Source organism: Tripterygium wilfordii, chromosome 23 (genome assembly GCF_013401445.1).
Source record: "Tripterygium wilfordii isolate XIE 37 chromosome 23, ASM1340144v1, whole genome shotgun sequence".
NCBI classification, from domain to species: Eukaryota; Viridiplantae; Streptophyta; class Magnoliopsida; order Celastrales; family Celastraceae; genus Tripterygium; species Tripterygium wilfordii.
Genome location: NC_052254.1, coordinates 9,199,217 through 9,343,395, shown reverse-complemented (window position 1 = coordinate 9,343,395; position 144,179 = coordinate 9,199,217). Strand labels below are relative to the sequence as shown.

The window sequence follows — 144,179 nt, the reverse complement described above, 5'->3', positions numbered from 1 at the left end:
CGAAATAAAGTTTCATTCTATCAAATCTGGTCAACATACTTTCCTCATAGAATTTCCAACCATGAACGAAACTCTTACCAATTCAGATTTAAATCAAAATAAAGGTGAAATTCACAACTCAATACAAATTCCAGCAAAGAAGAAAGGATTGAATGGTGAGTGTTACCTTCTTAGAAACAGAAATAGAGAGATAACAAGGTAGAATGACTTTCTCTTCCTTCTTCTCCTCTGGTTCCACTCTCCTTTCCTTCTCCCGATTCTGTTTTCTTTCAGCCCTTTTTCTCCTGGTTTTTGTGTTTGTGCAGCCCCCAATCTCCTCCAAGAACACTTCCCTTTTGTCCCTCTCTCCTCCCCTGATCCTCCTCTAAAACCAACGCCCCTCTCCCTTATGTAGCACATTTTTTCTCTTTTTCTTTCCCATTTTCAAAGCCTCTTTTTTTCTTTTCTTTTCCCACTCTCCTCCTCTTTCCCCCCTTCTCTGGACTTTTCTCTTTGTTTTTTCTTCTTTTCTTTTTGCCATCACCGAAAGAAGGAAATTGTTATGATTGAGTCTTAATAAAAATACACTACCACCTCACAATGTTGGCCACTCTTTTTCACTTTTTCTTCACTATTGTCAACCACTCTCTTTGTTTTTTCTTTCTTTTCTTTTTGCCACCACCGAAAGAAGGAAATTGTTATGATTGAGTCTTAATAAAAATACACTACCACCTCACTATTGTCAACCACTCTTCTTCTAAAAAAAAAAAATTTTTTTTTAAAGAAAAAAAAATGACCCGGACAAAATCCAAGTATTACAGCTGCCCCCCTTTGTTTGTCTTTTACGTAGTAAATGACAGACAAAGGTGTAATAAACTGATTTTGTCCGATGAACATGTATGTGTTTGGATGCAAATGCAGTGCGAATGTGTTATGCTTAAATAAAGGTTCGTCTCCTCGACATGGCACAAAAAAAAGAAGTTTGTCCTCTCGACGTGGAACAGGAAAAATAAAGGGCATGGGATCACGAGGCCATTCCCGGCTTGGCCAAATGTTTGTGCAGGAAAATAAAAAGGGCACGAGATCACGAGGCCATTCCCGGCTTGGCCAAATGTTTGTGATTTTTGAATGATTCTTTTTTCTATGAAAAAGGTGCTCGGGATCATTTGAAGCCATTCCCGACTTGGCTAAAACGATGATTGTTTTGAGAAAAATGCTCGAGATCATTTGAAGCCATTCCCGGCTTGGCTAAAACGATGATTGTTTTGAGAAAAATGCTCGGGATCATTTGAAGCCATTCCCGGCTTGGCTAAAACGATGATTGTTTTGAAAAAAAAAAAATGCTCGGGATCATTTGAAGCCATTCCCGGCTTGGCTAGAACGATGATTGTTTTGAGAAAAATGCTCGGGATCATTTGAAGCCATTCCCGGCTTGGCTAAAATGATGATTGTTTTGAAAAAAAATGCTCGGGATCATTTGAAGCCATTCCCGGCTTGGCTAAAACGATGATTTTTGATTTTTTTGATTTGATTTGATTTTTATTTTTTTTAGGAGTTTTGTAATCTCACCTTAACAAGAAGATGTTTCGAGCAAGTGATATGCTTTGATTTGAGGAGAATGACTATGTCCAAGCTGTATTTTCTGCATAAACCTGCCATAATACAAAAAGGGACAAACCATATGCCACAATGATGCATGTAATGAATGCATGTTCTCTCAAGGCCTTGCCATCCATGAGTGTTTGATTAGTGATATTGCCAGAGAACTAAGAGTCATGGATCTTTGTAAATGATAACTCACTGAATTTCTGAATCTTCTCATCTTGTTTCATTTCAGCTCTTTTCCTTGCTTTCATTTCCTATTTGTCCATTGTAAGATTATGTCTGTGTGCCTTTCTGATCATCTTCCTATGTCTTGCTTGCTGTTCTGCATCTTCATGCCAGTCATTGGTAAAACATGTCTCTTGGTAGCTAAAGTTAGGATTGCTTTATCGTGATTGTTGCTTTCAAGTCAAGACTTTCAAACTTTGCGGAGACTGTCTGCTACTAGCCACACCTTAACAAGAAGATGTTTCGAGCAAGTGATATGCTTTGATTTGAGGAGAATGACTATGTCCAAGCTGTATTTTCTGCATAAACCTGCCATAATACAAAAAGGGACAAACCATATGCCACAATGATGCATGTAATGAATGCATGTTCTCTCAAGGCCTTGCCATCCATGAGTGTTTGATTAGTGATATTGCCAGAGAACTAAGAGTCATGGATCTTTGTAAATGATAACTCACTGAATTTCTGAATCTTCTCATCTTGTTTCATTTCAGCTCTTTTCCTTGCTTTCATTTCCTATTTGTCCATTGTAAGATTATGTCTGTGTGCCTTTCTGATCATCTTCCTATGTCTTGCTTGCTGTTCTGCATCTTCATGCCAGTCATTGGTAAAACATGTCTCTTGGTAGCTAAAGTTAGGATTGCTTTATCGTGATTGTTGCTTTCAAGTCAAGACTTTCAAACTTTGCGGAGACTGTCTGCTACTAGCCACACCTTAACAAGAAGATGTTTCGAGCAAGTGATATGCTTTGATTTGAGGAGAATGACTATGTCCAAGCTGTATTTTCTGCATAAACCTGCCATAATACAAAAAGGGACAAACCATATGCCACAATGATGCATGTAATGAATGCATGTTCTCTCAAGGCCTTGCCATCCATGAGTGTTTGATTAGTGATATTGCCAGAGAACTAAGAGTCATGGATCTTTGTAAATGATAACTCACTGAATTTCTGAATCTTCTCATCTTGTTTCATTTCAGCTCTTTTCCTTGCTTTCATTTCCTATTTGTCCATTGTAAGATTATGTCTGTGTGCCTTTCTGATCATCTTCCTATGTCTTGCTTGCTGTTCTGCTCTTCATGCCAGTCATTGGTAACACATGTCTCTTGGTAGCTAAAGCTAGGATTGCTTTATCGTGATTGTTGCTTTCAAGTCAAGACTTTCAAACTTTGCGGAGACTGTCTGCTACTAGCCACACCTACATAAATTGTCAGAACAAGCATCACATCCACACCCAGCTTTTCCTAATACCCGTTTTCTACGAAAATCACATGTGTATGGCAGGAAAACAAATATTTTTATGTTTATGAAAGGAATAAAAGGTGATAAATGTCATGAATCCTGATTTTATTTGGATAAAAAGAAAAAAATATACAAGTGGATGGAGTTTTGGTTGCCCAATTTAACGAGTGTAATGAAAATGAAAAGCAAATTAGCAGGATGTCAAAGACTCATGAAAAATGATGTAGGAAATATGGAGAACAAATTGTCAAGATATCGAAGATCTCCAGACAGCTGAAAAATGAAAACGCAAGAGAGATACCACACTGCCCCAGTCTTGTAAACACCCATTGACACGTGTTGAGCTTAGTATGACCATGACGAAGAATCTGATCTGACCAACTGCCTGAATTCTCCTCTAATGATTCCTCAATAACCCATCGTTGTAGATTCTTACTATAGTACTGCTGCCTCAGTAGAGGGCATTTTCCATCCTTATTGATGCACTTAGTTTTTCCCTAATTTTTGCCAGTAGCGCCCTTTCGGGTTTTCACCACCGCGGGTTTTTTTTTTTTTTTAATTTTTTTAATTTTTTTTAAGCATAATACATTTTCACCGCAACTGCATTCACAGGATGAGACAAGTCTTCTCCATCCATTTTGGTGAGAATCAAGGAACCACCCGAAAAAGCTTTTTTCACCACATAAGGTCCTTCATAGTTAGGAGTCCATTTGCCCCGATGATCTTTGTGAGGGGGAAGAATCCTTTTCAAGACTAAATCGCCCTCCTCAAAACTTCGAGGGCGAACCTTCTTATCATGTGCTCTCATCATGCGTCTTTGGTATAGCTGACCTCTACAAAGCGCTTCCATCCTTCGCTCTTCAATCAGATTCAACTGCTCATATCTTGCATTGATCCACTCCGTTTCTTCCAGATCTGCTTCAATGGCCACGCGAAGAGATGGAATTTCGACTTCCACTGGTAATACTACTTCAGTCCCATAAACTAAGGAGAATGGAGTTTCACCTGTGGAAGTCCGCACTGACGTTCGGTAGCCGTATAATGCATAAGGAAGTTTTTCAGACCAGTCCTTGTAAGTTACTGTCATTTTCTCTATAATCTTCTTGATGTTCTTATTAGCTGCCTCGACTGCTCCATTCATCTTCGGCCTATAAGACGTTGAATTGTGGTGCTTAATGGAGAACTGCTCACATAACTCTTTCATCATCTTACTATTGAAATTGGTGCCATTATCTGTGATGATTCTCTCAGGGACTCCATATCGACATATGATATCTTTTTTCATGAATCGTACCACTACTACGCTGGTTACTGAGGCAAAAGAAACCGCTTCCACCCACTTGGTAAAATAATCGATGGCTACTAATATGAATCGATGACCATTAGAAGCTTTTGGTTCAATCGGCCCAATGACATCTAAGCCCCACATTGAGAATGGCCAAGGAGCAGTCAATACATGCAAGGGATTCGCCGGAAGATTAAACTTGTCCGCGTAAATTTGACATTGGTGACATTTGAGGGCATATCTAATACAATCTTTCTCCATGGTTAACCAATAATACCCTGCTCTCATTATCTTCCTTGTCATGGAATGACCACTAGAATGAGTTCCGCACAATCCATCATGCACTTCTTTCATTATCTGACTCGCCTCACCTTCATCCACACATCTCAATAAAATCATCCCCGAGCTCCGTTTATATAGAACATTGCCATTCACCATAAAGGACGCGGACAACCTCCTAAGCACTCGCTTGTCATTTTCCAAAACTCCATCAGGATACTCCTTCTCTTCTAAATACCGTTTGATATCATGAAACCATGGCTTCCCATCTGATTCTCCTTCTTTGTTTGAACAATAAGCATGTGCCTCTCTTTTCTCAATTTTGATGACTTGAACCTCTCCTTTAGGATCTAAATCAAACATCGAGGCTAGTGTGGCCAATGCGTCCGCTATCTGATTCTCCTCTCTAGGGATATGATTGAACTTGACGTTGTCAAAGAATTTGATTCTCTCTTTAATGAATCTGTGATATGATATTAGCTTTTCATCTTTAGTTTCCCATTCATCGTTCAACTGGCGAATTACTAACTGAGAGTCACCATATACCTGCAGCTTCTTGATCCCATTGTCTATGGCTGCTTGAATACCCATGGTGCAAGCTTCATACTCAGCAATATTATTAGTACACTCAAAGTACAACTTCGCAGTAAACGGTATGATCTTTCCTTCTGGAGAGATAAGGGCAGCGCCAACTCCTGATCCCACCATATTAGAAGATCCATCGAACAATAAAGTCCATCCATCTTTCAATTCCCTCTCTTTATCAATTACTGACAAAAGCATCACGTCACCGTCTGGAAAGCAGACATTCATTGGTTGATAATCATGGATTGCTCGATCAGCTAAATACTCTGCGATCGCACTGCCTTTCACCGATTTCTGCGTAACATACACAATGTCATATTCTGATAGCAGCATCTGCCACTTTGCTATTCTTCCTGAAAGAGATGGTTTTTCAAACAAATACTTCATCGGATCCATCTTAGAGATAAGCCAGGTTGTATGATAGAGCATGTACTGCCGCAGTCTATGCGCCGCCCAAGCTAAAGAACAACAAGTTTTTTCCAACATAGAATATCGGGTCTCACAATCTGCAAACTTTTTACTTAGATAATAAATGGCATATTCTTTTCGTCCGGATAAATCATGTTGCCCCAGTACACATCCTATTGAAGTTTCAGACACCGTTAGATAAAGGATGAGCGACCTTCCGGGCACAGGTGGTATCAACACAGGGGGATCTTTCAAATACTGCTTGATTTTCTCGAAGGCTATCTGACAATTCTCATCCCATTCCCGAGGGCTATTCTTGCGTAACAATTTGAAGATTGGCTCACAGGTGGCGGTTAACTGTGAAATGAACCGAGCAATATAATTTAGTCGCCCTAAGAAACCTCTGACTTCTTTCTCCGTTTTAGGAGGTGGCATTTCCAAGATAGCCCGAACTTTCTCTGGATCCACCTCAATTCCTCTACTACTAACCATAAAGCCCAACAATTTTCCGGACGTGGCTCCGAATGTGCATTTAGCTGGATTTAACTTCAACTGATGTTGTCGAAGCCTTTGGAACAATTTCTCAAGATTCTGGAGGTGATCTTCATCTTCCTTGGATTTCACAATCATATCATCTACATATATCTCAACTTCTTTGTGCATCATATCGTGAAACAGAGTTACCATAGCCCGTTGATAAGTGGCACCCGCATTTTTCAAACCAAACGGCATGACTTTATAGCAGAAAGTTCCCCACATGGTGATGAAAGTTGTCTTCTCTTGATCTTCTGACGCCAACTTTATTTGATTATACCCTGAAAACCCATCCATGAAGGAGAAAACTGAATGTTTAGCTGTGTTATCCACCAGCATATCAATATGAGGCAGCGGAAAATCATCTTTTGGGCTTGCCCTGCTAAGATCACGGTAGTCGACACATACTCTGATTTTTTCATCTTTTTTGGGGACAGGTACAACATTTGCTATCCATTCAGGGTATCGTGCCACTGCCAGAAATCCAGCATCAAATTGTTTCTTAATATCATCTCGCACTTTTAATAACAACTCTGGTTTCATTCTTCTCAACTTTTGTTTTACTGGAATACATTCTGGTCTTAGCGGCAAATGATGAACCACTACATCTGTGTCAAGACCTGGCATATCTTGGTAGGACCACGCGAACACATCCTTGTACTTTCTCAACACTTCAACCAATTTTCCTCGTTCATTTCCCTCAAAAGCAGCCCCTATTTTAACTTCTTTCACATCAGTTTCAGTCCCCAAATTAATAGACTCTACGGCTTCTATTGGTTGAATTATTCTCCCCTCCTGATTGATTTGCCTTAGTAATTCTGGTGAGATGTCATTTCCTACATCAACGTCATGGTCAAGCTCAACATGGCTAATTGGTGTCTCAAAATCTGGTTTGCTTGGTTCATCACTTTTGCTATCATCGATTTGGGTCCTGGAAAAAAAAGTGGTGCAATTATTTTGAGGAAAGAAAGTAAAAATAGATAAATGATGCGAGGAGTAGAATGAAAATTGAATAAATTTTCATTTCATGCTAAGATGCATTTTTGGAACATAAAACATACGTATCCCGCCATACAAATTGGATTTAAAGCATAAAACGAAGTATTGCCCATTACAAAAGTCCAACCGGGAGCCTCGAGCAAGACCCATGGTGGTGTGCAGTTGTAATGATTACTCTGACAATTTGTTGACCGGTGTCGCCAGCTCCTGCACCATCCAGTTGGTCAATTTGAATCCTGGCGGGCGCGACACCACAAAAGAGGGTTTGCCAAGCGAACTCTCCCCTTCAAGCATAGCTATCTGAAGATCACTGAACTGCTCATCTATATCTTCAAAAAATGCCCCGATTGAGTCTACATCTTCTGGGTCAAGCATTCCACCAAATACGAAGGTGTCATACAACCAAGGAAACACCATCATACCACGACTGAACTTTTCTCTTACTCCCATATTTAACCTGTAACCTAGGCCTCTCCTTTCTTTGTGTAACATTGGTTCAATTGGATTTCTGATTCCTTGTAAATTCTTTCCCAAACCACTCCCTGGGCAAAATCCCATCCTCAGCATCGCTCTTCCAGCTGCCCTTACTTCCCTAGAAACTCGAGGTATCTGGAGGGGAGTTCCTTCAGGTATACATATGGCATTAGCAATCTCGAAGGACTGGAATGGGCTTTCAAATCCTTCCTCTGGGGCATCGATATGAGAGTTATTTGTTAGACTGGCTACCATCCACTCGGATTGACCATTAATGGTATAAACCCTTTCTTTATGCACAAACTTGAGCTTCTGATACAGCGATGAAGGGACTGCGCCTGCCGCATGAATCCAAGGCCTTCCTAGCAAGCAACTGTACGATGGTACAATATCCATAACGATGAACAGAATCCTGAAAACCACATCTCTGATCATTACTGGAATCTCAATCTCTCCCTCAACCGCCCTGCGGGTCCCATCAAAAGCTCTAACTGATATCGAGCTGGCCTTTATGTTTGAAAAATCTACTGAAAGCTTTATCAAAGTTTCTTTCGGCATTACATTCAAAGCAGATCCATCATCAATCAAGATACTAGTTAACTCCTTTTCCATGCACAGAGCTGTGATATAAAGGGCTTTATTGTGATCCCTTCCCTCCATGGGTAGTTCTTCATCAGTGAATGAGAGAAGATGAGTTACCAAGATATTACCTACCAGTCCCTCAAATGAATCAGTTGGAATTTTCTCTGGTACATAGGCTTGGTTCAAAATCTTCATCAAAGCCTTTCGATGGGGTTCGGAACTCATCATCAATTCAAAGATAGAAATTTTTGCTGGCATTTTCTTCAACTGTTCCACCACCATATACTCACTCTGCTTAATAATCTTTAAGAATTCTTGTACTTCTTCCTCCGTTACTGGCCTCTTGATCTCTTTTTCTGGCATTCTAGCCTTTGGATCATCTATCATTGGTTGCTTTCCTTTTCTTATTTTTTCTGCGTCCAAATCTCTTGAAAGATCTGGGGTGTAACACCGTCCAGAGAGTGTCATTCCCCCTACCCCTGAAATGTTGCCAACCTCTTCCCTTCCTTTGTCACTATAATTCCAAGGGACAACCCCACTATAGTACGGAGTCGGCTGTGTCACTCTATCATCTTCAATGTAGTATCGTAGTGTAATAGGCTCTAGCTGCCCTCCAAACATAGGCCTGGGCAACCCTTCTTCTATGACATTAACCTCATCCATTTTCCCACTCCTTACTTCGAAGATTATTTTCTTTTCATTCATCAACTGTTGCACTCTCTCTTTGAACAACATACAGTCTTCGATAGAATGCCCTGACCTTCCACCATGATATTGACAACTTCCAACTTCTCCACAATTTTCATTATTCCCTTCTTCCGATTCGACCAATCCTGCCTGCCTCAAATACCCAAACAAAACTCCCAACCTCATAGTTACTTCATCAACATTCCTCTTAACATTATCCACTTCTTCAACCATGTTGGCATCTGCCTCTCTGTGATCAGGTAAAGGATTTTCATTTACATTGGGCCTTCTCACCCCTTCAAAATTCAGCCATCCCGCATTCTTCATAGTCTGTACAGCCCTTTTAAAAATCCTACAATCATTGATCGAATGTCCAGGTGTATTTTCGTGATATTCACAAGTTTGGTTAGGATTATACCATGGAGGGTAAGGCGGGTTAAAAAGCTGTCCGGGGATAGGGCAGACCCGACCCTGATCCCTTAGCAAAGAAAAACATTCAGCATAGGACATCGAAATTGGGTCGAACTGTTCAAATGGTCTTACCGGTCTTAAATTCGGGTTTGGAAAATTATTGCGGGGATTTTGGTAGTTGGGATTAGGTGGCTTTTGTGGGTGCATGGGACGATATGGGGGACGGTATGGGGTTTGAAATGATTGTGGGAATTGTTGAGGAGGTGTATATGAAGTTGGAGACGGTGTGTAAGTAGGAGGTGGGTAAGTAGGATAAATAGGTTGAGGGTTTTGGTAAGAGACAGCGTGTACTTCAGCCTTCTTCGCTTTGAGCCCTTTTGCTGATTGCGATTCTTGATAGTTCACAATTTTACTGCCTTTCTTTAAACTTCTCTCCAAGTCAACCCCAGCTTGTATTAGTTCTGTCAAATCATATTGTCCCGCACTGGCTAGAAAAAGAGGATAAGGATCTGGGAGCGTGTCTCGGAATAATCTGATAAGTTCCTTTTCCAGGATTGGGGGAACTACTTGAGCCGCCAATTCCCTCCATCTTAGAGCGTATTCTCTGAATCCTTCTCCTTCTTTCAAAAGGGTGTTCTGCAAATCAAACCTAGTGGGTGCCATGTCCTGGTTATGTTTATATTTAGCCATGAAAGATTCTGCAAGATCCTTCCACGTACTGACCTTCGCAGGATCCAAACTATTAAACCATTTCCTAGTTGTGTGGTCAAGGCTATCTTGGAAACAGTGAATAAGCAGCTTCTCATTATGGAGATAAGGATGCATGCGGTGGCAATACATAGTGAGATGATCCAATGGCATTCCCTTCCCATCGAATATATGGAAATCCGGTTGTTTGAACTTCGCAGGCATCTCCAAGTCTTTCACCAGGCTCAAACTCTGAGGGTCAAGTACTTTGGATACTTCAAATCCCTGAACAAAACGCAATTTGCCCTCTAGTTTTTTGACTGCCTCCAATGGATCTTCTAGCACTGATGGTGGTGTCTTTTTCTCCTCGACCTCTTTGGTTCCAAGGGCCATCCCTGAACTTGGAAGAAGTTGCTCGGAGTGGTACGCCTCATCATAAGGGAATGATTGACCAGGCATAATGCTAATAGGGTTAGCAGAAGAGGTTGGCATGGAGTTTTGTTGAGCCCATGGATATGGGGGTACTATACTGGCTGGCTGTCGGAATTGTTCTGTGGTATCTCCAGGCAGACCCAAGGGTATTCCCTGAGTCGTTGGTTTCTTCAAAGAACTAGGTTCTTCCATTGGTTCTTTCCCTTTTACAGCTAACTGTTTCATCAAAGCTTCTATCTGACTCTGCATTTCTGCCGCCCTCTGTTGGTAGGCCAAGTCTTTCTGCTCCATCTGTTCTTTCATCTGCATCATTTTTTGATTTATTTCCTCCATGACTCTAGTTCTCAAGCGGGTATGGTGCGGGTGATGTGGGTTGTGATGCTCAATGATGTATGAACCTCCTCAGAAACAGAAATAGAGAGATACCACATTAGTTGGTTATTCATTGTTCCGCTTTCTACTTTTATTATATGTATGCATGTATGTATGTGCATATGATACAAATTTTCCTATTTATGACTTCGTGGTTTGGAAACAGTATTATAACAGAACATCTTTCCATTTAACATCATCGTTTGAGTACAATCATCTTTTTTTCTTGGCAAAATCAAAGAGCTTCTTTCAGCGTTGTTTCGTAACTTCTGCATGAGTTCTCCTTCTTACTGCACTGATCTTCTTGGCAGTCCCTTTGAACACCCGCTTCTTCAGTTTGTTTGACTTCTCTGGATGATGCTGGACCTTCTAGTTGTTGATTGGTGGTGAAGCGTTGGGTTAAAGCACCTTCACAATTTTCCCATGTGTCCAACGAATCATTCACATCATTTTTGTCAAAGAATTTCTCCATCATTTGATACTCCAGGCCTATCCCCACGTCTTCGACTGTATTTACATACTCTCTGAAGTCCTCTCCTTCGTATTTGTCAAAATAGTATTGATCCGGGATTTGAAACAAATAGTTGAAACTGGTGTTCTCTATCTCTTGTTCTGGCAATTTCCTTTTCTTTGTTCCATCGTCAATGGTGGACATAGTCTCCACATAAGTATTGATCACTTCCGGAAATGTTACCTTGTTCAAAGTCTGATTTTCTCCACATTTTTGGCCATCCACATTTGCCAATTTTTCAGTGGTAATCGAAGCCTCTACATTAATTTTGGTTGTTTTTGCGGCAGCCTCTGTGCTTTGACTCCTACGTTGCTCTTCCTCCACCGTGCCCACTTGCTTTTCACCATCCCCTTTGTATTCAGATATGCTTTTTCCTCTATTTTGGTGCCATTTTAAATATTCTGAGTCTGGCCTGAAACATCCTCCACGATATACCCTCCTAACGTCTCCCCAAGCCCTTTGTGCTTCTTTCACCTTCTTCACGACTGCTTGCGAATCACGTTGTTCATCATAGGGAAACTCCATTGTAGGCAAGTCATGAGTTATGGGTATGCACTGAGTTCCTCCCACTTGTAGAAAGAACATAGCAGGTGCATGACTGATAGCTCCCCACGGTCCCAGTAGAGGTACCCAATTGTATGTCCCGCATTTGTACATCAAGGTTTCTGGTTTAAACCAAGGAGCTCTCCAGATGATTTCATCAGTGTCAATTGATTCAAAGAAACCGTTCCATGTTTGTAAAGACGGGAACCCTGGAACCCAACCTGCCGACTTGAAGTCATCAATAGGCATTCTTCTTGAATCTGTATGTGGGGTAAAATCTATCGCCGGAATTCCTATTTTAGGATAGTATTGTAAGTGACTTGCTAGCCAAATTCCCAATAGTTCAGAACAACCGAAGAATCTTCCTTTTCCTTTCTTCCGACAGTCATTCAAAGATCGAATGGTTTCGCAAAGGATTGGCGGGATTGGATTCACCCCGTTATCAACTTTATTGAAAAGTTTTACTACCCTCGCCTCCACATAACCTTGTACGCTTGGGAACAAAATGGTCCCATAAATGGCTAAAGCAAAAGTTGTTTGCCCTGATGTCTCTCTTGGCTTGGCTTCCACATGTTTTATTAACAGTTCGATAGGAAAACACCACAACTTCCCCTTCATCTTGCTCATTTTTTTAATTTCGGCAACGTCCATCTCTAACAATCTAGAAAGTATCCTTTCGGTTGACGGTGCTTCATTGAAGTGATAGACCTTTAGGTTGGAAGCTGGTAGACCTAACATCTGGGCGTATTCTTCAGTGATGGGGCATAGATCTATTGTTCAAAAAGTGTAGCAACGGTAAGGCGGATCCCAGTATTCTAATGCAGCACGTAGCAAAGTGATTGGCACAGTCACTGTGATCAAATCTCCAATCCTTCCATACTTCTGGCGAAAAGCTTCTTTCACTGATCTTGCCAACCGTTCCCATATGTCTTGCAGTCTGGGCAATGCACCGCTCCTGAATACTACTTTCCCTACCCTGGGTAGTAATTGGTCTTCCTTCAAAGAGTTTCCCCATGCCTTTTGAATTATTCTCATCTGGTTCTCCACATCATATGCTTTATCTACCTTGGATGTCATATGGATGCTTGGTAGACGACACTGATAATACTGATTCCAAACCACAAGTTGTGCCTATATGTTTGAATGATAAAAATGGAAAAGAGAAAAGAAAAATGAAGGAAAAGATCAATAGAAAGAAATATCAGCAAAATAACACGGGTACAATTACAATCAGATATAATATAAAAGAAAATGCAAATTCCGACAACATGATAATAAAGACAGAAAGGCATGGACAAAACAGTAAATTTGGCAACATAACAACAAGAATATATAGCAGTAATTTGAACAGAGTAAAAGTTGGGGTAAGAGATATCCTCTCAGTGTCCTATCTCTAAATTGTTTGGTCAAGGTTTTATCTATTACGCGAGGTCTCGGACAAGGTGCCCCCGTAGTCCCATAAGGTAACGGGGTTCCTCACTCAACTTCATGAGGAGTTTAGTCCGATGAGAATGTACCTACCACCTGCACGGGGACAGAATCCCTCGAAAGTGATAGTCCATCCTCCCCTATCCAACGTGAAGCCTGGGTAGTGGGCTATGTGTGTGTAAGTGAGGTAAAAATAAGGTGCACAGTGTGTGCGAGAGGCCCTACCAACCAAACCCCAAATTGTACTCTTGCCCAAATCCTGCAAAAATGTCAATGAGGTGCTGCAAAACAAACAAACCATTAAAGCCCATAAAAATAGAAAATACGAATGAGACTAAAACATATATACATGCATAAAATAAAAACATATATACAAATAAAAGGAACACTTATATACAAAGAACAAAAAGGAGATGTATGAAAAAATGAAAATGAAAAGAAAAAGAAAATAAATTAGCCCTTATTCAAGTAAAACCTGGCTTGACCCTAGAAAAATGTCCCCAGTGAAGTCGCCAATTGTCGCAACCGGAATCGCAACGCGGGCGGACTTACAAAAACAATGAAGTCGCCACCAATTGTTTTGGAGGTGCAATTGGTCACCAATTAAATTACTGATCTGCCATTTTGAGAATTGGGTCCGGGAGTCGATTGAGCGTAGGGAAGGTGTTAGCACCCTACAACACCCGCTGGCGTGGTTACCAATACTTGAACAAGGGCTAATTAAAATGAAAGAAACTCCTGTCTACACGGGGACAGAATCCCTCGAAGAAGGAGTAAACAAGCACACAACAATATATTTTGAAAATGAGCAATGTTTAGAAAACAACTCCTTTTACACGGGGACAGAATCCCTCGAAAAAGGAGTTCATAAGCACACAACAATATATTTTGAAAATGAGCAATGTTTATAAAATAACTCCTTTTACACGGGGACAGAATCCCTCGAAAAAGGAGTATACAAACGCAACCACATATTTTGATTTATTTTGAAGGTGAGCAATTTTTAGAAAGTAACTCCTTTTACACGGGGACAAAATCCCTCGAAAAAGGAGTACACAATTAAAAATAACATCTATATGCTTCTAGCACCCTACAATATTTATGTATGCATTTTTATTATTTTTGCTATACTATTACAAAGTTTATATTTTACAATTATACAAAATAAAATTAAAATTAAAATAAATAAATAAGAAATACAAATATTATACAACAATAAAAATATCGCTCACAGGGCCATCCATTGCTTAAATCGGATCAAGTCTTCCAAATATGTCCTCCGGTTCAAGTGAGGTCAAGCCCGATCCACGTCCAAAATCAAATAAGAGAACGGGGCCAGATAGACGCTCGAATGTAATAGGAATCCAAAATAAAGTCAAATCTTCAGTAGGAAATTCACACATAAAAAAAATAAAATAAATAAATAAAAAAAAATCATCATTTCATTTCATTTCACATGACATCCGCCATCTTCCACTTAACTACATGCAAACTTAACACACCATATCACATGATATTGCAAGCATATGCCATATGAACACATGGAACTCAATACGAATTTCAGCATAAAAAAACCAAATCAAACAAGAGTAAACTAACAAGCAAACAACAAATAACCCATGGAATCTTAATACCAATTGCAACCTAAAACCCATTCAAACGCCAGCAATAATCAACACCAACGACCAACAAGCAAACAGGATTAGAACACCAGCAGAAATTTGCATCCTACTCCCCTCAGACTACACATAATCCACTAAGTTATCACAGTCCTTTCACTTCCTTGACATCACATCTTGTTTAAGCACTAAGTTATCACAGCTGAATCTTGTACATTACTAAGCAAATCAAGAAGAAAAAAAACAAACTTGAAACTCGAAATAAAGTTTCATTCTATCAAATCTGGTCAACATACTTTCCTCATAGAATTTCCAACCATGAACGAAACTCTTACCAATTCAGATTTAAATCAAAATAAAGGTGAAATTCACAACTCAATACAAATTCCAGCAAAGAAGAAAGGATTGAATGGTGAGTGTTACCTTCTTAGAAACAGAAATAGAGAGATAACAAGGTAGAATGACTTTCTCTTCCTTCTTCTCCTCTGGTTCCACTCTCCTTTCCTTCTCCCGATTCTGTTTTCTTTCAGCCTTTTTTCTCCTGGTTTTTGTGTTTGTGCAGCCCCCAATCTCCTCCAAGAACACTTCCCTTTTGTCCCTCTCTCCTCCCCTGATCCTCCTCTAAAACCAACGCCCCCCTCCCTTAAGTAGCACATTTTTTCTCTTTTTCTTTCCCTTTTTCAAAGCCTCTTTTTTTCTTTTCTTTTCCCACTCTCCTCCTCTTTCCCCCCTTCTCTGGACTTTTCTCTTTGTTTTTTCTTCTTTTCTTTTTGCCATCACCGAAAGAAGGAAATTGTTATGATTGAGTCTTAATAAAAATACACTACCACCTCACAATGTTGGCCACTCTTTTTCACTTTTTCTTCACTATTGTCAACCACTCTCTTTGTTTTTTCTTTCTTTTCTTTTTGCCACCACCGAAAGAAGGAAATTGTTATGATTGAGTCTTAATAAAAATACACTACCACCTCACTATTGTCAACCACTCTTCTTCTAAAAAAAAAAATTTTTTTTTTTTTTTAAAAAATGACCCGACAAAATCCAAGTATTACAACCTGTGAAAAATGTTATTAGGAAAGGATGACTTCTGATGTTCATTATCATGGACGGCACAATAACCAAGGCAGAGAAACAAATGAATGTAAACTCCATGATAACCTTAACAAGCAAAGCCATCCATCAAGAATTGTCAAAGGGAGAGGACCTATTAGTGACAACAATGCAAATCTACATAAAGGTGAGATATCAGATTAACCATGAAAAACCTGAAAGGAACAAATGATGGATTTGTATTACTTAGCATGTACATGACATTAAGCATTTTTCAATTAATATTTTCCTTCTTCATTAGAATGGTGATACAGTGCAATTCAGCATTACGTATAGAGTTACCAAAGCATAAGTATTGGAAATGTTCAAGTGTAAATTTTTAATATACTGATACTGCTTTTGTCATTGCTCAAACCCAAGTTGGTCTCGAGAAGTTTGAGATGGCATGGTACGTTCTCTACTATTTGATGAGTTTCTTTTTTCTCTTAAGATGCAAAGGGGATCTAAATGTAACTCGTGGTCAGTCAGGAGGACCACTGAACAAATAGTTGCTAGATCTTTAATTTCGGTGCCTAGGCAACACTTGTGAAATCTATATTCCTATAGCTAACATTAGTATAAATGATACCTGTTTTAGTGTCGCTCGCGTTGCTGTGTCAGTGAATGAAGCTCTTCATGGTTATTAAATGTGGGTAGCCACAACTTCCTTGAAGGTGTTAATTTGATATCCGAAAGAAAGTTTTACACCCTATAACCCTAAACTTAAGAATATACACTCACTCTTAGATGGTGGTGTTTCTTTACTCTGTCTTTAGAACTATTTATTTTGTTTGCACTGAAATTTTTATTTGCATTACGACCTGCTAAGAAATTGCAATCAACAGTCTCATTGGGTTAAGCAATTATTATTTAGTGTCCTTAAGCAAACATTTCTTCCAATTGTTTCTCTTGAGTTGATTGGCAGTTGACACTACAATCCGCTTTCCCCCATGTGGTTTTAACCTTGTTTACTCTCCATTGGATTTCGTTTTAAAAAAACAGCAACTCTGGTAACAGATGGAAGCATCCAGAAAGAAATGGTTAGTCGCGTGGTTGTCCTTTCGAGAACAAAAAAGTACCTCAGAATTGCTTCATTAGGTGTTTTCCTGCTACTGGTTATTCGAGACTTATTAACTGCAGATGAATGTCTACATCTAGACTCACTGTACTCTTTTCTCATTCTTTCTGCCCCTCAATTTGCAGATACTCACAGATGAATTTTAGCAAGCAAACTGGATAGATTGGATATTTGTATAAGCAGGTTGGTAGTCTGATGGTTCTCAGAACTTTATTTACATTGCTTCTAGCGGAGGTATGTTTCAACTCCACTTGCTGAGGATCTCAACTTCATAAACTTTCTTACACTACCTTTACTTGTTGGAATATATTGCCCCCGAGATCCTATCCCTAAAGGCTAATGGTTACAATACAAACTATACTGTACTATTTAAGTGAGTGAGTTATTTCGAAGGGAGGCTACCCTGAAAATTTTATGGGTTAGTGATTACTTCTCTGGATCAAGTGGTTTCGTTTTATGTGCTTTATGGCTATTTTATATTCTTCAGCAGGTGCTACTTATTGATGCAGTCTTTGTCGTATAGGCGTTCAGAATACTCGAGGAAGAAAGAAAAAAGGATGGGAGAAAATGGAGCTCATTTTTGTCAAGCTTTGGGCTCTGACTTGTGCGAAATATCTAAGTTGAGCTGGTACTCATCATTTTTTGCTATACCTATTTTGGTGATTTTCTTATGTGAAGTAGGGAATTTTATAGGAACTACATAATATTTTGACAAGAAGAGGAATAAAAAAAGGAACGGTATATTATGATGTTTGGTAATTGAATAAGCCAAATCAGTTCTATTCTATTCAAGTTTTATCGCTAGCTATCATAAGTCTGTTGCATCTGCATTTGTCGTTGGGAGTGGCTTACAAGTTAGGGAAGTGCTAAAGATACTCAACTTTATTTGGTGCTTGACAAAAATTATTAATCACCACTTATTTTTTCTACCACTCATGTCATTTAAAACTCATTTTAATTATCATTCAAACATTATCAGTCAACATCATTTTATCTACCACTCAAATATTAACAACCACCACTCGTTTCAGGCTTTCAGGTACCACCCAAACATTATCAATCGTCACTTATTTTATCTACCACTTATGTCAACTACTATCCATTTCAACTATCACTTAAACATTATCAGTAAACGCTTATTTCAACTACCACTTAAACATTATCAACCACTACTTATTTTATCTATCACTCATGTCAGCTATCACCCATTTCAACTATCACTCAAACACTATCAGTCAACACTCGTTCCAGCTACCACACAAACATTATCAACCACCACTTATTTTATCTACCACTCATGTTAGCTACCACGCACCCATTTCAACTACCACTCAAACATTATCAGTCAACACTCTTTTTATCTACCACTCATTTAAGCTACCACTCATTTCATCTATCTATAAATAAGCTCATTTGTCATATCTCTTCCACTCATTTTCAATCTCTTTTTTCAACGTCACTCATTTCCATTTTATTTTTCTTGCAAACTTTAACATTCTATATGGCTTGTCATAATCATTTGGTTAATATGTTACTCGAGGAGGAGAATGACATCAGTCAAGATTTTTCTTTGCTCGCAACAATGATCATGGAGGAGGAAGAAGAGCTTCTATTGCAACGCCTAGAGCGTCCAGTACCAATTCAAGCATGTGTATACCAAGAAATTGAACCCATCGAGGTGCAAATAAAATCCAGAAGCAAATCGCAAAGACGAAGAAGATGTCTGATGAAAAGGAAGAGAGATAATTGTAAAGTGAAGCCCTCGTGCATAGATCTACTTATAGCTTGCTACAATGGAGAGGAGAAGCAGGAGGGAGAAGTAAATAAAAAAATCATTTTTAGATTTTGTGGACACAAGAATGTAGGGGCAAATTGCTACAATCGTTGAAAGGTCAACTTTTATCTCTGTGGGGTCCATTTGCAACCTTAAATCCTACAAATGTCACGACAAAAACAACTGTAAAAGCTCCTTAACCGGTTTGGGTGGTGCCGGTCGTGAAGGCTCTGACGATCAAGTCTGTATTTATCGGAGATGGAAGACCGGCTATGGTTTTAGTGTTTAGTCTGAGTATATTTTGTGAAAGGTTGGTAAATACTGTTTTTTGTACTCTCTGGGTTGGAAATTGCTTGATCCCCCGCGTATGGATGGAGGGGGTTACTTATAGAAGAATGAAGATCAACCTCGGGAATTGTGTGTTTATTTCACTTGTCTCATTGGACCAACTTGTATAAAGGACGTACACATAAAGTCTATTATTTCGGTTGTGTCAGGGTTGATAGATAGATAAAATGATAAAGTAACAATATGAAATGAACAAGACAAGTGTCGATGAGGGTATGGGTTGAATTGTAGGCGGTAATTAATGAATAGATACGTATATGAAAGAAAGTCATACCTAGGGATATGAGCCTGTCACATCCATAAATGTCGGCCGTAAACTGGATTGACAGAAACTGCTTTACGGGAAAAGTAGTTCATGAAGTGGCGCTCCTACGTGCCAGCGCCCTTACTATATTGGCGCCTCTATACGGCCGCCAATACAGTAAAGATGTCCTGAAACCTAGTTCCTGTTTGTTAAGGAAAGGTTACCATAAACAGAGTAAAGTAAATATACCATAAGACACATGCAACAAGTGTCAGACGATATGTCGCATATGGTGTCAGATGACTGCTACATTACTTAGCAGTGATCTAAAGATTATACTTGGGCCTCATGGTGGGCTTTTAAGTCGGGCCTAACTGTAATGGTTAGGTTTGTGATCCCGGATAGTCCAACTAGATTTGTTGTTATATGACTATGTGGGGCCATATCATTTTTGGCACCTACAATTGTCCCCCACTCTCTAAGCATGAAAACAAATTCATCTTGGAGAGTAGTACACGATGTATCCCTACAATGAACAAGAAATGATTGAGTAAGCATAACATGAAATGGAATGTGTAACACAGATAATCTGAGATATCGTGTATATGAAACGTATCCTGATGAAGCGTATTCTGGAGAGGCGTGTACAGCCTAGTACAACTATGTCCGTTTGATGTTGATGAGGTACAACTTATTTTGTTTGAAGCTGTATGGTAAACAACCTCGTTTGTTTGAGGTTGACGAAGTATACAACCTCGTTTGTTTGAGGTTGTACATAGCCAGCATGGGCGTTAGCGTAAAAGCTAGAGCTAGATTGGAGTCATAGTTGTGGCCTGAATTGGCGCTAGCATGATGACTATAGAGAAACTATTGCTATTGCCTGAATTGGCGCTAGCATGTTAGCTTTCCGATGAAATCGAATTGTGTTTGATATCGACCACCGTACGTAACCTTGTATGTACTATTGAATATAGGTAATCGTAATGTTCAGTACCTGCAGAAAGAATACTCAATGGCCACTGCATGAGTAACAGCATAATCAATGAGATGAGAATGTTATGAAAACACAGATGATTCAACAATTGTCTTTACCTAAAACCAACTCCATTGGTCATGTAAAGGTGTGCATACCAATTGATGAGTAGTAGTTTTTGTAAACTACCTCAAAGGAATAACTAATTGTATCAAAAAATAACATCATATGGACGCCATCATACTGAAGTTAACATTAAATTTTAATAGAAATATTAGCGGTAATACTTCGTAACACGTGTCAATATGAAATGACAGGTATTTAATGCACCTGACGTGCACAGTAAAAATTTGAATTGTTACGACCAACGTTTCTTGGGGAGCACGTTTCAGAAACCGTGCGTCATGATGAATGTAAGGGTATTTTGGTAAACGTGTAACTCTGAAACTCAAAAATTGTACTTATATTACTTGGATGAAAAGCTCTCAATCAGAATTCACTGAAATTGTTCTGGATCCTACGAAGACACAAAGAGAGGAAATCAACCACCACACATACCGTATTAATCGAAGGTAACTCTCATCTCCTTTTGCCTTAAGTTTACATTGGGTAGAATGGCTCGACCTGGTAATCAAGAATCAGAAAACGAAGAAGTATCTAGAAGCGGTAGGGCTTTCGCTGGCCAAACCAGAGATGAAAAAGAAACCAGTGTTAACTATTCATGGACTGGGTCGGGAAGTCAGGAATCAGGTGATGAAAAAACCGAATCCAGTAGTGTTCATGATAAAGATAAAGACTCAAATAGAAACGGCCATATTGAAGGACCTCTGATACCGAAGAGTTTAAACCCTAAGTCGGTCTTAGCAGCGAGTGATATGGAGTTTTATCGAAGGGAGTACAGGATTCATCCATCAATCGAGATCAGACCCGGTGCTGATACAGAAGGAGTTGATCATCAAGTTCTTGGATGGTCTCCATTTTATATACGGTCATTCGTCATAGGGTTGAGATTCCCCATTCCAAATTTGCTTGCGAAGGCCTGTAGAGTATGGAAAATATGTCCAAGCCAATGGATGCCCAACAGCCTCAGGATATTGTTGAGTACAGAATGTTTGGCTGAAAAGGAAAACCTGGAATTTGGGATTAATGAATTGATGGTAGTATATTATGCTAAAGGAAGCGGGCCTGGAAGGTACTCCTTAGTACGACGAAGGAACAGAAAACACCTAATTCTTAACACTGTATCTAACGACTATAGTGGCGGTTGGAAAGACAAATATATCTTTGCTAGGGGCGCCCTGGTATATGGGCTTCATGGAGACATAAATTTGAATTGGTCTGAGGCTGACAGTAAGTTTCTTTTCTCTTGAACCTGTGAGTAACTACTACTAAATCTTATACGTTGTTTCTTTGCAGTGTCACGGAATTTCCTAAGCAAATGGAAACCCACTTCAGAGGTGCTTAAACGAGTGAATGCATTCTACAGCTTAGGAGAACACAAAAGATCTCGCAAAAATATTTTGACACCTCATAATTTGAAGAGATCAGTGCTTTGGAGATATATCAGTAAGCGTTTATAAATGCATGAAGGAATATTTCATTTTTTACAGTCAATGTACTTTATGGAATTATTATCTTGTTTCCCTTATGTACAGGTGTTAAGATGTTTGAAAAGGTTTTTACTGATATAACTGATGCTGATGACCTGTATGAGGCTCTAATGCAAGATGCCGAACAAACTCAGAAAAATCAGGAAACCTCAGATGGAGGTTTTGATGTAGCTAAACGTGTTGCGGAGGCATCTAAGGCTAAGAAAGTTGGAGAGAAAAGAAAAACAAATGAAGAGCATTCCGAGAGGAGATTGAAGAAAAAAGAAGAACCTATTGGCAAGGGAAAAGGAAAAATCACAGAAGTCAGTAGGAAATCAGTAACTGTAGTGGCAGCTCCACATGTCGACGATGGAATAGAAGTCTGTAGAAAACTTATTCACGACGCTATAGCGTCAGGACCTAGAGGTCGGGGTGGCGCTCCCATTATGACTGCCATGTCTACATCTACTGCCATCGTTCTGGATGACGAAACAGATGAGGATGAAGGTGAAGGAGACATAATTCCTTCAATTAGACGGCTGCCCAGGATCAGAACTGCACGAGTAGATTCTACTGAGCCAGTGGAAACACTCGAGACAGAATACCGTGGGGATTTCAATCCAATAACTATTGATTATGTTGACATAATTTTGGAACCGAGGTTTCTAGAGGTGGAACTGTGGCAAGTGGATCAAGGACTGAGCTACCGTCAATGGGTAATCGAGAAGAAGAGGACACTGCCCAGAGAAAATAGGATATACAACCTAGGCTTAGGTTGGATGTCACAGGGAGTGAAATGGAAGAAATATCTATATGAATTCCAAAATCGTTGACTGTTTCCTCTGCTCCTGTTCTTCCGCCCATAGGTATCAGGAAATTTATCTTCCCTGAAGATGCTAGGAAATTGGTTGTTGTGCCCTTACCTAGCCAATTCAACTACTCAGTAGCTCATTGTTTCACTGTAAGTTTCCAGATATATCCAATGTAATAATCATTTTAATCGTATATGTCTGATTTTACATCCTTTGCACCTCTTACAGGCTCTGCAGGGAGTATTGAGATCTGGAGAGAATGTTATTGACACATTGGCTAAAGAAAGAACTGAAAAGGAAAGGCTAGAAGGCATAGTGAAATTGTTGGAAGACAAATTATCCAGTACCACCACCTCACAGGAAGAACTAAGGCTTTAGCTGGCCGGAGAGAAAAATAAAACTCTGAAATGTCTGCTCAAATCACAAGGTTGGAAGAAAAACTGAAAGAAGCAGATGAGCAGCTGTTGCACTCAGCCGAATCATTGAGTACATTGGAGAAGAAAATAAACGATGATGCGTACAAGGCCAACCAGTTTGAGTCAAGAATTACTCAAGCAACCAGGGATGCTCAATACTTCAAAGACTGCTGGGAAGGAGTTACCAAGCAACTGGAGAGTGCTGAAGGCAAAGTAAAGCTAATTGAATCTCAGCTGCACAACCAGTCCAACAAGCTTGGTGAGATCTCCAAAGAAAGAGACCTGCTAAAAGATTCATTGACAATGCAGACTTTAAAGACTGCAAAAAAGGTTGAAATGACCAGAAAAATGAAAGAAAACTACATCATCAAAATTGGAGTCATGGGAGGCGTTGGACAAGCCATGGAAAGGTTCAGATTGCTAACCCAATACTAGAACAATGAACATCATAAATGGGATGTAGATTTGATGCTCAAGAAGGCTGTAATAGTGCTTGAAAACTATCAACCTAACCAAAGATGGGTTGTTGATGAAGAAGAACCTGAAGACACTGGCACAGGAAAAGAATTAACGCCTCCAAAAAGCAATATTCCTTCTGCAGAGCAACTGCCCGTAGAGGCAGTCGAGTCACCAGCACACAATAGTACTGATACTCTTTCTACCTCTGGTACCGCCAGAGAAGAACCTCCAACTGGACCTTTAATCCTTGGGATTGAAGCTTCAGCTCCTCAGTCAGAAAATGTGGATCAAGATACCTCACGTGCGGAACCTCCCGTTACTACAGAAGCTATAGGAACAGATACTATGGAAGAAAATATTTAAACTTTTGATTTAATTCCCAGTTATTTGAAGCAGCTGTCTGACATTTCGCGCTTTAACTTTCTTTCAATTTTCCATAACAAACAATTACAAGTACTTAACATTTCTGTTTATAGCTTTTCATTCTTATTATCTATAACTGCTTCTATTAGATGCTTACACATATTTGTTTTGACCACCCTACTCTGTCCCCCAGTTTTAGTTGGACTTTTGGGACATAACTAGGAAAGTTCAATTGAAACTGGAGCACTTGATTTTGAGGGAGACTGGTTAAGTTTATAAGGGACGTTTACTGCCCATTATATCCAATTTAATGCATACGATAGGGTATATCTTGGAATACATTAACAAATCTTGACTAAGTACACCCTAAGAGTTGAATAACTATGCCAAGTGGCACTGGAAAACTCGGTAAGGATTCCAAGTGTCACCAAACACTAGTGATGGACTCAGAAGGAAGATAAATCCGCGAGCCTGTTACGCTCTATATAAGAGACGTAGAACAAGCTGAATCACAAGGGTTTAAAGAGAATCTGAGAATAAAATTCAGTGATATTGGTACTGATGATTAGGCTACACTGTCAGTTCTGGCAAAGCCCATATGAGTTGCCTGCCACTGACAGTGGGTTTGATCATCAGTGCCCTCTATCACGGTGTAGCAGAAATCTGTGTTTATGGTCAAGGTCTATGAAAGGTTTATTGTATTAGCAACATTGGCCTGGCTTCATTGCCAGTCCTGGCATACCCCACGGTGGTAGCCTAATACTGGGAATGAGTCAGTCCAACTGGGCTTCTCTGAAATCCAACTATGGTCAATCGTTTTGGCGATGCCATGTTTTGGCGACGGTACACTGTAATACTTTTTACATATCTTAGAGATTTATTAATCTTTATTAAATGTTTCCAAGTCTTTAATACTGGATGAACCTTTGTCCCCCAGTGATAAATACATTAATGGCATACGCCGATTGGGATAATCTGAACTTTCATTTATTATTGTTTTAATTATTTAACGATAGTTTCAAAAGCCTTTTACAATTCTCTATATTAATTGAATTTAGAGATTTAGAGTCTTTAATATGTTAGACTTCTTTGTCTACATTAAATGTTTATGTAGAGATCTTATCGGTTGTAAAGTTAATCATGATTCTTTGATTATCGCAAAGAATTAATTGCATATTTAATTTTGGGTATTTACGAGAAGATTAAAAGCTGAAATTTCTCCCTATATAAAGACTAACATGTACTGACAAAGGAATCAATCCTTCTGAAAATATACTGCGATAGAAAATATACTTCTACTATCGCAGAATGGCTGCCTCGCAAAGCTCTGTCAACTCTCCCTCAGACTTGGATGATTTTAAAGACGTGAGTTCGTTCCTTCCCCCGGACTACCGCAATCCTACGGAGTACATCACTGACCTGAAGAGAGAAATAAAGGAGATGGACAAGGATATCGGAGATCAGGAAGACAAGATTGCAGAACTTACCAAGGCTCTACAAACTGCGGGGAGTACCCTGTCACAACTACAAGGACTCGCAGAAACACGAGCTATGGAGCAGGACACACCCAGACTTCAAGACTCTCTCCTTAATCTCTCTGTTTTGATTAAGGAGACCGTAGAAAAAATAAACGAAAGTTTAAATCTATGGTCTTGAAAGTTTCATGTAACAAAACTTGAATTTTCAATAAAATTATAACGTTCTGTTAATACTGTTTATTATAATTATTTGTATTTATACCGCAAATAGTATAAATTGCAAATGTTAATTAAGAAAGCTTATCTGTAATGATGGCGCCTCTATACTTTGGCGCCTGAACACCTTGTTGAATTGCAGGACTTCACAGTACTCAGTTCCTGCACTCAAAGGAACAGTCAAAGGTCGATGGGACTCCCATCGACACTTCGATGCTTAAATTAGTTCATATATTATTAACATACAGATTACTATGGACTATACAAGTTAAATATTAAAGACATTTAAAGAAACTTATACAAAAAATGATAACAGCATAAAGACGGAAAATTCAGAGTTTTTAGGAATGGTACAACTTTAGATGAATGGCGTTCCAAGGATGTAAGATGGCTTCACCGCTCTCTTTGCATAGTTTATAGGCGCCATTCCCTAATACTCTATCAATCGAATATGGACCTTCCCAATTCGGACCCAACTTCCCAGCGTTCTGCTCTCTGGTATTCTCAAAGACTTTTCGAGGCATCCTATCTCCTTCCTCGAATGCTCTAGTTCAGACATTCTTGTTAAAGTACCTCGACATTTTGTCATGATAAGCTGTTGTTCGTGTGAGCGCTCGGTCCCTGAGTTCATCAATTGTATCCAACTGATCATTTAGGTCCTGCCAATTCCGCTGTTCATTTGTCCACTGGAATATGGCAGATGGAAGCCCAGTTTCAGCTAGTATAACGGCCTCAGATCCAAAAGCAAGAGAAAAAAGAGTTTCCCCTGTAGGCGTCCGTGAAGTTGTTCTGTAAGACCACAACACTCCAGGTAATTCATTAGCTCAAGCTCCCTTGGCCTTTTCCAAACGCTTCTCCAGGATTTTGATAAAGGTTTTGTTGGATGTTTTCGCTTGACCGTTGCACTGTGGATGCTTGGCGTTGTGAAATCCATCCTTATTCCCCAATTTACGCAAAACTCCTGAAATTTGTGACTAGCAAACTGTGGGCCGTTATCTGTTACAATCTCCTTGAGCACTCCGAATCTGCAAATAATGTTCTTCCAAACAAATTTCTTCACATCAAGATCTTTAATCAATGAAAAAGACTCAGCCTCTATCCATTTGGTGAAGTAATCTGTCATTGCCAGAAAATACTGTCGCTGACCTGATGCCTTAGGCAAGGGCCCAACTATATCCATTCCCCATTTCATGAGGGGCCAAGACGCCACAATAGGAATGAGTCTCTCTGGAGGCATGTGAGAAATCTAAGCAAATTTTTGGCATTTGTCACATCTCCTTACATAATCAATCGCGTCTAATCTCATCGTTGGCCAATAGTACCCGGTTGTCAACGCATGATGAGTCAAACTTCTTCCTCCAGAATGGTTATCGCATTCCCTTCATGCAATTTTGCAAGTACATACTGGGCTTGCACTGAATCTACACACCGTAGTAAAGGACCTGAATAAGACCTTTTGTATAACTGCCCATCATGTACTGTGTATTGTGCAGCTTTGGCGACCATGCGTCTTGACTCGTTCTTTTCTGCCGGTAAAACACCATCAACCAAGTATTGGATAAATGGAGTCATCCATGTCTGATCCATACTAACTGGGAAGACTTCATTGTTATCCTGATCTTCTGAACCCTTCTAGCTTTTGATCGATGGCCACTTCAAATGTACCAGAGGAATCGTCTGTCCTTGGGTTGTTTGGATTGATGACCCAAGGTTGGCTAGTACGTCTGCAATTCCTTCACTAACTCCAAATAGCAAGTCATCGTGGGATCTTTGGCCTGGTAAGAACCAAGAAACTGATTCACTATTAGCTACGAATATGAGTGAACCTTCAAACTTGTTACTCCAAGTTCCTTAGCCAACATCAGACCAATGATCAGAGCTTCATACTCCGCTTCATTATTGGTTGCATGGAAATCACACTCCCTTCTGGAGAAATCAGCACAATTCCCATACCACTGCCTCTGACATTACTAGAGCCATCTACATATAGGGTCCACACCTTTGGTGCTTGATCTATCATGTAGTTCTTTGTCTGCCTCTGGCTGTATCGATGGAGCAAAGTCAGCTACAAAATCTGCCAAGACTTACCACTTCATCGCTGTTCTGGGTTGATATGTGATGTCATACTCACTAAGCTTGACCGCCCACTTGATTATTCTTCCAGAAAGCTCAGGTCTATGTAGAATACTTCTTAGGGGAAAGTTGGCCACTATCGCAATCGAATGACACTGAAAATATGGCCTCAACTTCCTGACTGCAACCACCAAAGCTAAAGCCAACTTCTCCAGCAAACTATATCTGGTCTCTGAATCCAATAAACTCTTACTCACATAGTACACCGGCAACTGCTTCTTATCTTCTTCCCTGATTAAAACTGCACTTACTACTACCCCAGAGACAGCCAAGTACATGTACAGTTGCTCCCCGATTTTAGGTTTAGACAATAACGGAGGGGAAGTGAGATAGGCTTTCAACTGGTTCAAAGCATCCTCGCACTCAGGCATCCATTTATAGTTAATAGATTTCCTCAAAGTAGAGAAAAAATTACAGCATTTATCGGACGATTTGGAGATAAAACGACTGAGCGTCGCTACTCTCCCATTAAGTCTCTGAATGTCTTTGACACAAGTCGGAGAAGGGATGTTCAAAATGGACCGAATCTGATCTGGCTTGGCCTCAATTCCTTGCTTCGTGACCATGTACCCTAGAAACTTTCCAGATGCCACCCCAAAGGAACACTTGGTGGGATTCAACTTCATGTTATACTTGATCAGCAAATCAAATGCTTGTTGGAGATGTTCGAGGTGTTGGCCAGCAACCAATGATTTTACCAACATATCATCAATGTACACCTCCATTGTGTCCCCCAGATATTTCGAGAACATTTTGTTCACCAGTCGCTGGTATGTGGCTCCAACATTCTTCAATCCGAAGGGCACCACCTTATAGCAATAAATTCCCCTTTTAGTTATGAAGGTCATCTTCTCCTGATCCTCCGGATGCATCAAAATCTGATTATATCCAGAAAAAACATCCATGAAACTCAGCAACTCGTGACTAGCTATCGCATCGACCATCATGTCAATATGTGGCAGCGAGAATGGATCTTTCGGGCAAGCTTTGTTCAAATCTGTGAAGTCAATACAGACTCTCCATTTGCCATTCTTTTTCTTCACAACGACAACGTTAGCTAGCCAGTCAGGGTACTGTACCTCCACTACAGACCCGTTGTCTAACAACTTCTGGACTTTTTCATTAATCACTAGGTTTCGTTCAGGAGCAAATTTCCTTCTCTTCTGCTTAATAGGAGGATATTCAGGATTGACTTTGAGCTGATGCATTACAACCTCAGGGTCTATCCCAGTCATATCTACGTGGTTCCATGCGAAACAATCGTGATGTGTGCTGCGACAAGAATTGGATCAACCTTTCCCGTAGATGAACTGGCAGCTGCGCTCCAATCAGGGCTCTATGATCTGGAAAGTCAAGATGGATCTGTACCTCATCAAGCTTCTCCATTCCTGGCTCATCTGACTCCAGACCGGGTGCCTGGTTCTGTAGTTGCTATGAGGACTCATGGTGGTTTTGTAGCAACTCCTAGAAGAGTGCTGATCACCCAAGATTTCCCTAACACCACCTTTGGTAGGGTAGTGTAGGACTTGGTGATAAATTGGGGGTACGGCCCTTAGGGCATGCAACCAAGGGCATCCCAGAATGGCATTATAGGCAGAAGGTGAATCCACAATGGAGAACCTGGTCAGCTTGTTCAATCCTGGGGCATAAATGGGCAACACAACTTCACCCAATGAATGGCTCACCTCGCCATTGAACCCAATAAGTGCTGTCGACTTCCGTAATATCAAGGTCTCATCCAGACCCATCCCTTTATACGCAGCCAAAAACAATACATTGGCTGAACTTCCGTTATCAATCAAGATTCACTTCAGATTAATGTTTGTAACCTGAAGCGTAAGCACCAAAGCATCATGGTGTGGATGTAAAAGTTGGGTGGCCTCGTCATCAGCAAAGACCATCACTTGGTTAGTGAAAGTCCCTACAGACCGTGCCATTTTAGCAGCTGGGTTCGCCGCTTCTTTCTCATGCTTCTTAGCAGAGGTATGAGACAGTCCACTAATCTCTGGTCCTCCAGAGATTACACAATAAATTTGAGTAACTGGTGGTGGCGGTGGTAATGCCTCTGGGTCATCGACTTTCCTCTTCTCCCAAATGGCCCTACCTCATTCAGATAACAACTCTCTGAGATGACCTTTCTTCAGCAAGTAATCCACCTCATACCTGAGGCCTCGGCAGTCAGGAGTGGTGTGCCCAATATCTTGATGAAAATCACACCATTTTTTAGGGTCTTTCCACCCTTCAGTTTCTTTCTTGGGTGGCCACTTCACCTCATTGCCCATCTTCTTCAAAACTTGCACAGCCTTGACTTGATGTATCCGGAGGGGATACTCCGGACAATTTTTTGCTTAATCGGATGCTCCAGACTTGCGGGAGCGCCAATTATTGCTAGGCTCACCAATGGTGGATTGCTCATTCTTAGGACGTTTATCATCGCGTTTCTCTTCTCTAGGGGGATAGGATGGTTTTCTCCTTGCATCCTCTTCCCATCGAACAAACACACTGGCTCTAACAAGAGCTTCTTCGTAGCTCCTTATGTCACACTTTGTGAGTTCTTCATAAAACTCCCCATCTGGGAGAAGACAACTCCGGAGTGCTAGTATAGCAGTTCCCGGATCGCAATAGGGTATAGATACCTTCTCCGTATTAAACCTAGCCAAGAAATCATGGAGGGATTCTCCCACTCGCTGTGGCAGTCGATATAAGTCATCAGAACATTTATGGATCTTGCGACTGCTCGAGAACTGTATCATAAACTTCTCGATTAGCTTCTCAAAAGAAGCGATACTGTCGTTGGGTAAGTTAATGTACCAATGCAGAGCAGGACCAGTAAGAGTTTATCCGAATCATTTGCACATACACGTCTCATGCATCCCATACGGTATGGCGATCGCACCCATCTTCAATTTGTAATGGGCCACGTGATCCTCAGGGTCATCAGTCCCATTGTACAATATTATACTCGGCACATTGAACCTGTGCGGCAAATCCGTTTGGTATATACTATCGACAAATGGTGACCCCATATAGCAATTAGCATTGATTTTGGCCAAGGCGGGAGGTGTTTTGGTTAACTTATCTATATCTCCCCTCAACTCGATAATCTGCTTGGCCATAACTGCCTGAGCAACAGAAGCTATAGTAGGCCCTGTGAAAGGTGCAACGGGAAAATATGGTGGCTATAGAGGCCTACTTCTCAGGGAATTTGTCAAATCTACAGGAGCATCCCTATTGACATTCTGTTGGATTTCTTCTGTCACGGGATCCTTACCTCGTGAGGTAGAAGATCATATCCTCCGGGGATGGTACCAGGAACGAATTGGGTATTTAGAGGGTAAGGCAAAGGGTCTCTAGGTGGTGTTTGTTCTAGGTGGGGGAAAGGTGGAATTTGGACTGAAACAAGATCATGACCTTGGGGAGTGTTTTGACTTCTGAGTTGTAACATCTCTTCGCGGAGCGCTGCATTATCACTAGCCATTGACTCTAATCTCGCATTCATTTGCTCTTTATTCTTAGAGTGTCTTCTCTCATAGCTTACATGAATTCCATCAATTGCTTGTTAGTGGCTTCGTTGGTATCAGCCATAATTGGAGCTTGTCGTGAAATCTTCTTGATTAAATGCTTGCAAAAGTCCCCCTATCTGGCGCACCAAATTGTAGGGGCAAATTGCTACAATCGTTGAAAGGTCAATTTCTATCTCTGTGGGGTCCGTCTGCAACCTTAAATCCTACAAATGTCACGACAAAAACAACCGTAAAAACTCCTTAACCGGTTTTGGTGGTGCCGGTTGTGGAGGCTCCGATGATTAAGTCAGTATTTATCGGAGATGGAATACCGGCTATGGTTTTAGTGTTTAGTCTGAGTATATTTTGTGAAAGGTTGGTAAATACTGTTTTTTGTACTCTCTGGGTTGGAAATTGCTCGATCCCCCGCATATGGATGGAGGGGGGTACTTATAGAAGAATGAAGATCAACCTCGGGAATTGTGTGTTTATTTCACTTTTCTCATTGGACCAACTTGTATAAAGGAAGTACACATAAAGTCTATTATTTCGGTTGTGTCAGGGTTGATAGATAGATAAAATAATAAAGTAATAATATGAAATGAACAAGACAAGTGTAGATGAGGGTATGGGTTGAATTGTAGGCGGTAATTAATGAATAGATACATATATGAAAGAAAGTCATACCTAGGGATATGAGCCTGTCACATCCATAAATGTCGGCCATAAACTGGATTGACAGAAACTGCTTTATGGGAAAAGTAGTTCATGAAGTGGCGCTCCTACGTGCCAGCGCCCTTATTATATTGGCGCCTCTATACGGCCGCCAATACAGTAAAGATGTCCTAAAACCTAGTTCCTACTTGTTAAGGAAAGGTTACCATAAACATAGTAAAGTAAATAGACCATAAGACACCTACAACAAGTGTCGGACGATATGTCACATATGGTGTCAGATGACTGCCACATTACTTAGCAGTGACGTAAAGATTATACTTGGGCCTCAAGGTGGGCTTTTAAGTCGGGCCTAACTATAGTGGTTAGGTTTGTGATCCCGGATAGTCCAACTAGATTTGTCGTTATATGACCATATGGAGTCATACCATTTTTGGCACCTACAAAGAAGCCTCTCCAAGTTTGGGATACCCAGCGACCTCAACTCTATTTTGGGTTGTAATTGGGTACCGGTTGCAAAGAATATAAAAAATAGTACCCTGAACTAAATTTTCCTCTATTTTGTAAGTACGCGTTAGAATTGCTCTTAGCCACCTTAACAGCCCCTTTAGTTATTAACTTATTATATATATAAAGAAGAAGAAGAAGATGGTTTCTTTTACTAATTTTTTTGGCTGCCATTTCTATGAATTATCTGTTAATTATGAAGGCGAAATAAGAACATCTGTATAGATCGAATTGTCAACGGAAAAAGATTGGCTGGAATTATTCCACCAATTCCACCAAATTTACACCATTGAATGGTGAGATATTGTGTTGTCAAACCCAATGCATTCATGCATTGAATGGTGGTGATTTGGTGGAATTAGCTGGACTAATTCCAGCCCCCCCTATCCCATTGTCAACAGCTTGTCAATGACCCGATACTGATGAATTTAATTTAATGTACGTGAAGTATCCACAGCTGGCTCTAACTAATACAGTTGGCAATGCATATATAACAAAAGTTTTTTGTTTCTGTGATTATCAATTTTTGTTCATTTATGTCAATGTTGTTGGTGTGAATCAAAATATGCATTAGTCACTCCATTAGCAATGGAGTGAGATCAATGTAAATTCGATCACGCCATTCTTGATGGCGTGATTGTTTAGAACTTATAAAGAACACATCCCTAACAATGACGTGTAATGTTATTTTAGAAAAAAAATTATTCGAGTATTATATTGGGACGTATTATGAGAGACAGTGTTATATTGGCAAAAAAACTCAATAAGAACATTTGTATAGATCGAATTGTCAACAGCTTGTCAATATGACCCGAAACTGATGAATTTAATGTAGGTGAAGTATCCACAGCTGGCTCTAACTAATACGGTTGGTGCAGCAGACGTTGATGTCCATGAGAATGCGCGTGTGATGGCAATGGGATACGAGTACGACACAGTCGATGGCTCCTTTTACCATAAATTGAATTGATAGTCCAATCCACCAATCAATGATGGTTTGAATCTTCGCAAAAGATTCACATGATTCTTTCTTGGGTTGCCGTCCAACATTAGGCTACTTTTCAACCAAATCATCAACGTGGGCCTATTAAAATTTAAAACACTCACATTATTATTAAATCGGCCAATTAGTTAAATTTATTTTTCTTTTTTATAAAAAAATTTATAGTAGTGAGAAGATGGAAAAATAATAAGAACATATGCACACACTATTTGTGTGGGAATGTGGTCAACAAACATGATCCTCGACCGCCCTCTAAATAGTGTGTATGGATTGGATCTCAAATTTTTTTTACAGCAAACTCTGTTGTAAGTCATTCAGGGTACACTACAATTTATTATTATTTTTTAAAAAATTATCATTGTGTTTTGATTGAGATTACAAGTCCAATAGTATATTTTTTGACCCAAACAAAAATTAAATTGAATATGAAAATGACATGAAATTTATGGATCGTTGAATATAAACTCAAAATATTCAATGTCTTTTTTGATATGAATTTGATTTTCGTTGGAGATAAAAAAATATATATATAATTGGATTCGTAACTTTGATCAAAACATGATCATAAATTTTTTTAAAAGAATAAAGAATTGTAGGATGCAATAAATGAATCACAATAGACCCCCGATTTCCCTATTAATTTCGTTATTCCACCAACATGTGTCCAATTATTGTGCATTTTTCTACCCTAATCTTCACTTTAACTCCTATTAATAACTACTCAATGGACTTTTATTTATACACACACATATATATATATATATATAATTCTCCCATAGAACACAAAATAAGGTTATAAAATAAGGATAACTTTTTGATCATTGATTTAAGTGAAATGATAAGTGGAACCCAATTATATAAAACAAAAGTATGAGATTTTACTCCAATTATTCTCTTGAATATTTCTACTTCTCTAAGGTGTTCCATTTGCATATTGCTCCTCTAATTTTGTTAACGTCCTCACAATTTTAAATTTCCCAAACGTGCAACAAATCACAAAATCAATCAAATGACATTATATCCTATCCCATATCTTATTAATTAACAAATAATATGCAATGCAGCCATAATCCTTCGGATGTGCATTTAATAAATCCATGAACTTGTATAATAAGAATAAGAAAAATTTTATTTGCATACCATCAAACTATTAAGTTTACACCATTTTTATTTTTTTTTATTTTACATATATGTCCCTTGATAGAAGTGATAAACGAATATCTTGTTATATGCAAAAGTGTATACAAGAGTATATATATACAAAGGTAAAAGAGAGCAAAAGACTATACTACCCTATAGTCTAAAATATAGAAAAATATCTCTAACACCCCCCCTCAAACTCAAGGTGGATCAAACACCGAGAGTTTGCCAATGAGAAGCTGATGACGAGAAACAGTGTGAGACTTTGTGAAAAAATCTGCAAGTTGTGCAGCAGAATAAGTGAAAGGGAGGGATAAAACATCTAATAGAAACTGCTCGCGAACAAAGTGACAATCAATCTCAATGTGTTTTGTCCTCTCGTGAAAAACAGGATTGCTGGCAATATGAATAGCACTCCTGTTGTCACAATATATCGGTGTCGGTCCAGAGATATGAACACCCAAGTGACCAAGGAGACGTCGAAGATGAATAATCTCCTTAGCGGTAGTAGCCATAGCACGATACTCCGCCTCAGTGCTCGAAAGAGAGACCACATTCTGTTTCTTGCTGCGCCAAGAGATGAGAGAAGTACCAAGAAACACACAGTAGCCTGTAATGGAGCGGCGAGAAGTCGGATCACCTGCCCAATCAGCATTTGAGTAAGCCTGAAGAGTGAGATGTGAAGATGAGGATAAGAACAGAGATCGAGTCATAGTCCCACTGAGATACCGGAGAATCCGGAGGAGAGCACCATAGTGAACTGAGCTGGGAGTAGACATAAACTGACTCACAATACTCACAGCATGAGCAATATCCGGACGAGTGATGCAGAGGTACACAAGCTGACCAACAATCTGCCTGTAGCGAGTCGGATCAGGAAGAGGCTGACCATCAGTCGGACGGAGCTTAACATTAAGCTCAAGAGGAGTGTCAACACTGTGAATATCTGAGAGAGCTGCCCGACTGAGGATATCGGAGAGATACTTCTGTTGAGACAACAGAATGCCATGATCAGAGCGAGTAATCTCAATACCAAGAAAGTACCTGAGAGATCCAAGATCTTTCATCCGAAACTGAGACTGAAGGTGTCGCTGAAGATACCGAATGGCTGCGGTATCATCACCTGTAATGATCATATCATCTACATACAATAGCAGAATCGCCCGCCCCTGAGGGGATGACCGAACAAACAGAGAGTGGTCCTGAGAACTCTCAACAAAACCAGCCTGAGTCACCACCTGACGAAAACGCTCAAACCAAGCCCGAGGGGCTTGTTTGAGACCATATATAGCCCGGCGAAGGCGACAAACATGCTGAGGTGGAGTATGAAGGCCGGGAGGGGGCTGCATGTAGACAATCTCGGAAAGAGCACCATTAAGAAAGGCATTCTTCACATCCATCTGAAGAAGAGACCACTGTCGAATTGCAGCAACTGCCAATAAAGTGCGAACTGTAGTCATCTGAGCTACTGGTGCAAAGGTCTCATCATAATCAATACCATGCACCTGAGAAAAACCCCTAGCAACGAGGCGAGCCTTATATCGCTCAATGGACCCATCAGGGCGACGTTTGACCCGATAAATCCATTTGCAACCGATAGGCCTAACACCTGCAGGAAGAGGAACCACATCCCAAGTCCGAGTCTCCCTGAAAGCCTCAAACTCCTCTATCATAGCCTGCTGCCACTGAACTGACTGGGATGCCTCACTGAAGGAACAAGGCTCAGACTCGGAATGAATAGCAGTGAGAAAAGCAGTAAATTGTGGAGCATAAGTGGAAACAGAACTATAACCATACCTCTCTACCGGTCGTCGCTCGCGTTGTGGATAGCGAGGTGTAGGAGGATCCGCACTGGCAGGGGATGTGCAGGTGGTCGAGGAGGAGGAGATATCGGGAGTAGCGGAAGGGACATAGTCAAGGTCACGGGTATAGTGAAGAGGAGAGGGAGTAAGACCATATGGAGGAGAAGGATGAACAATGTCAGTAGAGGAGGATGAAGGAGACGGAGGATCAGGTGCAGTAGAGGACAAGGGAGAAGGAGGATCAGGCTCATGAGAAGCAGAATCCAATGGAGATGAAGGAATGGGCTCATCGAGGATGGAGGTAGAAGAAACAAGAGGAGAGGGAGTAGAAATGGCTGGAGTGGATGAGGGCGGAAGCGAAAGGAATGTAAGATCCTGAGATGTCGAGGAGAAATAAGGAACATCCTCAAGAAAGGAGACATGACGAGAGATACGGACGCGTCGAGTCAAGGGATCGTAGCAACGATAACCCTTGTGTTCGGTACTGAAACCAAGGAGAACACATTTAGCAGAAACAGGTGATAATTTGGAACGCTCAGGAGGAGAGAGAAGGACAAAACAAGTGCAGCCAAATGTGCGAAGACGAGAATAGTCGGGCAAAGAGCTGAATAGCCGCTCATGAGGAGAGATGCGATCAGGGAGAACAGAAGAGGGAGTGATGTTGATGAGATTTACGGAGGTAAGAACAGCCTCAGCCCAATAAGAACGAGGTACAAAAGCAGAAAGGAGAAGCGCCCGAGTGGTCTCAAGAATGTGTCGATGCTTCCTTTCAGCAACACCATTCTGCTCATGTGTGTGAGGACATGAGTGCTGAAAAATGGTGCCATGAGAGGAGAGCAACGCGCGCATACTAGAAGACAAGTACTCGAGAGCACAATCAGAACGGAGAGTCTTGATGCGACGACCGAACTGAGTGAAAATCATAGTGGTAAAGCGTTCATACACAGAGAGAATCTCAGAGCGATGCTGTAGGAGATAGACCCAAGTATAGCGAGTAAAGTCATCAATAAAAGAAACATAATAACGATAACCACAAATAGAAGGAAGAGGTGCAGGACCCCAAATATCAGAATGTAATAGATCAAAAACACTAGAAGTTTGGGATATACTGGGGGAAAAGGGAAGTGCCGTAGCTTTAGCAAGCTTACAGCCAATACAAGGACTCAAAGTAGAAAAAGAAGTACGACCGAGAGCTCCAGACTGAGAGAGACTCTTCAATCGCGACTCAGAAATATGACCTAGTCGTCTATGCCAGATATCAGGAGTTAGAGAGGCAAGACCGCAAAAACTGGGAAGTGAGGAAGGAGGAAGGTGGAGTGACTGGAGATGATAGAGGCCACCTACTCTACGACCACTGCCAATCACCCGGCTGGTAGACGGATCCTGCACACGACAAAATGATGGTGTAAATAAAACATCATAGCCAAAATCACATATACCACCAACTGAAATAAGGTTCATGCTCAATTGAGGAGCATGAAGAACAGAGGGTAGAGAGAGATGGCCTGAGGGCTCGGAGGTAGTAGTAATGGAGCCAGCCTGAGAGACTCTCAAAGGAGAACCATCAGCAGTGTAAATAGAGGGAATAGGAGGTGCTGGACTACAATCAGTCAACAGTGAGGCATCGGAGGTCATATGATGAGAGGCTCCAGAGTCAAAAATCCAAGTACGAGACATACCAGTGGCTGAGAAAGCAGAGGGTGCAGAAGTGCTACCAATGCTGGGGGGAGCAGACATTTGCTCAAGACGCTGCTGGTACTGCTGAAACTGCTGGAACTGCTGGAATTGCTGAAGATCAATATGAGGCATAACAGGAGCAGGAGAAGGAAGCACAGGAGTAGTAGCTGCAACTGCAGCAGTGGCAGTGGAAGTGGAGGCACGACGGCCGCGACCACGGGGTCCAACACGACGCTCGGGGTGGAGCTTCCAACAATCATCCACAGTATGGCCTGGTCGCATGCAATGAGTGCATGTAGGACGACCAGATGTAGGTGGAGGAGCTGTGGAAATACCAAATGGTGCTGCAGCAAGAACACCAGAGAAACTGGAGGGTGCCGGAGGGGGCCTAACGCCACCTAATAGGCGAAGACGAGTCTCCTCAGCAACTAACTCAGCAACTGCAGTCTCAAGGCTAGGAGAGGGGTCGCGATGTATAAGTTGACCAACCAGAGGACCAAACTCGGGGCGGAGAGCCATCATAAACTCATACATATGACGCATATCCCAAAAAGCCACATCAAGAGCAATTTGACTGCCAATAGGGAGAAAGGCCTCCAACTCACGCCAAAAACCACGCATGTGCTGATAGAACTGCTGGATGGACCGATCATCCTGACGAGCAGCAGCAGCCTGAGTGAGAAGTGAATATTGACGAGCCCCACTGCGCTCAACAAAACGAGTGGTAAGAGACCTCCAAACAATATGGGCAGAGCGAGTAACTAGATCAGGGCGAAGAGCTGGGTCGAGAGACTCAATCAGATAACTGGAGACCCGGTTAGTGCGAAGAGTCCAAGCAGCTAAAACAACAGCAGAACCATCAATAGGTGGACCATCCGTGAGATAAGATAAGAGCCCGCGGCCAAACAAGGCATTACGGACTGTGGCACTCCAAGTAGGCCAATCACTGGCTGAGGTGAGCCGAAAATCTGTCGAAGTAGGGAGAAAGTCGCGCGGAAGCTCAGTGGAGGACAAACTAACAGCTGTCGATGACGAAGAAAGTGCTGTAGTAACCGCCGAAGTCAACACGGATGGAGTGGAGGAAGAACCGGTCCCCGACAAAGGGGGGAAATCAGCACCAAGAGTAGTCATAATCCCAAATAGCAGAGTGTGAACACAAACAGATGAAGCAACAATATGGTGCGCAAGTCAACCCAATAAAGCGAAAGAAGAAAAAAAAAATAATTAAAAAATTCAGATCTTGGTTTGAGGTGCACACGTGCTACACACTGGTGGATGCAAGAGACAACTTGATTCTTCAAATCGTCCAGATGCACCTCCAAGAGAAGTCGACAAATCTCCTGGTTCTACTAGGCAGATGTGGTGCTGGGTAGAGGCTGGCAGAGAGAAACGCACGCAACCAGAGGTGGTGCTGGACAACAGAGGTCAAGGCTAGAGGTGGTGCTGGACAGCAGAGGTCAAGGCTGGAGGCGCGCGGCTGCCTGCTGGAAGCACGCGAAGGTAGCCAAGAAAGAAAGCAACGCAACTGCACGAAATCACAGAGAAGAACAGCTACAGCGGCAATGGTGGCGGCGACGGCGCAAGAGAGAGACCGCTGGAGGTGGAGGGCGCCGGAGGTAAAAAAAATAAATTTAACCTAGCTGCGCGATACCATGATAGAAGTGATAAACGAATATCTTGTTATATGCAAAAGTGTATACAAGAGTATATATATACAAAGGTAAAAGAGAGCAAAAACTATACTACCCTATAGTCTAAAATATAGAAAAATATCTCTAACATCCCTGTTAGAATAACATATAAACTCTTTTTAATAAAAACAAAAAATTAATATATATTTACATATTGAATTAAAAAATATTAAATCTACACAACTTGAAAATGATATCACAACTAACGTACAAAGCACCGTGAGATTATGAGAAGGTCAAACTCAATAAAATATATCAACTGGGTCCTCTGGAGACGAGGTTTTTCATCCTAAATCCTCCCAAAAAGTGAAAATAAGCTAACAAAATAAAAGGTTGAAACATAGATACGATAGAACAAAGACATCAGTCTTCGATCCTCAAAATATATCTGTTAAAGACCAACTCAAAGACATGAACTCCGAACCACCCAAACTAAAAGAGAAGAAACATAACCAGGTCTCAAACAAAACCCAATGTGGGGGATTTTTTCTGCCCCTATGGGGTTCTACACCACACCTAATGAATTGTCCACCCCAACTACTTGTGCACCAGCTAGTCCAATCCCTTATGGGGTAGATCAGTAAGGAAGCACATCAACCTCACGGATTTATTTCAGGATATCCCGCCTCACTCACTACTAGAATCCATGACCTCTTGGTGATGAGAGAGTGAGTACCCAAGTTATCAACTAGACTAGTTTTACTTTACTATTACCATTGGTCAACTGACGGTCAAAAGAAGGAGGCACTTGCGATGACACGAAAACCAGTGTTGTGAGAATTGGATTGACCAGGCCGGTTGGATTGAAAAATCAGTGACCCGACCATCAAGTTGCATGGTTCTGTCAATATTATCGTTTGAACATGTGACCCGGTGAAAACCAATAAAACCGAACGGTCGGACAAAAAACCAAGTGACCCGGGCGGTTTTACATGAATCGGAGAGCTTATTTTTTAGAGTTAAATAAGTTAGAAAACATTGAATTTCATTTTTGTGATTTCATTATATGTATTTCATTTTTTACATATAATATGATAATATCAATATATGTATATTAATTATCACTTATCAAAATATATCAATATGTCAATATAATATATTATTATTACATTGTTAAATGTCAATATTACATATATATTTTTTTGGATGATCATATTTCATTATTTTGGTATTTATTTTTATTTTTTAGGCATTAATTTTAATTATAATATAATTTTAATTTATTAATTGAATCTACGGTTAAACTCTTAATCCACTGGTTGAATCAGTAAACCGGTGACACTGGTCAACTTCGGGTAAGTGTTAATAACATAGACGAAAACAAAGCTGAATTATTACAAATTCAAAAGGAATGGTTGAAGTAAAAAAGACATCTATTACAAGGATGTCTGACATTTGTGCCAAACAAAATAACCGTACAAATTTATAAATAAATAATTATCCGTGTTTAAACAGAAAAAATATTGTCACGCGCCTTTTCATGTTGAGAGAAGCACACGCCCCAATTGCAGGTATGAGACAGTGCCTTTTGTGTACTTTTCTTTCCGCTCCAGAAGAGCCACCACCAACTAACATTGTAGACGCGCTGAAGTAGCGCGTGATACTTCTACTCGTTCTATTATCTCTAAACCGTGAACAAACTCGTACAAAGCCTCGTCTAAACAACCAACTAACAACGACGACGAAGTTTCTCTCCTCTCTTTCTTTGGATTCGCGGCGTCTCTGTCTCTCTCTGTCTAACGAAATTCGTCGAGTTCGGCCCAATTAAAACCCTAGATTCTCCTCCCCGGTACAGGTACTTAGATTCGTTTGTGTTGCAGAAATTCTTGTTTTGAATTTTGGACTATTGTGTGCTTCAGATCCGCTCTTGTTACCGTTTTAATAGTTTTTCTATTTAAGTTTGCTTTTGTTTAAGAGAATTCGTACCCCTTCTGGTCGTGAATTCGCATGATTATTTGTACATTTGAGTTTCTATGAATAAATTATTTTGGTTTTCATACCCAGTTTTGTATATGAATTTTCACCAGTAAATACACAATACACAATGAAGAGGTTGTACGCATCTCTACTATGTTGTTTTGCTTAATTGCTTTAGTTTCCAAAAAATTTAGCGTGCGTCCTTCTATAAATATTTATTAATTTTGGCATTTTGTTTAGCTAGCCTGTAAGCCGTTAAAGTGTAGATCTTTCACAACTTAAATTGAGTCCAAATATTTTTGTGTAAAAAAAAATTGTTCTCCTGTTGTTCACTTGTTTAAGTTCATTTTTCCTCTTTTTTTTTTTTTTTTTTTGTTCATGAATGTTGTGGCATCTTATTGCGCCAATTTGTTAGCACCAGTGCAATAATGGAATAAATAGGGGAAGAAAAGTAAGGAAAGCAGAAAGCCAGAAACTAATCCTATAATGGAAAACCTTCTGCATTCACACATATTTTAGTCTCGTGTATTCTTTTTGGGAAAGATATCTCTGTTTGTGATTGCCCTGAGTTCCCGAAGGCTTCTTTATTTTTATTTTCCTTAATATTATTATTAATGTGAAAGGATTTGCATACAGTTTTGCTATTTCCTGATTCAAAATGTTTAAAAAATGAATTAATAGTGTAAATAGATTTATTAAACAGTATTTTGTTGGCCATTGGTTTGATGCTGAATAAAATTTGAATTTTTTTTGAAACCATTCTTGTCTTCTTCTTCTTTTTTTAATTACGAGGAGGGGCTGGAGTGCTGGACTCTGTAGGGCTGTTAAGATTGTGATACTTATAAATGGATATAGATGATAAAATGCATGTCAAAGGTACAGTCTTCTAACTTCGTCGTTCCCACTTGCCTTCTCCCTATCTATCTTTTTGTCTGATGGAATATGTTTAGCATTACCACTTCCTTAATAATAAAAAAATCTGAAGGGAATTTTTTGTTAGCATTTGGAACATTGGCAATGGTTTCATATGAAATGTTAGGTAGATATAATCGGGTGTCGTTGTTAGGGTACTTTATATTTATATTTTTTTCCTGGTTATGACATAGTTCTTTTGTTTCTCTGCTTGTTATATGCCTACATCCTTGTGATCCAATTGCATTTTATAACTGTGAAAAATTCGCTCTTTTCAGCTAAGGGTAATGGAAACATTATTTTAGTAGTCTCACATTGTAGTCTCACATTGTAGTCTTGTAGATGTCTTGATGAAAGTACAATTTGTTGTCAAGTCTTAATATTTCTGGTAATTATACGGAATGCTGATTTGGTGAACAATTGTTATTCTAATTGCATTACGGCTGATATGGTCTTACATACATTAATTGATTAAAAATTTTCCCTGGTGGGGATACTAGTACTTGAACTAGTGGTGATCTCCTCGTTGAAATGATGATTTATCTTATTGAAATTTCATTCGTATGTGCAACTTATATATGGAACATTACAAGCGAAGAATATTTAGAATCTAGAAATGATATATACATCAGATTTACTTCATTATTTTGATCAGGAACTGTTTCGTATATCTGGGTAAATTTTTTTCGCTGATTTATATTTGTGTATTCATTATTTCAATTCCTGGAAACAGGTTGTCCACATATTATGTGGGGGTAAGGTCTGCGTACATTTTGTCGGTTTCCGATCTAGCCCACTGTGGGACTGATGTGCACGAGAGTTGTTTACCTTTTACCAATGTTTTTGCTACTTTAATCTCACTGAATGATATTGAAGTAACTTTTTGTAGAACCTTTGAGAAATGATAATAAGTTATAAGTCATATAGAACTATAGCAGTCAGTTGCAGATCATCTTGAACAACCTGTGACATATTTCATGAAAACTATCTCATGGACACCATCTTTTTTCGAGCTACAAAGAATGGCTCAGCCATGAGTAGCAGTTAAACCCCAAACCATATTTGGCAATGTAAAGTGTCTTTTCTTTGCTAGTCTCTTGCCTATTTCTCAAACATGGCAACAGTAATAGCTGTTGAGCTTCATCAGTGTTTGCTAACTTGGCCACCAGAAAAAATGTTTTGTGGAATGTTGTGTATTCCGTTATGTGTCATTGCATCCAACATTTATTAATTTTTCTATTTAATTTCTGGACTTGTTTACTATTTTTTCGTAGTGTGTGTTTTCCTTTTTTACTACCATTTGACATAATGTGTTTATGGGATTTTCATAATTACATTCATTCACTTTCATAGCTAACCACACGAGGGGGGGGGGGTGAGCTTTTAGGTGTCTCTCTATTTAGCTGTAACTAAAATGTGTAAATCCATATAAAAAAAGAACTAAAATGTGTTAATAAATGCTATGCACCGAAAGTTTTTATGTGAAAAATGCAGATCTGACATCCTAAAAGACGACAAGAACCCTCCTCCTTGCTCTCTATTTTTAATCCCGCAAACTTTCTTTCTAATGAAGTTTGCAATCTTGTTGCATTGATTACGAGGTGTGTTATCATATATGAGCTGGGTTAATTGCAACATTTGTTAGGTGGTAGGCCTATCAAGTTTGGAAAGAATGGTCTGGTGTGAATTTCTTGTAAGTTGCCAAATATATTGGCTTGGTCACAGGTTCGAGTTTCCAATTGCACGAGGTGTAATCCTTTTTTATTATATCCATTAATGTTCGAATGCACATGATTCACATGGATTGACCCTACCCAATGGTCCCAATCCAAGTAAAATTTTCCCACTAGGGTAGCATATATATAAAAAGTTTTTGCCAAAGGGAAAGGAAAACCTAGCTGCCTCATACACCTCGACATTGGTGGGTCATGTAAGGAGAGGCCTTACCTCACTTTACTGATGTTCCTGTGCATTAAAAATTTATTTTTCTTCGTCTTAGATCTCTTGTTGTATTAGGCAGTCATTTATTGACTTGAGTATGTCTTATCTGATAATTTTAAGTGTTACTTATGCATCCTTTTCATTTTCTTTTTCATCTTATGGTATGGTTTGTGACAGGCAATCTCCAGGTAGTATTGCTTCATCAAATGTTATTTTTGAAAGGATATGACGTTTTATGTAGATCCGTGTATGACAAATTCTTACAAAAATCAAATGTGATCTGAACAGACTGTCCTCAGATGTCAATTGGTCATTTTCAGATCTGATGTGATTTTATTTTGGTCTTTCTTTGGATAGGCTCATCTCATGTTCTCTTTCAAGTGTCATGACTACTAGATCTTTTATATTAACTTGAAATTTTGAATCCAATTTGTTCACCTGAAGTTTGTTGGTTAATTGGGATGAATATTTGCTATTTGTTTAATCTTTCTGTGGATAGGAGGTTATATTGGTCACCTTAGCAATCTCTGTGATAAAGGGTTTTAAGGGGTTTTCATTTTATCCTTGCTTTTGTATTTTGAGAAAGAATGACCCATTTTCATTATATTCATTTTTTATTTCTCATAGATGGCATCAAATTAAACCAATTTTCCTTTGTTCTCGAGAAGAGGTCAATTTTCTTTCTCATTTTGTGAAAAATTTTCTTCAAATTCAACCAAACACAAACACAGTTCTTGATAGAATTAGAATTGTTCTTACTAAACAACGGTGACGTTACTTGGCATTACGCTTTTGATTCTCTTTGCGCTAAGTAATACTATCTTATGCATCCAATTTTATTTTAATAATGCAGAGGCCAATTGTAGGCGAATATGTGTTCCGGTGGTAGAGTTGCAGCGATGCAACCTAAATGTCACAAGTTCAATTCCTGGAAACACTTCTCCACATATTATGTGGGGGTAAGGTTTGCGTACATATTGCATGTTCCCGACCCTACCCATTGCGGTAGCCTTGCGCAAGGTGTTGTTTACCAATGCAGAGGCCGATTGATACATATCTTAAACCCAATTTTCATTTTTTCTTCTCAGCCAAATTTAGCTTGCTTTGTTTGTTTTTTGCCTCTCTTTAGCTTCGGTACATATCACCATGCAATGTTTTCATTTCTTTATTTTATTCTATTCATATAGCTGCTCTGACAAACCTGTAGATGCAATTGCTACATCCTGTATTGCCTTTGCTTCATTCCATTGTATTTTATTACAATTTGGTCTTGAGTTTTTTACTAGGATAAGCTAAGCTGTTTGATTCTAAGACTTCATATCTTGACCAAGCAATTGGTTGTGGAAGTTTAGCAGTTCTAAGTACTAACAACATTACCTATGAAAATATGCATGGCCCCATGTTTTTTGGACTTTTAATATTTATGAATGACAAGGCTTTAGATGACATCATTGTTGGCTGATTTAACTATTTTCTAGAATGAAGAAGCCTTCTCTCTCTCTCTCTCTCTCTCTCTCTCATGCGTTTTTCTTTTAAGTCCTGACCAATGGACGTGCTCCTTGGACTATCCTTTTGACTTGCTTCTTTCTCTATCCTTTTGACCTGCTTCTTTCCTCCTTTACCTTTTAATATATGTGAGGGAGATATGAAGTGCGTTTCTGATGGACCTATAGTGCATTTGTTGGTAATGCTACATATCCAACAAGTCATTTGATGTTTCATTTGAATCATGATAGACGGAAGCCCGTTAGACGCAATTATTTATTCAATTGGCAAAAGTTGCTGCAAGAAGTTTAGCTTAGAAGCACAGTCAATCTTGATAATGTTGGATAGTTTGTTGGCAATAGAAGCATAAAAAGTGAAGTGCGAATGGGTTGTTGACATGTACTTATGTGGCATACATAATGTAGTGAATTGGTTCAAGTTGAGGGTACCACATCGGAAAGATGTTGATGATGGAATAAATGCTATTGAATTTGATAGTAGCATTATCCATGTGGTGCTGTTTCGCGTTTTTTGGTTTTTCCTCATTTCTTGCCACATCTCATATTTGTTAACTTTTCTTTATATTCATTTTTTCCTTAGATACATGTGCATTCTGTGTGTTAAATTGCTTTAATCTTAGCAATGTATCTTTTCAGTTGTTCTGAATGTTCTCATTTGGTACAGTTTCCCACAAAGTCTTCTTCGTATTGTATAAATTACTTTCCTTTCCCTGTCCAGCTTCTGGTATTCAAAGCCTTTCTTCCAGTGTACAGAGCACCCCAGAGAAGAATGGGCATTCTGATGATGCTTCAAGAAGCCCAGAACTCCTTCAAGAATTTCTAAAATCGGGTCCTAAGAAGGAACTTCTTCGTACTTGCTCTGATAAAGACAAGAAATGCCCGTCTTATTCAAAAAGGAAGATAGCAGACCATTTGAAGACAAGTATCAAGATGATTAAGAAGCAAGAGCAAAAAAAAGCTTCTTCAAGCCCCAACAATCAGCCATCTTCTAGGAAGCAATGCAGAAAGGGAGATAATCCTATGCGAAATCCGCCTACTGTTGAGCAGTCTTCAGATTTTGGATATTCTAATTCATGGATCTGTAAAAATTCTGCTTGCAGAGCTGTTCTATCTATCAATGACACATTCTGCAAAAGATGTTCCTGCTGCATCTGTCACTTGTTTGATGACAATAAAGACCCTAGTCTGTGGTTGGTTTGCGCATCTGAATCTTGTGACGGGGACTCTTGTGGGTTATCATGTCACATTGAGTGTGCCCTTCAACGTGAAAAAGTTGGGGTTGTCAATCTTGGCCAATTGATGCAGTTAGATGGTAGCTACTGCTGTGCTTCTTGTGGTAAAGTTTCAGGAATACTGGGGTAAGTAAATTGTTTGGATCCCATGAGTTGTGGGTACAATTGTAGCACTTGGTTGCTTTGCTTGGACTTTCATTTCCCCCTTTCTTTTTCCCTGAACGCATTTGGTTTTGAACATGCGCTAATGGACCAGAGAATTTTGTTTCTTGTTCTCTTATCAAAAGTTCTGTTTTTGTGATTTGCAAGCAGAACCTTTTGAATGCCTCTTTCTTTTTTGTTCTGCATATAACTTATTTGTGTATGCTTTCTTCTTTAACATAGCTTCCACTATAGACTGGAGAGCTTGGTTCTAACTTTATATTGGGATGGCCAACTTCACGTGTAGGGGATTTACTTTTATTATACACTGTGAGGTCCACCAACCATTTTCAACTTTGACCTGGAACTTTGAAGAATAGTAAATGATTTTAAAAAAGAAATTTACTGGTGTATCTAATGTTCCTTTAATTGGTTTCGAACCTTGAACTGATGGGTGTGGGATGATTTGACTTACACTTGCAGATGCTGGAGGAAGCAGCTAACTATAGCCAAGGATGCTCGTCGTGTTGATGTGCTTTCTTATAGACTATACTTAAGCTACAGGCTCCTGGATGGCACCTCAAGGTTCAAAGAATTGCATGAGATCGTAAAAGAAGCAAAAGCTAAGCTCGAAATAGAAGTGGGGCCAGTAAGTGGAATTTCTGCTAAGATGGCACGTGGCATTGTCAGCAGACTCTCTGTTGCAGGTGCTTTGCAGAAACTTTGCTCTGATGCAATTGACAAAGCAGATGAATGGGTGGCTACCATTTCTGATGCCAATTCAAATCGCAGAGGTTAGATTCTATAATGTCTTCCTGCTATCTTTGTTGATGCAACAAGTATAAAAGCCACTAAATATGAATGAAGTTCCTGTTCCCTTGCAGACGACTCACTACCTTCTGCTTGCAAATTTGTATTTGAAGAAATAACTTCTTCCTCCATTGTGATTATATTGATTGAACCGTCTACTCCATCATCTAATGATGTTAAGGGCTACAAGCTCTGGTATTGCATGAGTCAAGAAGAGCGACACACCAAAGAGCCTGTTTGTGTCTTTCCAAGAGCTCAGAGAAGAATTTTGATATCCAATTTGCAGCCATGCACTGAATATACCTTCCGTATTGTTTCTTATACAGAGGCTGGAGACTTGGGTCACTCTGAGGCCAAGTGTTTCACTAAGAGTGTAGAAATAATTCACAAGAATCCAGATTCTCTGGTGGCCACAAATAATAAGAAAGATAAAGCTGTGACTGAAAAAAGTTCTTCTAGTGTCTACAGGGGACTTTCAGTCAAGTGTCCCGGATTCAAAGTTCGCGACCTTGGGAAGATCCTGCGTCTGGCTTGGGCTCAACAGGAAGGCTGCTTTGAAGGATTCTGCAGTGCTGATTTGGAAAAATGCTGTGAAGCAAGGAGAGAAATCAAGCCTGAAACTCCAGAAGAAGATCCTTTGCCATCAGTTTCACGTGGATTGGACCTAAATGTTGTTTCAGTGCCTGATTTAAATGAAGAACTAATGCCTCCATTTGAATCGTCGAGAGATGAAAATAATGGTTGCACTTTGGATCATGTAGTTGTGGCTGACGAAGACGCTGCTTCTCATGAGTTACAGAAGAATGGTCTAGAAAGATCACATGGTAGTGGTGACTCCCAGACCTGGAACCATGATCCCACTGGAGAACTGCCAACTGTTGATTCTCGAGGAGAGTTTAGCAGAAAAAGGACAGCACAGTCTAATGAAGAGATGCATGACTGTGATAGCACACTGGTAAACGGGTCACCATTCCACCTTACAAATGGATCAGGTTCCTTAGATGAGAACTTTGAGTACTGTGTGAAGATAATTCGTTGGCTGGAATGTCAAGGTCATATTAACCAGGAATTTAGGTTGAAATTGTTAACGTGGTTTAGCTTGAGATCAACAGAGCAGGAACGAAGGGTGGTCAACACCTTCATTCAAACTCTGATTGATGACCCAAGTAGTTTGGCAGGACAGTTGATTGACTCCTTTTCAGATATCGTATCTGGCAAGAGGCCTCGCAATGGATTTTGTAGCAAGCTTTGGCATTAACTGAGGAAGGGCATCAATGCATCATCATAAAAAGAGGATTCTTATTTGCTTGATCTTAATTTTTCCCTTGCAATTGATTACCTCTAATTGTTTCGCCATCCTTTACACAGGCGTTCTTACGTAAATCACTTTTACAAGTGATTCATTTTTATTCCAGACAAGTTTTGTCTGGCTAAACAAGTTCAGTTGCTGGCTATGGAGGCAGTTCCTGATTATTCATTGAAGAGCAAGCTGTGGAAGTGAAGTTTCATCATTCTGTGTGAAATGCACTTGCCAATCCACAGATTGCCCTAATTTGCAATTGATTCTGTAGGTTTTAATTATGGATTATAATTGTTATTGCCTTCTTTAGTTCAAAGAGGGGATACTTGAATTGATTTCAGATGTTAGTCAGTTAAATTCAATATTTTCTCATCTCTCTCTCTCTCTCTCTCACTTGTTGCTGGTGCAATGTTTGCTTCCATAGGCTACGCTAGTCTCCCATGAGGCTATTCTTCTTTTACCATGCGCAGTAAAACATTCAGATGGATTTGTGAAAAATTTCTTCGTGCTTTGAGAAAATTGCAGCTATTAACTGCAGTAGTCACTCTGTTGGGGCATGGATGGGTTTTGACTAGGGATGGCAACGGGGCGGGGTAGGGTAGGGGTGGATCTTGGTCGCCCCGCACCTCCAGGTGGTGCCCCGCGCCCCGCCTCTATTCAAGATCTTTGAAAATTACAAAATTAAATTGCATATCTTAGGATTCAAACCTGGGAATAGTCACTTTGTTGGGGCATGGATGGGTTTTGATTAGGGATGGCAACGGGGTGGGGCGGGGGCGGATCCTGGTCACCCCGCACCTCCAGGTGGTGCCCCGCGCCCCGGCCCGCCCTTATTCGACATCTTTGACTAACCAACAAGCCAAAGTTACTTTCATGTTATATCTGTCAACTAATTAAATTATTATCTTTACATACCACCTATTATATTTGTAACAAAATTAAATAATTTTAGTTTTACTTAATGGGTATTGATTTTAAATTTTATATTATACACATCTATAGTTTTAAATTGTTTAATTTTATACTTTATTTTATAAAATCTTAGGATCTTACGATTTTATCAACATTTATGAGTAGAGGGTCATGTTATGGTTTTAGGGTTTAGTGCTTAGGTTTAGGGTTTAGGGTTCAAGGCCTTTAGGGTTTAGGGTCTTTAGGGATTTGGGGTTTACGGTTTAGGGCCTTTAGGGTTTTGGAGATTAGGATTTAGGAGTATAGGGTCATATTTAACTTAAGATTTAGGGTACTATATTTTATCAAGATCAATTCAATTGACTTAGGAATAGAGACTAGACAATCATATTTAACTTAGGGTTTAGAGTAAGCTTTTATCAACATTTATTCAATATAATTAAGAGTATGGTAATATTATGTTTAGGGACTTAGGGTTTAGGTGTTACTTTGATTTTAATAATATATCATATTAAAATATGTTTAGACAAATAAATATTTTTCTATATTATATATATATATATATATATATATATATGAATATCTATAGCGGGGCGGGTGTGGGTCGGGTTGCAGGGCGAGGGATCAGGTCGGGGCGGGTTGGGAGGCATACCAGCCTGATGACGCGGAGGGCGTATAATTGAACACAAGTTTGCCAATGCCACAAACCTTTATTCTTGTTGATTCTCACGCTAGAGAATAACCAAGAACAAAAGCCTCTATGCCTTGTTGATTACGAAGAATGTCAAGTTGATAGACTATTAGAGAGAATTCTCTAGCTTTTATTTAATCAATCAAAAACTACTTTTCTGTAAACCATACGAGGCACTTATATAGTTGCCATACAAACTAAATCAAACCCTAGCAAAAGTTCGTAATAGGAAATAGAATAAGAATCATAATAGAAATAGGAAACTAATAATAAACGTAATAGATAACTAAATAACTTGACGACCAAGTAAGGCCATCAACGTCCTGCCTTGCGCCCATCAAAACGGAAGAGAAAGGCTTGGGCCTTTCGTGCTGCATCATCCTCCCCAGGTGGAGAAGATTCAGCCCCTGAATCCGAGGTACTATCATCTGCATGAGCACCATGGTAAGGCACAAGATGCTTAACATTGAAGACGTCGGTAGTACGAACATGGCTAGGGAGCTTGAGTCGATACGCATTAGGATTAATCTTCGCCACCACCTCCACAGGCCCAATTTTCCTGGCAGCCAGCTTATTGTACTCCCCAGCTGGAAAGCGATCCTTAGTCAAGACGGCCCAAACAAAATCGCCAACCTCAAACTCAACATGACGCCGCTTAGCATCGGCCAAACGCTTATACTTGGCAGTAGAATCCTCAAGCCTTTGCTTGGTTGTAGCATGAATCTGGTGAAGGGCAGACACCATGTCTTCGGCCTTGCCATGCATACGTGTCAAATCCGGGGTCGGGGCAAGATTCAACGGACAGCGCGGACTAAATCCATAAGTAACAAAGAATGGACTGAACCCCGTACTGCGATTATGGGAATGATTAAAAGCGAATTCAGCGAGGCCCAATTTTTGATCCCATGACTTCAAATTATCTCCCACAAGGCTGCGTAACAAGCTGCCCAATGATCGATTAACAACCTCCGTCTGCCCATCAGTTTGTGGATGATAAGCACTGCTAAAATTCAACTTTGTATTAACTACCTTCCACAAGAACCGCCAAAAATGGCTTAGAAACCTTGTATCCTGATCCGAGACTATAGAAACAGGTAGTCCATGAAGTCGATACACCTCTCAAAAAAATAATTGGGCAACATTAACAGCATCAGTAGTCTTTTTGCAAGGGATAAAATGCGCCATCTTTGAAAAACGATCAACTACGACAAAAATCGAATCCATACCACGTTGTGTCCGTGATAACCCAAGAACGAAATCCATGCTGATGTGTTCCCAAGGGTGATCCGGAATTGGCAGCGGCAAATATAACCCAGAGTTAGTTGCCGTTCCTTTAGACAATTGACACGTCCGACAATTGGCCACAAACTTGATGATATCACGGCTGTAACTCGGCCAATAATAAGACATGGCAACCAGCTGAATGGTTTTATCCCTTCCCATGTGGCCTTCATTATGTAACTCTTGAACAATTTTCAGACGCAGACTAGATGAGGGAATGCATAATTGATTTCCCTTGAACAAAAATCCATCATGGATAGTGAAATCAGATCGGCGGCCAGCTAGCACATCCCGGACAATTGGACCAAAATAAGGATCTGTAGACAAAAGTTCTGGTAGCCCGTCAAACCCCAAGACATTATTCCTCATCATCGTGAGGAGAGCATTCCGACGGCTAAGCGCATCAGCCACCTTATTTAAAGCACTGGATTGGTGTTTAATAACAAAAGTAAACTGTTGTAAATAGGAAGCCCACTTGGCGTGCCGGGCGGATAGTTGATCCTGGGAGTTAATGTGCTTTAATGCCTCATGATCAGTGAAAAGAATGAATTCACTATGAGCTAAATATGAACGCCAGTGCTTAAGGGCTTGGACAATCGCATAAAACTCGACATCATATGTACTATAATTCATGCGTGAACCGTTGAGTTTTTCGCTGTAAAAAGCCACGGGTCGGCCCTCTTGACTTAAAACAGCCCCAATACCCACTTTAGAAACATCACAATGTAATTCAAAGGTTTTACCAAAGTCGGGCAACACCAACACGGGGGCCGAAATTAGCAACTGTTTGATATTTTGAAAGGCGATAGTTGCCTCATTCGACCACACAAATTTTCCGTGCTTCATACAATCCGTGATAGGTGCCATAACTGTGCTAAAATTATGGATAAAACGCCGATAAAAAGAAACTAACCCATGGAAGCTCCTGACCTCTTGTAAGGACTGCGGTATAGGCCAGTCTCTGATAGCTTCAATCTTTGATTCATCTACAAAAATTCCAGCTTTCGACACCACGAAGCCAAGAAACAATACCCGGTCAGTCATAAAGGAACACTTCTTGCTAGCTGCATAAAACTTCTCTTTTCGTAAGATGGTTAAAACTTCTTCCAAGTGTTCAAGGTGCAATTCCGGCGTTGGGCTATACACGAGAATGTCATCAAAGTAGACTACTACGAATCTACCAATAAGAGGACGGAACAGTTCATTCATTATTCTCATAAATGTGCTGGGAGCGTTAGATAGCCCAAATGGCATAACCAACCATTCGTACAGTCCTTCTCGAGTCTTAAATGCTGTTTTCCATTCGTCACCACTCCTAACTCTGATCTGATGATACCCACTCTTCAGGTCTAGTTTGCTAAATATCGTAGCACCGCTCAGTTGATCAAGTAAATCGTCCAAACGGGGAATGGGAAACCAGTATCGCACCGTAATCTTATTTATTGCCCTACTATCTACGCACATTCGCCAGGTACCATCTTTTTTTGGTGTGAGTAATGCCGGTACGGCACATGGGCTAAGGCTTTCTCTAATGTGCCCCTTCACCAACAACTCCTCCACCTGACGACGCAGTTCTTCATGTTCCTTTGGGCTCATCTGGTAGTGCGGCCTGTTAGGTAGTGTTGCACCGGGCACTAAATCAATGTGGTGTTGAATTTGTCGTAATGGTGGTAGTTCGTGTGGTATCTCCTCAGGAAATACGTCTTTGAATTTTCTTAGTAATTCTTCAACAAGTCCGGGCACTCCTCCTTCTCCCAAGACTTCTCCACGGCCAATAACTAGATAGACAACTCCCATCTCCTCCGCAACATCCAGAAATTCTCTTTTCGAAAGTAACATAGGAGATCCCCCTCCCGAAGTTGGCTTTGGTGGCTGCTCACGAGTGGGTAGGAGAGTGATTTTAATATCCTTGAACATGAAACTGTAAGTGTTTCTTCGACCATCATGTACTACTGATCTGTCAAATTCCCATGGTCGTCCCAATAATATATGACCTGCATCCATTGGAACCACATCACACCATATTTTATCTCTATAGTTGTTTCCAATGGAGAGATAGACGAGAGCTCTACGCGCGACTGTCACGTCCGTGCCCTTCTGGAGCCATGAGAGCCTATATGGTTGGGGGTGTGGTTGTGTCTCCATACCCAATTTCTTAATGGCTTCCTCTGATATTACATTCTCACAACTCCCGGGATCTATCACCAACCTGCAAGTCTTGCCACCGATGGTACAAGTAGACTGAAATACGTTGTTTCGCAGCCACCCCTCATTCGTATCAGACTCTCGGGGAGCATAACAAGCTCGCCTCACCACGAGTAGAGGGCCATTATCACCAGTCACCAGTTCTTCTAACGTTGTGTTATGAGGTTCTTCATCATACACAGGTTCATGTTCTGGTTCAGTAAATTCTTGGGTCTGATCATATTCATGCTCCACGAACAAACCTTTACCGTATTTGCCTCCCTGTTTGCAGTCTGCCATACGATGCCCTGCTTCACCGCATTTAAAACAACGGGGAGCTAGACGATCTGTACCTACAGTCTGTGCTCTGCCTTGCCGTATGCCTATAGTTGGTCTGGGCCCCACAGTTTGAGATACCGACGCACTCAGTGGGGTTGAGTCTTTCCCTGCTACCCAGTTACCCAAGTTGCTGCCAAACCAGAACCCACTGTTACCCGTCCTCCGAGCCATCTGCTTCTCCAATTGCAAAGCCCACTGGGAAGCTTCAGCCACTGAGAAGGGGTCAAAAAGATTGACCGTCTCCTGTAACTGCACTCGTAGACCTCCGATGTACCGAGAGGCGAGTTGTTCATCAATTTCGTTAATATCGCTTCTAGCTAATAATTCATAAAACTCAATGTTGTAATCCGCCACAGTGCGCGTACCCTGTCTACAATTTTGGAGTTGTTGGTATACCAGTTTAGAATAGTTTGATGGCAAGAACGTGGCCCGCATATGCTTCTTTAATTTATCCCAGACTTCAATTTTTTCTTTGCCTTGACGAAGACGAGTAGTCTTCAATTGCTGCCACCATGCGGAGGCGCGGCCACGAAACCTAGTTGCCACGAGAGACACCTTTTTATTCTCTGGAACTTCTTTAAATTCCAACACCTCTTCCACGGAATTCAGTCAATCAAGGAAATCCTCTGGTTGGAGACTGACGTGAAATTCCGGTATGTCGATCCGCAATCCCGTATCCCACCGTTTACTCTCACGGTGGATGTTGTACCTACCATCATCCCCATATTCGTCTTCAAGTAACGGATTTTCTTGCTCCTCTTCGTACTCGCCTATCTCTTGGGGTGCATGTTGGGTTATCAATGCTTCCATCTACCGTGTAAGCCGTTCTACCTGTTGTGCAAAGCGCTCAAAGTCCTCTGGATCGTTTCCACCACGTCCTCTTCCTCCACGTCCTCTTCTGGGCGGCATGGTAACCTTGCTTCGATACCAACTGATGACGCGGAGGGCGTATAATTGAACACAAGTTTGCCAATGCCACAAACCTTTATTCTTGTTGATTCTCACGCTAGAGAATAACCAAGAACAAAAGCCTCTATGCCTTGTTGATTCCGAAGAATGCCAAGTTGATAGACTGTTAGAGAGAATTCTCTAGCTTTTATTTAATCAATCAAAAACTACTTTTCTGTAAACCATACGAGGCACTTATATAGTTGCCATACAAACCAAATCAAACCCTAGCAAAAGTTCATAATAGGAAATAGAATAAGAATCATAATAGAAATAGGAAACTAATAATAAACGTAATAGATAACTAAATAACTTGACGACCAAGTAAGGCCATCAACGCCCTGCCTTGCGCCCATCAAAACGGAAGAGAAAGGCTTGGGCCTTTCGTTCTGCATCACAGCCCCAGCCCCACCCCATAGTGGGTTGAGATTTTTTTGTCCCGTCCCCGCCCCGCCCAAGCCTCGAGTCGGATCGGGGTGGGTCGAGGACAAATTGCCATCCCTAGTTTTGATCTCTCTTATGTTGGCCCATGAAAAATTTAGTGCTATGATAGCGTCACTTTGTTGACTTGTTTTTGTTAGGCCAAACATGGAGGCATGGGAGTTTGGTTTGACCCCATGTTTGCTTCAACTGGCCCCACTATAACTATCAAGCCAAAAGAAACCTATCTTTGTTTTATGGTCTAATGAGCCCCATCACAATATATAAACAAAAATTAAGACAACAAATATACACAATTAGACTAATACATGTGACATCATTCCCAGCCACGACACCAAAACATATCTCCCAAAAAAATTAGTTGGTCTTAATACCATTGCACCATTAGGGTTGCTCTTAGGATCCGGGGGGTCTAGTGTTGAAAAACATTGGACTCGTCCAATATTTCATTTGATGTCGTTAGATAAATATGACGATTGCGAAAATAAGACCCTTTTTTCCGATTACCATTTTTCTCTCTCTCCTGTCAAATTTCCCTCTTATTTTTTCGATTGCCATTTTTTTCCCTTGCCCCAAGACACCAGATGCGGATGAAAGAGCTGCTGCTTCTTAAATAATCCTAACCGGCTGCTTCTTAAACAATCCTAACCGAAAGAATTGAATATGGATAGGAAATGTAAACTAAGGGGAAATGTCAGCATAACTATTGATATTTCGGATAGGAACTGTAAAATAAGGGGAAATGTCAGCATAACTATTGATATTTCATATGCAGCTCTTGCCGTTGAAGGAATACGGTTGCTTTATAGAGAGAGAAAGAAAGGAAGAGAAGAAGTGAAGGTGTTGGAGATTGGAGGCATCATCATCTCCATCAAAATAAATATAAGATTTTGCAAATTGGTATTTTTATTTTGATGGCTTTTACAAATTAAAAATATATTTTTTGATAATGAATTTAATAATGAATCAGAGGTGAAAGCCCTTGGGCTTTCTACCTCGTTCTCATTGTCACTCTCAGTAACATCTGAACGAACCATTCTTTTTCAAGAAATTCAAAATAGCAAAAAGTCAGAATTAAAGGTTACCTCACGCACGAAATATCCCTTTCTTGATGAACTTTTTTCTAAAAATTGCTCCTAACACAAGTTTGTTTTTAAATTGCAAGTAAAAACAAATTTGATCTTCTAATCCTATTTTAAATAAGATGAAACGGCTTCATGAAAATATACACCTCTCCATAAAACTTATCATTAGTTTTCACGAATTTCAAATTTTCACGAATTTCAAAATAACACCTCTTTTGAAATGGCGCATTTTGTTTTTGAAAATCGAGATATGTCTCTTCAATGTTTAACGCGTCTCACAGATCATTTGGCTAAATCATATTTTATGTACTTAAACTTACACATTTTTCTCGTTTTTATTCTTAAAGTTTAAAATTTACCTCAATTTTTAATGTTACAAAAGCCTATCCAAATCTGTCCCAATTATACTATTCCGACAAAATGGAGCCGGAAATTGCACATATGGCAATCGGAACTACACGGTGGCATTTCAACGGAATTAAGTAAATTTAATCATTTCGTAAGTCACTTTCTTCCAAAATCTTCCAGGCAATGCAAGTTGAAAGCAGCAAAATCTTTCCATATTCGTTCGAAATCAGCAACTTACCCTTCTCCGGTGGCCACATCGGAGCTTTGACTGGGTAAAAAACTTGTTTCCATTCAAGAACTGTCTCCCTGCACCCACGAAACTGGGCTTCCAATCTACAGACTCCATGCAACAGATCTGAGGGGGTGTCCTCCGAGGGAGAGCCATTTTCGACAACAGATCTAATTGTTACTCCATCATAGACGGCACAAGCTACCCATTTTCGTTATTTATCTTCACTTGCCTTTTAAATACAGCAGTAAATTCATTCAATCTATCAGCTTCGAGAGACCATTTTGTTTGCAGAACAACAATCAGGAAATTGGAGGAGACCCAGTCAGGAACATCCATGGACAAGAGCAGAGCTTGGTTTAGAACGGGAGGGTTTGGTGGTAAAAGTTGCTGAGGAGGAAAGTGTGGAAGCAGGGCTTATGAGGATGGGAAATCTAGGCTCCATTAGATTCTTATTCTCACCATGGATTCAATACCCTCTTTGAATCGACTCCTGAGGCTGAGCTTAACAGGTTGAAGAACTTCAAAAGATGTGGTGGTGGATCTATGGGTTATAGTTGTGGTGGTGGTCGAACTGGTTCATGAACTTCAACCCGAGAATCTTGAGCACAAATGATATTTGTTGATTTCTTTCTCTCAGCTTCAATTTGGTAGTTCACCGACTCCTTCTGGTGGCTGGACAACGAAACTACGGTGGTGGCCGATGGTGTGTGCGTAGGAGTGTTGGGGGGGGGGGTGAGGAAGAAAGTAAACTTCTTGGTAAACTGAAACATTTGAGATATTTTGTGGATTTTTAATTTTTTTATTTTAAAAGTGTAAAATAAAATAATTTTAAACAATTAAAAATTTAATTAAATGTCACATCATTTGCCATGTGTAAGCCACAGTGTCATTTGATAGCCATGTAGGCATTTTCCGTTGAAGGTATAGCCGGAAAAGGCATGTCGGGATAGAATTGGATATGTTTTTGTAATATTAAGGGCATTTGAGGTAAATTTTAAACTTTAAAGATACAAACAAGAAAAGCATGTAACTTTAAGAGTATAGAATATGATTTAACCCAAATCATTTAGGTTAGGTTTGGTTGGCATAGGGAATGAGAATGGTGTATGAGAATAAGAATGAGAACCATTACAATGATACATTTTGTTGTATCAAGGAATAATGATATTAATAATGGATTACAACGTTTGATATGCAAAATACTTATTGGAATGAAAAAGGAATGAATTATTTTTTGATTGGAATACCCTTATCTCTTCATAAATTTAAATATTATATGATTAAAATATTTATATTATATTATTTTTAAAAATATTATTATATATGTTTTATAGATTTTAAATATAATATGATAAAAATATTTATAAATATTATTATATATTTTTAGATTTTAAAATATAATATTATATTATTTTTAAAAAAATATATTTCAATAAGTATAATTATAATATTATTTTTGGTATGCAAAATATATGTGAAAATGGAATGACAATGAAATGTTTGTTGACCATAATACCCTTATGTTTTAATGAGATATTTTAGTTGATGTATAATTCTAGCTTCCAAACACCTTCTCAGGCACCATTCAACTGATATATAATTCCAACTTCCACACGCCTTCACCGGTCTCATACAGTTGATGTACAATTTTAGCTCTATACACCTTTTCTAGGCACCATACTACTAACGTACAATTCCAACCTCTACACGCCTTCTCAGGCTCCATTCAGCTGATGACAATTCCAACTTCAAATATTGTTTTTACTCTACTTTATAAAAATAATACATTGCAAACTACTCTCCAAGTTGAAACGCTATTCGAACTTGGAAAGTAGGGGACAAACTGTGATGACCAAAATTCGTGTGGGCTTGCTAACTTCTAAACATTGGCCCAAGCCCTATAATCTTATAAGTCTACAGGTCCACGAGGCAATCAAGATCAAGGCTTATATGGCGCCAGGCCCAAAGTCCAACCAGCATAAGTAACGAGTCATCTTATACGTCACTTCTAACACCCGCGATGGGCATCACATCGGATGTCATAACACTTGCATACTGACAGCAAGATCGTAGTCTGACATAATCTAGCTACCACGTGACAGCCACTAGTGCTACACCAATCAACAATCCTCTAGCCGCTAGGTGCCAACCTTACTTATGGTATGTTTCCACTTTCAAACCAGTTGCAAACTGGATTGGGACTTAAACCCTACAAATGCTGACGTCATATGCTTTGCTTGGAAGGTAATATGTTATCAGGTATGATTATTTTATTGTATACAGTTAGATAAAGCATTCTTATACATTCCTCATAAAGTTTAATCTTTCATTCTCCCTGTGACACGTGGCCTACCTATGTACTCTCCAAGCTCTAGCCTGACATTACCCATCATTTCACTTACTTTTTATCATTTGACACACTTCTTTCAATAAGGATTTTATCCAATTAATTATCCAAAAGGACACAACTTGTTGACACAATTTTCAAGATAGATACCTTCTATAAATAACCCTCGGGTGCATCTAAATGCACACAAAATTTACTAAATGCACACAACACTGATTCCAAGACACTCAATTAGACATTTGACTTGTCTTTTCACTCTTCACATACATAATCACTATACCTTTTTATTCTCTATTTCTTTTTACATATAATCATTACATTATATATTACTATGAGTGGGGTCCACGATAGCCTTTTCACTTTTGTTTTCCTCTTTTTTACTTTTTACCCCTCGTCGACTTCTTTACTATTCTTTTCCTGATCAACATTTTGACTATACCTTTTTTTGTCTCTTTTTTTTTATTTTATATTTTTAAAAGAATTTTTCGATCAGTCAAAGACTCAAAGACTATTAAGTGTTAATATTTTTTTTGATACACTAATTCAAGCCATTTTTTCATGCTAAAAAAATTCTTTATTTTTCAAGTATTAAAACACTCACATCAGAGTCTATTAACAAATACTCTATTTAAGCATGATAGCATTTGTTACATTACTAATCTTCTATCACAATAGTTTCAGGAGGAAACCTAGAATGAGTATGTTGCATGTATACATCAAGTTGTTCCATATACGGTAAAACCTATGCAGCTGCGCACTCATACCTTAAGTAATTCCACTAAGGCGTAATGGTAAGCATCGGGTAACCCTCAACACAGTCATTAATTCTAAATTTATTTTTAATTCACCTGGAAAGAAGAAAAAATCTTTTTGGAATGTTCAAAATACCCTTATGCGGTGTGTTCTTTTTTTTACCGCGTTGATCGTATCTTGACCTGATCAAAACCTTCTATATCTCCTCCGAATTAATTTTTTTTATTATTATCTCTCTCTCACTGTCTGTAGAGTGTAGAATCTATTGTTTTTTTTTGTTTTTGTTTTTAAGACCTTTCGAATTTGACTTGATCAAAACCTTTCAGATCTTGATCCCATCATATTACATGTTCTTAATTTTGTACAGAGCTTCACATATTTCCTTAGTTAGGGATTATCCGATACCTATCATTATATCTTAGTGGAATTACTTTAGGTATGAGTACGAAGTTGAATGAGTTTTATCGTATATGGAACAACATGATGCATACATGTAGCATACTCGTTTTAGATTTCTTCCTGAAATCATTATAGTAGAAAATTAGTAATGTACCATGTGTTATTGCGCTTTAATAAAATTGAAGTCAATTTATTGAGAAATGTGTTCAAACATGTCCATTCTTTTTGTTAAGTAATATTTTTATGAATTAAGCTTATATATTTATAAAAAATGTTAATTAGTAGTATTTTAATTTACAACTTAACATATGGAGGCTAATTAATTTCCATGTTTTCATTAAGGTGGCTAGGTTTAATTTATTTATTTTTTTTGGTATTATACACCCTGAATGGTTGGTTGGTTCATTGGTTGGCATGGGTTGTGTGGGGTTAATTAAGAAATGTCGTCCTTTATGTACTATATTTCAATTTTCTCAATCTTTTGATGAAAATGGCATGGCCAACACTGACATGGAACACGTGAAAGAATATTCTATCAACCATGATTTAAGTTCTGTGAATAAAACTTCTGCCACGTGTAAGCACCCCTAAAATGCTGCTACTTGTCCGCCACTTAAAGAAATGACAGGTGCATTGACCTACTCAAATCACCGACTGGTTCATGCAATCAAATGGTTAGGAACAGTGAAATAAGCTTAATAAATGAGAGATAGTGTGTCGGCCTCAAGTCCATGCCCACCCGATGCCTACCATTATGCCTCAGTGGAATTACTTTAGGTATGAGTGCGCAGTTGCATGAGTTTTACCATATATGGAACAACTTGATGCATACATGCAACATACTCGTTCTAGGTTTCCTCCTGAAACCATTGTGGTAGAAGATTAGTAATGTAATATGTGTTATTGTGTTTTAATAAAATTGAAGTCAATTTATTGAGAAATGTGTTCAAGCATGTCCATTGTTTTTGCTAAGTAATATTTTTATGAACTAACCTTATATATTTATAAAAAAAAAGTTAATTAGTAATATTTTAGTTTACAACTTAACATATATAAATAGTTTTAATTAGGTGCTCCTAAGTTGAACAAACTATATAAACTCAAATAATAAATACATTAATATTCTGAAAAAATTCATATTGATAATTATCCCAGTAATGCATAAACACAAAAAATATTCATTTAAGATATATGTTGAAGTTCATAGTTTTCAAAGAAAAAAAGAAGAATACATAAGGTAATTAATTAATTACTGTAATTGTTGGAATTTGAATAAATGGAATAAGTAAATTTGTTTTGCCCCTAGATGGTCATTTCCCTTTAAACTTAAAAGCAAATGTCATAAGACAAAAGAAAAAAAAAAGCAACGGTTCCTCCTCCTTTCCACATAAAAAGTAACGCCATTATATCATACATACACATACGTCAAGTCAATTGTCAATTCATATAATACACAAAAATACATGTTTGTGTGCATTTAGCAAAACTTATCTGCATTTGGCAATTACCCCATAACCCTCTCCCACCTATGGGAAGGGGGATGCTCACATTACAAGCCTAAACACTAGCCTACCTCTCAAGGTTATAGACGATCCCCACGAACCAACAACTAACTTTTCAATGATTGTGAAAATTGCTCCTGTAACACCCCGCTTTTAAGGTGCCACGTGACACAGTAAATTGACCAAAAGTCAACCTCATGACCTTTGACCAATCCACCGTAAGCCTTATCGAACAAAATTAAATAAATACTTCCTTAAATATTAAATATTCTTCTTATTCTCACAATACCTCAAGATTAAACAAACTTAACAAAAATACAATTCTATCGCCTCCACGTCTAAGACCACATTTCTCTACACGATTGAAACGTACAAGAGAGGTCAACCCGGCTATATTATCAGTTTAAGAATTTAAAAATGACATTTTCAAAATATACTTTTAATTCAAGAAAATAAATATTTATTCAAAATATCCTTTCAATTCAGAGTATGGGTTAGTCAAAGACTAAGCCCATATTAGATCTAGCCGCAACTAACCTCGATTCAATCAATTGCCTGAGTCTGTATAAACCATCCATTTGGCTCAATCGTCCCCACAACTGGGTCAGGGTTGGGGGTAGCTATGTGCACATGTTAATTATATCATTCCACGTATCCAATCTTCAAGTTCTCAATAAAGCAACACTGGTACATCAACAGTTTTTCAAAAACGACATCAAACCAACACAAGATTTCCTTTTCAATTTAAATCAATCGGTTTTCATACTTCATACACAAAACCATATTCCAAAGCATGCTTCACCAAAAATTCAGCAATTCAATATCACTTTTTACAAGTAAAGATATTTCTTATAATATTACCCATTCAACCATTAAAAATAATCCAAAATTATATATATCTCACGAACGATCTTTTTGTTCTTCGTAAACAATTCTTTTATCAAATCGATTTCGCAAATAAAGAACCATAAAAAGTTTTCACATATTTTCATAAGACATTTGATAAAAACTCAATAAAATATTTAATATGTTATAGCACAAAGGGGCTTCACCTTTTTAGCGTTTACTAAAATATTAAGCGGGTGCTTTCCCTTTATGTTTATCAAACACCAAATCGGGACCTTCGTCCACTTTCCCTATTTAATCAAATAAAATACATGTATTACAAACAACTCCTAAAGTACCATGAACAACCATGGTTGTCATTTCATAGTTTATTAGTTAGAATCATAGTTTTTAAACCTGATCGGCCCGCCAGTCGAACTGTGAAACCCACGAACCAACGGCCTCCCCGGGTTTTTACCAAAAAAAGACCGTTTGTTCATTGACCCGTATCAGACCATGAAAAACCCGTGAACCAGTTTGAATAGTGACTTGCCGGGTTAATGAAAACCCGCTTAAACGTAAAATGACTTTAAAACACAAACTATTTTCTTTTTTTAATAAACTGTGCGGCCAAATATGTAATTTGCCTCCAAATTACTTGCCCTAATCTCTTCTCCTCCTCTGTTCTATTCTAAGTTCGCTCGATCGATCTCTCTCTCCACTCTCCCATCTCACGCGAGTCAGTTGACCACTCCACCACCAACGCCCATCTCCACTCTCTCGTGCGTCGTGATCCCGTCTCCCTCTGGCACTCTTCCGTTCAACTCGCTTGATCTATCATCAAGACATCATTAATCTGTGGGCTTGTCTTTAATCTCTATCTTATAGACATCAACAATCTGTGGGCAGTTTTCCTCCACGTGAATCCGTGAATGTTTAGGTATTATTCTTCTTCTAACTTCTCCGAAATGTTTTAGAACAATTTTGTCTTTCCTTAAGAGCAATCTTTATTGGTCTTGATTTTGATAATTTCTTGAATCTACAGTCTTTTGTAGTTGTATTAGTTGAATTAGTTGAATTTGAATCTTCATTTTGAGCATTTGTCTTATTTTGATAATGTCTTGAATCTATAGTCTTCTATAATTGAATTAGTTGTATTAGTTGAATTACTTGAAATCTTGAATTAAATTCTTAGATTCTTGAATCAGTTATTTAGACGGTGTGGTTCTTTGACTTTGTGATTTCAATTGAACTGAAAAAGTATCCAATAAATAGACTACTTGAGCAAATACATCTTGGCCAGCAACAGATGTGGACTGAGTGCGAGTTAACACTAGGGTTCATCATCTATGGTGTTGTTGAAGGAAATATAAGATTAATTAGGGATATGGAAAGATTACCATCAAAATGAATTTGAGTCTTAGAAACTTGTTTTGGACAAGTAATCTTTTATGTTGGGTTTAATGTACCTTGTAAGGACTTGAATGCTTATACTCTGTCTTTGATGATGAGGAGGAAGATGATGATGATGTGCCATCACAACAACACCGATTTAATGTTGAAATGAATATCCCATTTTTCACTGAGAATATTGGTGGAGAAACTCAAGTTAATGAACAAAATAACTAGTGCTTGGAGTTTACTTGGAACTTTGTATTTGAAATTTCAGATTTGGACTTTGAAACTTTTAAGTTATGATTTGAACTTTGTGTATGGACTTTAGTCATTGTTGATTGTTTATTTACAACTTTGTGTTTGGAACTTTTAAGTTTGGATTTGAACTTTGTGTATGGACTTTGGCCATTGTTGTTGTTTATTTGAAACTTTGTGTTTGGAACTTTTAAGTTTGAACTTGAACTTTGTGTATGGACTTTGGTCATTGTTGATTGTTTATTTGTAACTTTGTTTTCGGAGGTTTTGTGTTTGGTTTATGAATTCTTTATTTGATTTGCTTATTGTTATAGAATTTAATAAATATTTACAGAAAAATTAAGGCTGAATTGTACAGATATGCTCCTCTAACTTGTTATATACTATATAATATATAGTTATAATGTTATATAATATATAGTATATAACTATAAAACTATAAATATTTATTATTTTATTATTTATTAAAAACACGCGATTCAACCTCTATCATAACGGTTGAATCTCAAAACCCTTGACCCTTCAGCCTTGACGGTTTGATGCGCGGGTCGAGTTAAAAACTATGGTTAGAATAAGCTGGTACTAATCTTCATACAAATTACTGATTTTTTTTTTAAGTTTTAAAATATTACTTCACTTACATTGCTTGACTCCAACATCTGAGGCCTTCGTGTCCTCTCTAAATAAATTAAATGAATTACATATATAATCTTGCAGGAATGAACTATAAATAATCATGGATTGACCATTCAAATTACTTCTCTAATCTCCACCAATAACTCTACACCATTCCCTAGAACTCTTGATTAAAATTTCAGTTAGAATTCCACTTCCAATTCATTACAGTATTACACACGTAAACAAGATCTCAAAACCAACAGGCCAAAAGATTGAGAAATACCAAAAATACATAAAACAATCCCACATGAACAAATTCCTAACCACAATTTATGTTAACACCAGTCCACCAAATCTATTCATAATCTCATCAACTTTGAGAATAACCCATACTCAAATCAATCATGAATCAACAACCTTATATGCACTATGATTTGTTAACCTATAACATATATATACGAAAATCATAACACAATCATAACACGTCTACCATCTTCGATTTATAGGAAACTTACCATAAAATAATTCCTTGAACACAACTTGATCCAATTCGATTCTCTACCCCAACAACAATTAAACCAAAGCCAACACCTTGCTCAACAAGTCCTATTACATAACAACACTACATATCAAACCAAATAAGAAATCCATCTAAACCAAATACCATATTAACATACAAAGATGAAGTCATCCAAGAACCTTACCTTTTTCTATAACTCAATCTCTGCACCTATAGCTCCGCCACACATGTTTGAAATACTCACTTTTTTGAGGGTTTGAACAAGAGCAATTGAGGAAGATATCTCCTTTTTATAGATCAATGCTTAATTGAATTCTTCAACCCCTTGGAATGCCTTATAACTCTCTTTATCATTAAAACCACTACCAACCCCACTAACCCAGCTCAAAATCACTCCACTAACACCTAAATGAACCTTTTAATTTTATAAACCAAGAATACCAAACAACATACCCTTGAATCACTTAAAAGACTAAATCTACGATAGGTGTCCGAACACCATACCAGGTGTCTGGACACTGTATGTGTAAAAACAACAATTATTTAATCTAATTCATTTCCAATATAACGTAATTAATTATACTAATTTTAATTATAAAAATAAATATGTTTAAATCAAAATATTGTACCTATGACACTATCACTATACACATGGCGCTTTGCCATTGGTCATCAAATTTTTAGAATGTTACAGCTCCTATAACACATATCATCAATGCTTAGCCCAACCTCTCCTATTCTGCCTCCTTCAACACCCTTTCTGATAACGCTTCTCTCATATATATGTTTTCGTCTCTCAATCTCCCTTTATTTGTATTTTTTATTCACACACACACACACACATATATATATATATATATCATATTTTTAATTCATGTTAATCCAGGTATCATACTATTAAGATTTTAGAATGATGATGTGGCTACATGAGGAACTCTCTAAAACTTTTTTGAGGTTCCACTTTATAATATGCTAGTGCAATGCCAAGTAAACTTTGAATACTTTTTTTTCCCTGATAATAGTACAATACATAAAAGTAAAAAAAAAAAAGCTTAATTTGTTTTCTTTAAGGCATGAACAATAGACGACTTAAACACCACAACATAATATCGAGAGAGAATATACTACTTCTAGGGAAGGCAATCCTTGGAAGAGATGGGAGCAGTATTACAAATTTATAAAAAAAAGTAAATGAAGACAAAAAAAGGATGAGGAAAAAAGGAATGAATCCATACTTTCAAGTTTTGTCTACAACTTTGCTTTCAACAACTCTTGACATTATCAATTTGATAAATGAGCCCCTCCTTCAACACACTACGAAATACTTTTTCGTGTCAATTCCATATAACCGCATGCATGAGCGTGCCCTGCTCAATCAAAATATATCAAAATTTATAAAAAGGACTAACATACGTAATATATTTGAAAAAACTTATTAACAATTAATTACATTTGTATCGAGGAGAACCATGTCAATGCTTATTAACTCATCGTTGGTTTTTGCATGCAATGAATCCCACATGCGTGTAATCCTTTGGATGTGCCGATTAAGCCTAGATGAGTTTAGATTCCCAAGGTAATTGAGAGGTAGGTTGTTTAGTTTGTTGCTTTTGTTTTTTAATTCAGTTCAAGAAAATAATTTACAAGACACATTTGTTTGGTATTTATATAGAGAAAAATACTATGAATGTTAGAGTAATTATGTCTCTACATTCACTGCCCAAAGAAATTGTTGTCTGTCTCTTTCCACAAAGCCATTCAAATGATGACATAAGCCTAATCTCGAAAGAGGTAGAAAATAGAGGCGACATGAATTATAAACAATTGATGGAATAATTATTTCCGTTAAATCTAACAATCACCTTATTTAACCAAAACGTGCTACTAGCATAAATAAATCCATCAATCCTTGTAGATTATGCTTTGCAGCAACCGAACCATAAATCCATATCCAAATTATATCTTGAAAGGAACTTTTAATTCTCTATCAGGGTCTGTTTGGAGTAGTATAAAATTATCCTTCAATGAAATTATCAGGTGTTTGGTGATTTTTAAAAAACTCTGGATAATATAATTTTATGCAAAATGAGGTTCTTATATGGTGCACGCCATATAATATTAAAACACCTTTAACACGTTTTAATTTTATACGGAACGTTTATGATAAGAGATAACACGTCAAATGACAAAAATACCTATTTAAAAAACAAAGCCTAACCACTTATCACGTTATATGCTGTCTCTATTTAAAAAAAAAACTCTAGCCACAAAAATCTAACGATTTTTGTATTAAAATTTATCTAGAAAAACTTATAAGAGTAAAATGATTAAAAAATATTAATTATTTTAGTTGGGGGAAGGTTCACACATATTAACACATATCTTCAACTATCATTTTGTGTAACAACAAACGAAACAATGTATTGTATAATAATTATACTATACAAATCTAATAACAAATTTTTTTCAAACACTAGATAGGATTAAATTATACTTCAATTTATTCCATTATTAATTTATACATAAGATAACAAAATTAAAATTATACTATCGTATACGGAACACCAGAAGGAATTTTACAGTATTGTTTATGGAGTTTTTTACCGTACAAGGCCTTTGATGGATTTTAAATACCACAATAACACTCCCCTAATTTTTTTTTTATCAAAATGACATTTGACGCGGTTGCAAATAGCGTCATTAACATTGACGCTATTTGCAACATGGTCATTCCCTTTAAATTTTTATAAAACACAATGACGCTATGAGAACCAGCGTCATTCAATTTTTTTTTAACAATAATTAATTTTTTTAAGAAAAATTATATTCTTCACTAGACTAACTTCACCTTCTAATCCCGATCTAGACCTTTGACGGAACTGATCGAAGGGTGTCCATCTCCCGTTTAGTTTGAAAGACCTGCAATAAAGCCTTGAGAGAAGAAGAATAAGAAGATTGGTCGCAACCCAACTCTTGTTAAACTGAACGGGAGTCCCCAAGAAACCCGTCTCTTGTTGCTTGAACAATCCCGTTGATTGAGCATAGCTTGTGATATATGTTTCTGTAGAGATCTCTATCTATCTATGATTATCTCTTGAAGGGTGTTGAAGATAAAAAAAGAAAAACAAAGCAGCCTTGCTCCTTCAGATATGAGCTTACATCGGAATCTCGGACTTTTGTTTGCTAAAGAGCAAGAAAATGGTGCGAAGGTCGATTTACAATAAGGAAGATTTAGATCTGAGCTAACATCGGGATGGGTCAATCTTTTCTGTCGACCCAGCAAGGCCATCAACCAAGCAAGGCTGTCGATTGGAACATTCGGAAGGCCATGTCAGCTATTGACCATGTCGCCAAGCTTTTTTTTTTCCTTCAAAATTTAATATTTTTTAACAATCCAATATGGAAGACATTGTTTGAAACAACGTGATTAGACAAAATATTTTACGATTCACAATAATGTTGTTTTTAATGGTGTCATTAAGGTTTTGTTAATTTGAAATGATTGACGTTGTTTCAAACAGTGTCATTAGTGTATTTTTTTTCAAATGACGTTGTTTGCAACAACGTCAAATGTCATTTTGGTAAAAAAAAAATATAAGGGAGTATTATCGTGATATTTAAAATTTGTCAAAAACCGTGTACAATAAAAAACTCATTGTTTATGTTGCTTAAAATTGATGCAGCTGGTTAATGGGAGTGAATAAGGTATAAAAACGTACCTTTTATTCCTTCCTAGAATGCGAATGTTTTCAAACAAACGCGTGAAGAGCCAAAACTTTGCGCCTTTTTCTTTATTCGCTTCTCTCAGACTCGACTATTCACTCTCTCAAAGTTTCCGTCAATCCCTCAACGAGCCTAAGCCTCCTTCTCGCAATCACCGTTCCATCGGAAGATGTCTTGCTCATCGCAACCAGCGGTTCCTACTCTCAGAACCCTCACTGTGTCATACTCGGAACTCAAGGTGATAATTCTCTTCCAGGCTCTGTTTGGTTCCGGGGAAAAACCTGATGAAAAATGGAAAAAGTATATTCCGTCGCTTTCGTTTTCTTAGCCGAAGACGCAACACATCTTAGCAAGATAATTGCGAACTTTCTTGATTTGACGTAATCGGTTATTGAGAAATCAAACATCCGATAATACACGAAATGGAGGGCTATTTTATGATCATTATAGTTTTTTTGCCGGCTTAGTATTTTTCTCTTTCAATAGAACTCCACCGTTGAAGGTACAACTTAAAAATGTGTTGAAAGGTTTCAGAATCTTTGTTTCTTGTTCAAATAAATTGTTTAGGACAAGGATGCTGACTTGTCTATGAAGATCGAAGAGGGTTTTGGCCCGAAAGGACTGGGAATTCTATCAGTTACAGATGTATGGATTTTTTGACACTTTTTCTGTATTAGAGTTTAATGTGTGATATTGCTTTTCTTTTCTGTTTTCCTCCTTTTCCATGTGCTTCATATGTGGGTCTGTCACATTGTTGTTTATATATGTGCGTGAATATGCATCTGTTCTACAATACGTTCAAGAAAATAGTTATGTAGTTTTGAGCATAACTCGTCATTTTGTAATAATCAGCAGTCTAGGCTGGTCTTTTGGTTCAATTCTTGTCACTTGTCCACATTACATTTGCGAGGAGGGTTGAAAGGTCAATTACTTGGATTGTTGGGTTAACCTTTCATTTTAAGAATTTATATTAAGAACGTGAATTTTGCTAACTTGACATAACCACTTTAGCATCATAGGATATGTGCATACTTTAACGAAAGCACCAAAATGTTTACCTGTTAGGTGATCATAACTTCTATTGTAGATGTTGCCTTGCATTCCATGTTTGATACTGGAAAACGCTTTCTGGAAAATTTGGGTTTGGTTGTAATGAGGTGAAGACAGTCAACAGAGGTTGGGTTTTCGAAAGATGGCTAAACAATCATCAAATTTGTTTGTTACTTTTTGAATTTTAATTGTTATTTGAATGGTATTAATCTTTGAAATAGCTTCATTACTGACAATCAAATGTGAAGATCATAATAAGTCCTATGCCTCCAATTAATGCCTCTTGAATTTTTGCTATTGTTTTTTAATCTGATATATTCCTGTTCTGTTTTGGTTTATGCATCTAGTATACACTGCAATCTATGCTATCGTGAGAAAGAAGTTTATTCCACATATTTATAGGTGCTCACTTGATAGGTTTTCATTTGAGTTTGCCCCTTTTCCATTATAGGTTTTCTTCCTTGCGTCGAGATCTTCTACATCTTGCACCTAGGTATAAGCTTCAAATAGACTTCCTATTTTTATTCTGAGTGCTTTCAATATAAAGGATATAAGGAGGAAATCTAAATGAACTGTTTTTCCTTTCACTCATGTGATAGTTTTCTTTTTTTTCTTTTTAATCAGATTAGCTAGTCTGTCTGAAGAGCTGAAGAAGGAACTTGAAGATCCTGATAGTAGGTAATTTTTTTTCATATGCAAGTCTTCTAGCTCCAATAGCATTTTTTCATTTGCAATGGATGCAATTTTGAAAAGGGAACTTTTTCCCTTTTAAAAGTGTCTTCGTAAGCTTTTTCATTATGCTTTTGGGACGGTCAGGTAAGATGTTTAGATTTTTGAACATTTCCTTTTGTCCCTTTGAATTATAATAATTAAAGCTTGATGCTTATCTGAAGAAAAGAATTAGGCCAAATTCCAAAATGTATTGCAGCTGATATTACCAATTTTGTTGTCTTTCTAATAATTCCCCAGTGGTGTTTATAGTCATTTTTACTTTACTATGGTTATATAATACTCATTTTTAAGTTGCTGTGGTTCAAATTTATGGGACTACCTCATAGGATTAGGAAATAGGAAGTGACCTAATATTTGTTCATCTTTCCCGCCATCCATGTAGGTACAACTTTGGGTGGAGTCATGGGAAAGAGAAGCTTGAATCTGGGAAGCTTGGTAAGTTACTTCATAAGTTGGATTTTCAAACATGAGAAAAGTTGTTCTTCATTGGAACATTTGTAGCAGGGATAGGTACTTTATCTTTCTTATGCGATTTGTTCTTAACTGTATGAAACAAATTCTAAAAGCTGATGCAAACTGATCTTTAATAGCGGATGTGATATTTTTCAGAATGGTTCTTTTGTATGTTTGGGTGGAATTCTGTCAACCAAAAGAAAATTAAAACGTTGCATTTAGGTGAAATGGCTTATTCTTTAAAAGTTGGGCTGCCTGTTTTGCCTGGACTGCACAACAGTAAATAGCTCCTACCTACTATAACTCCGATGCACCCTGCAAATCAGAATTCAAAAGTTGACATCTGAACTCACGCATATCTTTAAGCAAACTGATGGAAAGACCAAACCAGACCTTTGAGGCTCCGAGGTCTCCCTACTATGGCAAGGGCATCCCTTTTAATATTGGTATGGGTCTGCTATTCGTTGAAGCATCATGTAAACAATAATGCCAAATGAACCTTTTGGTATGTGGAATGCATCTCCCTTCAGACACATGGATGGAAGGCCCAAGGCAAGTTTGAGTTGGATCTTGCTTTCACTTTGTGTGGCACAGTATAACCCTGACTCTCAGATAAAATTCTCTTAGCAGATAGGTTTTTGTAACTTATCATGGCAACAAAGTGGAAAAATCTAAGGGATTGTAACTGTTTTCTAGAACTCTTTAGAAGAGTCCTTTGTGACAATTTTTAGGAACAAACACAAAAAATATTATTTGGATTAAATGAATGGTTTTGAAAATAATAAAGTAGAAAATTTGTTTGGGAGAACGCAAATTGCAAACTCAACTTTATCTGGCAAAACAAGAATGATTCATATTTTCATGAACAATTTACTGAAAACACCTAAACATGTCTTTTTGTAATTCTCTATTCTCAAAAACAGAAATCTTCAGGAATACTTGCAGGTCTTGGTTTAGCATGGTTTAGCAACTTCAGAATGAAGTGACTGACTCTTTATTCTGAAACAAAGTCAATAGAGGATTTTAAGTGGTTTATAGGCAGATGAATGCATAAATTAATCTTTTTAACTGCAGCAAAAGATATACGTCCTGCCATGTTTAAGAAAAGTGCGGATGCTTAGTTTCTCTTTTATACAAGTTATATAAAATTTTAATTTGTGGTTTATACTTGGATTAATTCGAATGAGGTGTTGCTGAGGATGAAATTGTATGTCAAATCTTTCAAACCTAGACTTTTATTCTTATTTTTATTTTTTTCTTATGCGGATATGTTGAAGGGCTCCTTTTATGCAAATCCCATATTAGATGTGCCTACTACTGATGCACATTTAATACAAAGGTAAGAGAGTATAAATAACATTTTTTGCTCTTAAGTGATTCATGCTTTTACATATGAGTACTATTATGGTTTGTATATAACTATCCAGAGATGACTGGTGGTGGGTTATGACAAACAACTCTAACAGGATTTATACGTATGTGCCTACAGATAAAGATATACCACATCTGCATAGGTAGTGATTCTATATGATATAGGATAATTGGAAACACATTTCTGCTTATTTGGCCAAATTATCATCCATGCTTTGTCTTCTAGGTATCCATCCTATTGTGGATCAAATATATGGCCTGATAAAGCATTGCCGGAACTTGAAGTGGGTATGTCTTCCAATTTTCTGGACTGCCTTTTTTTTTTCAAAAAATTAATATTTTAAATATTAAAAATCTTTTTTCTTGTTTAGCTACATTGTCTTTGTGAGATCTTTAAGACAATTAGGAGTTTTGTTCAAGCCTATGAATTGCTTGTCTTGAACTAGTTGGATTATATTACAGAGTTAATGATATACTTAAACCATAATGTCCGTTATTATGCAGCAACCATCTGCATTACATGGCCTCATCATATTTTCGCTGGTTAAATAATTGTTATTTTGATCTGCAGTGTGAATTGAGAACCTTCTTACTATTCCTTTTGTTGAATTGTAAAACAATTTTAACTTCCTTTTGTTTTGATATTATCTATCTATTTCTCTTGGCCAACTACCTTTAAACGTTTGAAACTAGTTTACTTTAGCCCTGATAACTGTAGAGCTTTCTGCCCAGCACTGACTGAAAGAAGGAAAAGGGGGTCTTGTATGGTTGTATTGCTAGGGATTGCTTAAATTTTTGGCATGGTTTATGACAGACTTCATAACTTAATTGAGGAGGTAAATTTCTAGGATATTAGGATTACTAGTTGTTTGCTTTCTTGTTTGATCTATTCAGAAGTTTTGTGTTTTGCTGTTCATGAAATTGTGGTATGTGCAATAGTGATTATACGTTGTCGCTTATAAGCCTCTATAAGTGGTGGTTTGGGACTTTACTTTATAATTAATAAATAGGTGTTATGTCTGCACAGCTTTCAAAGCTCTCGGAAAGCTGATACTTGATGTTGGGTTGATGTTGGCTTCTCACTGTGATCAATATGGTAAACGTTTCATCCATGAAGTTGGTTTTTCCCTATTGACCGCATGAAGTTGAATTTGTTTATCTTAGTCCTTATATATCAATATGTTGATGAAAATAGTTAAACGTGTGAACAAAGTGGTGATGGTTCTCGTAGTTGTTGCTCTCTGAATTTTTGTTTATGATATGCAATTTAATCCTGATGAGCACCTGAGCAGTGTCAAAGGGGAGGAATCAGCATGAAAATCAGGCTCTTGAACAAATAATTCTTCATTCTTGGTGCCCTAAGGGCCGGTTGCTCTTTTACTTTCCAACACAAGAAAGGTAATTTTAAGTTCCTCCCTTAATGGTTCCTTAATTGCTCTGCCTTTTCCCCTTACTTAAAGGCATGACTAAGAATCATGTGTTCTCTTTCTGATGCTCAATATACATTATAAAATTATTCACTTCAAAAATATCCTTAGAGTTCTCAAATAGTTCAGAAGAAATGCATTCTTAGAGTAAAAAAATTAACACCAACATCCTTCCTTTCTCGTTCTTTGAGGACATTTATTGAAATTTGTTAACTTTATTTGTAGTAATTGTGTCCAAGATGCTGACTCAATGTCGTCTTGGTGCGGATGGCACACTGACCATGGTTCATTGACAGGTGATGGATTGCTTCAATCCCAGTTTGTTTTTTCTTCTTTCAAAGCTTTATAAGTCGGCTCATTTGAAGGTTCTTTTTCGGTTATAGAAAATTTGATGGGATAAGCTTGCAATTCTTCTTTTTCTCAAAGGAAAAGATTCATTAAAGTTTTTGATTGTGGCTTTTATTTCTTAATTATTTTTTAAAAAAATTCTGTTTCAATCCAATATGTAGGTCTGACCTATGCCATGTATACAAGAGATGTTGTAGAAATACCTTGCCCTGATAGTGCTGCTGGACTTTACATTAGAACGCGTACAGGTCAAATTGTCAAAGTATACATTCTTTTTCTTAGAATGAAATTAGCAAATATGAACATTTTTATTACTTTTTTAACGTGTTCTTTGGTGTATATTTTATTTTCTAGATGTGACTAGCTTTCCTGCAGACTAAAATCTGAATGTGGCAATATCACCATAATAGTAATTTTTTCCACATTCATCTGCTGAATGCAATCTGGAAAATAGTTAAATTCAGGGTGAAATATTCTAAGCTGAAGATTATGGAGAAAAGTGAGGTTATTGTTGAAATCTGTTTGAAATTATATGTAAGGAGAATGTTGTATTCAATAAATTTTACTCTTTCGAAAAATAACGGTCTTTGGAAGGATCAAGTGCACATTGAGTTTTCTGTCTAATATTGTTTGAACACACTTATCAGCATAGCCATTTCTTTGACTCTGAGTCAAGTGCATGCTTTAGAAACATATGGAACATGGGAGAGTTTTTAACTCCTCCATACACTAAAAGATTTAAAGATTATTTATGTTTCATCATCATCATCCGAGCCTTTATACCAAAAGTTTGGGGTTGGCTACACGAGTGTAGTACTCGGTTTTCGTCCGGCCCAAAAAAATAGAAAAATTAAAAAATACAATAATAATAATAATAATTCAAAAGTCCGTTCTGGAGCCCGTAAGCTCACAAAAAATTCAAAGCCTGTTTCTTGGACCCACAAGCATGCAAAAAATCCTAAAGCCTATTTCTTGGACCATAAGCCCATAAAAATTCCAACCCAAACCCAATATAACTAAACCCTAGAAAATATCTAAAAATAGGAAAATTAAATAAATAATAAAGAAAATCCTTAAGAGGGAAAGTGGTTCCTTTATTAGGGTTTCACAAAAATAAGGAAAAGATGAAAATGTAAGTCTTGAGGGTTTTAGAGAAGGAGAGGAAAATAGGGTTTTTTGGGGCATTTTGGGATTTTTTGAAATAAAGATAAGTTAAAAGGGAGTGGGCACAACAAAGAAAAACAGAGGAGCCAACAATAGGAAAGGGATCGGCGGCACAAGAGGGAGAAGAGGAAAGAAAAGGAGAAAGAAAGAAAAAGAAAAAGAAAAGGAAGGAAAGAAAGGAGCAGCCGTGGAACAAGAGAAGGAGAGGAGAAAAAGAAAAAAGAAAAACATAGGGTTTTGAGAGAAGGGGAAATCGGGTCAATAGGGTAGCAATATAACACAAACAAAAGGCAGAAACCAGAGTGGAAAAGAAGGCGAAAAACCAAGAGAGAGGAGAGGAACAAAGGGAAGTGTTATTAGAGGAGATTTGGGCCGTTGCACAACATAGAGAGTAAAGAGAAGAAGGGGGTTTCGTTTTCTCCGTCTCCGAGAAGGTAACAATTAGCTTTACTTCTTTGGTTATACATCTCTGATTCTTTCTCTTCGTTGCCTTGGCTTTTTTTTTAGAAGAAGACATATTCTTTGGTTTTCATGTTGTGTTGATATATGGAATACATTCGATTCATATATTGTGATGATGTTGGGTTTGCCATATCTGGTTTTGATGTTTTGATGTCTGGTTTTGAGGCTTCCGATTACTCACTGTGTTAATATCTGGTGTTGGTGCTTGGTTTTGGTTTTCCTGACTGGGATCTTATCTATTCACTGAGTTGAAATCTGGTTTCACGCAACGGTGTTGATGGCTGATGGTGATATATGTTTTTTGGTCATGATATTGAAATAATGACGGATGAGATGATTTCTTTGGAAAGATGGTACTGATTCATGGGTTGTTTTATGCGATTATTTGGGTTTACAGGAGCTTATTGGTGTTGTATTGTGTTAGATCTTGGTTGGTTATGTAGCATGTATATTGATTCACCGAGATTGAACTTAATTTTTTCGTTGGTGCCCCGATTTGGTTTATTTTGATTACCTTAGGTTTGTGATGATTAATGACCTTGGTTTGTATTTAGTGTGTTTGCTATATTGTATGAAATCGTGTATTGAATTTACTTGTAATTGGTTTGAGTGGGTGGGTGTCATGCGAAGTGAAATGGAATAATCCTAGTTAAGCTATCTGATTTGTGCTTTGAATTGAGATTGTGTTGGATTACTCATAATTATGGGTTTGATTCAATTCGAATTTTGGTTTACATTTGAGTACTCTATTTTGATCTCTCTTTGTGTTTGATGTTGGGTTTGGACCATGCTGGACTTTACTTGGGTCGGAGAGCTTACTTGGAGATTGGATCGGGTTTGAGCAGTTAATGGGTTCCATGGGTCATATTTATATTTGTATTTTTATCTTTATATTTCATTAATTATGTTATCTTTTCAAATCAAAATATCATTTATATTGGACAAACAACTTTTCAAGAAAAAGCACATAGATCAATCTAGGTAACCTTTTAGGGAGTTATGGGGTGCCTAACACCTTCCCCACACTCAATAGACCCCCTTACCTATTTTCTGGTTCGTAGACCACATTTTTTAGTGTCCAATTGCACTTAAATTAATTGGTGGCGACTCTAAACATTTTTTCCATCGCCGGTTCGCGTTGTGACCCCGATTGTGACAACTGGCGACTCTGCTGGGGAAATTGGTTTTTATACCAAAGGGGTTGAGCCTGTATGATTGATTTTTATGCTTTTCTTGTATAGTTTTTATGTTAGCTCCTATTTGTATTTGTATATTAAATTTGAAGAATTTGATGGATTTGTTCAATGTTGTAGATTTCTTCATCAGATATGGGCATTCTGAGATTTAAATGTTAGGGATATTGGTTTGTATGCCCCCCGCACACACATTCACTTATCATTGCACACACATAACCCTATACCCGGGTTACTTAGTGATTAGTGAAGGTTGACCTACCACTTTCATGGGATTCACTTCCCTGTATGGGTGGGGGAAGACACCTTCCTGGATTGACGTCATCTTATGACATTAAGGGATGAGCTTTTGTGATCCAATGGAGCAAAAGCCACCTGATCCAGAGACCTCGTGATTAGTTAGTTAAACCACCCGTATGCACCATAGATAAACGTAGCCATGGTTCTAAACCTCCAGACATTTTTAGGCGATATTACCCATTTTAGGAACAAAAGGGGGCATTCCTATCCCTAACTATTTATTTCACATGCTTATTATGTTATATTCTTGTACATTCATATACCATGTATCTTTATCCTTTATTTACATATTCATATGTACTTGACACATCAATTAGATTACACTTGTATACACATTTCTTAAACCACACGTGTTCATACATTTGCCATGTATATGTTAGCCTAGGTTGTACCCATGTGCATGCTTGTTAATTATCCATACATGTCCATATATGCTTGCACACTCGTTAATCATCCATACATGTACATATATACTTTTCATATACATAACTATTGCACATATAATAGATCAATTTTTTTAAATCATCCTGTTAATTGTAAGGAGTACTTAGGATTTGCACAAATAATAACCACATGCAAGCATGTTCTTAAAATAAAATAAATGAGGACTAATGTCATTGTTTTCAAAATGCACAGAAAATCATAAATAATCATAGCGTCCAAGAAGCACCATCGACACCCCCATCAGACTCGCCTACAATATAGAATTATTGAGAATATGGAGCAGGAAATGGGTGAGCATAGTCAGAATCAGGATATAGCTGAATTGAAAGAGCAGATGGTCTTATTGATGAAGAATATGGCGTTGCTAATGAAAGGAAAGGGAGTAGCTGAAAATTCTGAAACACCAGAGGTTCCTGAGAATCATTTGCACCAAGAAGTACCAGTTTACCCACCCGGGTTCACTCCTGCGCGTAACCAATCTTTGCTTGGTTTGCACCAGCATCAGTATGTTTCTCAACAGGCAACGACTCAGAACCCAACGTACATTCATCAAGTTGATCCTCATGGGCATGAGAATCCCTTCCCAGTCGGTGCTGATACCGCGGGAACTTTTATTGGCGGGGTAGTAACTGAGGGAGTTCAGTATGAAGAAAGTAGCTCAATGGATGCCATCAAGAAGTTAGAAAAGAGATTAAGAGCTATGGAGGGTTTCAATGCTTCAGGGATGCTGAACCCAGCCAATTTATGCTTGGTGAAGAATTTGAATGTTCCACACGACTTTGTACTACCAAAATTCAGTTTGTTTGATGGCACTGGAGTCCTTTTGGATCATTTAATGATGTATTGTCGGCGTATACAGCCATATGCAAGTGATGAGAAAGTGTTGATGCATTATTTCCAAGATAGTCTGACTGGGGCAGCTCAAAGGTGGTTCAATACCCTTAATCCTTCGTCAGTAGCCTCGTGGGAGGATTTGGCTGAAATGTTTATGAAGCAGTATAAGCATAATGAAGAGAAGATCCCTACCATTTACGATTTGCAGAACACAACAATGAAGAGTGGGGAAAGCTTTAGGGAATTTGCCCATCGATGGAGGGATTTAGCAGCCCAGATAATTCCACCCCTTTCAGAAAAGGATTTGTTGAACGCTTTCATTGATGCTCTCCAGGAGCCTTATACTTCCAATCTGGCAGGAGGCGGCCATAATAACTTGGCTGATATGATATAAGCAGGCGAACGAGTAGAGCGGTGTATGAAGAGAGGTACTCTGTATTATTCCACCCTTGATAAATCAGACCCAGCTAAAGCAAGTAAAGGCAAGAAGGCTGAAGTGCATTCTGTGAATTTTGATTCAAATCCAGCTGTTTGTGGTGTGCCTACTTCAGATTATCGCCCTAGAAGCAATGCCCCAAGGATGTCAAGCCCAGGAGCCTACTATAATCATAACCACACCCAAAATCCTTATCCACCCCGATTCAATGCACCATCACCCAATCAATACTCGCAAAACCCAAACACTTACCAAAACTTCCAAAATCCAAACACTTACCAAAATTTTCAAAACCCAAACACTTACCAAAACCCTCGTCCAAATTTCCAAAACCAAAGACCCAGAAGGCCTGTTGAGCATTTCGATCCTTTGCCCATAACCTATGCTGAGTACTTCACGAAACTTCAAGCGCAAAGAGCAGTGGCTCCTGTTCCGGGACGGGTCCACCGACCTCTATATCCCCATTGGTATGATCCTAATGCCACATGCTTATATCATGGAGGTACACTCGGGCACTCAACTGAAGGATGTTTACAATTCAAAAGGATAGTCCAGGGGATGATTGAAGCGAAATGGCTGGATCTTAGTGCAATCAATAAACCAAATGTCAACAACAATCCATTGCCTAATCATGAGAAGGAGGGGGTGAATGCCATTGAAGAATTTTGTGCTACAAAAAGATGGGTATCAGAAATTGCAATGCCGTTGGGCTAGTTGTTTACGGTGTTGAGGAAAGAAGGATTAGTTGAGGAAGTGGCAGTGGATACACCCGTTCAACGTGGACTTTTTGATGACATGAAGACTTGTGAGTTCCATAGAGGACAAAGGGGACATGCTATTGAGAATTGTTGTGGCTTTCAGGAGAAGGTACAAGAGTTGATGGATTTGAAGATAATAAAGTTTGAGGTGAAAGGCCAATCAAATGAAGTCAGTGTCGTAGGAGGATATTATCAAGGGCCTAGGCCGAATCACGCTCCGCAATTTGTCTTGCTGTATTATGTGGAAGATGCGCCACCAGTTGGGCCACTCAAACCAAAGATAGATCCTTTGTACAAGAATGACAAGGTTGTGCCATAGAATTATGAGGTTGAAGTTAGAGGAAAGCAAGGAGAAATGGTAGATAATATTTCTGGTGTTAGTGGAGTTACCCGGAGTGGGAGATGTTACATGAGAAATGAGCCAGAAGAGAATCCGGTAGTGGATCTTGAAGCTGAACGTAAAAGAAAAGGGAAAGCAATACCTGAAGTTGAAGGATCAGGTTCTATTCCAGAAGGTCTTTTTGTACGCCCAGAGGAGAAAAAGAAAGTTGTAACTGATGTGGAAGTCCAGGAGTTCCTGAAAATTATTCGACAGAGTGAGTACATGATAGTGGATCAATTGAAGAAAACCCCTGCAAAGATTTCGATCTTGGAGTTGATAATGAGTTCCGAACCGCATCGACAAGTCTTGATGAGAATGTTGAATCAGGCGTATGTATCAGACAAGATTCCTACAGACTCTTTTAATGGCATTGTGGGAAATGTGTTGGCGTCCCATTTGTTGTCCTTTACTGAGGATGATATTCCGCCTGAAGGGATGGGGCACAACAAAGCTTTGCATATTTCAGCCATGTGTCGTGGAAAGGAATTAGCAAGTATTTTGGTGGATAATGGGTCATCGCTCAATATTTTACCAAAGGAGACTTTTGAAAAGCTGCCGATTGACAGATCTTATTTAAGACCAGTGCCGATGGTAGTAAGGGCATTCGACGGAACACGTAGAGAGATTATGGGAGAAATTGAAATACCTTTACAGGTTGAAAGCGTAACTTTCAAAGTACCGTTTGTGGTAATGGATATCTCACCAACCTACAGTTGCCTGTTGGGACGACCTTGGATTCACACTGCAGGAGTCGTTCCCTCATCATTGCATCAGATGCTCAAGTTTGTTCATGATGGAAGGGTTTATATAATAAAGGGTCAGTCAGAATGGATGGTTGCTAGTTTGTCTAATAGTTCTCTTATTGATGCTCCGACGGAGGGGATTGAGAGTTCATTCCAATCTTTTGAAATTGCTAGTGCTAGCTATGTGAAGGAAGGATTTTCTCCCTTAACGCCATAAGTATCCAAGGTTACGAAGAATGTGGCACGATTTATGTTGAAAAAGAGATTTCGCCCGGGAGAAGGACTTGGTAAGAATCGATAAGGAATTAAGAAGCCAGTAGAAATGGTGAAACATCCAGAACGTTGGGGTTTGGGTTATAAGCCAACTAGGGTTGACAGGAACCGTGCACAAGCAGAAAAGCAGGCGAAGAGGTTTGCTCGTCTGGAAGGAAAAGAGCTGGAAGTTGAAAAGAAACCGATTCCTTGGCTTTATGATAGTTTTGTGTATGGAGGGATGCAGAACAAGATAAATTTGGAAAACTGTCATTTGGAAACTCGACAGATAAAATTGGGGCAATTTTGGCAAATATATGTGTTCAGTTTGAAGAGTTCCAAGTAGCTGTGGTGGAAGAGGAACAGAGTGCGACTGCTAGACCTTGCTTTGTCATCTCGCGTCCTTCAAATTTCAAATTAGGCCACTGGACCAGTCTGGAGCTCCCAGTATCTCTCAAGAAGAGAAACTAATAAAGCCACATCAAGAGGTAACAGAAGTTGTTAATTTGGGAACTGAAACGGAGAAAAAGGAGGTTAAGGTAGGAGCTGCCTTCGAAGGAGAAAACTAGAAGAAGTTGATAGATTTATTGCATAATTACCAGGACGTCTTTGCATGGTCTTATCAGGACATGCCCGGTCTTGATACAAGTATTGTTGTTCACAAGTTGCCATTGATTCTAGAATGTACCCCAGTGAAACAAAAGTTGAGGAGATTAAAGGCAGATATGCTTTTGAAAATAAGAGATGAAGTGAAGAAGCAGTTTGACGCTGGTTTTTTAGCAGTGGCTAGATACCCTGAATGGGTGGCAAATATTGTACCTGTTCCCAAGAAGGATGGAAAAGTGCGGATGTGTGTCGATTATAGAGATCTCAATCGTGCAAGCCCGAAGGATAATTTTTCACTTCCCCATATTGATGTTTTAGTGGATAATACAGCTAGACATTCAACTTTCTCTTTCATGGATGGATTTTCGGGTTACAATCAGATCAAGATGGCACCAGAGGATCGTGAGAAAACGACTTTTATTACCCTCTAGGGAACCTTTTGCTATAAAGTCATGCCGTTTGGTCTAAAGAATGCCGGTGCTACTTATCAACGAGCCATGGTCACTTTGTTTCATGACATGATGCATAGAGAAGTTGAAGTATATGTCGATGATGTGATAGCAAAATCCAAAGAAGGTGAAGATCATATTGTGAATCTCCAGAAGTTGTTTGATCGATTAAGGAGGCATCAATTGAAGTTGAATCCAGCTAAGTGAACATTTGGGGCAACCTCGGGGAAGTTGTTAGGTTTCATTGTAAGTAGGAAAGGAATTGAGGTAGATCCTGATAAAGTGAAGGCGATCTTGGAGATGCCACCCCCTCGGACAGAAAAGGAAGTTAAGGGTTTCTTGGGAAGGTTGAATTACATTGCCAGATTCATTTCACTGTTGACAGCTACTTGTGAACCTATCTTTAAATTGTTGCGTAAGAGTAACTCTACTGAGTGGAACGAAGATTGTCAGATTGCATTCGAAAAGATCAAGCAATATTTGAAAAGTCCTCCAATGTGATGCCTCCCGTGGCTGGCAGGCCGCTTATTCTCTATTTGACTGTCTCAGATAGTTCGATGGGATGTGTGCTTGGACAACATGATTCATCGGGAAGAATAGAGCATGCCATTTATTACTTAAGCAAGAAGTTTACTAGTTGTGAAGCAAATTATTCGATGTTGGAGAAGACTTGTTGCTCTTTGGTTTGAGCTGCACATCGGCTTAGACAATATATGCTTTATCATACGACGTGGTTGATTTCCAGGATGGATCCTATCAAATATATTTTTGAGAAACCTTCTCTTTCAGGGAGGATAGCTAAATGACAGATGTTGTTATCAGAATATGATATTTTGTATGTCACACAGAAGGCAATCAAAGGGAGTGCAATAGCAGATTATTTGGCAGATGGAGCAATTGATGATACTCAGTCTATGGATTTGAAGTTTCCAGATATTGATGTCATGACTGTGGTGATAGAAGAGGAGAATCAGAAGGATTTGGCAAAATGGACTATGTTGTTCGATGGGGCTTCTAATATCATGGGATGTGGAATTGGTGCAGTGTTAATATCACCTGATGAGAATATTATCCCGTTTACAGCTAAGTTGTATTTCGAATGTACTAACAATGTGGCTGAGTATGAAGCATGTACGATGGGAATTCAAGCTGCTATCGATATGGGGATTAGGAGGCTACAGGTTTATGGTGACTCACAGTTGGTGATTAGGCAATTGAATGATGAGTGGGAAACTAAAGATGACAAGCTCATTCCATATTACCAACATATCAAAAAGTTAGTCAAGTTTTTTGATTGGGTTGAGTTTGATCATATCCCCAGGGAAGAAAATCAAATAGCAGATGCTTTGGCAACTTTGGCGGCAATGTTTGATGTAGACCCAAAAGGGGAAGTGCAGGTGATTAAAATCGAGAGACGAGAAGTTCGAGGTTACTGTTCAAATTTGGAGGGAGAGCCTGATGGTAAACCGTGGTATTATGATATTCAACAGTACATTGAAAAGAGAGCATATCCATCAGGGGCGTCAGAGAATGATAAGCGTACCATCAGGAGACTGGCAGGATCTTTCTTCTTGAGTGGAAATGTTCTTTATAAAAGGAATGATGGAATAGTTTTCTTACGTTGTGTTGATGTTGTTGAGGCTAAACAAATAATGGAGGAAATTCATGAAGGAATATGTGGGACTCATTCCAGTGGATATGCAATGGCAAGGAAGATTATACGTGTAGGGTATTATTGGTTAACCATGGAGAGAGACTATATAAGTTATGCAAATAGATGCCTTAAGTGTCAGATTTATGCTGACAGAACACATGTTCCCGTTAATCCATTGCATGTGTTGACATCACTATGGCCTTTCTCGATGTGGGGATTAGATGTCATTGGTCCAATTGAGCCAAAGGCTTCTAATGGGCATCGTTTCATTTTGGTTGCTATTGATTATTTTACCAAATGGGTGGAGGCTGCTTCGTATTCTAACGTGACGAGTAGCGTGATTGTTCGGTTTTTGAGAAGAGAGATTTTTTGTCGATATGGAGTCCCGGAAAGAATTATTACTGACAATGGCACAAATTTCAATAGCAAAATGATGAAGGATTTTTGTGACCAGTTCAAAATTTATCACCATAATTCGACTCCTTACTATCCAAAGATGAATGGGGCTGTTGAAGCGGCGAATAAGAATATCAAGAAGATCATTGGGAAGATGACAGAATTACAAAGATTGGCATGAAAAGCTCTCTTTTGCTTTATATGGTTATCGGACATCAATACGCACATCTACCGGGGAAACTCCTTTCTCCTTGGTGTATGGTATGGAAGCGGTTTTGTCTATCGAAGTGGAGATTCCATCCCTTCGAGTAGTTCTGGAGGCAGGATTGGAAGAATCAGAATAGACTCGAATGCGATATGAACAGTTGAATTTGATTGAAGAACGAAGATTACGAGCAATTTGTAAAGGGCAATTGTATCAAAGAAGATTGATGAAAGCACATAATAAGAAAGTTCGACCTCGCAATTTCAGGGAGGGAGAGTTAGTGTTGAAGATGATTTTGCCACCTCAAAAGGATCACCGTGGGAAGTGGACACCGAATTATGAGGGACCATATGTGGTGAAAAAAGCTTTTGAAGGAGGGGCATTAATTTTGACAAGAATGGATGGAGAAGAATTGCCTAATCCGGAGAATGCAGACGTCATCAAGAAGTATTACCCATAGCAAAAAAAAAAAAAAAAAAAACTCGCTAGATTGACAACCCGAAAGGGCTATCTAGGCAAAAATTAGAGTTAAAAAGCTCGCTAGATTGAAAACCCGAAAGGGCGGTCTAGGCAAAAATTAGAGCCATAAAAATCCCGCTGGAATGAAAACCCCTCGTGGGCGCTTCAGGCAAAAATTAGGGAAAAAAGAAAAGTCTCTACTATAGTGAAAACCCTTCATGGGAGCTTCAAATAATATTGAGATCAGAAAGGTGTGGTGAAAACAACTAAAGGGAATGAGGCAGAGGCCTTTTGAGGATTTGAGATGAATATAAGGAAATACAATGAATGACAGATAGCGAGGCTGTACACAGGTGAATTGGTTATGTTCAGAGGTATGCATGATGAGGCTGCGAAGGAGACGATTGATATGGAAGTAGTCAGATTCAATAATTGCAAAATGGGGGCACACAAAACTGGGGCAGTTTTGTGCGGAATCAAAGTTATTTCATTTTATATCCTGTAAAATTTTCTGCTATTTCCTTTATTTCTAACCCTCTTGAATCATATATATACTTGATCAGTCTCTCCTGTTATCTATCTATTCTAAATAAAACTCTCTGAGGTCATTCAATTCATTTCTGAATTCCTCATTCATTGTTTGTGTTCTCCACGATTTTTATTGCTTGTATATCTTGCCTTCAGAAATTTCATGTAGTACAAGCATTGCCATACTATTGAATTTATTTGGAAGTTAAGTGCAGTAATAAAAGAATCATGACAAGTATATTAGGACGTTGTTTTTAGCAGGAACTTGAGAGATTTGGTGTTCTTGACTGTAAAGGAGCTAAAAGAAATTAAATGACGCTAAAAGGCATGGTGGAGCCGAAGAGATTTTGGTGTTCTTGACTGTAAAGAAGCTAAAAGAAATTAAATGACGTTAAAAGACATAGTGGGGCCCAAGAAATTCAGGAGCCGAAAAGCTTTTGTTTGGCGTTAAAGGTATGTCGGATTTGATGGAAATAAGATGGAAGCAGTAAATCGATGGAAAGACCAGACAAAAAGAGAATGAAAGATACAAGAATAAGCGTAACATGGCAGATTGAAGATAGGGTGGAATCCAAAGATGCAGTCTTCTCATGATGGATGATTGTAGGATGATGGGGGTGATGGTGCTTACGACTATTAACCAAAATCAAATTTTCAAAATGAGAAAAATAAAAGAAAATACAATTTTCTTCATGCATTCATACACTCATGGATACTTTCTTGCATAAATTCAAACAAACATTTGGCCAAGCCGGGAATGGCCTTGTGATCCCGTGCCCTTTATTTTTCTGCACCAACATTTGGCCAAGCCGGGAATGGCCTTGTGATCCCGTGCCCTTTATTGTTCTGCACAAACATTTAGCCAAGCCGGGAATGGCCTTGTGATCCCGTGCCCTTTATTTTTCTGCACCAACATTTGGCCAAGCCGGGAAAGGCCTTGTGATCCCGTGCCCTTTATTTTCTTGCACAAACAGTTGGCCAAGCCGGGAATGGCCACAGTGATCCCGCGCATTTCAGTTCCCGTACGAAACTCGGTTGACTACACCTTTGTTTGTCTTTTATTTCATAAAAGACATACAAAGGGGGGCAGCTGTAGTACCCGGTTTTCGTCCGGCCCAAAAAAATAGAAAAATTAAAAAATACAATAATAATAATAATAATTCAAAAGCCCGTTCTGGAGCCCGTAAGCTCACAAAAAATTCAAAGCCTGTTTCTTGGACCCACAAGCATGCAAAAAATCCTAAAGCCTATTTCTTGGATCATAAGCCCATAAAAATTCCAACCCAAACCCAATATAACTAAACCCTAGAAAATATCTAAAAAATAGGAAAATTAAATAAATAATAAAGAAAATCCTTAAGAGGGAAAGGTGATTCCTTTATTAGGGTTTCACAAAAATAAGGAAAAGACAAAAATGTAAGTCTTGAGGGTTTTAGAGAAGGAGAGGAAAATAGGGTTTTTTGGGGCATTTTGGGATTTTTTGAAATAAATATAAGTTAAAAGGGAGTGGGCACAACAAAGAAAAACAGAGGAGCCAACAATAGGAAAGGGATCGGCGGCACAAGAGGGAGAAGAGGAAAGAAAAGGAGAAAGAAAGAAAAAGAAAAGGAAGGAAAGAAAGGAGCAGCCGTGGAACAAGAGAAGGAGAGGAGAAAAAGAAAAAAGAAAAAAAAAGGGGAAGAAAAAGGAAAATCGGAAGGCAGAGTTGAGAGAAAAAGGGGAGAAGAAAAACAGAGGGTTTTGAGAGAAGGGGAAATCGGGTCAATAGGGTAGCCAGATAACACAAACAAAAGGCAAAAACCAGAGTGGAAAAGAAGGCGAAAAACCAAGAGAGAGGAGAGGAACAAAGGGAAGTGTTATTAGAGGAGATTTGGGCCGTTGCACAACATAGAGAGTAAAGAGAAGAAGGGGGTTTCGTTTTCTCCGTCTCTGAGAAGGTAACAATTAGCTTTACTTCTTTGGTTATACATCTCTGATTCTTTCTCTTCGTTTCCTTGGCTTTTTTTTTAGAAGAAGACATATTCTCTGGTTTTCATGTTGTGTTGATATATGGAATACATTCGATTCATCTATTGTGATGATGTTGGGTTTGCCATATTTGGTTTTGATGTTTTGATGTCTGGTTTTGAGGCTTCCGATTACTCACTGTGTTAATATCTGGTGTTGGTGCTTGGTTCTGGTTTTCCTGACTGGGATCTTATCTATTCACTGAGTTGAAATCTGGTTTCACGCAATGGTGTTGATGGCTGATGGTGATATATGTTTTTTGGTCATGATATTGAAATAATGACGGATGGGATGATTTCTTTGGAAAGATGGTACTGATTCATGGGTTGTTTTATGCGATTATTTGGGTTTACAGGAGCTTATTGGTTTATTTTGATTACCTTAGGTTTGTGATGATTAATGACCTTGGTTTGTATTTAGTGTGTTTGCTATATTGTATGAAATCGTGTATTGAATTTACTTGTAATTGGTTTGAGTGGGTGGGTGCCATGCGAAGTGAAATGGAATAATCCTAGTTAAGCTATCTGATTTGTGCTTTGAATTGAGATTGTGTTGGATTACTCATAATTATGGGTTTGATTCAATTCGAATTTTGGTTTACATTTGAGTACTCTATTTTGATCTCTCTTTGTGTTTGATGTTGGGTTTGGACCATGCTGGACTTTACTTGGGCCGGAGAGCTTATTTGGAGATTGGATCGGGTTTGAGCAGTTAATGGGTTCCATGGGCCATATTTATATTTGTATTTTTATCTTTATATTTCATTATTTGTATATATTTTTATCTTATTTGACATGTATATTCTTGTAAATATAAGCCAAGTAATAGGGTAGTGAAAAATAATGAAAGTAGTGTAGAGTAGTGTAATTTATATTTATGAATATTTAAATTGATTAGTATGCATGTTAGGGATTATTAGTTTAGGATGCATGTTTAGAATGTATATTAGAATTGTATGCATAGATCATTTTCCGCAAATCCGTCAATTCAACAACCGCGTTTTTACCAAATTTTCACATAAACAAATTAATGGATACTACATTAAAGTCAATTAGGAGGAGGACTTGATGACATTCAGCTCCTGCCTAGACTTTAATTGTGTTATCCTTATTTAAACAAAATGTAAATGATAATTTAATTTACTAGATACCTAAATTAAAGTTCTTTAGGAGGAGGACTTGATGACATTCAGCTCCTGCCTAAGCTTTAATTATGTTATCTTTTCAAATTAAAGTGTCATTTGTATTTCTAAACAAAATGATAAATTAATTTACTAGATACCTAAATTAAAGTTCATTAGGAGGAGGACTTGATGACATTCAGCTCCTGCCTAGGCTTTAATTATGTTATCTCTTCAAATTAAGGTATCATTTGTACTCGTAAAACCAATGGTAACTAAATTGAAGTTAATTAGGAGGAGGACTTGATGACATTCAGCTCCTGTCTATGCTTTAATTATGTTATCTTTTCAAATCAAAATATCATTTATATTGGACAAACAACTTTTCAAGAAAAAGCATATAGATCAATCTAGGTAACCTTTTAGGGAGTTGTGGGGTGCCTAACACCTTCCCCACACTTAATAGACCCCCTTACCCATTTTCTGGTTCGTATACCACATTTTTTAGTGTCCAATTGCACTTAAATCAATTGGTGGCGACTCTAAACATTTTTTCCATCGCCGGTCCGCGTCGTGACCCCGGTTGCGACAACGAGTATATGAGAACATCGTTGGATATCCACCACATGTATTTGTTTTTTCTATCATGGATCATACATTCATCTACTTCTATTAAATTCGTATAATTTCTTATTACTTCAAGCCATGTCTTTTTAGGTCTACCTCACTGCCTCCTACTCTCTCCTATAAAAATTCTCTCATTCCTCCTTATTGTCGCGCCGCTATCTCTACGTTGGAGATGCCCATACCATCTTAACCGATTTTCTCGTAACTTATCTTGAATAGGTGCTACCTAGGAAGCACTGACTTGACAAAATCGTTGCTGAGTTCGAGTCCCCTGTGCACTGACCTGTGCGATGACCACGTCTCCACAGTTGGACCAGCATCGAAGCGGGAGAGACGCGCGACTGACTCGTTTTTTACCCTTAATTCAGAGTTCTAGGTGAAAGAAGCCCTAACCTAAAAATCGAACTCGAACCTCAGAATCGACTCGTCGTGCCTTCGTCTTCTCTGGTTTGCCAACGTTGTGCCTTCTCTGCTTCGACTTCGAATCCTTGTTTGCTACGACTGCTGCGACTTCGAGTCCTCTGGTTTGCCTTCTCTACTTCGACTTGGATTTCTCTGGTTTGCCTTCTCTGCTTGCTCCTTTGACTTCTCTGTTTTGACTTATCTGCATCGACTTCTCTGGAAAGGAGCTTATCTGGGTCGACTACTCTAGATCGACAACTTCCTTTGTTCAAGGAAGAAGCCTTCGTGTTTTACTTCTCTTCCAGAGACTTCTTTTGTCTAGCCCTAATGTGAGCTTGGGCCTTCTTCTTGAAGGATTGGGCTTTATTCTTTTATGTTATAGGGCTTATATCTTGTACATATTTGTTTGTTTCATTAAGCCCATTCTTTTACTGGTTAATCCACAACTGCTACATGTATAAAAAAAATATATAAATATTTTTTATTTGTCGAGTCCCCCCGCACTCAATTACAAGATTCTTTGAGGTTTTACGAATCCCTGCGTCCGCGTCTTCGTCCGCGCACCCGTTTCCCATGTCCCCGCATCCGATTCGGTGCTTCCTTGGGTGCTACTCCTACCTTAGATATAATAGTCTCATTTCTTTATCCTATCTTTCCTAGTGTGACCACACATCCAATGAAACATTCGCATTTCTGATACGTGCATTTTTTGGATATGTTGTCTCTTGATAGCCAAACACTCAGAACCATACATCATTGCAGGGCGAATGACTGACCTATAGAATTTTCCCTTCAACTTTAAGGGAATTCTTCGATCACATAACACCCCGGATGCATTCTGCCACTTATTCCACCTGTTTTTAATCCTATGAACTACATCATCACCTATGTCACCATTTTCTTGGAAAATCGATCCAAGATATTTAAAAGCTTTACTTCTCTAAAGTCCACCACATATCTTCTCTAGGCACTCTATCATATTTTTCTACGAGTCCCCTTAGTAGAAATATCGCATCTGTTGTGGACCGTCCTGACATAAAACCAAATTGATTTTCGGATATCGTGGATAACGATCTCAATCTCCGTTCCACAACTCTCTCCCAATGTTTTAATGTGTGGCTCATAAGTTTGATGACCCTATAATTATTACAACTTTGGATATCACCCCTTGTTCTTGTATATGGGTACTATAGTGCTTCTCCTCCACTCATCAGGCATCCTACAGGTCTTAATAATTTGATTAAATAACCTAGTGAGCCATACTATGCCTACATCACCTATGCACTTTCATACTTCAATTGGAATTCCATCTGGTCCCATGGCTTTACCCCTTTCATTTTCTTTAAGGCTTCCTTCACTTCAGTCTCCCTAATATGTCTTACATACCACAGAGTCCTTTTTTCTCGAGAGTTATGGAGATTTTCAATGCTTCCTCCGTGCCCGCCATTAAGCAAATCATTGAAGTATTGTCTCCACCTCTCGTTAATTTCTACATCTTTCACTAAAACTCTATCATCTATATCCTTGATGCAGTTTACGTGATTTAAGTTCCTAGTTTTCCTTTCGCGGGTTAAATGTTATTTATGTCTAAGGAATAAACTATTGGTTGAAATTTTTGGTATCTATTATGAGCAAAAATCCCTAAGCTGATGATAGAGTTGGAACAAAGATTGAAAAAAAGTGTAAAACATTGTTAAAAAGTTAAACAACTTCAGTTCACAAGGCTTCTATTGTGAAGTCAAGGTTGAGAAGGGCAAGTAGTACACAGTCTTCCCACAGCATTGCAGGTCGGCTAGGAAGCATTGACTCGGCAAAATCAGTGCTGAGTTCGCGGCCCCTACGAACTTAGTTCATACGTGCGAATGATGCACCAAAATACGACTGAGGCACGCGTTGATCGTGTTGGAACAGTCAGACTGGCAAAGACTCACCTGAGACTCAGCTAAGACTCGCAGGGAGGACTTGGTTTGCCACTTAAATCACGCGACAAAAGCCCTAAAAACTCATACTTCTCTGAAGTCGCACGCGATTGAAGCCTAAAACTCATACCACCTCTGAATCGACTTCTTCTCTTTGTCGCATGCTTCCTAGGACTTCCCTGAGACTCAGCTTCCTAGGATTTCTCTTCATCATCGTCTTCTCCTTCTCTGTATCGACCTCTGGATCGACTTCTCTTTGTTGTTGTATTCTCTTATTTGAATCTTCGTTGTCGATTGGTCACAGTCATCTAAGGTTTGAGGATCCTTCTTGTAATATCCTGGTCTAATTTTACACTATTCATAGTATCTTCTCGTGGTGGTTGAGGTGGAGGGAACCTCTGTGTTGGTGAACCGGTATTTGAAGGAGTAAACATTAAATTGTGATAAAATTATAAAAATATTTTTAATAAATGGGGAATTTTAAAGGAAAATTTTTAAAGTATGAATTACTTAAATCGGATTTAAATTTGATTTGTTATGAATTTTTGAAGTTAATTATAACAATTTAGTTAGGGGTGTTTTTGACAGATGGGTGTTTTGGTAAGTCAAAGATATTATAAATGAAAAATTAAAATGAAAAAAACTACTTACGCAGTTTTTTCCTGTTCTTCCTTTTCTCTCGCGTGTATTTGCTCTTTACTATTCATTTTCCGAGTCCGACGATGGTGAGCGACACCACCGGTATCAAAAGAAGCGTATTGACGAGACGAGTATGACCCAACTTGAATCACGTCGATCGGAGTTGTGGTTAGGGAGATATCGGAGTTTAAAGTTCCGATTTCCTCGGATTTCTTTTGGTCGATCCGGCCGATTCCGGCGACGGTTTGGCTTGTTTCAGGTACCTATGAGTCAATCTCATCGAGTTCTTTAATTTGATATAAGATTTGACAGGTTTGGGTGGTCGGATCGCCGGCGATGGGGTTAAACGGGTTTCTGGCGAGTTGACCGAGTCAGACCGAGTTGACTCGGTTGACCGGCGAGTTGACTCGGCTGGGTATTATTTGACCCCGTTGGGTACTATTTGACCTGGTTTGGTACTATTTGACCCGGTAACTATTTGGCTGTTGACTTTGACTGTTACTATTTGGACGTTGACCATAGTTGACCGACGTATTTTTACAGTATTTTCATATATCGTGTTTTTCGGTGTAGACGGTGGTCACGATTAAGATTCGGAGCGGGTTAACTTTTGGAGTTAGGGGTTTGTCCAGGACGCGTGCTTGGTTTTAGCACTCTGATTTCCAGGTAGGGGTTTCCTTACTCTTGCATGTGACTTTAGAGTTCCGGTTTACGGACTCTGGTGATATTATGGTTTTGTCGGTTTTCGGGGGTGGAAATACGACCTGTTTGCATGTTGATTTATATTCCCTGTTATATATATCACTGTTGGTATGTTTTCTGAGAGTGAGGTGATTGGAGGTGTTGGATGTGAATGTGGCTGTGGATGTGGATATGGATGTGGATGTGGATGTGGATTGTGGGCCCATATAGGAGCCCAAATGATCAGATATGGATTTCTGATGGATGATATATGTACATATACAGACCGGATATATATACCGGTGGACCGTCTGAGATGGGGTGCATCACAGGGGACGCCCTCTGGTGTAGGCTATGCTATCGGGATACCCGATACTCATTCAGTTTCGGTGTGGACCTGGATTGAGACACCCTACGGGGATTAGGGTGGGTCCAGGGGTGATTTATAGTTGCTGGATTATGGGAGTTGGTGTGGTGGTTACAGTGTTGGATAGCCTTATCGGCTACCATTTTACTTGATTGGATTGGTGTATGGATTTCTGGAGACCAGTGTGGGTGGTTCCAGTGTTGTTTAGCCTTATCGGCTATTGTGCTATTTGGTTGGCTACTGATGGATGTATATTTACTGTATTGCATATTATGCATTATATTTCTGGATTTATTATTATTATTTATGGATATTGGCGTTTCCTCTCTACGCCCTACTGAGCTTTGTGGCTCACCCCTCTTCTTTATCCCCTTTCAGGTGAGTTGGATGTAGGTGATGGTGGTCAGCAGCGGGATGCGTGAGCTTGTGTGTAGCCATGGGCTGACTCTTTAGTGGGTGTGGGAACTTTTTGTATTGTATTTGTATATACTATACGGTTTGGTATCGTGTAGATATATATTTTATTATTCCGCTGTTGTATATGTACACAGGTGGATGTACTTTGTGGATATTATGGTGGTTATTATCATATTATTACTATGTCTATTGGGTTTAGTTGTAAATTTGGGATCTGGTTCGGGGGATGGGGTGTCCCCTGCCGGTCACGTTCCTATGGTATAGGTACACTTCGGTATACCTTAGGAGAGAGGGGTGTGACAGTTTGGTTTCGGAGCTGTAGGTTTAGAAACTTACAGTGGTTAGGTTACCTAGGTTATCTTGTTGGCTACACATCATGCGCTTCCCGGCTGACCTGGTGAGTTTTTACATTTTGGTGTTTCCTGCTTTAGATTTATGTATACGTGTGTTATATTTTCCAGATATGGTTGATACATGTAGTACTCGGGTGTGAGGGCATGGACGGGGTAGAGGAGAATATGAGGCGGATGAGCCTCAGGGGGTAGATGAGGTGGGTATGCCTGAGGTGGCTCCATTAGAGCGGGGTAGAGGACGGAGAAGTAGGGGTGCGAGACGTGGTAGGGGCGGAAGACGTGGGAGAGGTGGCGGCAGGCGGCGAGTGTATATAAACCCAGTAGATGATATTAGGGAGGATCAGGAGGGATATTTAGCACCACAGGGGGTAGGGGCTGTAGTTACTACTTTACGACAGGAGGTTCGGGATGTTACTGAGTTGGTACGAGCTCTTGTGGAGACTGTTACAGGACTTGTGACACAGATGACTGCTCCAGTCCCAGTTGCATTACAGGCTCCTATTGAGGTTCCAGCATAGGTTCTGGCTTTGGGTGAGTTACAGGAGGGTGTAGGACAGATTGTGGAGGCACAGGTAGCGCCTTTGGTGATTGATACGTCGATCAAGGAGCTAGCAGAGTTACGAAAGACAAATCCTCCGGTATATAGTGGAGTGATAGATCCAGTGGCAGCAGAGGAGTGGGTTCGCTAGTTACGCAGGAAGATGACTTCCTTACGGATTCCTGAGGAGAGGAGGGCTTTATTAGTTGCTGAGTTTCTGGAGGGGGAGGCTTTTACATGGTGGGAGGTGATGACAGTTAGTCGGGGCAGAGAGGGCATGCCCTGGGCAGAGTTTGAGACTGCTTTTCTGGCACAGTATGTACCACAGACAGTGCGTGTTGTTAAAGCTAAAGAGTTTCTTGAGTTGATTCAGTCCCCGGACATGACAGTGACACAGTATCAGGCTCGTTTTGAGGAGTTAGGGCGATATGGGGAGGAGTATATTTGCACAGAGGAAAAGACGATACTGAGATTTAGGAGAGGGTTGTCACCAAAGATTTCACCTCATTTGGCGGCCCAGACTATCACCACCTATCGCGAGTGTATTGATAAAGCACTCGGAGTGGAGAGGACTCTAGTGGAGATTAAGGATTACTGGGAGATTCACAAGAGGAAGCTTGAGAGTTCTGCATCTGCTTCTGGCGAGAGCAGTCAGCACAGACAGAGGATTGAGACTCGGGGGCAGCAGCAGAGTCGGGGGCAACAGCAGAGCCAGGGGCAGGGTTATCAGAGTCGGGGACAGGGTTATTTGGGACCTAGGCAGGGATAGCAGGGTCCTAGACAGGTTCAGCAGTGGCAGAGATCAGTTCAGCAGGGGCAGAGACAGGGTCAGCAGAGGTAGAGATTGGATCAGCAGGGTCAGGTTACGAGACGGTATCAGCAGTCCCAGCATTGTTATGCTTGTGGTCAGGTGGGCCATATGAGTTGGGATTGTCCTAGGGTAAACAATCTGTTATGTTTCCAGTGTGGATTGCCAGGACATATCAGGAGAGATTGTCCACAGGGTGGAGGATTTGCACCGCCAGTATCTGGAGGTCAGAGAGCTCCAGCTCCAGCACCATTTCCGATACCGAGGGGTCCTGCAGGACGGGGTAGGCCACTAGTTCAGTAGCAGCAGCAGCGGCAACAGCAGCAGGTTCAGAGAGGTGGAGTGTATGCACTTAGGCCTGATGTGGTTCCAGCAGAGCGAGATCACTTGGGAGGTAGGTTTCTCTTATTCAGTTCTTGGGCACGTGTTTTGTTTGACACTGGTGCTACGCATTCATTTATTTCTGCATCATTTGCTGAGACATTGGGTTTGGAGATTACGGGAGTGGCGAGGAGATTTATAGTTGATTCACCACTAGGACCAGGTACCGTGATTAGTGGTATCTGTAGGGACTGTGTATTTAGCTTCTCAGACCATGAGTTTAGAGCGGATCTGTTTGTGATGTCATTTACTGATTTTGATGTTATTCTTGGATCGGATTGGTTGACTGAGTATGAGGCGATTATAGAGTGTGCTGAGAGGAGGATTACACTGACCACACCTACGGGGAGGGTTAGATTTCGTGGGACGAGATTGCTTCCGTGTCCACATTTTCTAGATAATCCTCAGTACACCGATTGTGTTATAGCGGGTTTGATTACTTCAGCGTCTAAGGAGGATTCTTCGAACCCTATACCGGTTGTGGAGCATTATACGGATGTTTTTCCCGATGATTTATCGGGGTTGCCACCGCAGAGGGAGATTGAGTTTGTGATTGAGTTGTACCCGGGTACAGATCCGATTTCTATACCACCGTATAGGATGGCACCAGCAGAGCTGAAGGAGTTGAACACTCAGTTGACAGATTTACAGAAGTTGGGATTTATCAGACCGAGCACTTCACCTTGGGGAGCACCTGTTTTGTTTGTGAAAAAGAAGGATGGTACGATGCGTATGTGTGTGGACTACCGGCAGTTGAACAGGGTGACCGTAAAGAACAAATATCCATTGCCAAGGATTAATGATTTGTTTGATCGGTTGAGGGGTAGCCATTATTACTCCAAGATTGATCTCAGATCGGGGTACCATCAGTTGAGGATCAGGGAGGAGGATATTCCAAAGACAGCATTTCGCACACGGTTTGGCCATTATGAGTACTTGGTTATGCCATTTGGGTTAACCAATGCACCTGCAGCGTTTATGGATTTGATGCACAGGGTGTTTAGACCGTATCTAGATCAGTTTGTGATTGTGTTCATTGATGATATATTAGTTTATTCAGCCACTGAGGAGGATCACATTAGACACTTGGAGATTGTGTTGCGGACGCTCAGAGAGCATAGATTGTATGCCAAGCGGAGTAAATGTGAATTTTGGGTGACTCAGGTGAGATTTTTAGGACATGTGATTTCTCAGGAGGGTATAGCGGTGGATCCAGCGAAAGTAGAGGCAGTGGTGGCATGGAGGAGACCAAAGAATGTAGGAGAGATTCGCAGTTTCCTGGGATTAGCAGGTTACTATCGGCGTTTTATTGAGGAGTTCTCGTGGATTGCAGCACCGATGACACAGTTGACTCGGAAGGATACTCCATTTGTGTGGACAGATGTGTGTGAGCAGGCTTTCCAGGAGTTGAAGACTCGACTCACTTCACCTCCAGTGTTGGTGATACCTGACAGGGGTATTGGTTATCAGGTATATTGTGATGCTTCAGGAGTTGGTTTGGGTTGTGTGTTGATGCAGCAGGAGGGAGTGGTTGAGTATGCTTCACGTTTGTTGAAGCCGCACGAGAGGAATTATCCTATGCATGATTTGGAGTTGGCTGCAGTAGTGTTCGCACTTAAGCAGTGGAGATATTATCTTTATGGAGAGAGGTTTGAGGTATTCTCGGATCACAGGAGTCTTCGGTACTTGTTTACTCAGAGAGATTTAAACCAAAGACTGCGTAGATGGATGGAGTATCTTGAGGACTTTGATTTTACCTTACAGTATCATCCAGGCAAGGCCAATGTGGTGGCTGACGCCTTGAGTAGGAGATTGATTGCAGCTCGGTTGGCTATTCAGGAGTTTGGGTTGGTGGATACACTTAGTCAGTATCGACTAGATGTGGAGGAGCGTAGAGATGTACTGAGTTTACGGAGTTTGATTGCTCGTCCGACCCTGGTACAGAGGGTGTTGGATGCACAGTTGGGGGATGCATTATTTGATGACATTGAGGATATGGAGGGACGGGTTAGAGGCACTGATGGTGGAGTCAGATTCAGGGGCAGATTAGTGGTTCCAGAGGACACTGAGTTACGCGAAGAGATACTTCAGGAGGCACATTACTCACGATTTGCGATGCATCCTGGTGCTACTAAGATGTATCGAGATTTACGGAGGCAGTATTGGTGGAGTGGAATGAAGATAGATGTGGCACAGACTGTGACTCGATGTCTTACCTGTCAGCAGGTAAAGGCAGAGCATCGACGACCTGCTGGATTATTGCAACCGCTTCCATTACCTGAATGGAAGTGGGAGCATATCACTATGGATTTTGTGATGGGTTTACCTATGACTCCGCGGAGACATGATGCGGTTTGGGTTGTTGTGGATCGGTTGACAAAGACAGCTCATTTTATGCCTATTTGTCAGACAGATTCGATTGAGTCATTGACGAGATTATATGTACGAGGTATAGTCAGATTGCATAGGGTACCGTTGAGTATTGTATCTGATCGAGATCCCAGATTTACTTCACGGTTTTGGGGCAGTTTTCAGGATACTCTGGGGACGAAACTGAACTTCGGTACAGCTTTTCATCCTCAGACTGATGGGCAGAGTGAGCGGACTATTCAGATTCTGGAGGATATGCTTCGGGCTTGTGCGATAGACTTTCGAGGAGATTGGGAGACTCATATTTCTTTAGTGGAGTTTGTGTACAACAATAGCTATGAGAGTAGTATTCAGATGGCACCGTTTGAGGCATTATATGGGAGACCTTGTAGATCACCGTTGTGTTGGTCAGAGGTTGGAGATAGAGCATTATTGGGTCCAGAGATGGTGCAGCAGACTACTGAGGTGGTGACAGTGATTCGACAGCGGCTTCTGACAGCTCAATCACGTCAGAAGAGTTACGCGGATAGGAGACGTAGACCTCTAGAGTTTCAGGTGGGGGATCATGTTTTCCTGAGGGTTAGTCCTCGTAGAGGAGTACAGAGGTTTGGGAGAGCGGGGAAGTTAGCCCCTAGATTTATAGGGCCATTTGAGATTTTGGAAAGGGTGGGGACGGTAGCTTATCGATTAGCATTACCCCCACAGTTGTCAGGAGTACATGGGGTATTTCATGTGTCTATGTTACGGAGGTACCATAGGGACCCTTCTCATATATTAGATTGGTCTACCTTGGAGATTGGTGAGGACGCTACTTTTGAGACACGTCCTATTAGGATTGCGGATAGACAGGAGAGGCGACTACGGTCGAAGACCATACCCTTGGTTAAGGTGATATGGCAACATTATGGAGTGGAGCAGACGACTTGGGAGTTGGAGTCGGATATGCAGATTAGATTTCCGGATTTATTTACTACCTACGTATGATTTAATTTCGGGGACGAAATTTTCTTAAGGGGGGAAGGATGTAATATCCTGGTCTAATTTTACACTATTCATAGTATCTTCTCGTGGTGGTTGAGGTGGAGGGAACCTCTGTGTTGGTGAACCGGTATTTGAAGGAGTAAAAATTAAATTGTGATAAAATTATAAAAATATTTTTAATAAATGGGGAATTTTAAAGGAAAATTTTTAAAGTAAGAATTACTTAAATCGGATTTAAATTTGATTTGTTATGAATTTTTGAAGTTAATTATAACAATTTAGTTAGGGGTGTTTTTGACAGATGGGTGTTTTGGTAAGTCAAAGATATTATAAAAGAAAAATTAAAATGAAAAAAACTACTTACGCAGTTTTTTCTGTTCTTCCTTTTCTCTCGCGTGTATTTGCTCTTTACTATTCATTTTCCGAGTCCGACGATGGTGAGCGACACCAACGGTATCAAAAGAAGCGTATTGACGAGACGAGTATAACCCAACTTGAATCACGTCGATCGGAGTTGTGGTTAGGGAGATATCGGAGTTTGAAGTTCCGATTTCCTCGGATTTCTTTTGGTCGATCCGGCCGATTCCGGCGACGGTTTGGCTTGTTTCAGGTACCTATGAGTTAATCTCATCGAGTTCTTTAATTTGATATAAGATTTGACAGGTTTGGGTGGTCGGATCGCCGGCGATGGGGTTAAATGGGTTTCCAGCAAGTTGACCGAGTCAGGCCGAGTTGACTCGGTTGACCGGCGAGTTGACTCGGCTGAGTACTATTTGATCCGGTTTGACCCGGTTTGGTACTATTTGACCCGGTTACTATTTGGCCGTTGACAATAGTTGACCGACCGTATTTTTACAGTATTTTCATATATCATGTTTTTCGGTGTAGACGGTGGTCACGGTTGAGATTCGGAGCGGGTTAACTTTTGGAGTTAGGGGTTTGTCAAGGACGCGTGCTTGGTTTTAGCACTCTGATTTCCAGGTAGGGATTTCCTTACTCTCGCATGTGACTTTAGAGTTCCGGTTTACGGACTCTGGTGATATTATGGTTTTGTCGGTTTCCGGAGGTGGAAATATGACCTGTTTGCATGTTGATTTATATTCCCTGTTATATATATCACTGTTGGTATGTTTTCTGAGAGTGAGGTGATTGGAGGTGTTGGATTTGGATGTGGATGTGGATGTGGCTGTGGATGTGGATGTGGATGTGGATGTGGATGTGGATTGTGGGCCCATATAGGAGCCCAAATGATCAGATATGGATTTCTGATGGATGATATATGTACATAGACCGGATATATATACCGGTGGACCATCTGAGATGGGGTGCATCACAGGGAACGCCCTCTGGTGTAGGCTATGCTATCGGGATACCCGATCCTCATCCAGTTTCGGTGTGGACCTGGATTGAGACACCCTACGGGGATTAGGGTGGGTCCAGGGGTGATTTATAGTTGCTGGATTATGGGAGTTGGTGTGGTGGTTACAGTGTTGGATAGCCTTATCGGCTACCATTTTACTTGATTGGATTGGTGTATGGATTTCTGGAGACCAGTGTGGGTGGTTCCAGTGTTGTTTAGCCTTATCGGCTATTATGCTATTTGGTTAGCTACTGATGGATGTATATTTACTGTATTGCATATTATGCATTATATTTCTGGATTTATTATTATTATTTATGGATATTGGCGTTTCCTCTCTACACCCTACTGAGCTTTGTGGCTCACCCCTCTTCTTTATCCCCTTTCAGGTGAGTTGGATGTAGGTGATGGCGGTCAGCAGCGGGATGCGTGAGCCGGTGTGTAGCCTTGGGTTGACTCTTTAGTGGGTGTGAGAACTTTTTGTATTGTATTTGTATATACTATACGGTTTGGTATCGTGTAGATATATATTTTATTATTCCGCTGTTGTATATGTACACAGGTGGATGTACTTTGTGGATATTATGGTGGTTATTATCATATTATTACTATGTCTATTGGGTTTAGTTGTAAATTTGGGATCTGGTTCGGGGGATGGGGTGTCCCCTGCCGGTCACGTTCCTATGGTATAGGTACACTTCGGTATATCTTAGGAGAGAGGGGCGTGACACTTCTCTTCTCTAACTTTGACAATGTCCCCATCAACCCCATTTTTCTCTCATCTCTGTATCAATTTTTTTTGATATTGTGCTTGTACGATTCTGTCTTTTAGATACAAAACCAATGAGTTCTAGTGGAAATTCTTCAGCCACAGTTGGGAGTAGTACCGATGATACAGATGCTAGTTATCCCCTTTGGAAATATGTCACTGTGTTAGAAAGAACTGGGAAAAGGGAGGAAATGTCAAGTTCGAATGTAAATATTGACATAAAAATTATGTGAGATCTTATTCACGTGTGTTAGCTCATCTACTTAAGATCAGGGGACAAGGAATAGTTGTTTGCAATTTTGTGACTCCTCAAGTTAAATTTGAGATGCAAAAACTTACTGACGAAGCTGAACATTTGAAGAGATCAAAATATTTTTCTATCCCACTCCCACCTACTTTAAGTCCCCATATTGACATAAAAATTATGTGAGATCTTATTCACGTGTGTTAGCTCATCTACTTAAGATCAGGGGACAAGGAATAGTTGTTTGCAATTTTGTGACCCCTCAGGTTAAATTTGAGATTCAAAAACTTACTAACGAAGCTGAACATTTGAAGAGATCAAAATCTTTTTCTATCCCACTCCCACCTACTTTAAGTCCCCATGGTTTAGCCGCTACTGGTGAAATTTCACTCATGGGATGAAGTTCACTTATGCCGGATGTTCAATTGAAAAAAAAGAAAGGGTGTTAATGATTCAGCTGTAGCAAAAGCTTTCAGTAACGAAGCTCGAGAACAACTGAGGGGTGAAATTGCTAGGATGTTCTATTCCTCTGGATTGCCATTTCACTTGGCTAGAAATCCTCACTATATAAATTTCTACACATTTGCATGCAACAACAACATTGCTGGCTTTATTCCACCCGGTTGTAATGCATTGAGGACTACACTCCTTCAAAGGGAGAGGGCAAATATTGAAAGGTTTTTAGTGCCATCAAAGATAGTTGGAGTGAAAAAGGTGTAAGTATTGTCTCTAATGGATGGGGGATCCTCAAAGAAGGCCTCTCATCAATATTATGGCGGTCACAGAAAGTTTTCGAATGTTCTTAAGATCTGTCTATTGTGAAGGTGAAATTAAAGACAAGTTCTTTATTGCCAATTTGCTGAAAGAGGCAATAATGGAAGTTGGATTGAGAAGCGTGGTTCAAGTTTGTTAGAGATATGTATTTTTGTATATTTTAGCCTAGAAGGGTAGTATAGTCTTCTTATGAGTTCTCTTGTCTATATACTCTTGTAATACACCTTTGGTATTCAATACATACGACTTTACCTTTCTTTACATGGTATCGGAGCTAGGTTTACTTTCTACCAAAATTTTTCCTTCCGCCTCTTTCCTTCCGACACTCTCCTTCTCCAGCGAGCTCTCTTTCTCCTGCTCACTGTAGCGTGCGCGTCTTCATTCACACTGCTCTCTGTGACGAGCCACTGTCACGTGCAACCCAGCCAGCAGGTGCTCTCCCTCGCGTGACCCATGCTTCTCTCCAGCACTGCACCACTGTTAGCGGATCAGTTCTCTCTGGTTTGCTAATCTCTTCTTACGTGCACACATTGGTAGCTCAGATCTGTTTTGATCTTCTGAAATTGTAGTTTGGCCCTCCAGATTTTTGAAATTGTAGTTTGGTCCCTCCAAATTTCTAAAATTACAATTTAGTCCTTACAGATTTCTAAAATTGTAGTTTGGCCCCTCTAGATTTTTTGAAATTGTATTTTGTGTTGATGGCAACTCTTGGTGCTGATTTTCCACCTTTGACGGGGACTGGTTCCTCTGCCACTTAGTCTTTGTCGACCTGGGCTGTTACTATGGCACTCTCATCATCATAGATGACTGTTGGTTTGCCTACCCCTGACCTTCCTCGGGATTTCCTTCCCACTTCGACTGATTTTCGGCTCACTTCAGTCGGTGACTGGCCTACTTGGAGTGCCACGGTTCGTAATGCCTTGTTTGGCCGAGGGATCTTATCTTATCTCACGGATGGTCCACCTGCTGATGGTTCTGATAATGTTTTAGTTGCTTGGACTCTTTGAACTAACCGGGTCTCCAGTTATCTGATTGAGTTTCTCGACCCGGCTCTCCGTCCTGATCTGTTACTCGATCTGCCCATGTTGTTTGGAGGTCTCTTACAGCTCGTTTTGTTGAGCCCAGTGGGGCTCGTCAGTGTTCACTTCTCACTCAGGCTGCTACTGCTCGTCAGGATGATCGGTCTATTCAGCAGTTCTATCACCACATGCGTGGTTTTTGGAGTGAGTTGGAGGCATTTCTCCCTACTGGCAGTCATATTGCTGCTGATGTGGTTTTTTGGAATATGCGTCACATGTATGAGTTTTTGATGGCTCTCCGCCCTGAGTTTGGTCCTCTGGTTGGTCAGCTTATACATCGCGACCCCCCTCCCATCCTCGAGACTACAGTTGCTAAGTTAGTCGCCGAGGAGACTCATCTTCGCCTACTAGGTGGCGTCACGTCCCCTCCTGCACCCTCTAGTTTCTCCGGTGTTCTTGCTGCAGCCCCCTCTGGTGTTTCCACAGCTCCTTCACCTCCATCTGGTAGTCCTACTTGCACTCATTGCATGCAGATAGGTCATACTGTAGATGACTGTTGGAAGCTCCACCCCGAGCGTTGTGTTGGACCTCATGGCCTCGGCAGCCGTGCCTCCACTTCCACTGTTGTGGTTGTTACTCATGCACTTCCTTCTCCTACTCCTATTATGCCTCAGATTGATATTCAACAATTTCAGCAGTATCAGCAGCGTCTTGAGTAGAAAACTGCTCCCTCTAGCACTGGTAGCACTCCTGCACCCTTTGCTTTCTCAGCCATTTGTATGTCTAGTACTTGGATTTTTGACTCTGGGGCCTCTCATCATATGACCTCTGATGCCTCACTGTTGACTGATTGTAGTCCCGCACCTCCTATTCCCTCTATTTACACTGCTGATGGTTCTCCATTGAGAGTCTCTCAGGCTGGCTCTATTACTAGCACCTCAGAGCCCTCAGGCCATCTCTCTCTACCCTCTGTTCTTCATGCTCCTCAATTGAGCATGAACCTTATTTCTATTGGTGGTATATGTGATTTTGGCTATGATGTTTTATTCACACCCTCTTCTTGTCGTGTGTAGGATCCGTCTACCAGCCGGGTGATTGGCAGTGGTCTTTTATCATCTCCAGTCCCTCCACGTTCCCTCCTCGTGTCCTAGTTTTTGCGGTCTTGCCTCTCCTACTCCTGATATCTGACATAGACGATTAGGTCATATTTCTGAGTCGCGATTGAAGAGTCTCTCCCTGTCTGGAGCTCTCGGTCGTGGTCCTTTTTCTGCTTTGAGTCCTTGTCTTGGTTGTAAGCTTGCTAAAGCTACAACACTTCCCTTTTCCCCCAGTGTATCCCAAACTTCTAGTGCTTTTGATCTATTACATTAAGATATTTGGGGCCCTGCACCTCTCCCTTCTATTTGTGGTTATCGTTATTATGTTTCCTTTATTGATGACTTTACTTGCTATACTTGGGTCTATCTCTTACAGCATCGCTCTGAGATTCTCTGTGTATGAGCGCTTTACCACTCTGATTTTCACTCAGTTTGGTCATCGCATCAAGACGCTCCGCTCTGATTGTGCTCTTGAGTACTTGTCTTCTAGTATGCGCTCGTTGCTCTCCTCTCACGGTACCATTTTTCAGCACTCATGTTCTCACACACATGAGTAGAATGGGGTTGCTAAGAGGAAGCATCGACACATTCTAGAGACTACTCGGACACTTCTACTTTCGGCTTCTGTGCCTCGTTCTTACTGGGCTGAGGCTGTTCTCACTTCAGTCAATCTCAGTAACATTACTCCCTCTTCAGTTCTCCCTGGTCGTATCTCTCCTCATAAGCGGCTATTCAGCTCCCCACCTGACTACTCTCGTCTTTGCACATTTGGCTACACTTGTTTGCCCTATTACCTCTTCCTGAGCGTTCCAAATTGTCCCCTGTTTCTGTCAAATGTGTTCTCCTCGGTATCAGTGCTGAACACAAGGGTTATCGTTGCTATGATCCTTTGACTCGGCGCGTCCGTATCTCTCGCCATGTCTTCTTTCTTGAGGATGTTCCTTATTTCTCCTCGACATCTCAGGATCTTACATTTCTTACACATCCGCCCTCACCCACTCCAGCCATTTCTACTCCCTCTGCTCTTGTTTCCTCTACATCCATTCTAGATATTCCCATTTCTTCCACTTCTTTGGATTCTGCTCCCACTGAGTGTGATCCTCCATCTTCTTCGTCCTCTGTTACCCTGATCACGTTCTCAGTCAATTCAGTGGCAGCAGGCTACGGCAGAGGAGTTTGAGGCTTTTAGGGAGACTCAGACTTGGGATATGGTTCCTCTTCCTACTGGTGTTAGGCCTATTGGCTGCAAATGGATTTATTGGGTCAAACGTCGCCCTGATGGGTCCATTGAGCGCTATAAGGCTCGTCTTGTTGCTAGAGGTTTTTGTCAGGTGCATGGTATTGATTATGGTGAGACCTTTGCTCCAGTAGCTCAGATGACTACAGTTCGCACTTTATTAGCAGTTGCTGCAGTTAGTCAGTGGCCTCTTCTTCAGATGGATGTGAAGAATGTCTTTCTCAATGGTGTTCTTTCAGAGATTGCCTACATGCAGCCCTCTCCCGGACTTCGGACTCCTCATCAGCATGTTTGTCGCCTTCGCCGGGCTATCTACGGTCTCAAACAAGCCCCTCGGGCTTGGTTTGAGCGGTTTCGTTAGGTGGTGACTCAAGCTGGATTTGTTGAGAATTCTCAGGATCACTCTCTATTTGCTCGGTCATCCACCCAGGGGCGGGCGATTCTGCTATTGTATATAGATGATATGATCATTACAGGTGATGATACCATCGCCATTCAGTATCTTCAGCGACACCTTCAGTCTCAGTTCTGGATGAAAGATCTTGGATCTCTCAGGTATTTTCTTGGTATTGAGATTACTCGTTCTGATCATGGCATTCTGCTGTCCCAGCAGAAGTATCTCTCCGACATCCTCAGTCGGGCCGCTCTCTCAGATACTCGCAGTGTTGACACTCCTCTTGAGCTTAATGTGAAGCTCCGTCCGACTGATGGTTAGCCTCTTCCTGATTTGACTCGCTGCAGGCAGATTGTTGGTCAGCTTGTGTGCCTATGCATCACTCGTCCGGATATTGCTCATGCTGTGAGTATTGTGAGTCAGTTTATGTCTGCTCCCAGCTCAGTTCACTATGGTGCTCTCCTCCGGATTCTCAGGTATCTCAGTGGGACTATGACTCGGTCCCTATTATTATCGTCATCTTCGCCCCTCACTCTTCAGGCCTACTCTGATACTGATTGGGCAGGTGATCCTACTTCTCGTCGCTCTATTACAGGCTACTGTGTGTTTCTTGGTGACTCTCTCATATCTTGGCGTAGCACGAAACAGAATGTTCATGCACTGAGGCGAAATATCGTGCTATGGCCACTACAGCTAAGGAGATTGTTCATCTTGGTCGTCTCCTTAGTCACTTGGGTGTTCATATTTCTGGACCAACACCGATGCATTGTGACAACAGAAGTGCTATCCATATTGCCAGCAATCCTGTTTTTCACAAGAGGATGAAACACATTGAGATTGATTGTCACTTTGTTCGTGAGTAGTTTCTATCAGATGTTCTCTCCCTGCCTTTCACTTATTCTGCTGCACAGTTGGAGGATTTCTTTACGAAGTCCCACACTGTTTCTCGTCATCAGCTTCTCATTGGAAAACTCTCGGTGTTTGACCCACCTTGAGTTTGACGGGGGGTGTTAGAGGTGTATTTTTGTATATTTTAGCCTAGAAGGGTAGTATAGTCTTCTCATGAGTTCTCTTGTCTATATACTCTTGTAATACACCTTTGGTATTCAATACATACGATTTTACCTTTCTTTACAGTTGTTACCGATAATGCCTCGGTATTTTGGACACCGTGTGTAGTGCACACTTTAAATCTTGCTCTAAAAAATATTTGTGCCCCCAAGAATCTGAAGCTAACCAAGTTCCTTATCATGAGTGTCGTTGGATTAGTGAACTTGCAGAGGACGCGGTGTTGGTGAAGAATTTTATCACCAATCATTCTATGAGATTAGCTTTGTTCAATAGATTTGTGCCTTTGAAATTGCTCTCTGTTGCTTAAACCATATTTGCTTCTGCGATTGTGATGTTAAAAATTGTTAGAATATATTAGTACTGGGCCCAGCCCACTTGATGTAATACCATTAGGGTTTGCCTCTGATGCTATAAATAAACAACTTTCACGGTTGTGAGAGTAAGACCTTCTATTCACAATTACAACATGGTATCGGAGCCTTAGGGTTTTCTTTGCCATCGTGTTACTATTCACCGCTACTGTTCACGTCACTAAACTTTGGTTTTCCAGCAGTTTCTCTCAGCTATTTTGAGGCAGTTTTTTGGGGCTATTTTTAGAGGGTTTTCTGGTTTTTCCAGGCAGTAGTATGGCCTTCTTCCGGCCATGATTTGATTAGGCTTTGTAAAGCACAAGTCTGATTTTTCTTGTGGCTCTGTAGAGCATTGGTATTTTGGGTATCTCTGAAAGAAGTCTGGTGGCTGTTCTGTAATACCAGTGAGGAGGTATGGCAGGTTCTGAGTCTAAGATGGTGATTTTTGATATTATTTCCTCATCTACCAAGTTTACTGAACAGCGTTTAGATGGCAAGAATTTTCAACATTGGCGAAAACTTGTTTTATTCGCTATTTGCGACTTGACAAGGAGGATCATCTCACTAAAGATCCTCCAGAGTCTACTGTAGCTCCAATAGATAAGAAGAATTGGGCCCGCGATGATGCTCGTCTCTATACTCAGATAATTAATTCTATGGAGCTACAGGTCCAGACTATGGTGCCTCATTGTAACACAGTTAAAGAACTCTGGGATTATTTATCTGTGTTGTATTCTGGTCGTGATGATATGCACCGCCTCTATGATGTATCACTTGCATTTTTTCGACCTGACCAGAAGGATCAGACAGTGGCCGATTACTTTGCCGCGTTTAAACGGGTGTTTGAGGAGTGGAATATGCTCCTCCCTATTAGTACTGATATGGAGCAGATGCGCCAACAACGAGAACAATTAGCTATTCTTTCTCTTATGAGTGGTCTCCGTCCGGAATTTGAGTCCGCTCGTTCTCAGATCCTTGCAAGCAAAGAGACCTCCTTGACTGAGGCATATGCTAGAACTAATCGTTCTGTTCGTCCAAGTCCTCATACTGGAACTGTAGGAGATAATTCCGCGCTTGCAGCCTCAGGAGGAGGTCGTGGCTCAAGTGGTCGAGGGTTTGGCCGTGGCGGTGGTCGCGGTAGTGGTAGGGGCCGCACACCTGAGGGCCGTGTTATCTGTTTTTATTGCAATGGTGTTGGTCATACTAAAGAAAAATGCTGGAAATTGCACGGGAGGCCACCAGCTGGGGGGTCGGCTAATATTATGACCAGTGAGAGTGCATCTATCCATTCTGTCGATGAGGGACGTGTGAGTCTCTCAGCTGAGGAGTATTCTCGTCTACTAGCTAATCAGGGAATGTCTTCTGCCACTGTTACACAATCTGAGTCTTCCGCTGCATATTTGACTGCTTCTTCGACAGCTTGGATAATTGACTCAGGAGCATCTGACCATATGACTGGAGCTACTGGTATGCTTTTTGATTATTCATCGACTTCTAGCCACCCAGCTGTAAGGGTTGCTGATGGGTCGTATATCCCTGTGTGTGGTATTGGAAAAGCGTCCCCAACTTCTACTATCAATTTATCATCAGTCTTACATTTACCAGCTTTGCCTTACAATTTATTGTCGGTTAGTGCACTTACAAGGCACTTGAAATGTTCTGTGACGTTTCATGACTCATTTTGTGAATTTCAGGATCTTTCGACGAAGCGAATGATTGGTAGGGGGCGTGCCACTCCAGGAGGGCTCTATGTACTTGATCCAGATTCTTCCTTGTTATCCTGTTCCGCTGTTCCCTCACTGCCTTTACAAGTCCACTGTCGTCTGGGTCATCCTAATATGTCTAATCTAAAGCGTTTGTGTCCTTCACTTCAGTTTGTTTCTGATTTATTTTGCGAGTCATGTCAGTTTGCTAAACACCATCGTGTGTCTTATGCACCTAGAGTCAATAAACGAGCTACTGCTCCATTTGATGTAGTCCATTCGGACATTTGGGGGCCTTGTCCAATTTTATCGAAATCTGGTTTTCGTTATTTTGTTACTTTTGTTGATGATTTTTCTCGTGTCACATGGTTATTTCTTATGCGTGATCGCTCTGAGATTTTCAAAATATTTTGTGACTATTTTGCTGAGATTCGTACTCAATTCTCTGTTCCTATTCGTGTATTACGAACTGACAATGCACGTGAATATTTCTCGTCCAAATTTCAATCATTCTTTGCTACCCATGGTCTTATTCATCAATCGTCATGTCCAGATACGCCACAGCAGAATGGTGTTGCTGAGCGAAAAAAATAGACACTTAATGGAGGTTGCACGTGCACTTATGTTTCATATGAGAGTGCCCAAAGTTTTTTGGGGTGATGCTGTTTTAACTGCAACTTATCTGATTAATGGCATGCCTTCTTCTATTCTTCAGGGGGAGATTCCATTTCAGGTATTGTCACCACATCAGGTTCTTCATTCTCTCCCCTTGCGGGTTTTTGGTTGTACTTGTTACGTTCGAGATATTCGTCCTCATGTGACAAAATTAGATCCAAAGAGTTCCGTTGTATTTTCCTGGGATATTCACGTACCCAACGTGGTTATCGGTGTTATTCAACTGAGTTGGGAAGATATCTCGTGTCAGCTGATGTGTCCTTCAATGAGTCCTGATGTGTCCTTCAATGAGTCATCTCCTTTCTCTTTTGTTTCCCCATCCTCCAGTGTCTCTGAGTCTTCTATTAATGATATCTTGAAGTATGATCTTATTCGTGTGACCACTACTATTACTCCTTTTGCTCCATTTCAGACTTATCACCGTGGTCCTCGTCGTGTTTTTGGCTCAAGTACCCCTACTAGTCCTGTGCCGCCACCACCTATATCTGATGCATCGACGTCTGATCCTCCGTCTGACGCTGATTTACCTATTGCCCTGCGCAAGGGACGAAGAAGTTGTGGTAAATACCCTCTCTCTGCACATATTTCCTATGCTGGCGTTTCTTCATCTGTGTAGGCATTTATATCTGCTTTAGACTCGGTGTCTGTCCCTCGAAATCTTTCAGAGGCCCTATCTTCTCCTGGTTGGTGGCAGGCTATACAAGAGGAGATGTCTGCCTTAGAACTTAATCAGACGTGGGATCTCGTTCCCTTACCACCAGGGAAGAAGGCTATTGGTTGTAAATGGGTATATGTTATTAAAATGAAACCTGATGGATCCGTGGATCGGTTGAAAGCTCGGTTAGTTGCGAAAGGGTATGCTCAAATTTATGGTATTGATTACACTGATACTTTTTCTCCGGTTGCGAAATTAGCTTCCGTCCGGGTTTTAATTTCCCTTGCAGCTTCCTTGGATTGGCCGTTACATCAATTAGATGTGAAGAATGCGTTTCTTCATGGTGACTTGTGGGAGGAGGTGTATTTGGAGCAACCTCCTGGGTTCGTTGCTCAAGGGGAGTCTGGGAGTGTCTGTAGGTTAAAGAAATCATTATATGGCCTGAAGCAATCTCCTCGAGCGTGGTTTGGGAAGTTTAGTTCAGTGGTCTTGGAGTTTGGTCATCGCCGATCCGTGAAGGATCATTCGGTATTTTATCGAAGATCTGGTGTAGGGCATATTCTTCTGGTTGTATATGTTGATGATATTATAATTACTGGCAGTGATAATGCAGGGATTGCCTCCTTGAAAGTCTTTCTTCAGAGTAGGTTTCAAACTAAAGATCTTGGTCCTCTTCGGTATTTTTTGGGGGTTGAAGTTGTGCGTGGTAAGCGTGGAATTTTCTTATCTCAACGTAAGTATGCACTTGATCTACTACGGGATTGTGGTATGAGTGACACAAAACCAAGTGATACCCCTATGCTCCCGGGGGTGAAATTAATGCGTGATAAAGGTGAAATCTATTCGGATCCTGATCGTTATAGACGGTTGGTGGGTAAGTTGAATTACCTAGCGGTCACTCGACCAGATATTGCATTTTCTGTGAGTGTTGTAAGTCAATTTCTATCTAGCCCTCGAGTACCTCATTGGGAGGCTGTGTCCCATATCCTGAGATATATTAAAGCTCATCTAAGTAGGGGTTTGCTTTATAGTAATCATGGATATAAGCAAGGTGAAAAATTATCCATTGATGGTTTTTCTGTTGAGGGGTTTGATGGATTTTCTATTGAGGGATTTTCGGATGCAGATTGGGCTGGATCTCCTTATGATAGGAAGTCCACTACAGGTTACTGTGTATTTGTTGGTGGAAATTTGGTGTCTTGGAAGAGTAAAAAGTAGCATGTTGTTGCACGTTCTAGCGCTGAGTCAGAATATCGGGCACTTGCTCATGTCACGAGTGATGTGACTTATTTACGGCAGTTTCTTGAGGAGGTGGGAGTTTCAGTTTCTGGACCTGCTAAATTATGGTGTGATAGTCAATCAGCTATGCATATTGCGGCTAATCCAGTGTTTCATGAACGTACGAAACACATCGAAGTTGACTGTCACTTTGTTAGAGAAAAACTCGAATCAGGTGATATCTTTCTGAAGCATGTAAGCACAAAGGATCAACTGGGTGATATCTTTACTAAGGCTTTAGCTGGGAGTCGAGTTGAGTACATTTGTAACAAGCTGGGCATGATAAATATATATGCTCCAGCTTGAGGGGGAGTGTTAGAATATATTAGTATTGGGCCCAGCCCACTTGATGTAATACCATTAGGGTTTGTCTCTGATGCTATAAATAAACAACTCTCATGGTTGTGAGAGTAAGACCTTCTATTCACAATTACAACAAAAAAGTTTAAGCTTATCAAGCGTGGTCTGAAAAAATTGGTTATCTCTGATGAGTGGGAAGCATATAGGAACCACTAGACCATAGGTTCGTCAAACGTGATTTATAATAATTTTAAGATCCACCGATGTTATATTTTCTTGCTCTAGCACCCTTTTTTTTTCCCCTTGTGGGTGAAGTGAGACTGGTTTCCTTCCATGCAAAAGGTGGAAAAAATAGGTGCAGAGAAAAATTTTCAATGTGGGCTAGAGAAGAAAATGTAAGATGGATCCTATAGATTCTACTGTGACAATAATTGTTAAAAGTGATGACACACTCTGAATTCATGCAGTTTTATAGGATGCCTATGTTCATAAAGATAAATGTACAATGATTGCTTTTGAAAAAAAAGGGTCAAAAATAAAATTTGTCTTGTGTCCCCTTTTCCAACTTGAATCTGGCTTCTTAAATTAATGTTTACTTGAAAATTATGTCCTCCTTTGTTCAGTTCTTCCTACGAAGCACACTGAGAGTCGGAAAAACTTGAGAGTTCTCCTCAATAACTGGATTTCAAAGCGGTTCTCATACACTAACTTGCATCATATTCATTATGCTTTTAGAAAGATAAATATGATTCTTTTCGTAGTACCATTTTTTTCTTGTGCATTAGGTTGTATTTGGTGAAGATGAAATAGCATACCAAGTTGGTGAAACCTCTGAAATACTCTCAAGTGGTTATCTGTGTGCAACGCCTCATTGTGTCAGGGTACATTCCTCATTTTGATGATGCTGAAGTGTTGGAAAGTTTCTTCCTGGAACTTGCAACTCTAGTCTACTTGTTTTGAACTAATTATATCTTCAATGATGCCATTTTCTGAAAAACCACAGGGCACATACAACATGAGATAAATCATCCTAGTCCCTAGATGATATATGTCAATGATAAAACCACTATGATTGCTGTCATGATGAAATCTATGCAAGTTTATTTGAAAGAAAACAAGTTCCAAAAGGGAGAGTGATTTATGGACGTGCTTGATAAATAGTTACCTCCGTGAACATAACATGCACACAGCAGCTCTCATACTAGCAAAATTGAATTTACTTCAATGGGAAGTTGCGAGGTAGGCCGTCTGGCTCTACACAGTTTTAAAGTCCTGTAACTGTTCAGATACATGTACAAAGCATGCAACTTTGTCCATCTATAACCTGAATACTTCTATGTAGTCCATTCTTCTGAAACTGCTCAAGGGCATGTCTAATTATGGGAGTTATACTGCAAACTAAAGATGATCGTATATTTGCAAAATATAGGTCTTAGGTCACTTTTTTGACATATTGGCATGCTGAAGCTGGACTCAAGTTTTCCAAACTGTGTTCAGAGCATAGTATTTGACCTTTCTATTTTCACTTACATTTTGATGAATTTTTTTCTTTCTTGTTTTAAGAGAATCTTTTTGGTGTAGAAAGTCTCAAATTCAGAATCTTCAAGCGTTTTCTATGAGTTCTTATATTTCTTGAAATATTAATTTCCATATACATGTTATATTGGCATGAAAGATTGCTCCTCTCTTGCTTCATGAAGGTGAAGAGAATGTTGCTTCGCATAATTGAGTTGATGTTTAGATACTTCTATTACTTGGCTTCATCGTAAATCGAATCTCCCAATATTGCCCCTATGTTCTTCTCTCACCGATTTTCTTCCTATTCTATGTCATGTGATGAGTCAATAACAACAGGTTTTCTTGATTTGTTAATTCTTTTAGGCACCAAAAGGAAAGGAGGCTTCTTGTCTTGACCGATCTACATTTGCATTATTCATGCAACCTGACTGGTATGTGTTCTGTAAACAGGATGCACAAGTCTACAATCGAGTCTCTTTTGCCAGAATCATGTGGTTAAGCTATGAGATAATGCTATATTGTCCTGAATGAATTTTGGGACTACTATGGCACCCACTTCCAAAAGTCTGTTGCTTCTGTTGCTATGCTATGTATGGAATATAATGTCTTTTTTCTTGGGAAATTAGGTTTACTGCAGCCTGTATTTGTGCATTATCTATCTATCAAAATCAAATTCCATATTAATTAAATCTTTTGCTGTTGTAGGGAGGAAAAGCTTAATTTTCCAGAGGAGGGGCACATCCACAAAGAGGTATGTGGTTTACTGCATTTCCAATCGAGAAATTGTCCGTAAATTCAAGAATACAAAAGCTTTCAAAATCCCTAGACAGGTTTGATTTGAATGAGATGAAATAAATGAGAAAAAAGGACAAAAAATTGAAAAATTTCCTTCGGATAGAACTTTTGCAAGCACATGCATATATAACGTTTGGCCTTCTCTGTAACTACCCGTTAGTGATTAGTCCAACTCCGAAGGCTGGTGGTATAGTAAGTGTTGACCATCATTCCTGCAGAAGTTTCTTTTGACTATTTTGCTAAAAATTTAGTGAAGCGAGAACTATCCCTAAAATTCACCATTTTAACTTGATTATTCTTACCAAGTACCAAGTAGTTACTCTGTCGTTTTGATTATCATTTTTACCACACCAGTAATTCTTGTGGCCTTATTGATTGCATTTAGTGTAAGCTCAGGTACAGGTTAAAGTTGAATCCCTCTAATAGTGTTATTATATCTTTGTAGACCACAACATGCGTTTTGAGTTGATTAAAGGATAACTTTTTTTAAAAGCAGAGTGTAGTTACTAAACTGTTTTTGTTGGGTGTGTATTTTGCAGCTGATCCCTGCAAATGGTTCCCTAACGTTTGGAGAGTACAAAGAGAAGCTGCTGGACAACTATTACCACCTGAAAATGTGAAGACCACACACATGTTTGCGTAAGCTGTAATTAGTTTCCCAATAAAGGTTCTCTTAGTGCTTAAGCTGACCTAATAACGAGTCAATCAAGGTTCTCTTGTGTGTGAACCGATTCTGGAAATTTGCAGCACAAAATGATCTGGTTTCCGTATATATATATATATATATATATATATATATATATATATATATATATATATATATATATATATATATATATATATATATGATGTAATGCAATTGGATTTGGGTGCTTTGCAATTTGTTTAAAATTTGTGAACTATGAATTATAGCTATTGAGTAGCATATATTGTTGGTGCAAAACAAACCGCCATTTCATGGCTCGAATTCTAAGACTATTTTGGGATCATAATATGGTCAAATTGAAATTGTCCCATTTCAAACAATTTTGGACCATTTTGAGATTTGATCCCAAACAACCCTCACCTAATTATTGAACTACCCAAAATATCCTCATCATCTTCCTCTCTCTCCACCTCTCTCTCTCCCTCTTTGGTTGGCGACACAACAGCAGCTCTCATCGTCTTCCTCTCTCGTTTGCGGCACAAGCCATGAGAGTGTGGACTAGCTGAGCATCTGTCTCTTGAGAATCAACTAGCACCACGGGTCGGGCTAATTCCGATGAATCAGTGCCATCGGAAACTACAATTGTTGAAGTGCATGATGATTGCGGCCGGAAACTGCAGTTGTTAAACACGAGACTGATACAGATGTTGCTGTTTAGAAATGGAGGAATTCCTTTGACCCAATAGAGGATCTGTCGGAGATTGGTATTGTTGATCTTGGATTGTATGGTCTATACTGTAACGCCCCTCTCTCCTTAGGTATACCAAAGTGTACCTACATCCACAAGGACGTGGCCGGCAGGGGACACCCCATCCCCCGAACCGATTCCCAACCCAATAAATAAACCAAATGAAATAAATATAGCAATAACTCCTGAAACATAGCATGGAAACAGTATTGTCTCTAGAATACCCATATACATAACCATCGAAACCATTGGAGTACAAACACAACAGTGGAATAATAAAACATACCAAAACCCCACACCCTGCTAAGTGAGTAAGCTCGAGGCTACACATCAACTCACGCATCCCGTCACCGATCACCATCACCTGCGTCTAACTTACCTGAAAGGGAATAAAGAAAAGGGGGTGAGTCATAAAGCTCAGTAGGATATAGAAGGGGAACACCGATATCAAACATAGAATCAAGCAATAATACGTGAATAAGAAGTATAATATGAATGTCAACAAACAATAATCCAACCAAACCGTATTGAAGCTGATATAGCAATACAATTACGTAACCACAAACACCAATTCCCAATAATCCATAATTAAATACTCAATATAGAGTATAATAAATTCACTCCAGCTTCATAAATCCAAACCCTTGATTCAAAATCCTTAACCCAAAATCCAAAATCCATAATCCACCCCTTAACCCACCCTAATCCCCGTAGGGCGTCTCCCAATCAAGGTCCACACCGAAACTGGATGAGGATCGAGAATCTCGATAGCATAGCCTATACTAGAAGGCGTCCCCAGTGATGCACCTCACCTCAAACGGTCTACAGGTACGTACTCGGTCTATTGTATTATCCATCATATTCCAATATATTAGGCTCCTATATGGGCCCCACAGTCTACATAAACCACCCCAAATCTCCTCACTCTTGACAATAAACACATACACGTGAAGTGGAACCCACCACGAAAGGTGGCCCCATAGAAGACTAAACCCATGAATGCGTGACTAGTCCGGAACACAAGCCAAAAAACAATATCGACAACAAGAAGAATTTAAGCAATGATACTCAACAAGGAATGTTTAAAGTGTTTAAACAAGTCGTATTTCCACCCCCGAAAACCAACAGAATCACAATATAACAAGAGTCCATAAAACCGAAACCTCGAGTCATAAGCAAGAGATAGGTAAACCCCTACCTAGAAATCAGGATGCTAATGCAACGTACACGTCTCCTAACTTCAAAAGTCAACTCGCTCTGAATCCCACTCAGAATCACCGAATATACCGTCTACACCAGAAAATACAACATATGAAAATACAGTTAAAATACGTCCACTCAACTATGGTCAAAGTCGACCTATGAATATTGTTAAACAAGATCAATAGTGTCAAACTGGGTCAAATAGTGTCAAATCGGGTCAAACATCAGTCAACTCACCTGGACTCGGTTGAACTCGACCAATGGTGTTACGGGCGATCCGGCCACCAAAACCGACCAAGCCGTACACCAAATTGAAGAGCTCAAAGAGACGAACTCATACATACCTGAATCCAGCCAAACCGTCGTCGGAACCAGCCCAATCGGCCAAGGGAAGCTCACGGCAACCGGAACTGCAAACGTCGATTTCTCCTCAATGGCTGCTCCGCTCAACCCGATTCCACTTGGGTTTTACTCACCCCATTCCTGCGCTCAGTTTGATAGCAATCGTGCACGTCACCTTCACCGAAATCAGAAGATCATCGATGAACCCGTGTGTTCAAGAGAGAGAAAGTAAGAGAGAGAAAATTGCGTGAAGTGAGGGTGTTTTTGAAAATTTTGAAAAGTTTAAGTATTTACATAATTAACTAAAACTTTCACTTTAGTCCCTATTGTTCTTACAAAAATGCCACTCCCAAAATTTGTTATCCATTAAACTTTGAAAATTGACAATAAATCCAATTTAAATCCGATTTGAGTAATTCTTGCACCAAAATTTCCTTTTCAAAAATCCTCCATTTAAGGAAAATATTTCCATATTTTTATCCTAATTTAATTTTTATTATCTCCAAATGTCGATTCACGGTTATCAAGGTTCACCCCACCTCAATCAATGCGTCAAAATACCACATATAGTGTATAATCGGGTCAGGATATTACATTCTCCTCCCCTTAAGAAAATTTCGTCCCCGAAATTAAAATCATACCTAGGTAGTGAACAACTCTAGATATCTAGCTTGCATGTCAGACTCCAACTCCCAAGTCGCCTCCTCAGCTCCATAATGTTGTCATATCACCTTTATTAAGGGTATGGTCTTCGATCGTAGTCACCTCTCTTGTTTATCCGCAATCCTAATAGGGTGTCTCCCAGTCCAGGTCCACACTGAAACTGGATGAGGATCGGGAATCTCGATAGCATAGCCTACACCAGAGGGCGTCCCTAGTGATGCACCTCACCTCAGACGGTCTATAGGTACGTACCCGATCTATTATATTATACATCATAATCTAATATATTAGGCTCCAATATGGGCCCCACAGTCTAGATAAATCACCAACAATAAACACATATACGTGAAGTGGAACCCACCACGAAAGGTGGCCCCACAGAAGACTAAGCCCACGAAGGTGTGACTAGTTCGGAACACAATTATTTGACTAATTAACTAATTATTTTTTAAAATCAATTAACTAATTATTCTAAGTAGTTATGTTTATTTTATAAATTAGTTGTAATTTATTTCGCAACTTTTTTGTGTTTGTTACAATTAAAATGCATAATACCCCTGCATGTAATTTGCCACATTATATTAGTCAACATATATGTTAGTAGCAAAAGTTGAACCAAACACCAGAAACCATTTAGACAGTATATCTGCTACCATTATTGCTCAGCATATATGCTACCATCATATCTGCTATATATACGCTACTGACAAAATTGTCTGCTAAACGGACCCTATATACAACTTTCCTCCAATGACCAAATAGCAAAACTTGTATTAGTATAATTGTTCAAGCATTTCTATATTATTGTAAATATCATGAAGTATTAAAATTTTCTAATTATTATTTATATTTAAAAAATATATTATTTATTTATAATATTGAACTGGTTTGTACCCGATCCAACCCTCACCTCCTGCCAATTATTTTATTTTTGTGATTGTTGTGACAACAAGGTTGTTCGATGATTAAACATATTGCCATGAGGGTTGTCCTTATAGACAAATGCATATTATTGAGAGAATTTATTTCCAAGTGGAGGGTTGCTCTTGCTTCTCTCGTGTTTTAATTGTTTGATTCGTATTGTGAACATGAATTGTTTGTTTATTTTATTTTATTTGAATTATTGTAGGAGCATGTTAGGGTGTTCTTAAGTATAATACTATGTATCAGGGTACGTGGAGGGAGGGGCTACATTAGGCTGTAGTCATCCCCCACCCCAATTATATATATATATATATATACATATGTTATGGTGATAATATACTAAGATTTAGCTAGAGGAAACCCACATGGTCATTATTTAGATGAAAAGTAGTGGTTTTGATAGAGGTTCGATCTTGTCGCCATGCATGAAGAGGTTACCACCACCATGCTTAATCTTCCAGAGTCTTCATTCTCTCTGAGCCCTATAGCCTTGGTATTCACCTTGAATAATCATTTTAGTCATACGGGCCTTAGTTATTGTGAACCTGATTTTTTGAAATATAGATGGTTATGTTGGTTGGGCCTATTTCTTCCTTTTTCGTCTTTGACCACTTACAAGTCCTCAGAGCCCACAACTTAAAAATCAATCAGTATTTGTAACTCATTTATTAATATTATTATCTTGTCAAAAGACCACTGGTCTACAGTACACATTTGTAATTGAAATAAGCTTTCAGCCCTCGTACACGTTAAGTAAGTAATAACATTATCATGCTCCTTCTTCCACCTCCTAATATTGTAAATGGTCCTTAAAAAAAATTCCAAAGGCTCTGCTCTAGACCTTCTTCAACTTTTAGTAGTCCGCACATCAAATCTTGTTCCGGCCCTACTATTTATGGCATGTTATCTGGGAACATTCATCTTATGCTTTGGATGATGGTTGTTTCATTGCAAAGATGGAAATTGAAATTTCTCTAAAGTTTTGGAGCAACTTGGAGACTTTAATGGGAATGTTCTTGGGAGTAGCAAAGATCAATTCAATGTAACATAGCCTTGGTACATGCAATACCAATTTTCAAGGCAGTCTAGGTATATATGCAAAGTAAATTTTATCTTGAATTCATTTACCACGCCACTCCTCATCCACATTGCATTCAATTTCAGCTTCCCACCTATTCAAACTCTTGTATTATATACCCACTGTCTCTAAGAAAGCTCAAGTAAAGAAAAAAACCCAAAAGAGAGAATCATCACAGAAAAAATGAGAGGAAGCACAAAGATGGAAGTGTCATACATGGTGGTAATGGTGGTCGCTACATTGGCCATGACATCAATGGCAACATTTGAAGAGGATGAGAAGGAATGTGCCGACCAGCTTGCAAACCTTGCATCATGCATTCCTTTTGTTGGTGGCACTGCCAGTAAGCCAACTCCCCAGTGTTGCCAGGACACACAAAAAGTGAAGACCAACAAGCCCAAGTGCCTATGTGTGCTCATCAAAGAGAGCACTGACCCTTCAATGGGTCTCCCTGTCAACACCACTTTGGCACTCCAAATGCCTTCTATTTGCAAAATTGATGCCAGTATCTCTAACTGTCCAAGTAATTTCACCCTTCAAATTCTATGAACTGAAAAACTTTTATCTCATACTAATATGCCAACTCTTGTTTGGTGATCTATTTTTCCAGCTCTACTGAACCTCTCACCCGACTCCCCGGATGCAAAGATCTTCAAAGATGCTGCAGGTTCAGATTCTAGCACATCTTCAACGGCAAATTCATCGCCAACTTCTGCCTCTTCTGCTACATCATCAACGTCTTCTTCCTCTGGGTCCAGTTCACAAACGGATTCAAAGAGCAATGATGGAGCCAAAATGAAGTTAGTGGGGAGACTGAATATCTTGGTGATGTTGGCTTCTGTTGCATGGATATTCATCTGAGCTGCAAATCAGGACATTGAGGATGGCTTATATAGGCAGTTACATTGGTACGGGCTTCGTAGGGGTCAGAGGCAGTTCTGGTTCTTTGCTGTTTATTACCTTCAGAATTTCCTGTAATAGTAGGGAATAATAACAGAGAGGAAAGGTTCTTAAACCTAATTAATATGCATTCCTCCTAATGCAAACTATCTTTCATTTATGATAACACTTGGAGCAAGTGAATTGCATATAAAATGCTAGCAATCACAAACATCCTAAAACCAAAATCCAGTGTCAAACTAGGGTTGAGTCAATTCTAGACACGACAGCCCGATCCAGAGGGCCAGGAACCAACAGTCCAGAACATAGTAGGTCGTGATGCCATCACCTAAGTAAAGTCCATGCTGACGTTCAAGTTGAACCTGAAGTGGCACTACGTTTTCAAGTAAGGACAAAAGCCATTTCAGAATCATAGAGAAAGGCAAAGGTTAAACAAATCATGATCTAGAAGTTTTTAATTTGATTCAAACCATTTCACTAATATATAATCAATGTGAATATATACAAAGGTAATTTGATTCACAAAGATGAAGCCCGTGGAGGAAGCACATGACCCATCTACCCGAAAGTTATCCCCATTCTATGAAAGAATAGAAAGATCCCCCATTCTTTGTTGCTCTCTATGTTTCATACTTGACTGGAGTCAGCAGATGAAGATGATTGCCTACTGTTTACACGAACCATTTGTTTACAGATTGGACATAGTGCCCTGACCTTGAGCCATTTATCCACACAAACACCATGGAATAGATGCGAACAGGGCAGCTCCTTCAAATCTTCACTATCCTCATATCTTGCCAAGCAAATGCAACAGACCTACACCAAGGTATGAAAAGAATAATGCTTGTTCAAAAAAACAGGTATGAGGACTACTTCAATCAAAAAGCAGCAATAATAAAAAGCTGAGGCATTCCAGAACTTACAGCATCGTCACTGGAGATAACACGCTCCCTCTCTGTTCCTGCTGCCACAACTCCATCTTCACCAATTTTTATCTCTCCATCCCTTGTGTTGCTACTACCATTTTTCAGTAACTTAAATTTGTAAGTAGGCAAAGCATTGATGCATTGAGTAGGGGCTGCTCTTCTTGAACTCAGGCGCCCACGGAGGCACAATGCAATTGAAAATAGAACAAAAGGCGTGGCGTACTTGATGTATCCAAAGGTAAGAAACATGACACTGAGTCTGCAAAAACAGTTGAAGATGAAGTGTCGAGATCTTCAGCAGAAATGTTTATAAGCACCCTCAAGCCACTGAGTGGTACCTGTACAAACTAGGAGCCTTAGATGAAGAAGAGTGGTCTCCTAATATCCAATAATTGCCAACTCCGAACCAAAGCGCAAAGCTTATTTCATATCCAAGCTTTAAGTTATCCACAACGGAATAAAGCCTGGCAATGTTGGGAAACAAAATTCATTCTTAACAAAAATAGTAACTGTTGAAGATCAAATGCTTACAAACATTAAGCATTATCATATCTGAATTGCACAATCTAACTTTCCTCCGTAATCTCTTATGACCTTGAAGACAAGCTTTCATACAATCATAAGGTTGCATCATCACAAAGCCAAAGTGCAAAAGGCCTTGCCAAACCCAGGTATTGTTTTTTATTCATTTATGATGATTGTCCTAATTTCGAACATTCTGAGCACGCATTGTGAAGAAATCACTAACTATTGAGACTGAATAATCCTCTTCTTTACCCAGACATTCAAAAGATTTCATTCTTTGTACATAAAATTGAATCAACGCTTACAGAAACAGAAAAGAGTCGTACCTAGGGTAGGCAAGGAAGTACCGATTGAAGAGAATAAGAAGACTCGCCGCACAAATAGCTGCGTAGACGATGACCCAAATGAAGAGTCCGTCCGGCGGCTTCTCGTGTCTTCGTCTCGACACTACCAGCACGACTATCGCCGCCATGATTTCGCCGACAGTGTAGATGAGTTTAAGTAAATGCCAATACAAAAACACCGTGTACGAATTTCCAGTGTTGGTCCCAACGGAAGTCGATCGAGCATTCTCGTTCTGGGTTTCCTCGGAACCGTTGATTGTTCCTGCCTCTTCTACACGCTCACTGATTTCCGGCGACGGCTCCATGGAAATCGATTACCCTCTTCACCTGCCACTACTCAGCCAAAAACCCCAAACGACAAAGAGAGTATATATTTGTGTGAAATGTGAAAAAGTCCGACCTTGTTGGAATATTGTGTTTTCTTATGCTGATTCTCATATCATTGATGTGACCCAAAGAAAAAAAAGTGTCATATACAATTCAAAACTGTATATATTATACCATCACAATAGACGGTAACTTTTGATAGTTGAAGAAGTGATAAGATGGTGTGTATTATTCTAGTGATAAAGGTTCAAATTTCTCTTTCTGTTAAAAAAAAATTTTCATAAACAAAGAAATGTATTGGTGGATTGAAGATTTGGTTTGAAAAGAAATGGTATGGTGAAGTGAATGACAAATTCGGTCAGGGCAAATGCAATAAGAAACAATTTATTGGGCCAACATTTTTGTTGGCCCGATCCCACCTCTATTACACAAAAAGTCAAGTCAAACACGTATTCTAATACAGCCACATCAGCAAAACACAAATTTCTATACACTTTTTCTTCCCACACACTTTCTCTTTCCACCCAACCCAACAACATTCCATTCCTCCATATTATCCACAACAAAACTACACCAAAACATTAAATATCAATACATTCACATCAGCAAAACACTTATCCCAATACAGCCACATAAACAAAACACATTTTACAATACAACCACATCAGCAAAAGACAACATCTTTGTTGGCCCAATACCACTTCACCATTGCATTTGCCCTCATCAATTGAGGAAGAAGGATGTGCTTTTGAAGTTGTGCTGATTGTGTTATATATCAATGATGTAATGAAAAAAATGGAGAAGTTATTTTGATGAATTGTTGAATAGATAATGATCAATGGAGGAAAGCTTGGAGAATTTAACGTTCCTTGGAAAGATAGAGGGGGTGCCAGGTATGTCTTATGCCCGAGTTTAAGGAGGCTCTAAAGAAGATGAATTTTTAGTCAAGAGTGAAAATGGACATTTTAACCTTTTTCAGACGGTACATTCACACTAACTTATAGTAAAAAAAAGAAACCATATGACCCTAATTCTTTTTAAAAAATGACTTTTTAATCACCAAAAAATCCAAATAAAAAACAATATAGCAAAGAAATTCAACAGGGTATTAAAATGACAGACATATCACATAAATTATGGGGGAATAATTCAAGATGAACACGTGGCACAAGTTCATTGGGCACATCAGAGATTTGACCAAGTCATATTTAATGTCCCTACGATTTTCGTCCATGATAGGTCGCCAAATTGTGTAGTTGATTCGGTAATCCCAATGAGTCCGTCGGACTGGATAGGCAGGCTGAAGTCACACACTATAAAGAGGGAAGACACTCAAGGTAAGGTTTAAGTTCTAATTCATGATTACTAGGCTGATGATATTGTTGAAGACTTACTTGACCGTTGGAGTGTCGTCGGGTTCGTTGACCTTTTTATTTTTCGGGTTAAGATAATCGGACCATAAAGGAGTTTTGGGCCGACCTCGCTTCCATCATCCAAGGAGGGGTTCGGCCGGGTTAGTGTTCACTTTTTGATCGCTACAATTTGGTGACCATAGTGGGAGACGATATGCTTCCACGAAAAGTCAAGTCGGAATCACAGCATGGCAGCCATAAGATATGAGTTGGAAGTAGAAGGGGGGGGGGGACACCAACAATGAAGCATCCATGAAGAGGATGGAGGTGATGGCCACCAGGATGATGGTGTAGATGCGACGCTGCCAATGGTCAACTTGGTCGTAAGAGAAGCGCTTCTAACTGAGGATCAAGTGGAGGCGGAGATTTGGCTCACAACTGAGTATCTGGGGTTCCTAGGAGCGCTTGAGAGGGCCCTGACGAGGAAATTCTAGAGTTCTTAGTCTTGTTTAGGATTTCCTAATTCTAAAACTTAGTATATAAGGGGGCTACTAAATTTAGAAAGACACTATTTTTCTGGGTTTTTGGACAACAAATCTCTCTCTCCAAGCTTGGGCAAGGAGTCGAGGCTTTCCTCCCAATGTCAATTCCATCATCACAAGGGGGTTTCTTCATGTTCGTCCTCCTATGTACTCTCTTTTTAATTTTGTTTTTGATTCTTGGATGATAGGTTGTAACTAAACCTTATTGTTAGGGTGTGATGTAACCTAGCATGAATATTGCAAAGCTATTTAATTTGATGAGTACATGATTTTGGTTCAATAATTCTTGTCTTTAATTTCTATGTTTAAAGTCTCATGTTTATTTGATTACTTGATCACCAATTGGATTAGTGGAACTGAAATTAAGGGAATCAATTGTCAAATGCTGAGAACACGGTTTAGGGGATTGATCGGTTGCTATAATTCTTTATATTGTAATGAGTTATTAGCCTTGGGTTAATGACTGCGAACAAACATGATTAGTCCATTGTTTAATGATAGTTGTTGGCACCGCGAATGAATGAACCAATGTATTTAACAAAGAATTAACCTTGAATTGGAACTATAAAGTGTGTGCTTGTTAGTTGAATGCTTGTGATAGGATTGCTAGGTTAATCATTGGCCTATTATTTTTCTCTCATCTTGGTAACAAAAATCTGAATTTCTGCTTCTTTGTTAGTTTAATTTGATTTCATCAACGTTCTTCCATATTTAATTTCCATATATATCAGTCCATACCTATTGTTAGGTTAGATACAATAATTAGACTCAATTAGTCACCGTACGATCGACCTCGTACTTGCATACATCGTGGTATTTATACACGCTTGTGCACTTACGAGAATTATTGCATCAACATTCATATACCAAGAGGGAGTATCAAAGGCGAATCCCAAAAAGGGATTTGCAATGAGGAGAAGAGCGTGGATAGGACTGACACTCTTATCATGTTGACAGCAACCCCGCAAGACCAGACACTGGGATGAAAAGCTAATTAGGTACAGTGATGAGCCAAACGCTGGAAGGCCGATCTCATCTATGGCACCCAACAAAGAGCAATGAAGGCTTTTGACAAAATAACCACCTCTTCATTCACAAAAGAGATTAGAAAAAAGGAAGTACCTAGGAGGTTTTTCATGCCAACTTTTGAGTAGTTCAATGGTCGAACTGATCCCATGGCTCATCTGGACAAGTTTATGAGTAAGATGATCTTGTGGGAAGGAGATGAGCCAATTCTATGCAAAGTCTTCCCATTATCCTTGGGGAAGATCGCCTCATGATGGTTCCACCAGCTTTCTCCTAACTCGATTTCATCATGGCTGAGATAGCAAGATAATTTATCAATCGCTTCATTGCTAGCAACTGAGAGTCAAAAAATCCTAGTACCTTGCTAAGTTGAATAGTGGAGAGGAGGTCTCCAATTACTTGTCTAGACATCTAAAGGTGTGTGTAGAGGTAAAAGGATGTGATGAGCAGATGACCACCTTGTCCTTCAAGATTGGGCTACCGGATGGTTGTAAGCTAAAAGAGTCGCTGACTTTGAATTAGCCAAAGGAAAGAGAATGGCCTCATCGAGGAAGGAGGACAAAGAGTCCCAAAGCAGTCGGACTAGGCATGATAGCAGAAAGGCCTCAATCCAGGCCAAACTTAGTAGTTCAGGGTGGAGTTCGGAAAACATCGATAAATTTAACATGCCAATCCACAAGCTCTTATATGAGATTAGGGGAGAATCGGTCATTGTTCATCCTCCAAAATTAATTGGGAACTCAGATAAACTCAACTCTCTCCATAGAAGAGTTTTTCACGTTTTTGTGCAATCTCAAACATAACATGGTCTATTGGCATCTTTTGGTTACGAAACGTTCTACAAAAGCTAAACTAGCAAGTTACACATGTAAGAAGACTAAATAGAGTACAACGGTCCACTTTGATGCTTTGGAATTGCTCAACTCTCTCCATAGACAAGCTTTTCACGTTTTTGTGCAATCTCAAACATAACATGGTCTATTGGCATCTTTTGGTTACGAAACATTCTACGGAAGCTAAAATAGCAAGTTACACATGTAAGCAGACTAAATAGAGTACAACGGTCCACTTTAATGCTTTGGAATTGCTCACCTCTCTCCATAGACGGCCTTTTCATGTTTTTGTGCAATCTCCAATATAATTAGGTCTATTGGCATCTTTTGGTTATGAAACATTCTACGAAAGCTAAACTAGCATGTTATGCATGTAAAAAGAATAAATAGAGTACAACGGTCCACTTTGATGCTTTGGAATTGCTCAACTCTCTCTATGACGAGCTTTTGACGTTCTTATGCAATTTCAAACATAACATGGTCTATTGGCATCTTTTGGTTATGAAACGTTATACGAAAGCTAAACTAGCGAGTTAGACATGTAAGAACACTAAATAGAGTACAACGGTCCACTTTGATGATTTGGAATTGCTCAACTCTCTCCATAGATGACCTTCCATGTTTTTGTGCAATCTCAAATATAACTAGGTCTATTACAATCTTTTTGGTTACGAAACGTTCTACATAAGCTAAACTAGAGAGTTAGACATGTAAGAAGACTAAATAGAGTACAACGGTCCACTTTGATGCTTTGAAATTGCTCAACTCTCTCCATACATGAGCTTTTCACGTTTTTGTGCAATCTCAAACATAACTTGGTCTACTGGGATCTTTTGGTTACGAAACAATCTACGAAAGCTAAACTAGCGAGTTACACATGTAAGAACACCAAATAGAGTACAACGGTCCACTTTGATGATTTGGAATTGCTCAACTCTCTCCATAGTTGACCTGTTCATGTTTTTCTGCAATCTCAAATAGAACTAGGTCTATTGGAATCTTTTTGGTTACGAAACATTCTACATAAGCTAAACTAGAGAGTAAGACATGTAAGAAGACTAAATAGAGTACAACGGTCCACTTTGATGCTTTGGAATTGCTCAACTCTCTCCATAGACGACCTTTTCATGTTTTTGTGCGACCTCTAGGTCTATTGACATCTTTTGGTTATGAAACGTTCTACGAAAGCTAAACTAGCATGTTATACATGTAAAAAGATTACATAGAGTACGACGGTCCACTTTCATGCTTTGGAATTGCTCAACTCTATCTATAGACGAGCTTTTGACGTTCTTGTGTAATTTCAAACATAACATGATCTATTGGCATCTTTTGGTTATGAAACATTCTACGAAAGCTAAACTAGCGAGTTGGACATGTAAGAACACTAAATAGAGTCCAATAGTCCACTTTGATGATTTGGAATTGCTCAACTCTCTCCATAGATGACCTTTTCATGTTTTTGTGCAATCTCAAATATAACTACGTCTATTGGAATCTTTTTGGTTACGAAACATTCTACATAAGCTAAACTAGAGAGTTAGACATGTAAGAAGACTAAAAAGAGTATAGTGGTCCACTTTGATGCTTTGAAATTGCTCAACTCTCTCCATACACGAGCTTTTCACGTTTTTGTGCAATCTCAAACATAACTTGGTCTATTGGGATCATTTGGTTACGAAACGATCTACGAAAGCTAAACTAGCGAGTTAGACATGTAAGAACACTAAATAGAGTACAACGGTCCACTTTGATGATTTGGAATTGTGCAACTCTCTCTCCATAGACACCCTTTTCATGTTTTTATGCAATCTCAAATATAACTAGGTCTATTGGAATCTTTTTGGTTACGAAACATTCTACATAAGCTAAACTAGAGAGTAATACATGTAAGAAGACTAAATAGAGTACAACAGTCGACTTTGATGATTTGGAATCTCTCAACTCTCTCCATAAATGACCTTTTCATGTTTTTGTGCAATCTCAAATATAACTAGGTCTATTGGAATCTTTTTGGTTACGAAACGTTCTACATAAGCTAAACTAGAGAGTAAGACATGTAAGAAGACTAAATAGAGTACAACGGTCGACTTTGATGCTTTGGAATTGCTCAACTCTCTCCATAGACGACCTTTTCATGTTTTCGTGCGACCTCAAATATAACTAGGTCTATTGGAATCTTTTTGGTTACGAAACATTCTACATAAGCTAAACTAGAGAGTAAGACATGTAAGAAGACTAAATAGAGCACAACGGTCGACTTTGATGATTTGGAATTACTCAACTCTCTCCATAGACGACCTTTTCATGTTTTTGTGCAATCTCAAATATAACTAGGTCTATTGGAATCTTTTTGGTTACGAAACTTTCTACATAAGCTAAACTAGAGAGTAAGACATGTAAGAAGACTAAATAGAGTACAACGGTCGACTTTGATGCTTTGGAATTGCTCAACTCTCTCCATAGACGACCTTTTCATGTTTTTGTGCGACCTCAAATATAACTAGGTCTATTGGAATCTTTTTGGTTGCGAAACATTCTACATAAGCTAAACTAGAGAGTAAGACATGTAAGAAGACTAAATAGAGTTCAACGGTTGACTTTGATGATTTGGAATTGCTCAACTCTCTCCATAGACGACCTTTTCATGTTTCTGTGCAATCTCGAATATAACTAGGTCTATTGGAATCTTTTTGATTACGAAACTTTCTACATAAGCTAAACTAGAGAGTAAGACATGTAAAAAGACTAAATAGAGTACAACGGTCGACTTTGATGCTTTGGAATTGCTCAAGTCTCTCCATAGACGACCTTTTCATGTTTTTGTGCAACCTCAAATATAACTAGGTCTATTGGAATCTTTTTGGTTACGAAACGTTCTACATAAGCTAAACTAGAGAGTTAGACATGTAAAAAGACTAAATAGAGTACAACTGTCCACTTTGATGATTTGGAATTGCTCAACTTTCTGGAAAGCTAAGACTTCAAGCTTCAATTTAAATATTTTTAGAGATTTTTATGAAGGACGAAACATGGGAAAAACGTGTGATACATCCAGCGGTTCGGTTTTCGAATCAAAGAAGAAGTCAACATCTTTCCTTTTTGTTGGGTTTATTGGTTTGGAAACCAAGGGTAACGTGAGGTTTCCTTGGAGTTTTAGTATTTGTTTTAGAGGAAGTTTAGGGTTTGAAAGAAGCTATTTAAGGAGGACTTCATAGATTCTGATAGACGTTCAGACACTCGGACCCTCAATCGACTTTTCTTGGGTGTTCTCCAACCTTTCTTGTTTCATCTATGCTTATGTGTAACTAAACGCATTTGCTAGGGCGTGATGAAGTCTTAATATGATTCTGTAGTTTGTTTATTGTTCTTATCTTTGATTGCTCTTTTGATGTTGGATTTCTAATCACCGTGATATATACTTGTTTGATGGCTTGGATGATTGGCCACCAACTAAGTTTTCAATTAAGTAATTTGATGCAAACTCACGTAGATACCATACAGGGTTTGGGACCAGCTTCTTGTGATTAGGAATTGGGAACGCCAAGGATAGATACCATACTTCTAGGGCTTACATGGCATGTTAATGAATTCTTGAACTTAAGGACATCTTGCATGTTCATATTTGAGTTAGATACCATAACCAAATTGCATGTTAAGATAAACGAATTAGCCTAGATACCATAGGTAATTCTTTTCTTAGTGGATTCGCCAACAACATCGATTGAGTGGATTGAAGTTGAGGTAATCAAACAACTAGAGATGATTATTAAGATGGATTCATTATCCTAGTATTTTCATAAATTTGCTTTCACAACAAAAATCAACAAGTTCGTGTTTTCTTTACTTAGTTATTTACTTTCATTGCTTTCTTGGATCACAATCAATCATCTCTTGAAAATCAATTTCTTTGCTGATTTTAGTATAGTAGTTAATCGTATTGTTTGTCAAATCCTTGTGGTTCAACTTGTTCTCGCATAACCTATTCTACTACGGTCTTGTGCGCTTGCAAGTATTTTAATTTGGGATTTTTGTTTGTTTATTTTAAGCGATCGAAAATTGCTATCAAGTTTTTGCCGCCTTCATTACTTTTTCCCAAAAACCTAAAAACAAATATTCAAAAATATTAATGTAATATATATGTTAAATTCAATGAAAAGAAACAAAAAAATAAGTGTAAAATGTAGTATACAAATATATTAAATATCACGCTATTATGTACCTCATATGACTCGATCTCATGAGTCAATAGACAAGGTAAGGAAAAATTTTAAGATCCCTTGGCCTTGTAGGCTGGTGTAGAATTGTGAATCTCCTTTCCGTCCGAGGCCCGGTGAGTTTGCCATCTCACTTCAATCCTTGTAGACCTGTACTAGGACTTCTTTTTCTCCAACCATCACCACCTTTCCTCGCAAATTCAACTTATCTCTTGCCATTGTTATTCGCAATGCTTGGTGCTTTCTCAGCACCTGCATTTTCCTTGCTCAAGCACGCAACCTTGGTATTTCCTTTTTGATACTTCAGCATCTTCTTATGTTGTGCCAGAATCCAAACTCTCCCGGCATGTACTATATTAAGTTCAAGTCGTGTATCAAAACTCCACAATAAAACTCCCACAAAATGCTAGAGGAAGTCTTATTTTTTTCAAGTTCATATACAACCCGAGGAACATCTCTTATTCTTGACCATCTGGTTGATTCATCTAGTTTCTTTTTTTACCCCACCAAGCTAGATGGGGTTGAAGATAAGCTATTGAACAGCGAGAAGTCTATTTTATCTCTGACTCTACTATCTCCACTTGCTTTTATTTTCGAGGAGTCTCGTCTAGATGTGCACTTATTCATTTTTCTTGATTTGTCTATATAACTTATAGATCAGTGTTTATTTGACTTTGGTTTTAATTTATGCAGATATGGCCAAATATGACATAGTATATCACCATGAGCACCGAGGTGGTTGATCGGCCACAAAAGAAGAAAATAGTGGCCAAGCCCACCACTAGAGACCCGAGCAATAAGCCCAAACTGGCACACTCCTAGAGAGACGAGGACTACCGATGAGGCTCTTCACAGTCCCACAACTTATCAAACTAGGCTTTAGAGAATCTTAGCCCCTCCTACTTTAGGAATTCCTATTATGTCTTGACTCAGTTCTGATCTACCTTGGCCATTCTCTTTCGATGATTAGGTAATGCATGAGGCAAAATGAATTGTTTTTGTCTTTGACCGCGACTCCATTTCTCGGGTGGTTACCTAGATGGTTAAACACATTCCTATCCCTGCTAACTTTAGTCATGCTGCCTCGTTAACTACTATAGAGCATATTGGTCAGCTAAAATCTTTAGTCATACAAGTTAGTTTTACTTTCTCTCCCGTCTTCTAGGCCTTTTGATAATTCTCAAATATTTTCTTACTCGTTTTTCATTCTCGAAAAGGTTGTCACCCATCTTTATGCCCTGTTGAGGGTATTGCATGGTTCTTCTTCAAGGAGACAGTGGCTAAGGAAATGGCTTATGTTGCCGAGGTGAGGAAGGCCAAGCTTAAGGTTGAGCTGGGGGAGCATAAGGCTAGGAGGCTTCGCGGCTAGGCGAAGTTTAAAAAGCATAAAAAGAAATGAAAACCCAAAATTATTAGTCTTGATGACAGATTGAAAGAGGTCGAAAATGCATATACATGGAGGCTCAAAGTGCGTTAGTAAGCAGACAATGAAGGAGTTTCAAAAGTCAAATGATTACTATTTTGCTCTGCGATAGGAGAGCCTCTTTGCTCACACATGAGCAATTAAAGATTCAAAGAAGCTCATGCTTGGGTTAGGTATAAACCCTACTCTTTTGACCCATTTGTGTCCCTCTTTAGAGGGCCAAGATGACAAGGTGGAGACCAATGTGGAGATCTCATATGCTTATCGGCTCATCAAGAAGAGGGGCAAAAAAACTCTAGCTATGGTTAAAGAGTCTGAGGATGAATAGGATTCCTGCTCCCCCTGATGTGCTGGCAATCGAGGTGCCCGCTCGTGAAGAGGATTTCGACGTCAAAGGCCTATGAAGACCTTGTAACCTTTATAATTTTTTTTAATATGTTGAACAATTTTCGAGGAATGTAATAACGTGTATGTTTTATGTCTTTCGCTTATTTGTACCTCCTCCTCTTTATTTTTTGATACTCGATTTTTTACTTTAAGTTTTTGTAAAAATCTAAAACAACTAAAGACTCTTGTGTGTGGAAACACAAAAGAGGGAATATCTAACCGATTAGAATAGAGGAGTTCAAAGACTGAATCTCATAATGTGAAGAACTTGTACAGGACATGTATTCAAGTTATAGAGAACGAAGATAATAAAAGCTATATATACAACTATTTCACTAAACTAAAAGGGTGATGTGTCTATCTCCTAGTCACAAAGAATAAATATATAGAAAATATTAATTTACAATATCATTTTCAATCTGAAACTGTTGGGACTGCCTTTGTTTTGTTATTGCAGACTTCACGTGAGAGATTATCTGGTAATACTCCCCCGCAGGTTGAACGGTGGGGATCAAAAACGTTCAAACTGGAAAGTAAGCGTTGAAAATGAGATCGAGCAAGAGGCTTAGTCAAGAGGTCACTAAGCTGCTGAGAGGTAGAGAGATAGAGAGTACGAAGAAAACCACTTAGTACCCGATCATGAACAAAATGACAGTCTAATTTACTATGTTTTGTCCGTTCATGAAAAACTGGGTTAGACGCAATATGCAGGGCAGCTTGATTATCACAGTAGAGTGAGACAGGTCGAGAGTGACATATCCCAAAATCTTGTAAGAGAGAATAGATCCAAATAAGTTCACAGCAAGTCTCAGCCATTGATCGATATTCAGCCTCAGCTGAGGATCGTGAAACTGTAGACTATTTCTTGGCTTTCCAGGAAACAAGGGAGGATCCGAAAAACACACAATAGCCAGTTACCGAGCGACGAGAATCGGGACACCCAGCCCAGTCGGAATCACAATAAGCGCGCAGCTGAAAATCACAAGAAACTGGAAAATATAGACTGTGATTAGGAGTCCCTTTGAGGTAACGCAAAATACGATGAACAGCTTGGAGATGAAAATCAGTAGGAGCTTGCATATATTGGCTTAGAACTTGCACAGGATAGGAGATATCGGGACGAGTTAGAGTAAGGTAGATTAACCTCCCAATCAAACTGCGATAAGGAGAAGGATCAGCCAATAAGGTACCAGAATGCAAAGAAAGCTTGATATTTTGCTCCATTGGCGTGGCAGAAGGTCGAGCATCAAGAAAACCAGAATCAGTGAGGATATCAAGAGTGTATTTGCGTTGACAAAGCAACATTCCGGTAGAGGAACGAGCTACTTCAATACGGAGAAAAAATTTAAGTGCGCCAAGGTCCTTAAGATGGAAGCGATGATGCAAAAAATTCTTGACTGATGTGATAGTGGCCGGATCATTCCCCCCCAAAATAATGTCATCAACATAAACAAGTAATCCTGTAAAATGTGTAGTTGTCCGCAATGTAAAGAATGAATAGTCATTCTTAGACTGTCGAAAACCGAAATCCAGAAGCGCGGCAGTGAATTTGGCAAACCACTGGCGAGAGGCCTGCTTGAGACCATAGAGGGACTTATGCAATTTGCAGACAAGGCTGGGATCAATGGAGGAGCCGGGAGGTGCCCGCATATAAACTGTTTCATTCAAATCGCCATGTAAGAAAGCATTCTGGACATCAAGTTGGCAAAGAGTCCAATTATGAGCAGTGGCGAGGGAAAGAAACATTCGAATGGTGACAATCTTGACAACATGGGAGAATGTATCTGTATAGTCCAGGCCAGCTTTTTGAGTGAAGCCTTGTGCGACCAAACGGGCTTTGTGTCGCTCAAGAGTTCCCTCAGCATTGTATTTCAATTTGTAGACCCAGCGACAACCAATAACCCGTTGTCCTGGTGGTAAAGAAGTCACAGTCCAAGTCTTGTTATCTTGTAATGCTTGAATTTCAACTTCCATGGCCTTTACCCAAGCTGGAGAACGAGAAGCTGTTGCATAGGTTTTAGGCTCACTAGTAGACAATAATGTCATCGTGTAATGTAAGTGAGAAGGTGAAAAGGAAATGTTAGAAAAAATAGAGTTAATGTCATGAGCAGTTACCTTTCCGTCGGATGCCAAGGAAGTCTTGTTTGGGGACTGAGAATGGGCACTATTACATAGGTAGTCCTTGAGATAGGCAGGAGGACGCGTGGCACGCTTGGATTGGTGAGGAGAAGAAATGTCAATAGAGGGTTGAGAGGGTGGCGTGAGATCAGAAGTTGGTGTTTGGACAAGTTGTGATGGAAAGGTAGGAGTAGAGATTGGACATTGAGGCAAAGTGTCAGAAGGTATAGTTGGTAAAGATGATGTAGGCGTAGAACCTAGGGTGGAGCTAGGAATAGAAGATGTGGGAAAATGGGTATCATGGAGAGGAGAGTTATCCAATGCAGTAGATAAGTCAAAAAAGGGGGCAAAGGTGGGAGTAGGGTACATAGGTGAATCATGACTATTAATGGAGGGATCTAAATTTGGAGATTGAAAAGGAAAAATATCTTCGTGAAAAGTCACATGCCCTGATATCCGCACCACATGGGTAGCAAGGTCAAGTGTCCGAAAACCCTTGACACCAAAAGTGAATCCTAGGAATATGTGAGGCTTGGCATGAAAGTCAAGCTTTCCTCTTTGAGAGGTAGGAGTTGAAACATAACAGAGACACCCAAAAGGCTTTAAGATGGAGAAAGTAGGAGATGTGTGAAAAAGAAGTTCAAAAGGTGTTTGACCATTCAAAACTTTAGTTGGCAAACGATTAATAAGGAAGATAGCATGTTGAACAGAATAACTCCAATAAGTTTTGGGAAGTTTAGACTGAAAAAGAAGAGCACGAGCAACATTGAGAATATGTTGATGTTTCCGTTCAACGACCCCGTTTTGTTGTGGGGTGTAGGGACAACTCTTTTGGTGTATGATCCCCATGTCAGAATAAAATTGTGCAAGGTGCAACTTGGGTGCATTGTCAGAACGAATGACTTTGATTTTTTTATTGAATTGTGTTGCAACAAGATGGAAAAAGGATTTAATGTGAATACTTGCCTCTGCTTTGGTTTTCATGAGGTACAACCAAGTTGCCCTTGAATGGTCATCCACAAGAGTGAGAAAATAACTGTAATTATCAACAGAAGTAATAGAGAGGGGTCCCCAAACATCAAGATGTATTAAGTCAAAAGAATTGGAGCATCTAGACAGACTAATGGGAAAAGACAAATGCTTTTGTTTTGCCAATGGACAAATAGAACAAAAATCTGAGTAAGGCTGAATAGCATTGTCGTATTTGGACAAAAAATGCATGGTTTCAGCTGATGGGTGGCCTAGCCTGGAATGCCAAAGTCGGGCTTCGTGTTTGGAGAGTTGGGTAGTGTTGACAAAATGCTGAAAATTCCCTGCATCTAGGACATAGAGACCATTATACTCGGTCCCCAAACCAGTCTTCCTCGATCCGTTCGGGTCCTGCATATAACAATGAGAATCAAAAAAAGTGATATCGCAATGGTTGTCTTTGGCCAATTTTTGAACAGAGATGAGATTAAATTTAAACTGAGGCACATATAAGACTCCTCTTAAAACAAGATTGTATTTAAGATGGATTGTGCCAATGGAAGTGATTGTTATGGAGGTCCCGTTTGGAAAAGTCACAGATGAGTTATAGGCTTGTGGTGAGGAATGAAAATAAGTGTGGGAGCACACCACATGATCTGTGGCGCCAGAGTCCAATATCCAAAGAGGAGTGGAAGAGTTTTGAACAGCTGAAAAAATAAGATGAAGACGATCTAGAGTCATACCTGAGACATGATGGCTACCAGTGAGACTATTACCTTGCGAGCTTGAACTCTCAGACTGTGCATGAGACTGAAGGAGAGACATCAATCGGCTACATTGGTCCATATAGAGGTTAAGGGAGGACAAACTTGGAGCAACATCTGGAGAGAAGTTTGTTGTATGAGATACTGCATTCACATGAGAACTAGAAGGGGGTTGCCCATTCCCTTTGTCCCTTGGCTCATCCCTTTTTCTTTGCATGTGGGGTGGATAACCATTGAGCTTGTAACACTTATCAATCAAATGTCCCTGTGTCTTGCAGTAAGTACAGAATGGGCGTTCTTTCTTGTTAGCTCCATCTCCTCGTGGTGATCTCTCGGTGGACTTAAAATTATTGTGTTTTACAAACATAGCCATGGCCTCTGTAGAGTCATCAACAGCATGTGAAATTGACCTTTGTCTTTCTTCTTGTGATACAAGGGCAAAGACTTTGTTGATAGGAGGTAAGGGGTCATTCAATAGAATTTGCCCACGAATCACTGAATAAGATTCGTTTAAACCCATCAAGAATTGGAGTACATACTCTTGTTGCTGAAAATCATGTTGCTGTTTAAGAGCACCACACTTGCATTCTGGAAGTGGTCTATACATGGAAAGTTCATCCCATAGAACTTTGAGTTGAGTATAGTACCCACTGACAGTTGCACTTCCTTGCTTTAATGAAGACAGAGCCTTCTTGATTTCAAAAATTCTTGGACCATTATTGTGAGAAAACCTATCCTTCAAATCATCCCAGAGATCCTTGGCAGTGGCAGCGGTGAGAGAACTACTAGCAATCTCCTTAGAAAGACTATTTGAGAGCCAGGTAAGGACCATCCCATTACACCTATCCCATGCAACAAAGTTTGGATCGGAAGGCTGGGCCTCGGATATAGTTCCATCAACGAGTCCGATCTTGTTCTTAGCACGAAGGGAACGAAGAACTGACTTGCTCCAAAGATGGTAGTTTGTTTCAGTAAGTAATACTGGTGATAGTGAGGAGTTCGTGTTCTCCGCTTGATGTAAGAACAGTGGGTTCAATGGGTCATTCATGGGGTTGATGGTGGAACTTGAAGGAGTATCTGTGGATGGAGGATCTGTAGGCTTCGCACTCATTGTGTCCACTATGAAGCTTTGAGAATATAATTCTCACTGCTCCGATACCATGTAAAAATCTAAAACAACTAAAGACTCTTGTGTGTGGAAACACAAAAGAGGGAATATCTAACCGATTAGAATAGAGGAGTTCAAAGACTGAATCTCATAATGTGAAGAACTTGTACAGGACATGTATTCAAGTTATAGAGAACGAAGATAATAAAAGCTATATATACAACTATTTCACTAAACTAAAAGGGTGATGTGTCTAGCTCCTAGTCACAAAGAATAAATATATAGAAAATATTAATTTACAATATCATTTTCAATCTGGAACTGTTAGGACTGCCTTTGTTTTGTTATTGCAGACTTCACGTGAGAGATTATCTGGTAATAGTTTTCAATATTATCGAGATATTCTGCTTTGGATGTCGAGCAGTTTGTTACTTGGTATTTGTGGAGCTTTTTATTGGGAAGGGCGGGGGACAATCGATTTGCCAGCGCTCTCATTATTTTGGCCTTCCAATTGGTTTGTTTTCGAACTTGCTTGATTGGTCGCTTTTTTAACAAAATTTTTTGAAGGGTTGTGTAAAGCTTGGTTACTCGATAATTTCACATAAGATTTATCTAGTTTGTAAGCGTCTAGCAAGGAGGATTTTCGATCTCATTGTGGAGCTTGATTGCTCGACCACTTTCAGTCTCATCTTGGTTTGCTCCACTAAAAATTTTCTTTAGTGTTAGTGACTTAACAAAAGCATTCATCTCAGATCTTGTCATAAGTGGGTTTGATCCCATGCTCAGTCATCTTCACTTAAATTTTCCTAAGTGTTTGATTCATTTTTCCTGTGCTTGGTTGCTCTGGTAGCTCCACTTGGAATTTTCCAAGAACGTGTTACCGAGGTGAGTGTTCGTCAATATCGGTCACCAAACTTGGTTTTTCTAAATATCAGAGTTTGAGGATCTTGTCTTGGTTAACTCTACTCAAAATTTTAAGTGCAGTGTTTTACGGAGAGGGTTATTCTCCCCTACCGAGCTTGCTGTTGCTAGGTATCTTCTTTCATGGATTCTTCAGTTTTCAAATTATTTTGAATAGGAAATGCACACTTTATTGAATCATAACTTGAACAAATGTTACATAAAAAGTTTTGATCCTCAACAATCATACAAAGTACTTATGGAGGTTATTAGAGTTCCAATGTCTCATCTTCTTGGCTTTATCATGATCTTCTAGCTTGTACGCTCGATCTTTTTACATTTCTATAGCCTTGTAATGGCCTTCCAATATTCTCCCTAGCTTCCTGTGATGCTGCACGATGGCCTCTACTCTTCTCAGTACGATCTTCTCTGGAGAATTTGTTTTTCTAAACTCTCTAGTTATAATACATAGTAGTTCTCTGATTGTATGTTGCTATTCAGATTCTTTCTCCTCTCTTGCTTTTTATAGTATATCAAGATTGTTAAAAAGCATGTCACTATTCTTCGGGTTGGAATAGTCAATGGTCCGCTATGTCAAGATGCTTATTTTGACAGAAATGAGTGATTGTTTTTTGCAAACTAATGCAAAAGATATCTCTCCCCCTGAAGTTCGAGGAGAAGTACGGTATGACCATAGCACACTTGAATGTTCTTCGACCCGGTGTCCCTTGGCACTCTCTAGCTGATTTTAAACTCTTCAAGGATAGTAGGTTTTGTCATCTCAGCCAGTCCATATGCATGGGTGAGCTACCGACGTGGCCTTTATATCTGTATCTAAGTCTTTACACCTACCACACAGTAAAAATTGACGAAAAATGGGCTCAAGGGCTAACGGACTACATTATTGAAAGTTGAAAGGCTAAATTGACCCTAAATGAAGTTCATGGGCCAAAATGATCCTTTCATTAAAGTACAAGGGCCATTTGAAAACTTCTCCCCTATAGAATCTATTAATGATTGGGCCTCGATTGCCCGACCTAAGCATTAGTGAATGTCAAACTTATTAAAATTTACATACCACATTATGAGCCTTCCTGATATGTCAGGCCTCAGTAATATACTCTTAAGCGGCTAGTCAATAAGCAGCGTTATAGTGTGAGCTTGGAAGTATGGTCATAATTTTTTTGGTTATGGTGAGCGGAGCAATTGCCAGCTATTCTACTTCATTATATCTACTCTCTGTTCCAGTCATGCCTTATTGACATAGTAAATTGACTTATATATCTTGTTCTCTTTTCAGATCAGCACATCAATGACCTCATGTGTGGACATTGTAATGTAAAGGTTTAACACTTCTCTTTCCTTTAGGGCTGTGAGTAGAGGTGGTTGTCCGAGGTAGCTTTTGAAATCTTCAATTGCCTTGCGCTCTCAATAAGGAGGTTTTTATCTCTAGCTCTATTTCCAAGCATAAATATGCTAACATGGGCCTTATACTCTATTTCATTGCTGGAAGTTTTGAAGTTGAAGCGAAGTGCTTGTTACATATATTTATCGCTGGCCAAGGGGAAGTATCGTTGCTCCACTTTCATCTTGGTTTGATGATCCATCGATGTAGAGTTTCCACAATTAATGCTCTTTCTCAGTCATCTTTTCCTCGGGTGGCCTTTGACATTCGACTATAAAATCTGTTAATGCTCGGGCCTTAATTGCCCGGCCCAGGCATGTAGTGAATGTCGAACTTGCTAAACTCTAAGACAACTTTATGAGCCTTCCCGATGTGTCATGCCTCTGTAATATACTCTTATACGGCTAGTCAGTAAGCAACATTATGGTGTGAGCTTGGAAGTACAGTCATAATTTTTTTTATTACGGTAAAAATAGCAAATGTCAGTTATTCTACTTGGTTATATCCGATCTCCGCTCCAGTCATGCGTTGTTAACATAGTAGACTGACTTATAGCTTTTTCTTTTCTCAATCAGCACATCAATGACCTCATGCTTAGACGTTGCAATATAAAGATTTAACACTTCTCCTTCCTCTCGGGATGTGGCTGGAAGTGGTTGTTTGAGGTAACTCTTTAGCTATTCAAATGTCTTTCGACACTCCTCATTGCACTAGAATTCTGTAACTTTCTTCAGTGTGTTGAGAAATGCCTACATTTGTCTCTAGATTGAGCAAGAAAGATGTCAAGTGCCACTACTCGACCAATCAATCATTTTACTTCTTTGTGGTTGTTCATGGGTTCCATTTGTAAATGGCCTCCATCTTCTTTAGGTTGGCCTAAATTTCTCTTGAGGTCATAAGAAATCCTAAGAACTTTCCCGAGGAGACTCTAAATGTGCATTTTTCTAAATTCAGCTTCATTTGAAATCTTTTCAGAGTATCGAAGATCTTTTGCAGCATAGCTAGATGATTCATTGCCTTTTGGATATTCATAACCATGTCATTTACATATGCCTCTAGGATTTTACCAAGCTGATCAAAGAAGACGGTTTTGACTAATCTTTGATAAGTTGCTCCTGCATTATTCACCTAGAATGACATCACTTTGTAGCAGTAGATCCCTTTTAGGGTGATGAAATACGTGATATTCTCCTGTTCATTTTGATCTGGTGGCACCCCAGTAGTCATCCAAGAATCTGAGCAGCTCATACTCTGAGATGGAATCTACCACTTGGTCAAGCTTTGGGAGTGGATAGCTATCCTTCAAGTAGGCTTTCTTTAGGTCGATAAAGTCCATGCACATTAGCCATTTCCTGTTACCTTTTCTGACAATCACTATACTTCTTAGATGAGTCTGCATTAGGAAATTTCTGCACCTTTCCCTTAATCGTCCTCTGCTGATCCTGAGTAAAGTTCATTATTCTTTATTTTACCAGTCTAGTACTTGGCTTTATGCTGAGGTGGTGAGTGATCACCTCTGCATTTATGTCTGGCATCTCGTCTGTGCTCTAGGTTAAAACCTTGATGTTTGAAAGGAGGAGGTCAGTCATCTACTCAATAGGCTTTGTGGGAGCTAGATCTAAGATGCACCTTCCTTCGTGTGCCCTGCTCAAAAACTATTAAGATTAACTCCTTGATGGCTCCTAGCTTGGGATTCTTCTTTTCGTCCCTAACATCTAAACTGGCTACACTGACAGCAAACTTCCTTTTTTTTTTCTTTAAGTTTAGTAAACTAGACTTGCCTAGTTACCTTCTGATCTCCCTTTATTACCCTAAAACCTTGGTCGATGGAGAAATTCATCTTCAAGTGGTACATCGATGTTGGTTGCAGAATTCAGTTTTAAACTTTAGCGAAAGTGTTTTATGATTGACTTAGCATAGGTGTCAATCAAAATTTTAACGACACCCTACAACCTTATAGGTCTCACGACCAACATTAGGTTTTGTCTAGCATGTGCTAAAAATTATATTTGATCATAAATAACATTTTAATATACTTTTAACATGGCATACATGTATACAAGATCTAATTTATTTTTATGTAAGTAATCCTAACATTCTTCTAGGTTTATATACAAAAAAAAAAAACAAATCCTAGATCTAACATATAAGAATGTCATCAAGAAAGAGAAAAGGAACCAACCTCTTCAATATCGAAGTCCTAAGCTTTTTTTTTCTTTGTCACAAACATAGCATGAACTCACAATTAGCCTTGCAAAGCTGCTTCATTTCTTCAATATTAACCTTAGTATCCCAACTAAAAAGCAAACGAAAATCTCCTAAGGGGTAAGCCTATGTCACTTGTCCAAAGTCTGTCTTTTCTCCCACTCGAACTTTTTTTTTCTCAGCTTTTTGGTCCAGGTTTAACAAGGAGAGAAAGAGATGTATTATATGAAAATACTAAGGTAAATGATTAAGAGTCAACCCTCATGTAGAAACTAAAGTAGGACAAGAGACTAAAATAGCTACCAAGGGTACTCTGCAAGACATATATCTAGGCTCTCAAAATATTATTATTTATCATCAAGTCCTATGACGAGGAATAATATTTCTATTCATTA

The 144,179-nt window shown here is 39.4% G+C and overlaps 6 protein-coding genes across 16 annotated transcripts; 3 read left to right on the top strand and 3 right to left on the bottom strand.

The window, feature by feature from the left end:
- Positions 1 to 1,481: 1,481 nt before the first annotated feature.
- Positions 1,482 to 15,876, bottom strand: LOC119993529. 4 transcript variants are annotated; one of them, XR_005466542.1, is made up of 4 exons: positions 15,312 to 15,876; positions 3,009 to 7,074; positions 2,036 to 2,522; positions 1,482 to 1,548 (listed from the first exon to the last, which is right to left on the bottom strand). XR_005466542.1 is itself a non-coding variant. In XM_038840698.1 (2 exons), exon 2 carries the CDS (start codon positions 10,746 to 10,748, stop codon positions 7,314 to 7,316), a length of 3,435 nt encoding a protein of 1,144 aa, XP_038696626.1. In that variant the 5' UTR covers positions 10,749 to 10,813; positions 15,312 to 15,442; the 3' UTR covers positions 7,083 to 7,313. The 4 variants fall into 4 exon arrangements, 1 of the variants encoding a protein (XP_038696626.1); XR_005466544.1 differs by lacking the exons at positions 1,482 to 1,548; positions 2,036 to 2,522; positions 3,009 to 7,074 and adding an exon at positions 2,526 to 3,008 and having other exon boundaries at positions 15,312 to 15,448; XM_038840698.1 differs by lacking the exons at positions 1,482 to 1,548; positions 2,036 to 2,522; positions 3,009 to 7,074 and adding an exon at positions 7,083 to 10,813 and having other exon boundaries at positions 15,312 to 15,442.
- Positions 15,877 to 29,665: 13,789 nt separating this feature from the next.
- On the bottom strand, positions 29,666 to 30,142 carry LOC119992770. Its single transcript, XM_038839562.1, has 2 exons — positions 30,024 to 30,142; positions 29,666 to 29,960 (listed from the first exon to the last, which is right to left on the bottom strand). The coding sequence occupies exons 1-2, from the start codon at positions 30,140 to 30,142 to the stop codon at positions 29,666 to 29,668; spliced, it is 414 nt and encodes a 137-aa protein (XP_038695490.1).
- An 11,358-nt stretch (positions 30,143 to 41,500) lies between these two features.
- LOC119993189 (VIN3-like protein 1) lies at positions 41,501 to 49,988 on the top strand. 8 transcript variants are annotated; one of them, XM_038840190.1, is made up of 6 exons: positions 41,528 to 41,653; positions 42,571 to 42,651; positions 45,482 to 45,648; positions 46,852 to 47,491; positions 47,990 to 48,300; positions 48,391 to 49,988. In XM_038840190.1, exons 3-6 carry the CDS (start codon positions 45,501 to 45,503, stop codon positions 49,572 to 49,574), a joined length of 2,283 nt encoding a protein of 760 aa, XP_038696118.1. In that variant the 5' UTR covers positions 41,528 to 41,653; positions 42,571 to 42,651; positions 45,482 to 45,500; the 3' UTR covers positions 49,575 to 49,988. The 8 variants fall into 8 exon arrangements, with proteins under 8 accessions (XP_038696124.1, XP_038696127.1, XP_038696123.1 ...); XM_038840194.1 differs by having other exon boundaries at positions 41,529 to 41,653; positions 45,482 to 45,587; XM_038840196.1 differs by lacking the exon at positions 45,482 to 45,648 and having other exon boundaries at positions 41,501 to 41,653.
- A 14,552-nt stretch (positions 49,989 to 64,540) lies between these two features.
- On the top strand, positions 64,541 to 116,529 carry LOC119992769. Its single transcript, XM_038839560.1, has 15 exons — positions 64,541 to 64,843; positions 71,916 to 71,957; positions 72,089 to 72,142; positions 72,579 to 72,631; positions 73,916 to 73,988; positions 74,077 to 74,163; positions 74,247 to 74,308; positions 75,048 to 75,116; positions 75,313 to 75,418; positions 75,673 to 75,743; positions 75,957 to 76,057; positions 114,382 to 114,477; positions 115,478 to 115,545; positions 115,820 to 115,865; positions 116,449 to 116,529. Exons 1-15 carry the CDS (start codon positions 64,836 to 64,838, stop codon positions 116,527 to 116,529), a joined length of 1,017 nt encoding a protein of 338 aa, XP_038695488.1. The 5' UTR covers positions 64,541 to 64,835.
- A 5,166-nt stretch (positions 116,530 to 121,695) lies between these two features.
- Positions 121,696 to 122,084, top strand: LOC119993564 (non-specific lipid transfer protein GPI-anchored 13-like). The gene has a single exon (XM_038840747.1). It carries the CDS (start codon positions 121,697 to 121,699, stop codon positions 122,060 to 122,062), a length of 366 nt encoding a protein of 121 aa, XP_038696675.1. The 5' UTR covers position 121,696; the 3' UTR covers positions 122,063 to 122,084.
- A 774-nt stretch (positions 122,085 to 122,858) lies between these two features.
- LOC119993563 (E3 ubiquitin protein ligase RIE1-like) lies at positions 122,859 to 124,616 on the bottom strand. Its single transcript, XM_038840746.1, has 4 exons — positions 124,191 to 124,616; positions 123,678 to 123,803; positions 123,337 to 123,598; positions 122,859 to 123,229 (listed from the first exon to the last, which is right to left on the bottom strand). Exons 1-4 carry the CDS (start codon positions 124,511 to 124,513, stop codon positions 123,041 to 123,043), a joined length of 900 nt encoding a protein of 299 aa, XP_038696674.1. The 5' UTR covers positions 124,514 to 124,616; the 3' UTR covers positions 122,859 to 123,040.
- Positions 124,617 to 144,179: the final 19,563 nt, after the last annotated feature.

Coding starts and splice junctions, on each gene's coding strand:
- LOC119993563 (XM_038840746.1), bottom strand. CDS start 124,513: ATGGAGCCGTCGCCGGAAATCAGTGAGCGTGTAGAAGAGGCAGGAACA. Junction 123,804..124,190: donor TACTTCCTTGCCTACCCTAG/GTACGACTCTTT, acceptor CAACATTGCCAG/GCTTTATTCCGTTGTGGATA. Junction 123,599..123,677: donor AAGGCTCCTAGTTTGTACAG/GTACCACTCAGT, acceptor CTGTTTTTGCAG/ACTCAGTGTCATGTTTCTTA.
- LOC119993564 (XM_038840747.1), top strand. CDS start 121,697: ATGAGAGGAAGCACAAAGATGGAAGTGTCATACATGGTGGTAATGGTG.
- LOC119992770 (XM_038839562.1), bottom strand. CDS start 30,142: ATGGGCAATGAGGTGAAGTGGCCACCCAAGAAAGAAACTGAAGGGTGG. Junction 29,961..30,023: donor CCTGACTGCCGAGGCCTCAG/GTATGAGGTGGA, acceptor TGAATGAGGTAG/GGCCATTTGGGAGAAGAGGA.
- LOC119993529 (XM_038840698.1), bottom strand. CDS start 10,748: ATGGAGGAAATAAATCAAAAAATGATGCAGATGAAAGAACAGATGGAG.
- LOC119992769 (XM_038839560.1), top strand. Junction 76,058..114,381: donor GTACAGGTCAAATTGTCAAA/GTATACATTCTT, acceptor CTTGTGCATTAG/GTTGTATTTGGTGAAGATGA. Junction 115,546..115,819: donor TTATTCATGCAACCTGACTG/GTATGTGTTCTG, acceptor TTGCTGTTGTAG/GGAGGAAAAGCTTAATTTTC.
- LOC119993189 (XM_038840193.1), top strand. CDS start 45,501: ATGTGTTCCGGTGGTAGAGTTGCAGCGATGCAACCTAAATGTCACAAG. Junction 47,492..47,989: donor AAAGTTTCAGGAATACTGGG/GTAAGTAAATTG, acceptor TTACACTTGCAG/ATGCTGGAGGAAGCAGCTAA. Junction 48,301..48,390: donor TGCCAATTCAAATCGCAGAG/GTTAGATTCTAT, acceptor GTTCCCTTGCAG/ACGACTCACTACCTTCTGCT.